The sequence below is a fragment of the Phaseolus vulgaris genome, chromosome 7 (assembly GCF_000499845.2).
Source record: "Phaseolus vulgaris cultivar G19833 chromosome 7, P. vulgaris v2.0, whole genome shotgun sequence".
Classification (NCBI taxonomy): domain Eukaryota; kingdom Viridiplantae; phylum Streptophyta; class Magnoliopsida; order Fabales; family Fabaceae; genus Phaseolus; species Phaseolus vulgaris.
Genome location: NC_023753.2, coordinates 14,475,869 through 14,620,047, shown reverse-complemented (window position 1 = coordinate 14,620,047; position 144,179 = coordinate 14,475,869). Strand labels below are relative to the sequence as shown.

General features: G+C 38.7%; 3 protein-coding genes and 2 long non-coding RNA genes across 6 annotated transcripts; 4 read left to right on the top strand and 1 right to left on the bottom strand.

Annotated features, from left to right (window-relative positions):
* Positions 1-20,176: 20,176 nt before the first annotated feature.
* Positions 20,177-20,830, bottom strand: LOC137829105 (uncharacterized). Its single transcript, XM_068635899.1, has one exon. It carries the CDS (start codon positions 20,828-20,830, stop codon positions 20,177-20,179), a length of 654 nt encoding a protein of 217 aa, XP_068492000.1.
* Positions 20,831-39,016: 18,186 nt separating this feature from the next.
* LOC137829825 (uncharacterized) lies at positions 39,017-42,033 on the top strand. Its single transcript, XR_011084090.1, has 2 exons — positions 39,017-39,258; positions 40,257-42,033. It is a non-coding gene; the product is annotated as an uncharacterized lncRNA (long non-coding RNA).
* A 20,885-nt stretch (positions 42,034-62,918) lies between these two features.
* On the top strand, positions 62,919-133,436 carry LOC137829104 (C2 and GRAM domain-containing protein At1g03370-like). The gene is made up of 3 exons (XM_068635898.1): positions 62,919-63,030; positions 133,016-133,198; positions 133,324-133,436. The coding sequence occupies exons 1-3, from the start codon at positions 62,985-62,987 to the stop codon at positions 133,434-133,436; spliced, it is 342 nt and encodes a 113-aa protein (XP_068491999.1). The 5' UTR covers positions 62,919-62,984.
* Positions 85,569-92,201, top strand: LOC137828239 (uncharacterized). 2 transcript variants are annotated; one of them, XM_068634720.1, is made up of 2 exons: positions 85,569-85,745; positions 90,706-92,201. In XM_068634720.1, exon 2 carries the CDS (start codon positions 90,711-90,713, stop codon positions 92,103-92,105), a length of 1,395 nt encoding a protein of 464 aa, XP_068490821.1. In that variant the 5' UTR covers positions 85,569-85,745; positions 90,706-90,710; the 3' UTR covers positions 92,106-92,201. The 2 variants fall into 2 exon arrangements, with proteins under 2 accessions (XP_068490821.1, XP_068490822.1); XM_068634721.1 differs by having other exon boundaries at positions 85,575-85,724; positions 90,706-92,195.
* On the top strand, positions 126,984-129,150 carry LOC137828220 (uncharacterized). The gene is made up of 3 exons (XR_011083839.1): positions 126,984-127,303; positions 128,675-128,795; positions 128,928-129,150. It is a non-coding gene; the product is annotated as an uncharacterized lncRNA (long non-coding RNA).
* Positions 133,437-144,179: the final 10,743 nt, after the last annotated feature.

Sequence of the window (144,179 nt, the reverse complement as noted above, 5' to 3'; positions counted from 1 at the left end):
GTCAACCGGCCGGAACAACGAACATCAATGTTCTTCGTCCGTGCATGAAAGACTTGATTCTTTGCTAAATGAATAACACTCTGACTGTCAGAATATAACTCAAGTTGTTTCTGACCAACTCCCAAGTCTTTAAGCAACCCATGAAGCCAAATTGCTTCCTTCACAGCCTCTGTAATCACCATATACTCTGCCTCTGTTGTAGACAAAGCCACCGTAGACTGCAAGGTAGACTTCCAACTAACTGGCGCTTTTGCTAAAGTGAACAAATAGCCAGTAGTAGACCGTCGCTTATCCAAATCACCTGCATAATCAGAAACACAATATCCAACTATGAATAGAGCAAGTGATTCATCTTGCTCAAATGCCAATTCAACATCTAAGGTATTTTGGAGGTACCGTAGAATCCATCTCACAGCTTGCCAATGACCCTTGCCCGGATTATGCATGTACCTGCTAACAACACTCACAGCCTGTGAAATATCTGATCTTGTACACACCATTGCATACATCAAGCTTCCAACTGCATTTGCATATGGGACTTTCGCCATGTATTCTTGTTCTTCATCAGTCGTCGGAGATAAACGGCTACTCAACTTCAAATGAGGAGCAAGTGGGGTACTTACAGGTTTTGTATCTTCGTGTATACCAAAACTTTGTAGTACCTTATGCAAATACTGCTTTTGTGACAACCAAAGTTTTCCCCTCTCTCTGTCCCTGTTTATCTCCATGCCGAGAATCTTCTTGGCTTCCCCCAAATCCTTCATCTCGAACTCTTTACTCAACTAAGTCTTTAACCTGTCAATCTCAACTTGGCTCTTTGCTACAATCAGCATATCATCAACATATAAGAGTAAGTAAATGTAGGAACCATCTTCAAGTCTGCGCAAATACACACAGTGATCATATTTGCTTCTCTTGTACCTCTGATCCTTCATGAACTTATCAAATCGTTTGTACCACTGTCTCGGAGATTATTTCAGTCCGTACAACGATTTGCTAAGTTTACAAACCCAATCTTCTTGACCAGCAACCTTGTATCCTTCTGGTTGAGTAATATAGATTTCCTCCTTCAAATCACCGTGTAGGAACGCGGTCTTTACATCAAGTTGAGCTAGCTCCAAATTCAACTGTGCTACTAAGGGAAACAAAATTTGAATGGAGGAATGTTTAACAATTGGAGAAAATACCTCATTATAATCAATTCCCTCCCTCTGAGCAAAGCCTTTAGCAACTAACCTTGCCTTATAGCGAACATCTTCTTTATTAGGAAATCCTTCTTTCTTTGCAAATACCCATTTGCACCCAATTGCCTGCTTACCTTTTGGTAATTGTGCCAGCTTCCATGTCTTGTTCTTCTTCAAAGACTGCATCTCCTCTTCCATCGCACCTGCCCAATTACCACTCTCTGAACTCAGAATGGCTTCTGGGTAAGTGGATGGAATGTCATCAACAACTGGAAGTGCATAGGCAACCATATCCATGAAACGAGCAGGCTTCTGAATATCTCGTCTTTGTCTTCTAACTGCAATTGGTGCTGATTGCTGTTGAGATTCTTGGTAGGAACCTCTTACTCATCTAACTCTTCTTCTGCCATAGGAGAGTCACTTGTGGTATTTCGTGTTGGGATCACCACTGTCGGCTCAAACTCCATCTGCTTCCGGGCACACTCCACCTGTTGTGGAGTACTATCAGCTCCTTCTGGATTTACCTTCTTTAACATGGAAGATTCATCAAAGGTAACATCCCTGTTGATAATCGTCTTCTTTGCCTCTAGACACCACAAACAGTATCCCTTCACTCCAGGACTAAAGCCCATGAAAAGAGCCTTCTTTGCCCGTGGATCCAACTTTGATTCAATCACATGATAATATGCAATAGAACCAAAAACATGCAAAGAATCATAATCAGTTGCAGGTTTTCCAGACCATCTATAGCAGATGATGGCAAACGATTGACGAGATGTTGAGCGTATGTCACAACCTTAGCCCAAAACTATTTGCCTAACTCAGCATTAGACAACATACAACGAACTTTCTCCACAAGTGTCTTGTTCATACGCTCCGACACCCCATTCTGTTGTGGTGTTTTTCTAATAGTGAAGTGTCGAACTATGCCACAATCTTGGCATACCTTCAGGAACGGATCACTCTTGTATTCTCCTCCATTGTCTGTTCGGAGAACCTTAATCTTCCTTCCTGTCTGGTTTTCAACTTGAGCATTCCACTTAAGGAAAATTTCAAGCACATCATTTTTGTTCTTCATAGTAAACACCCAAACTCTCCTGGAAAAATCATCCACAAAAGTGACAAAATAATGTCTACCTCTGATTGACGGAGTCTTGGCAGGTCCCCACACATCTGAATGCACATAATCCAGAATACCCTTGGTATTGTGAATTGCAGTGCCAAACTTCACTCTTCGTTGTTTTCCCAGAACACAATGCTCACAAAATTCAAGTTTGCAAGCCTTCGTACCTTTCAACAGTCCCTGCTTGGTAAGAATTTGCAAGGATTTCTCTCCAGCATGTCCCAACCTCATATGCCACAACTTTGTTGCCTCGACATCCTTCTTAGTGCTAGAAGTTGTTGCCGCTACTATCCCCACCACTGTACTACCTTGATAGTAATATAGATTATTCTTCCTCACGCCTTTCAACATCACCAGTGCTCCTGAAGTTGCTTTAAGAATTCCATCTCGCATCGTCACAACTAGGCCTTTAGATTCTAAAGCCCCCAATGAGATGAGATTCTTCTTCAACTTTGGCACGTACCGTACATCCCGCAAAATTCTGGTGGATCCATCATGATTCCGCAACTTGATTGAACCTATCCCAACTGTCTTACATGGATTATCATTACCCATGTAAACAACCCCGCCATCAAGTTCTTGAAATTCAAAGAACCAATCCCGAATGGGACACATATGATAGGTACAACCTGAATCCAATATCCATTCATCTAGATACGATGATGCTGAAAGCGAGACAATTAAAGAGATATTTGATTCCACATCACTTTTGCATTCTGCAACATTTGCATCTTGTGGAGCCTTCCCTTTCTTTTGCAGTTTTGGACAGTCTTTCTTCCAGTGTCATTTCTCATGACAGAAAGCACACTCATCTTTGGCAACGGCTCGACCTTTAGACTTAGACCTCCATCTTCTCCCCTTTGTCTGGCTTTGCTGACGATCTCTTGCCACCAATGCTTCTTCTGATGTCGTTGATTTGGTTTTCATCTTATCTTGCTTTCTCAATTCATGACTATATAAAGCAGAACAAACAGCATTTAACGACACATTCTCCTTCCCGTGAAGGAGCGTAGTCTCCAAATGTTCAAATTCATCAGAGATGATAACAACATCAAAGCCAAATCCTCATCCTCAAACTTCACATCTAAATTCAACAGGTCTGCTACTAATTGATTAAACATAGTGATGTGTGCATTCATAGTAGTACCTTGTTGGTAGTCAAATCGAAACAACCTTTTCTTCATCAGGAGCTTGTTCTGACCACTCTTCTTCAGAAACTTGTCCTCCAATGCCTTCCACAGTTTGTGTGCAGAAGTCTCATTTTTTACAGCATACTTCTGCTCTCTGGACAGGCAAGATCGAATAGTTCTGCATGCCAACCGGTTGATGATGCTCCAGTCTTTCTCCTCTACCTCTTCTGGTTTCTCTCCTTCAATAGCAATATCAAGACCCTGATGAAAAAGAGAGTCCAAGACCTCTCCTTGCCACATGCCAAAATGTCCAGTGCCATCAAATATTTCCACCGCCAATTTCAAAAGTGGACACCAGGAACCTCGACCATGATGACGAGGAGCCCGACACTCTGGATACATCCTTCGCTTCTTCTTCTTGATTTGCCATTACAAACTCAAAATATAATATTCAATATTACAAATAATTTCAAACAACCCAAGAGCGAACCTTCGGCTCTTGATACCACTTGTTGGGAAAAAGGGTAATTTCCCCACTAAAACAGAACCCTAAATAAACAGAGCGGAATAATAAAAGAGATAAAGAAGAAAAAACACACTAGAAAATTGTTAACGGAGTTCGGCCAATTTAGCCTAATCTCCGAGCATAGCAAAAACAGCTCACTTTTATTATTATGGGAGAAGATATTACAAATTGGGATATTTAACAGTGAAGGAGGAGAGTTTAATTTATAACCCTCAAACCTCCTTCCCAAACAATGAACCCACCGATGTGGGACTTGGGATTAAGCCAAAATCAACAATATTACTACGTCAATTTTGTCCTCTTGTTCTTGGACTTCTTGCTTTTGGGTTGCAAAGAATACCAAGCAGTACAAAGGGACCTGATCTCCTCCCACAAAGTCATCATTGAAGAACTTATCTTCTTCCATAACCGATAAAACCAACTCCTCATTAAGGTCATGCACCCTAAAACTAAACTCCTCATTCCACTTTGGATTCAAATTCTTCTTGATCACTTTGGTCCAGAACCTCTGCTTTCCCAGCTGCAGCCTCACGTACAGATCACTCAGCCCATTAGGATCCGTCGGTGGCAAGTTCTTTGCTTTGATCACACGAACCACAAGCTTCATTACCACGTTCAAGAACTCAAAAGGGAACCAGAATCAAGAATCTTAGGTAACAAAAGTCAACTTTTTAAACCACCTCGAAAACTTCGGAGCACCCTAGAAAGATCTTCCAAAAGAGTAATGCAGTTTATGAAAAAGTTGTAGAAAGAATAAAATGAAAGTGGAAAATTATGAATCAAACTGTTTCACACAACTATGCACATCAGTTGCGTATTTCCTTTACCTTTGTTGGTTATGAAATGGTTGATGCAAAAAAAGCTTTGCAACAAAGTGATTCTTTGGGTATTTTGATTTCTTCATGAAATGCGTTGGAATTTCATGAGAGGGTCCCGTCGATGATGATTGAAAACGAGTGAAAATTGTAAATGTCCTTCACACTTTTTTCATTCAATTATTCATTTCTTCCTCCAGGGGTTCTGATGCCAATCTCTAAAGTTTCAATTATTGTTTTACATAATACAAAATTAAATTCATTATGTATTTTTTAATATAGAATCATTAATAATATCATCAACATTAGTACATCCTCACTCATCCTTTTCACAAGAATAATGCATGCATGGAGTCAAATGGTAGTAGTGACTATCTATTATCACATACTAAAACAAAAGAATCACCTTCAACATCTTCCCTATATCATTTAAATTACATTTGCTAAGATGGAAAATTTGGTAAAAATAAAAACAATTAATAGTTAGAATTGTTCAAATTTTTACTAAGAACTCTGAAATGTATTCAACCACATAATCATCTACTTGAACCAATTTGAAATTTTGAAGTTAGTAAGATGAAGAATGATGAAGATCAGTCTCTAATGTGAAATTTGAAGAAACTATGAAAAAAGTACAACATCTAAAGATCAAGGCAAGCAATGAAATTCTCTAATGTTATTGTACCAGAAGACTTAAATCTTGAAAGTTTGAAACACACATATGAAAGCTAGAACTTTGATGTTCTAGACAGTGTCAGCACTCCCGATGCTATGTACGGGAGGTACAAATAATAATGACACCGGACCAAAGTTGAGTACAGGTGAGAACAATGTTATTGTATATCATGGCCAATGATTTTTTTACAGAACACCATGATGAAAATGAATGATAGAAACTGGGGTCGACAAGGTGTTATCACATGTCGCAAAACCTGAATCTGATTGGAAGCTTGCAATGTAGTATTTTGCTAATTTCACAGTTTCACCACAATTTTCATGGGGTTATATGTTCTTGTTCAGATTGGTTGGCTGCACCCAACACCATTCAAGGACTTGAGTTTGGTGGGTTGAACTTGCTAGATTCAATTGGTGAATTTGTTTTCTCGCTGTCTTTGTTCTTCAAGGTAAACACATGTTGGGTAAGATACTGATCAAAAAGAAAGAAAAAAAAAATTGTTGGTTAAGATACTCCACATTACATCAATTTGGTTTTCTTTTTTTCACTGACTTATTGTGGTTCTTTAATCAAGTGACCATGAGTTTGTCACTCATGTCTTTTAACTATTTATTGCCTATTTGTTTCATTTAATGCCCATGTGTGTGTGGTTTGACTTTTCTTGATACTCCAATATTAGGTAGTGACCATGGAATAAAAGCACAAGGAGATGGGTGATTGCTAATTGTTGCCTTGATTGAAGGATGTAATTTAGCTTCTATTCATTCTAGTGGGTTGTCTGGTCCATATGTAGTGTTTACTTGCAATGGAAAAATAAGAACTAGTTCAATCAAGTTCCAGAAATCTAATCCTATATGGAATGGTGAGTAATTACCTAATCAGATATCTAAATCCAGTGATCTAGTAGTGTAATACGTAACTCTAGTTTTCACATGAGATATGTTATATATGATTTTTTTTTTTGTTAAGAACATTGTTTATCTTTGCAGAAATATTTGAGTTTGATGTGATGGATGATCCTCCTTCTGTGATGGATGTTGTTGTTTGTGAATTTGATGGACCTTTTAATGACTCTGAATCCATGAACTCCAATGAAAAAGTAGATGAAATAAAAGTGAAGTTAGATTTTGATTTAATTTATTCACAATAAAAAATTTAATACACAATAGCATATGAGTATGAATATGAAATGAAACGTTGAACTTCAAAAAAAAAAAGTGGATGGCACAAAAGCGATGGTACATTTTGATTAATCCATTCACAAATTTTTCTTGTAAGTTTTTTTCAATTGCAACATTTTTTTAGTTCCACACTTTTATTTTTTTTGTATTTATACTTTATTGTAAATATAATTTTTTAAATATTTTTTTTCATAATTCATATATTAAACTTAAAACCATGATCATGACTATGCATTGATTATATTCTTATAAAATGTTTAAAATTAGCATCTCCAATCTTAAATTATTTAAATATTTTTTTATAATTTTGAAATTTAGTGAATTTACCTTAATAATCTATTAAAGTTGGATTATAAAAATTCAAAATGAGTTAAATAGAATTGAATTAATTTATTTTCTAAGTTAATTTTTAGTGGTCAATTCGAGTTGATTCATACCAACATAGCTGAACATTTTAATCCTTGTTTTGTAAAATAAAGATGTAGAAAAAAAATATTACATATTTCATGAGAAAAATTAAAAAAAAAACAATTAATCTCATTTATTTGTATTCATTTCTCTCTCCTCTTATTTTATATCAAATAAATTACATTATAACCTTCAAAATATTTTATGTCTATTTCTCATCCATTTTTACTCTAACAAATAATTTAATATTTAATTTATTTCTTATTTATTTTTCAACATAGTTGATTTAAATGTCTCTCATTCGTAACCAAACATGACCAACGAGAACTAAATGAATTTTTGAAAACTTTAAAACTAAATTTAAATTAACATTAAATAGTTTTAAATTTTAAATTATCTAGAATAGAAAAATAATCACAGTGCAAATAATGTTCCAACAAATATTTAATATATACTATATATGATAAAATTGTTGATTATTATCTATCATATAAACCTCTTATATTTATATTGAAATTACAATCTTCAAATATATGTCCTCCGTAACCATGTATATTAAATAAATGCAATGTAAATGAAAATATTAAGAATGAATAAAAAATATATTTGTATGGTATAGAAATAAAAACATAACAATTATACTAATATTTATATTATCAGAAATATAACATTCTTATAATAATAATACAATACAAACTTAAAATGCTAAAATAAAAATATAAAAGATAAACATAAAAAGTATTAGGAGTAAATTTCTAAAATAAATATATTTTTATAAATATTGAAAAAACAAAAATATTTATACACTGCCCGTCACAAAACAAGTACAAATATTGGTCATTGTTATTCATTTTGTTACAAAAGGGAACATGACAATCGCAGTCATTTTGCCACAAAATGCGATAGGTTACATACACATAAGGGTTCATCCCATGGTTGAAGGAAGCTTTAGTGATGTGATACAAGAGCCTATAGCCCACCTGGACTAAGACCATGAGCAGGTGTGGCTTGAAGTATCTACATATAGTCACAAAAAAACATCTTTCCTGTTCCATAAGTTTAACCCTTTGCTTTTTTCCTGCACTTATTCACAACCACCTTAGATACTCAACATAAATAAACACAACATACAATTTATGGGAAATTCCCACAAGATATACAAGAATGTATATGAATTATCATCTTGCTGGCTAAAGATTACTTAACCGAAACAATAATTAAATGTTATTTACTAATGTATTTACTATTGCATATATGGATGAAAACTACAACTGACCCTTGAAAATCTTTTGTTCCCATGTTCTTCATTCTTCTACAATGTTTATGTTTTATGTTTTTTCTTTTTAAAAGGGGGAAAATTAAGGGGATTAATGTCTAATATATAGTCAAAAAAACATCTTTCCTGTTCCATATCTTAATAAATTATTTAGTAAGATAAATTTTTGTTTGTTCAGTTGATATATTTTTTATTCGATCCGTAAAGTATCTATTTGTTTTGGATCATGATTTGACAAAGATATATATATATTCATATTGCCTCAATATAAAAAAAAATGAAAAAAAAAAGTTTCATAAACAAAAATAATTGCACAATAAAAAATAATAATACACAAAAAAAAAGAAAAAACTTGAATTAGAATCATTCAACACTTTTATCTTTATATTGAACCGTTGTGCTATCAATTTCACTCTCAAAATTAATAACTTAATCTTAAAAAATATCATTTAAAAATATTTAAACTTTTATTTTTTGAAGTAGTTGAGAGCATTGGAAAGTACCAAATGTTTAGTTAAGAGTTGGTTTTGAACAAAAATGTTTCGGCAGAGCATGATGAGAAGTCTGCATTTGAGTTACGTTGCGTAGTCGTTCGATTATTGTTAATAATTGTAAAGTAACTACCTTAGTCAATATTCGTTTCGAGGGAAAAAAAATTTAAGTATATTTTATGCTTTTACGCATGTAATCGTTAAGGCCACTAATTGTTAAGCAGTTTGTCTTAGTCTATAGCCATTTTCAAGGAAAGGTCTTTCGACATGGCGGTCAACAATGGCTGCTAATTGTTAAACGAACTGTCTTATACTAGTAGTTGTGCGATTGGTAAGGGTTGTTAATTGTTAAGTTAACGGCCTTATCCGAGTAGTCGTGCAATCTGTAATGGCTGCTAATTATTAAGCTAACTCCCTTAACCGATTGAGTCTTCGAGTTTGGCAACTGAATTAATGTGGTGTGTGTTTAACTGAAATAATAACAAATGTGAAATTTAAAGTGCCTCATTAAAACTTTCTCAGTTGAAAACTCTCTTTAGTGATAAAATGAACGAGCAAAGAAAGAGTACACTATTTATTGTAATTTAACTGTAATAAAAATTCCGATGTGTAGCATTCCAAGTTCTCGGCAAAAATTTGCTTGATAGAAACTTTAAACAGTAAGCCCCGCCGGCCGCTGTGTCTTTAATGCAGAAAGGTCCTTCCCAATTACTTGAGAATTTGTCTTCATTCTTCCTAGCATCACTCTGAATTCTTCAATCCAAGTCCCTTTTTTGAAAGTTATGAGGTGTCACCTTTGAATTATACCTTCTTGCCTCTCAAATCTTGCAAACTTTCTCCCTTATTTTGCTATTGTTTCTGAATTCGTTGAGGAGGTCGAGTCCAATTGATAGGTTCTCCTTATTGATGTTTATATCAAATAATTGATGTTGTAGAGAGGGTTCTTTGATTTCAACTGGGATCGTGGCCTCTGTACCATAGGTTAAGTTGTGTGGAGTTTCTTGAGTGGTGATTTGTGGTGTACATTTGTATGCCCATAAGACTTCAAAAAGATCATCAGTCTACTTGCCTTTAGCTGGGTCAAGTCTCTTTTTTAATTCATTAAGAATTATTTTGTTGGTAGGTAATATAGACACTTATGAGGATTTATTGCTAATTTACATATAAAATTATCCATAATTTATGAATTTATACTTTTTTACACTTTTTATGAGCTTTATTTGAATAAGAGCAGTTTATTCCCATTTTTGGTGTTGATTGCAGATTTTTAGGGAGGATTGAAGATTTGGAGTAAAGGAGAATAATTAGAGCTAAAAGGATAAAGCTGGAAGGTCCCAGAATGGAAAAAGATGCAGAGAAAAGATTGGGCCTTTTTTATGTTTTATCACTTAGCCCATTAGCGCGACACAGAAAGCGACCTAACCCTGAAAAACTAGGATAAATAGGGGACTAGAGGCTCAACCCTAGTGTGTCAAATTGAGAGTAAAACATCATTGAGTGAATTGTAACCCAATTGGGAGAATGAAAGGTGCTAGAAGTATGTGTGGCTAATTCTACCCTTTTGGGATTGGGAGTAATTTGCTCAAACTCTTATGTATTGAGGTGATATCTTGTATATTAATATTCAGTTCTTGATTGATTATTGTTATTTTTGTTTTACTTTTAACTTTCCGTGACAAATTGAGAATCTTAAATATGACCGGGAGATATTTTCAGGGTTCGGACCTAAACAACAATACTTAACATATTTGAGTGCTAGGGATAGACTTGAAATGTTAATTGCCATTAACGTCTGAGTATGATTCTAAGTTATTTTTATAAATATGCGAGGATCGGTATTTAAGAAACATTCTTAAGGATTTTATATGCGAGGGATCGATATAAATGAATTTTCTACGAACATCAATTTCATTCAAAGAACATAATATTGACATGCTAATCAAAATACATAGGAGTGAGAGAGATGAAACCTAATCTCTATTTTTCCAATTGAAGAAACTAATTCTTTGTTTGTTTTCTTATTGATCAGTGTCAACATCACCAATTCAAAACTCTTTTTCTGGTTCTGTTGTTATAGTTAGCGATTATTGTACTCGATAATTCATTGTTCCTTGTGGGATCGATATTCATCCTTAGGGACAATTATTACTTCTGACAAAGCGGTGCACTTGCCGTAAAAAGTCATCAGGATGTTCCACTGAACTGGCGATGTGTTTGATGTTAAGTTTTTCGTAAAACTTAGCGAGTCTCTGGTTGATGAATTGCCGAATATGATATTCCTCCATACAAAATTTTGAACATTTTGCGTTGTAATGGCTGCTAATGGCTCGACCTCTATCCACTTAGTGAAATAATCAATTCCAACTAAGAGAAACTTACATTGTCCTTTGCCTGGACTAAAGAGCCCAATGATGTCCATTCCCACTTTGTAAATGGCCATGGAGAGAGAATATAACGCAAATTCTCGAGTTTCTGGTGAGATAAAGTGTCATATTCTTGACACTTTAGGCATTTTCAAACAAAGTTTTTGCAGTCGCCTTGCACGATCAGCTAGTAGTACCCGCTTTTAATACTTTGCAGCCATTTTTCTTGCTTTTAAAGGATTTCCACATACGCCTTCATGTATTTCACACATGGCATAGTCGGCTTGATTTTGTTATATACATTTCAACAATAGTCGAGTGTATCCTCGATGTTAGAGATCAGAGCCAATGAGGATAAATCGAGTGATTTTTTGCCTCTTTTTCCTTTCCTCTTGTACATCGCCTTTCATCAATTGCCATGCATTCGTCTGTGCTGACACTGGAATTCCTGATATTTATGTAGATGACCGATCGGTGGAGCCCTTTCTTTTTAACTGTAGCCAATCGCGAAAGCATGTCGAATTTAACATTATGTTCTTGTTGAATGTGTTCAATTTGAACATTTTTTAATTTAGACATCAAATTCCGTACGAGGTGGTAATATTTTTGTAATAGAGATTCTTTCACTTGAAACTCCCCTTTAAGTTAGCCGACCAAAAGTTGAAAGTCGCTTCTACAAATATGCTATTGAGCTTCCATGTCATATGGTAAATTGAGGTCGGCTATAATGGCCTCACATTCAACTTAATTTTTTGATGTTTTAAAATCAAACTTCAATGCTTGCTTGAGGAGAATATCGTCCGAGCCCTCGAGAATTATTCCTGCCCTGCATGACTGGTTATTGAATGAGCCATCAACATGCAAAGTCCATTGGAGATCATCAGCTTCGGTCGGTGACGAGGGCTGAGTTCAACGGTAAAATCAACTTAGGCTTAAGATTTAATTGCCCCCCTTGGTTGATATTGAATTTGAAACTCAGATAACTCGACTACCTATCCAATCGTTCATCCGGGCAAAACAGGCTTAGCTAGAATCTTCATAATTGGGTAGTCGGTCTTGACTATGAGATGATTTTGAAAGTACATCTGCATTCTTCGTGCGGTGACTACTAGTGCTAGAGCTACCTTTGTATCATTTGATAGCAAACCTTTGCATCGTGTAGTACTCAGCTAATAAAATAAACTGATCGTTCCTCTTTTTCAATCACTTGTACTAGAGTTGCATTGACCGTCTCCTCCGATACTGCAAGGTATATTATAATTGGCCTCTAAGATTCCGATTTTTGGATGACCAGGGGAGCTACAAAGAAGGCTTTTAAGTGAAGAAATAACTCGTCCGTCCATTTGAATTTAGATTCCTTTTGTAGAAGTTGGACGAAGGGTTTGGTTTTTTCTGCTAACTTCAAAACAAATATGGAGAGAGTTGCAAGTCGACTGATCATCTTCTGAATTTCTTTTATATTTTCAAGACTTCAGATTTCAGTGATGGTCCTGCATTTTTCTGGATTTGCTTCAATGCCACAATAGGTGAGCATGAAACCCAAAAAATTTCCTCCTTCTACCCCGAACACACACTTGGGGGTTAAGTCGCATACCATGGTCTCAAAGAGCTTTAAGGACTTCTTTGATATCTTGGATATGTTGTAAGCATGAGTCATATTTGACCATGATTTCGTCTACATAAACTTCAACACCGGTCAAGCATCCCTCTGAAAATGTAATCCATCAATCATTGATAAGTTGGACCAGTGTTTTTGATGCCGAACGACATGACTTCATAATAGAAGTTGTTGCCATCGATCATGAATGTTGGTTTTTCTTTATCTCTTGGGTGCATTTGGATTTATTATATCTAGAGTATGCATCCAGAAAACTTAAAATGTGATGATCGACCGCTCCGTCAACTAGACGATCGATGCTTGATAAAGGATGAGAATCCTTCAGACAAGCTTTGTTGAGATTGATGTAATCAGTACACGATGTGTAATGACGTCCGGACTCACTCCGAGCATGTCTGAGACTGTCCAAGCAAATAAATCAACATTGTCAATTAATGTTTGACTTACCAATTTGTCGTCGGTTGACTTTAAATAAGTCCCTATATGTGATGCATGTTCTTCATCACGTAGGGGTAACGAGCGAAGATCTTCGCCCGGTTCAATGCGAGCCTCATTCAACCAAGGCTCAAGGTTGACCAATACAACCATATGCTCTTTTCTAGGAGATTTAATTTCATGAGACCGATCTCTAAACAACCCTTTGGACCTTGGTGAATGCCCTTTGTTGTGTTCTTTTGACTGAACACGTGGTGATTCTCTGTAACATAGTTGATTGGTAGGCTCGACTTTCAAACTTGCTACATAGAACTCTCGAGCTACCTTTTGATCAACATATACGATGACTATGTCACCTAAAGCTAAGAGGAACTTCATAGCAAGGTGTGGAGTAGACACTATTTCCCTAAGGCAGTTGATGGACGACTGCCCAAGTAAGACATTATACGAAGTATTTGCATTAACCAAAAGATACCTGATTTTGATTATTTTACAATAGTATCTGCCTTCGCCGAACGTAGTATACAAATCAATGTAACCTCTAGTGTCAACTCATTCTCCTGAAATCCTACTATTCTATCATCATAGGTGCTTCTTGCGGACTGAACTAAAACATCCTTCGCATGCAAATCCTCCCACAATTGTATTTCTTTCTCCACTAACACGTTCCGAACGACATCTGAGACTTTTGCTTCTTGGTGAAGGACATCTAGCACAGTGGAGTGATCGCACTTCCTTTCAGCAATGACCACCAAGTGCAAATCTTCTAGCAATCGTGTTTATGACCTCGCGAACACCGTGTCTTGAACAATCGTCATGCCGAGGACTCTCACTTCTTCTTAAACGATCACCCCATATGGCGCTCTAACTCCTTCTTTGTTGTTTCATAGGGCTTTGGTCGTCCTTAGGACGTCGTGATCTTTCTCGACTATGCCGAGGGTATGGTTCTCTTCGTTCTTCTCTGGAAGGGTACCTTTCTCTTTATGGAGATATGTACGAGCTTCTATTCGTTGTTTTAAAAAACTTGCGTAAATGACCAACTTGGACGAGTTCTTCTATTTTATCCTTCAAAACTTGACATTCTTCGGTCATCTGTTTGAAGTTGCGATGATACTAACATTGTTTTGACATATCTGCATCTCTCGAATTTTGCATTTTTTTCACTGTCGGGATTAGGTCGACATGTAAAGCTTCATCCATTAATTTACCCCTATCAACATTTAATGGGGTATAAGTATGGAATCGAGGACCTCGACTATCTTTAAATTTGTCGTCCCGACCGAGTATATGTCGGATACCTCAGTTTTTCTCCTTTCCCTTATCTCCTCCATTGTCAGCTCAAGCGTTTTTGCGAAAGTCACATAGATCCTCAATTTGCATGAATTTGGTTCCCGATTTCTCAATTCATCTAGATTCTTTGTTGGCTTCTTTATCAGACTATCAGTGAATTTTTTGGGTCTAGGGGCCGAAATCAAATGATGCATGGCTATTTCTGGCATGAGATTTCTTATGCTCAGAGATAGCTTGTTAAATCTTTCCATGAACGCCCGCAAAGGTTCCCCTTCTTTTGTCTGAAATTAAGAAGAGCTAAAGATGACATGTGGTGTGGTCGGCTAGTAGCGTATTGAGTAATAAATTTTTCCATTAAAGCCTTGAAGTTATCCACCAAGTTGGGTGGAAGTTGAGTAAACCAGCTGAGCGCCCCTTCTCTAAGAGAGGTGCGGTAAACTTTTCACCATATTACCTTATTTGTAGTGTAAAGATTCAATTACGTCTTGTAGACATTCATATTCTCGTCTGGATCTGTGGAACCATCATAAAGCTTGATGTTAAGCCTCTTCTATTTGGGGGGGAGTTGAGCCTCCATGATTTCATCAATAAAAGGATGTCATTTTGGGTCATCATCCTTCTCAATAATTTGTGCTAGTACGATATGTTGTCTGGATGCTTGATGGCTATGAGTCTGAACGATTGTTGTTTTTTGTTAACTTTGGGTAGGCTCATTTGAATGATATTGCTCTCTACGCTCACATTCGACAACTTGTCATTTTAATTCCTCATTTTTCTCCTTGAGGAGACGCGCCTCTTCTTCGTTCTTCTGTCGATCTTCAATTCCTTTCTGACGCATCTCTTCCATTTGCTTTTGAAGTATTTGGAGCATAATTATCTAGTCTTCAAGCATTCGAGCATTGTTCACTAGATGTTGCCTTGTTGAAACCATTGTTTTTTGTTGTATTGTATCTCGACCCCACGGTGGGCGCCAATTGTACTTATATAAACAAAGTGGACCTAGATAGTACCTGGAACTGGTTGTACTATTGCTCACGTGTTGGTCGTTCGTCTCTCTCTTGGTCCTCACTTCAAGTCTGATTCTTTAATTGTTGGTGCTTGGGATGTTACCCTGATTTCTCGTATTTTTAAGGAGTTCTTGCAACTTCCTTAAGTGTTATTTATTGTAATGACTTTAAATATGTCTTAGATCGATCGGTCAGTCACCAAAATCAAATAACATGACTTGTCTGATGCTGATTGATAAATTAATTATTTTTATAAACGATATGATTAATTATGAGTCATGGATAATGAATGTAGATTATAGTTTACAATAAGTATAATCAATTATCCATTAATCATAATAAACTTAAATTATTAGTTATTGAGGAATTAAATAGATTTTGTAAGATGTCATTTAAATAGCATCAAAACTCGTTTTTATATTTTATATACAATAAAAACTGAATTATCTTTCTCGACTATAAGTTGTGAATTTTATTTTATTGTTGAATTTATGAAAAATTAATTGTTTATGCAATTTAACATTTTTTAAATACACATATTTATTTATTTTTGTAGAGTATTTATTTATTGCTAGAAAAAGTTATTGAGAGCCTTTTATCATTTAAATGTCTTTTATTACTCTTCTTTTAGAGGTTGATTTTTTTTTCAAATATTGACTAGAACAATGAGTGTGAGGTTATGCGGTCTATTTGTTCTAAATTATGTGTTAAACTTTGTTATTAGTGTATAGCGCAGGTTATATGAATCAGGTTAAAGTTGTTCTGCGAATATAGAGAACAATTGGCAGAAGATGATGTCCTCGGTGGTGTAGAGATTGACCTATGTAACACATACATCTACATGCTCATTTGAGTCGTTGTTCTATCATATTATTGGTCGATTGAAAGATTCTACCAAGTAGGGACAACACGACCTCCATGATTTTGTTTACAAAAGAGTGGCAACGAGTTTCGCTAATTGTTAATGAGGTATGACCCAATGTGTTATATTGAGATCCCATTCTAGAATAATTCTATACTTCTAATGCCATCATGCGTGAGTTATCATTGTGTCTGACCGTGAGTTTTTTTTCTCAATTATCTTTTGTTTGACGTTGTTTTTTCTTTGTTAATTCATTTTCTTACTATAAGGCTGGGATCTCCTCGACATTTTGTTTCTTCAAGTCGGTTAATTCCATTTGTAGTTCAGCTAGTAAGGTTGCATGTTTCCATGAGGCTTTCATTGTCATCTTTTGTTTTGTCATCACTAGTGGAAAAAGAAGAAACAATGATGACTTCTTATGATGTGTGTAATGTACCCGTCATAAAAAGTAGTACGGTGACATATTTGTAATAATTGTGAAGTTTATTATGACGGTTAAAATTAAGTAAGTATTTACTATGTCTATTCAGGATAGAACCATCATAATAAATTTTTACTATGTCATTTTTCTATTTCAACTGACATAATAAGTGTTTTCACCTATTTCACTTTCTCTTTCCAAACAATATTTGTTTTTAATCCTTCGATAACCTTGTACCATCTTCACCTTTTACTCTCAAATGAAGAAAATTTAGAACCCTTCTGCGCCCAAGCTTTTCCAACCACCGTCGAAGATAAACATAAAAAGTATTAAGAGTTTTCATCTCAACATATGTAATTTCTTCACTACTGGAATGAGAATACGAGTTTAAATGGTCTGGGGATGATCTTGAAGGTGATTCTTTTGTTCTTGAAGGTGACGATCTATTATCACATTCTAAAACAAAAGAATCACCTTCAACATCATCCCCATGTCATTCAAATTCGTCTTCTCATTCTAGCAGTGAAGAAATTACATTTGCTAAGATGAAAAATCTGGTAAAAATAAAAACAATTAATAGTTATAATTGCTCAAATTTTTATTCAAAACCCTGATATGTATTCAACCACAGAATCATCTACTTGGTCAAATTTGAAATTTTGAAGTTAGTGAGATGATGAATGATTAAGATCAGTCTCTAATGTTAAATTTGAAGAAACTATGAAAAAGGTACAACATCTAAAGATCAAGGTAGGCAATGAAATTCTCTAATGTTATTGCACCAGAAGACTTAAATCTTGAAAGTTTGAAACACACATGATATGAATCCAAATAGAAATGACAATAAAATTTGGAATTTAGGGTTACGGAACGGAATAAATTCAAAATAGTAACAATAGAAAGTTGGATAAAGGAAGGCGCCACAAACGAAGTTTGATAAGCCTAAGGATGATCGCCACAAGAATTGGTGGATTCTTGATAAGATCGCAAGATGCAGGGAAAAACCCTAGCAGAGAAACACTCTCTAAAATTGTCAAAATATTCGTTTTTCTGAGTTCCAACCTTGTATAAATTGCAAATGTCTTTTCTTGTTTGTAAGAAAATAAGAAAATACTACAATCCTTATATTACAAGAATGATCATTTGTCCCAGTGGTTAGGTTGATACTTTGTACTTGGTCCTGAGTTCAAATCCTAACTCCAAATAAAATAATTCCAATCTTGTTGTGCGTGTAATCAACTTTAGTTTTTTTTAAACCGTGGGCCTCCAAAAGATTAGCCGCCCTTATCCAAAGCTTCATGACCTGCAGTAAAAGGAGACAAATCAGACACATTAAAAGTGCTACTCATATTGTACTTACTTGGAAGATCAATCTTATAGGCATTGTCATTAATCATTTCTAACACTTGAAAAGGTCCATCCCGTCTAGGTTGGAGCTTGGATTTCCTTTGTCTAGTTAACATTTCTTTCCTCATGTGTACCCATACCCCATCTCCAGGATCAAAGATGACTTTCTTTCTTCCTTTGTTAGCTTGTTTAGAAGAACCTTCACCTTTTTCTTCAACTTGTCTTCAACCTTTTTATGTTGCTTTCTCACATAGTCAACCTTAGGTTGTGTATCTTTATGCTTTAAAACAGAAATGTTAGGCATAGTTAACAAATCTATTGGAGTTAAAGGATTTAATCCATACAAAATTTTAAATGGATCACAATTTGATGTGTTGTCAACAACCATATTGCAAGCAAACTCAACATGATGTAAACATAATTCTTGGATAGCCGTCACCTTTTCTTAATCTACATGAACTCCTTTGGCACTTACCACAAAACACAAAAATGCAATTTGTTCAGTACAAAATGTGCATTTCTCAAGATTAACATACAACTTTTTTGTTCTAAGAACATTTAAAACAACACACAAATGTTCCTCATGTAATTCCAAACTAGTGCTATAGATCAAGATGTCATCAAAATATACCACAACAAATTTGCCCAAAAATTCTCTCAAAACATAGTTCATTAATCTCATAAAAGTGCTTGAGGCATTTGTTAGCCCAAATAGCAACACACGCTAGTCATACAATCCATATTTTGTTGTAAAGACAGTTTTCCATTCATTCTCATTCCTAATCCTGATTTGATGGTAACGACTTCTTAAGTCAATTTTTGAAAATATACAACTACCATGCAATTCATCCATTAAATCATCTAACCTGGGAATATGGTGTTTATACTTAATGGTAATGTTATTGAGTGCTCTGCAATCTGTGCACATCCTCCAATAACCATCATTTTTAGGCACCAAAAATACTAGAACAACACATAGGCTCATGGTCTCTTGTACCCATCATTTGTTCATCAATTCTTCAACTTGAGTTTGGATTTCCTGCAAAACAGAATCAACACCAGGAAGCAAATTAATTTGGTTAGAATGGTCAGCAACCAAAGTGTTGTTTTTGCAATAAGGTAAATAAAGAGGTTTGCTAGAAAGTAGCAACTTCTTCACTTCATTCACTTTCAGTAATCCACTCATTTTTCTCTCTAGTGTTTCTCTCTTTTTAAGTGTTTCACTCTTGCTCTATTTAGGTGTTTCACTCATCTCTCTTTTCTCTTGGACTCTCTTTTCTCTCAATTTGATTTGATCCTCACACACCTCTCTAGGAGATAAGGGTTTGAGAATGATCTTTTTATTATTCTGCATGAAAGAGATTTTATTGGTGAAACCATCATGAATAGCCTTGGTGTCAAAATGCCACGGCCTCCCCCTAACAAAATTTGAGTTGCCTCCATTGGAACCACATCACACAAGACATTTTCATTATATTGTCCTATGGATAGGTTCACCTCTACTTGCTTACTCACTGTCATCTCTCCATCTTCACTAAGCCATTGAAGCTTGTATGGCCTTGGGTGCGGTTTTGTCTCCAAATTCAATTTGGTAACTAGTCTTGAGCTAGCTACATTGGTGCAACTTCCTCCATCAACTATGAGTGAACATATTTTCCCTTGAATGGAACATCAAGTATGGAAAATATTTTCCCTTTGGGTTTGGTCCAAAGCTTGCATTTTGCTTCCTAAAAGCCTTCGAATCATCAACAAATCACCCTTCAATGCATCCAACTCCACCTCTACATCCTCATTCTCTTCTTCACTTGAAGGTTCACTGTCTATTTGTCCATTTGATAACATGTACATAGTTTTTTTTTGTTGGACATTCCAGAGCATAGTGTTCCCTTCCTAAGCATTTGAAACATTTTACATCACTTGTCTTCCTTTTAGGTGGTGAATTATTATATCTATTAGATGACTTCCCACTTGAAGACATGGATGAACTTGAGGGAACTCCTTTATCCTTCATCACCTTATCCTTTTAGTTGGAATTATTATTATTGTTAGAACTCCTCCTCATGATTCCTTTCCTCTTGAGTTGTTGTTCTACTTGGTTAGCATTGTGCAACAAGTCCTCAATGTCAACATACTCTTGCAGCAACACAACATCCCTAATATCGTAGTTCAGTCCATTCAAAAACCTAGCCATTATTGCTTCGTTTTCTTCATTCATTCTAGCTTTAATCATGGTTACCTCCATCTCTTTAAAATACTCTTCCACACTTTTATTTCCTTGAGTCATTCTTTGGAGCTTGAGTTGCAAATCCCTATTGTAGCTTGTTGGAATATATCTCTTCCTCATAATCCTTTTCATTTTTGTCCAAGATTCTACCATGGGTTCTTCATATCTAGTTCTGTCCCTTTGGTATTTATTCCACCAAGTTAAAGCATAAGTTGAAAATTCAGTTGTTTCCAACTTCATCTTCTGTTCCTCATTATACTCATTGCAAGCAAACACATGCTCTACTTTAATTTCCCACTCCAAGTAAGCATTAGCATCACTTTTCCCATTGAATGTGGGAATATTTAATTTTATTCCATCAATTCTCAAAGTTTTTTGTTCTCCATCATTTTCTCTTCTCCTCCTCCTATCTCCCCCTCTATTTTCTGGATTTACTTGTTGTGCTTGCTCCATTTAATCAAACCTCTCATGGAGTCCATCACTTTGTTGTTTCATTATCCTTTCCAAGTGTTGTGTTAAGGCTTGCATCTGTAGTTGAGACAATCCACTATCTGACGGTTCCCCTGCCATGCTCAAGTAAACAAATTACAAATAACAATAAGTTTGGGCCTCACACCACTTTCTCATGTGTTTACACTCAACACTCGTGTTTCACACAATAAGGCTTTTTTTTTCTAATGATCACACTGTCTTTTACCACTCTTTCTCTACTTAAGGTTCTTACAAGAATCAAGCAATCAATAATCCATAATCACTTTCAAAAGTAGCAATCAGAATCAATTAAAAATAATAGTAAAGAACAAAATAGTGAAGAACAATTTCACTATCAACAAACAAGGAAGACAATTAAAAAGCAGCAAGCAAAACAATATATAGAGAAAATAAAATATGTAGACAGGACACTTTTAGAACTTTTAACAAACACCAAGTATGCATTGAATAAGAGCTATTTTTTTCTGTTTTCCTCTTGTTCTTTTTTTTTTCTATTTCTATTTTCCTCTTGTTCTTTTTTTTTCTATTTCTGTTTTTCTTTTTTTTTTCTTTTCCCTCCCTCTTGAGAAAGACCTTGGAGGATGTCCGCATCAACACATATGAAAGAAAGAACTTTGATGTTCTAGACAGTGTCAGCACTCCTAATGTTATGTACGGGAGGTACAAATAATAATCACACCGGATGAGAGGTACAAATAATAATGTACGAGAGAACAATATGTTATTGTATCATGACCAATGACTTTTTTTACAGAACACCATGATGAAAAGGAATGATAGAAACTGGGGTCGGCAAAAGGTGTTATTACATGCCGGCAAACCTGAATCTGATTGGAAGCTTGCACTGCAGTATTTTGCTAATTTCACAGTATTCACCACAATTTTCATGGGGTTATATGTTCTTGTTCACATTTGGTTACACCCAGCACCATTCAACGGCTTGAGTTTGGTGGGCTGGACTTGCCAGATTAAATTGGTTAATTTGTTTTCTATGCTGTCTTCGTTCTTCAAGGTGAATGCACGTTGGGTATAATCTCACGCTTCATATAGGCCAGAGCTCAAAAGGGTAATCTCAGTGTTAAGATACTCCACATTTCATCAATTTGGTTTTCTTCTTTTTCACTTAGTTAGTGTGGCTCTTTAATCAAGTGACCATGAGTTTGTCATTCATGTCTTTTAACTGTTTATTGCCTATTTTCTTCATTTAATGCCCATGTGTGTGTGGTTATATTGAATTTTCTTGAAATAGTAGGTACTGACCATGGAATAAAAACACAAGGAGATGGGTGGTTCCTAACTGTTGCCTTAATTGAAGGAAGCAATTTAGCTTCTGTTGATTCTAGTGGGTTGTCTGATCCATATGTAGTGTTTACTTGCAATGGGAAAACAATAACTAGTTCAATCAAGTTCCAGAAATCTAATCCTATATGGAATGGTGAGTAGTTACCTCATCAAATATTTGAATCCATTGATGTAGTAGTGTAATATGTAACTCTAGTTTTCACATGGATATGTTATATATGTTTTCTTTTTCATTAAGAACATTGACTATCTTTGCAGGATGCGATGGATGATCCTCCTTTTGTGATGGATGTCGTTGTTTATGACTTTGATGGACCTTTTGATGACACCGAATCCATGAACTCCAATATAAAAGTGGAATGAAATAAAACTGATGTTATATTTTGATACATCTATTCATAATAAAATTTTTAATACACAATAAATAGCTGATGAGCAACGAATATGAAATGAAACGATGAACTCCTATAAAAAAATTTGGATGATTTTGATTATTCAATTCACAATTTTTTCTTGTATGTTTTTTTCAATTACAACATTTTTGTAGTTCCATACTTTTTTTTAATACTTGTAAATATAACTTTTGTAATATTTTTTTTTCATAATTCATATATTAAACTTAAAACCATGATCATGACTAGACTATGCATTGAATATATTCTTATAAACTGTTTAAAACTAGCATCTCCAATCTTAAATTATTTAAATATTTTTTATAATTTTAAAATTTAGTGAATTTAGATTAATAATCTATTAAAGTTGGATTATAAAAAATTAAAATGAGTTAAATAGAATTGATTTATTTTCTAAGTTAATTTTTAGTGTGTTAAGAAGTGGACTTTAAGCCGAACTCAACCCCATAAAACCAGCTCATAGGATGAGGTTTGCACCCACTTATATACAATGAAATGTCTTAATCTCTAGTCAATGTGGGATCTCCAACACACCCCCTCACGCCGAGGCTACCAACTCGTGCGTGGAGATATATGTTATGGGTGGTCCGATAACAGCCCGATAGCGAAAGGTCTGATAAGCCCAACAAACACTCGCTAGGATAAACTCGAAATGGCTCTGATACCATGTTAAGAAGTGGGCTTTAAGCCTAACTCAACCCCATAAAACCGGCTCATAGGATGAGGTTTGCATCCACTTATATACAATGAAATGTCTTAATCTCTAGTCAATGTGGGATCTCCAACACACCCCTCACGCCGAGGCTACCAATTCGTGCGTGTATTAAGGAAATAATAATGATTAAATTATATGCAATTATTGTATGCAATATTGTACGATATTGTACCCAATTATATGCAATTAATTTAATAATTATAGAATCTCATGATTAGTATCCCTACCTAATTAGATTGTAATTTGGAGAGAGAAACTCCCTATATATTTCCTATACATGAAGTGAAGTGATGTAACAATACACATAAGAGAATAAGAAACATTTCTTCTTCTTACATTTTTTATCATTTTCTTATATGGTATCAAAGCACCAATCTTGGTGCCCTGACAGCCTCTCCATTTTTTATCCCCTAAATAAAAAATCATGTCTGGCAAAAAAGGCATCAGTAACGAGTCCGATAGAAACCTCGTACAAGGCTTCAGTGCCGAGCAAATTCAGCAACTGGCAAAGGCTATTTTCTCGCTCAACAATAACGGTAAAAGTGACACGTTTGTTAGCTCTGCAGGTCTGCTTTCCCATAACTCCTCTTCTAATTCTGCTTTTACGAAACCATGGATTTTGGATAGCGGAGCAACCGATCACATTGCATCTGATTTACAATTTTTCACACACACTTCATCATCATTTATTTCAAATGTTAATCTGCACACAGGCTCAACTGCGCCCATCTCATCTACAAACACAATTAAATTCAATGACAAAATCACTCTCAAAGATGTTCTTTGTGTTCCTTCTTTTAATTTAAATCTCATGTCCATTAGTAAGATAACCAATTCACTAAATTGTTGTGTCGTTTTTACTCCACATGGTTGCGTTTTACAGGACTTGGCTACGGGGAGGATGATTGGCTCGGGTAAACAACACGCAGGCTTATACTACATGTCCCCTCTGTTGAAGATGGTTGCTGCCCCTTTAAGATTGTGTTTGATGAAGACTTCTATGTACATTTCATTTGTATTTTGCTTTGCTTTAAGTATGTCTTAGGTAGTGCTTAGAGGTTGTCTAAGAGTGGGCTTTTTGCTGAGTATCTCACCTCATAACCACTGGCCATGTGATAAGAACAAGCATAAGTTTTCTTAAACTGTTTTTCACATGTTTTACAAAAAACACGTTTACTGCATAAAAATAAATTTGTTCTTTTCTAAATAAACAGATTCATTTTTACACTGATGCCTTGGCTAAGTCTTGTAAAAATTAGATTTTGTGCATCATGTATTTTGACTAAGTCTTCTATCTTTCAAAACGACTGAGTTTTAAATAGTTAAACTTTCTTTGTTTTCGTTTTGAAAAATAAATCTGTTCATCTGTAAATGAATAGATTCTTTTTGTCTCTGGTGCCATGTCAAGCTTAAACGATTTTCAGTTTTATCTCAGCACCAGAATGGTTGACTAAGTCTCCTCACTTAACAAATTCTCTAACTGCTTTTTGAAAATAAATCTGTTCATTTTATTTTCAATCTGTTCATTTTATAACAGCTTTAACTGTTTTTCAAAATTCTGTTATAAGTTGGTTTTCTATAAAATGAAAACTTGTTTTCTGAGTTTAAACAATCGTTCATACATTTGCAAAAACAAGTTTTGACAGCAGAGAATTAAGTGTTTACAAAGGATTAGCATTTGTTCTTCAAAGATTTCAAAAATCACAAAGTGCTTGTTCTTGGTTTGGTTCCAAAAGCTTGGTGTGAGGTGCTGCTACTGTTCTAGCAATCTTGCCTACTGGTTTAAGGCAGATCTTTGTATCCTCAATCAGGTGTAGTCGTTTCACTTCTCATTTCTTGTAATAGTTTGGTTGAACACTCTTCTTGATAGGTTTTCTTGGAGAGTGTGTGTGTGTGAGCTGAAATAGGTTTTTTCAGCAAGAGTACCTAAGTTCTTGTAGGTTTCAAGAACAGTGGGAATTGTACTTGGTTGTACTGTGTTTTAGTGATTTCCACCTGGTTTTGGTGAAGACTGGATGTATCTCAGTTGAGTGAACCAGTATAACTGCTTGTGTTCATTCTCTCTCACTCTCTGCAATTTCGTTTCTGCATAATTGATAAAACAGCAAAGAAATAAATCTGTTCAATTGAAAATAAATCTGTTCTTTCTGGGCACTGTGCATACTGTTCTTAATTTCTGAAAAAGGTGTTTGAATCTGATAAGAACATATAAAATCTGCTAAAAGCCACTGGAACAGATTGGCTGTGATAGGTTGCTCAAGAAATTGTTAAAGCTATTAATTGGACCTTAAACAATTGCTTAAAGTTGAAGCTTGTTGTTCTGTGATTCATTGTTCTTAATTTCTGGAAAACTGTCTGGTTTCAATAAGAACACTGATAATCTGTTAAAGGCTAATAAAACAGGTTGTGTGTAATAGATTGTCTCACTAATTGTCAAGCCCTTAACTGAACCTAAAACACACGAATTGGAATTAAGGTTTGCTGGTTTTTGTGTTACACTGTTTTTCAATCTGATATCTGTGTGTGTGCATCTGGAAATTCTATCTGCATAATCTTGTGATTAACCTTGCTGAATTAAAAGCTTTTCAAACAAAAACAGTGCTGAAATAAATCTGTTCATTTTCACATAAATCGATTTATTTTCTGTAAAACTGTGTTAAACACTGTTTCTGCGAGAAAGTTTTAAAAGGTCAATTCACCCCCCCTCTTGAACTTTGGCACTATTAAACCCAACAATTGGTATTAGAGCTAGGACTTGTATTTTAATCAAGTTTGTTTGTAATAATGTCTGAGTTTAATGTGCTTTTTGCTGAGGGTTCTGCTGTTAATAGACCACCTATGTTCAATGGAATGAATTATGCATTTTGGAAAGTTAGAATGAGAATTTTCATGGAATCCATTGATGCATTAATTTGGGAAGCTGTGGTCAATGGACCTTATGTGCCAATGCAGGTTGTCAAGGATGAAGAAGTGGTAAAGCCAAGATCAGAATGGAATGAGACCAAAAGGAGGAAGGCTCAACATGATCTTGTGGCCAAGAACATCATAACCTCTGCATTGACAATGAATGAGTTCTTCAAGATATCCCAATGTAAGTCAGCTAAGGAGATGTGGGAAGTCTTAGAAGTGACTCATGAGGGTACTGAAGATGTGAAGAGGTCAAGGAAACATGCTCTCATCCAAGAATATGAACTGTTCAGAATGCAACCCAAGGAGAGCATTGCTGATGTGCAGAAAAGATTCACCCATATTGTGAATCACCTCACTGGTTTGGGAAAAGAATTTGACAGAGAGGAACTCAACATAAAGATATTGAAGTGCCTCAACAGAAGCTGGCAACCAAAGGTGACTGCCATATCTGAAAGCCGTGATCTGTCAAAGTTGGGAACAACTGCACTGTTTGGAAAGTTGATGGAGCATGAGCTAGAGCTCAAAAGACTCAAAGAGCAGGAAACAACAGAGAGAAAACCCAAAGGTGTTGCACTGAAAGCTACTACACTGGATGAGATCAAGGAAGAAAAAGAAGATGCTGAAGATGATGATACAATCAGCCTTCTTACAAAAAGATTCAGCAAATTCCTGAGGAAGAAAAGCAAAAATAGGAACCAGCAGAAAAGAAGGTATCCTAAACCCAATGATTCAAATTCCTCTAAATATACTTGCTTTGGCTGTGGCAAAACAGGGCATATCAAAACAGATTGTCCAGACAATCAAACAAAGGACAAATCTGCCAGCAATAAATTTGAAAGGAACAAGGGAAGAAGAGCTTACATCTCATGGGAGGAAAATGAAGTGTCTTCAACCAGCAGCTCTTCAACTGAGAATGAGGAAAGCAATTTGTGCTTCATGATGAAAGATGAGGAGTCAAGCTCTGATTCAGTAAGTAACTTTTCTGCTGATTCTGATAACTATGATGATTTGCTTGCTACCTTCAAGGAAACACATGATGAAGCCAATAGGCTAGCTGTAATATGTAATAAGCTGCAAAAGGTAAATAATGTGCTTGCACCTAAAGTAAAAACACTTGAGGAAGAATTGCATAAAGCCAAAACAGATTTGGTAAGTCTTGAACTAACTTGCTTGCATGCCTCTATTAAATCCTGTGAAAACTGCAAAAAAATTGGAAAAACAAGTGGAGTATTTGCTGAAAACCCTTTCCAATTTCACCAAGGGAAGAGAAAACCTTGAGTCTCTCCTTGGATCACAGAATGTTGTTTTCAATAAGAATGGACTTGGTTATACCCCTGGAAATGTAACCAATGTCAAAAAGCTTTCAAGTTTTTTTGTTCCAGCAAAATCAGTTTTTTCAGCTTTTAACAGTGGCAAAAAGGCATCTCATGTAACCTGTTTTTACTGCATGAAATTTGGTCATACATCTAGGTCTTGCATTGCTAGAAAAGCATCTTGTTCCTAAGAACTTAGCAAAATGGCTACCAAAGAGAAGGTTTTAATCTGTGCTGGACCCTATACTGTAAAGGGTACCATTTGTATCATCTTTGTTCTGTTTTGCAGATAGGAAGCAAGAAAAATCAATGGTACTTGGACAATGGTTGTTCCAAACATATGATTGAAGATCTTACAAAAATTCACTAGCTTGGCTGGAAATTTGTATGTTTTTAGTTGTTATGGATGATTACTCTAGATTTACATGGACTCTATTTCTTGCACATAAACATGATGCTTACACTGCCTTTAAGAGATTAGCAAAAATTCTGCAAAATGAAAATGGTTGCTGCATAAAATCAATTCTTAAGAAAACCCCATATGAATTGTATAAGGGCAGAAAACCTAGTGTGAGCCACCTTAGAGTATTTGGGTGTAAATGCTTTGTATTGAATAATGGCAAAGAAAATCTTGGTAAGTTTGATGCTAAATCTGATGAAGGTGTGCACATTGGTTATGCTTTGAATGGTCATGCATATAGAGTCTTCAATAAAAGGTTGCTTATAGTAGAAGAATCAATGCATGTTGTTTTTTATGAAACTGATCATAGCATATCTAAAACTGCTGCTGATGACCCTGACAGTAATGAATTTAAATCTGTTTTAAATCAAAATGAATCGATTCATTTTGATACTGCTGGTACACATGCTATACAAGAATCTACTGCAGCTGCAGGTTTGCCAAAAGAGTGGAAAACCCCAAGAGATTTAACTCTTGATAATGTCATTGGGAACATTGAGAAAGGAGTGTCAACTAGAAAATCCTTGAACAATTTCTGTGAAGCAATGGCCTTTGTGTCTCAAGTTGAACCCAAGAATTTGAATGAAGCTCTCAAGGACAGCAACTGGATTTTAGCTATGCAAGAGGAACTGAATCAATTTGCTCTTAATGAGGTCTGGACTCTTGTTCCTAGAATACCTGAGATGAATGTAAGTGGAACAAAATGGGTATTTAGAAACAAGATGGATGAGCATGGAGTGATCACCAGAAACAAGGCTAGGCTTGTAGCTAAAGGGTACAATCAAGAAGAAGGAATAGACTATGATGAGACATATGCACCAGTGGCTCGGTTAGAAGCTGTTAGACTGCTGCTTGCCTTCTCCTGCATCAAAGGGTTCAAGCTATTTCAAATGGATGTGAAAAGTGCCTTTCTAAATGGCTATACAAATGAAGAGGTATTTGTCTCACAACCACCAGGTTTTGAAGACCATCAACATCCAGAATATGTGTTCAAACTCCAAAAGGCTCTCTATGGACTCAAGCAAGCTCCTAGGCAATGGTATGAGAGGCTAAGTGATTTTCTCACCTCACAAGGCTATGACAGAGGCACATCAGATAAGACCTTGTTCATTAAGAAGAAAGGAGATGACTCAATTATAGTCCAAGTATATGTGGATGACATCATTTTTGGATCAAACAATGGAGAATTGTGTGAAGCTTTCGTGAAAGTCATGAAGAGTGAGTTTGAAATGTCAATGATGGGTGAGTTGAACTATTTTCTAGGCTTGCAGGTCAAACAACTCAAGGATGGCATTTTCTTAAGTCAAGCTAAGTATTGCAAGGATTTGCTGAAGAAATTTGAAATGGACAAGTGTAAACCAATCAGCACACCCTTCTCAACAAGCTGTCATTTGGATCATGATGAAGCTGGAATTTCTGTTGATGAAACCAAATACAGAGGACTCATAGGATCACTACTGTATCTCACTGCCAGCAGGCCAGATATAATGTTTGCAGTGTGCATGTGTGCAAGATTTCAATCTGCTCCTAAAGAATCACACTACAATGCTGTCAAAAGGATTGTGAAGTATTTACAAGGAACTAAAGAAGTTGGCTTGTGGTATCCATGTAATATTTCATTAAGCTTAACTGGATATTCTGATTCAGATTTTGCAGGTTGCAAAATTGATAGGAAGAGCATAAGTGGAACCTGTCATTTGCTTGGATCAAGCTTGATCTCATGGCAATGCAAAAAGCAGGCTTGTGTAGCTCTTTCCACTGCTGAAGCATAATACATTGCAGCAGGGAGTTGCTGTGCTCAAACTATATGGCTAAGACAACAATTGAATGATTTTGGTATCTTACTTAACCATATACCTCTGCTGTGTGATAATACAAGTGCAATCAACTTAACCAAAAATCCTGTCATGCATTCAAGAACCAAACACATTGAAATTAGGCATCATTTTCTAAGGGAACACATATCTAATGGAACATGTGATATTAAGTTCATTGGTACTGATTTACAACTTGCTGATTTGTTCACAAAACCATTAGCCAAAGATAGGTTTAATTTTCTGCTTAATGAATTGGGTATTATAAATGTCAATTGTGCCTAGCAGTAAAAAATTAAATCTGTTTATTCGTAATTGAATGTGTTTATTTTCTGCACTGATATGCATTGATGACTAGGAAAGAGAATTTCTGATCTTTGACTGCTTGACTGACTTAGTGGGCATTAACCTCTGTACCTTTGACGGTTTTGGTCATGGTTATGTAACCGATTTGATGGTTTGGGTGCTCAATAAGAGTTTGAGTGTATGCATCGTGACCCTAAATATTTGGTGCATATTTTCAAAGATTCTCTGCACAAATTCAGAGCATAAAATCTTCATGCATATCCACTCATAACTGCCATATCAATCCATTTATTCTGCTATAAATCTGTGTGAATACTTGCTACCCACATTGGCCATTCTCTTTCTGTTCTCACCATTTGAAACCAAGAAAAGAATTCAGGTTCAACCATGGCTTCTTCTTCCAAGAAACAGAAAAATAAGGGGAAGCAAACCACCTTTCAAGGTGTGTTAGAAGGATGGTTCGCTGGAAATGAAGAAGGCATCAATGCCTACATTCATGAGACAAGCAGGAAGCAGATCAACATACCCAAAGTGCTGGATTTCAACTGGCTGAAATCTGAAAAATTGGTAGAAACAAGGGTTGTGTTAAAGCACCAGAAACTGAAAAAGATATTGGAATTAACGGGTAATGTTTATCCTGACTTGGTTAAGGTGTTTTACACTAACCTCACATTGGATGGAAAGAATGTTGTCTCTTATGTGAAAGGGACCAAGATGAAGATCACAAGTGAGGTGTGGAATTCTGTGGCTGGAATAAAATATGCTGGATTGAAAGTAGGAATGGGAAACACCAGTGGAATCCAAGAATTCAACAAGCTGCAATATTATAAGAGTTGCATGAGGAATCCTACAGAGAGTATAAACAGGTTCCATGCAGGGCATTTGAACCTCACTCCACGTCTAGTTGCATACATCATAGCATGGCAACTGATTCCAAGAGGGACAAACCATGCTGTCTTACATGAAGAGGATCCCATTCTCCTATATTGCATCATGAACCAGATCAAGGTAAACTGGGTGTTCATTGTCAATGAACACATGCTCAAGTCAAAGAGGTTGGCCGATTACCGTTTTCCCTATGCTATTCTTGTTTCCAAATTAATTGATTACTTTGGTGTTGATGTTACAAATGAGAGAAATGACCCTATCAAAGCTGTAAGTGAGATTGATACTTCAACTCTCACCAAAATGGGTTTTCACAAAATTGAAGACAAGTGGGTGGTTCTCAAGGAGAAGGACCCTCAAGCAGAACATGAGGATGAGGATGAAGCTGTTCCTATGGATGATGACTCACCTGCTACCCAATCTGAACATGAGGAAGTTGCTGCAAATGCCATAGTTGCCTATCAAGGTCCAGAATACCGAGGAGAACCAATGTCTATGTTTGAAAGGCAAGTGCTGTATCGTCTTGATGTCATGTCTGCAGAACAAAGGGCATACTTTGAGACTACTCATGCAAGGTTTCAACACCTTGATGATCAGATTGAAGGGATTCAGGCACAACTTGCAGAGCTTTACTACAAGGATCAGTAGTCTTCTGTTTTTAATGTTGTTTTTATCATCTTTCAAATGTCTGTAATGCTGAAGAATATGGATTATTTTCTGAACTATTATGGTTATGGTTTCTGTTTCATATTTGTTTTTTTTTCCTATGCTTATATGCTGTTTGATGAATCCAAAGGGGGAGAAAAATAGCTGAAAAATAGCTCACCATGTTAGGTGAAGCTAGCTGAAACAGGGAGTTAATTCTACACCTTAAAACCATGTCTTATGCTATGTTCTGCACCTTAAAACCATGTCTTATGCTATGCAAATACTGCTGTTTTTTTCTGGTTTAAAATCTGGTGCAATGCAGGTGCTTAAAGCAACAAAGCTATGAGGTTAGCTATGGGGATTTGTCTCCATCAAACAGGGGGAGATTGTTGAAGATGGTTGCTGCCCCTTTAAGATTGTGTTTGATGAAGACTTCTATGTACATTTCATTTGTATTTTGCTTTGCTTTAAGTATGTCTTAGGTAGTGCTTAGAGGTTGTCTAAGAGTGGGCTTTTTGCTGAGTATCTCACCTCATAACCACTGGCCATGTGATAAGAACAAGCATAAGTTTTCTTAAACTGTTTTTCACATGTTTTACAAAAAACACGTTTACTGCATAAAAATAAATTTGTTCTTTTCTAAATAAACAGATTCATTTTTACACTGATGCCTTGGCTAAGTCTTGTAAAAATTAGATTTTGTGCATCATGTATTTTGACTAAGTCTTCTATCTTTCAAAACGACTGAGTTTTAAATAGTTAAACTTTCTTTGTTTTCGTTTTGAAAAATAAATCTGTTCATCTGTAAATGAATAGATTCTTTTTGTCTCTGGTGCCATGTCAAGCTTAAACGATTTTCAGTTTTATCTCAGCACCAGAATGGTTGACTAAGTCTCCTCACTTAACAAATTCTCTAACTGCTTTTTGAAAATAAATCTGTTCATTTTATTTTCAATCTGTTCATTTTATAACAGCTTTAACTGTTTTTCAAAATTCTGTTATAAGTTGGTTTTCTATAAAATGAAAACTTGTTTTCTGAGTTTAAACAATCGTTCATACATTTGCAAAAACAAGTTTTGACAGCAGAGAATTAAGTGTTTACAAAGGATTAGCATTTGTTCTTCAAAGATTTCAAAAATCACAAAGTGCTTGTTCTTGGTTTGGTTCCAAAAGCTTGGTGTGAGGTGCTGCTACTGTTCTAGCAATCTTGCCTACTGGTTTAAGGCAGATCTTTGTATCCTCAATCAGGTGTAGTCGTTTCACTTCTCATTTCTTGTAATAGTTTGGTTGAACACTCTTCTTGATAGGTTTTCTTGGAGAGTGTGTGTGTGTGAGCTGAAATAGGTTTTTTCAGCAAGAGTACCTAAGTTCTTGTAGGTTTCAAGAACAGTGGGAATTGTACTTGGTTGTACTGTGTTTTAGTGATTTCCACCTGGTTTTGGTGAAGACTGGATGTAGCTCAGTTGATTGAACCAGTATAACTGCTTGTGTTCATTCTCTCTCACTCTCTGCAATTTCGTTTCTGCATAATTGATAAAACAACAAAGAAATAAATCTGTTCAATTGAAAATAAATCTGTTCTTTCTGGGCACTGTGCATACTGTTCTTAATTTCTGAAAAAGGTGTTTGAATCTGATAAGAACATATAAAATCTGCTAAAAGCCACTGGAACAGATTGGCTGTGATAGGTTGCTCAAGAAATTGTTAAAGCTATTAATTGGACCTTAAACAATTGCTTAAAGTTGAAGCTTGCTGTTCTGTGATTCATTGTTCTTAATTTCTGGAAAACTGTCTGGTTTCAATAAGAACACTGATAATCTGTTAAAGGCTAATAAAACAGGTTGTGTGTAATAGATTGTCTCACTAATTGTCAAGCCCTTAACTGAACCTAAAACACACGAATTGGAATTAAGGTTTGCTGGTTTTTGTGTTACACTGTTTTTCAATATGATATCTGTGTGTGTGCATCTGGAAATTCTATCTGCATAATCTTGTGATTAACCTTGCTGAATTAAAAGCTTTTCAAACAAAAACAGTGCTGAAATAAATCTGTTCATTTTCACATAAATCGATTTATTTTCTGTAAAACTGTGTTAAACACTGTTTCTGCGAGAAAGTTTTAAAAGGTCAATTCACCCCCCTTCTTGAACTTTGGCACTATTAAACCCAACACCCTTTTCCAAACCAAGCCCACGCATCTCAAATATCGACCGATTCTGATTTATGGCACAAACGCCTCAGACATCCTTCTCGGGCGTGTCTACAACTTGTATCTTCCTTGCTACCTATCCCTATCAGTAAAAATCTCATTCTCATTCATAATAATTGTAGTATTTGTCCCAAATCTAAACAGACAAGGCTACCCTTTCCTTTAAGCACAATAAAATCTCATTCTCCATTTAATCTATTGCATTGTGACATTTGGGGTCCTCATAAAACCCCAACTCATTCTGGAAAACGTTTTTTTCTCACTATAGTCGATGACTATACTAGATGTATTTGGTTATTTCTTATGAATCACAAATCTGAAACCCAACATCTCTTAGAGTCATTCATTACATTTGCACAAAATCAATTTCAGGCATCTATTAAAACCATCCGCGTTGACAACGGACTGGAATTTATTTCAATGTATGATTTTTTTTCTCAAAAAAGGTATTGAATGTCAACGCACTTGCGTCTACACTCCTCAACAAAATGGAGTAGTAGAACGCAAACATAGACATGTTTTAAACACAACACGAGCCCTCCTATTTCAGTCCAATTTACCATTAGAATTTTGGGGAGAATGTGTTTTAACCACCACATATATCATTAATCGTTTGTCATCACCTTTACTAAAAAATAAATCACCTTTTGAGCTACTATATAATCAACCACCTTCACTTTCTCACCTAAAAACTTTTGGTTGCCTCTGTTACGCAACTGTTGTTTCACCTAAGCAAAAATTTGATCCGCGTGCCCGACAATGCATCTTCGTTGGTTATCCTCACAGTATACAAATTATTTGATATAGATGCAAACACTTTTTTTACAAGTCGAGATGTCATCTTCCATGAAAGTGTTTTCCCATTTTACCAACAGTCACAGATACAATCCTCACCTCCATTACAAGGTATTTTGCCTACTATTGACATTGACTTACCCACTCCTGTCCAACATTCACTCCATCAAGCTTCTTCTCTTACTCATCACAATGCACCTGAACCTCCATCAAACCAACCTTCTTCTCCTACTCGTCACAATACACCTGAACCTCCATCAAACCAACCTTCTTCTCCCATGCCAAGAAGTCTAGCACCCATTACCAAACCTTCTCCAACCGACCTTCCTGTTTGACGATCCAGTCGCACATCAACCCCACCTTCCTGGCTTCAAGACTACGTAACGGGATCCCAAGCCAATCATTCGACCACTGCCCAAGACCGGCCGAATGGAACCAGGTATCATATGCATCATTTTCTTTCTAATTCATGATTTTCTTCTACACATAGTGCATATCTTGCTAACATCACAACCACCAGAGAACCTCACATTTATGCTCAAGTTATCCTTGATCCAAATTGGCTAAAAGCAATGGACGAAGAGCTTTCCGCCTTGCAGCTAAATCAAACGTGGACCTTGACACCGTTACCCGCTGGGCAGAAACCCATCAGATGCAAATGGGTCTATAAAATAAAGTACAACTCAGATGGTAGCGTCAAAAGATATAAGGCGCGCCTTGTCGCAAAGGGGTACACTCAGATTGAAGGTGTCGACTATTCTGAAACTTTTTCACCAACAACAAAATTAACAACTTTGAGGTGTCTCCTCACCATTGCAGCAGCCAGAAATTGGTTTACTCACCAGCTAGATGTGCAAAATGCCTTCTTACATGGCACATTGCATGAAATTATTTACATGGACTTGCCACCCGGGCATCATCGACAGGGGAGAACATTGTATGTCGACTCAACAAATCCCTTTATGGTCTCAAACAAGCATCTCGAACATGGTTTTCAACATTTTCTCATGTGATTAAATTTGTAGGATTTCAACAGTCCAAGATAGATTACTCTCTATTCACAAGACAGAATAACTAATCATTTACTACCCTTCTGATTTATGTGGATGATATTCTTTTGACAGGAAATGATTTGACAGAAATTCAGCGTGTTAAAGATTGTCTATTACAACAATTTCGCATTAAAGATCTTGGAGACCTAAAATATTTTCTAGGGATTGAATTTTCCCGTTCCAAAAATGGTATTTACATGTCCCAAAGAAAATATGCGCTTGATATTTTGCAGGATACAGGACTCACAGGTGCTCGTCCAGACAAATTTCCAATGGAACAATACCTAAAACTCACACCAGATGATGGAGAGTTATTAAAGGATCCAGACAAATACAGGCGACTCGTGGGACGACTAATATACCTCACGGTTACTCGGCCTGACATAGCATTTTCGGTTCGGACCCTAAGTCAATATATACAGGATCCACGGAAACCTCATTGGGATGCCGCAATTCGAGTCCTAAAGTACATCAAAGGGTCACCAGGACAAGGATTACTATTGCCATCCGAAAATAATCTGACATTGACAGCTTATTGCGACTCAGACTGAGGAGGTTGTCAGACAACTCGGAGATCAGTATCTGGGTATTGCATTTTTCTTGGTTCTTCTATTATCTCATGGAAGTCAAAAAAACAGACAAACGTATCAAGATCATCAGCAGAAGCAGAATACCGCGCGATGGCCAATACTTGTTGGGAGATAGTTTGGTTGCGATATCTGTTGCAGGATTTAAAGGTGCCATGTAACTTGTCAGCTCAACTTTTCTGTGACAATCAAGCGACATTACATATAGCAGCAAACCTAGTATTTCATGAACGCACAAAACACATTGAGATACACTGTCACATTGTGCGAGAAAAATTACAAGCTGGGATAATCAGTCCTTCATATGTACCGACACAGTATCAACTCGCAGATATTTTTACAAAGGCATTGGGCAAGAAACGGTTTTTGACGCTACGACACAAGTTGGGGGTTCATGATCTTCACCTACCAACTTGAGGGGGAGTATTAAGGAAATAATAATTATCAAATTATATGCAATTATTGTATGCAGTATTGTACGATATTGTACCCAATTATATGCAATTAATTTAATAATTATAGAATCTCATTATTAGTATCCCTACCTAATTAGATTGTAATTTGGAGAGAGAAACTCCCTATATATTTCCTATATATGAGTAATAACAATACACATAAGAGAATAAGAAATATTTATTCTTCTTACCATTTTTTATCATTTTCTTATATAGTGTTCAATTCAAGTTGATTCACACTAACATATAGCTGAACATTTTGATCCTTATTTTATAAAGTAAAGGTGTAGAAAAAAAAATATTACAAATTTCATGAAAAAAGAAAATAAAAATATAATTCTAAAAAACAATTAATCTCATTTATTTATATTCATTTCTCTCTTTTCTTATTTTATATTAAATAAATTAAAATACATAACCTTCAAAACATTTTATCTCTATTTTATCTCTATAAATAATAATTTAATATTTAATTTATTTCTTATTTATTTTTCAACATATTTGTTCTGAATTTCTCTCATTCGTAACCAAACATGACCCACGACCTATGTGGCTCAGACACCCGTCTTAAATGTTGTGTCCGTGTTGGACACACGTATCTGACACCGACCCTCGTATGATACTCGTAGGACTTGTATCGGTGAATGGTCCAATTAAAAAAATATTTGTTGGATTTATGACAATTCTAACACAATTCTAATACAATTTTAAAAAGAAGAAATACATTAATTTTCTAAAAACCCAAATCTATTATATAAATTTTTATTATGATTATAAAAATAAGAACAAAGCCTTTTGAATTAGCAATGAAAAATATATTTTTCTTAAAAAAAATTTTGAAACATACTTGTACGCATAAATCTTTATTGTCAATTTATATAATTCATAATTATATAATATTTGTGTCTCTGTGTCCTAATTTTAAAAATTATTCATATTTTCATGTCCGTTTCAATACCTTATCAGTGTCCACAACAAGTAAATGAATTCTTGAAAACTTTAAAACTAAGTTTAAAATAACATTAAATAATTTTGAATTTTAAATTATCTAAAATAGGAAAATAATTACGGTGCAAATAATGTTCCAACAAATATTTAATATATGCTATATATGATAAAAATGATGATTAATATCTATCATATAAACCTTTTATTTATATTAAGATTAAAATCTTCAAATATTTGTCCTCCGTAACTATGTTATATTAAATAAATGTAATGAAAATGAAAATATTAATAATGAATAAAAAATATATTGTATGGCATAGAAATCAAAACATAACAATTATACTAATATTTATATTATCAGAAATATAACATTCTTATAATAATAATAAAAATATAATCTAAATTTAAAATGCTAAAATAAAAATATAAAAGATAAACATAATTATTATTACGAGTAAATTTCTAAAATAAATATTTTTGTTTTTTCAATATAAAAAAAATATTTATACAGTGCTGTCACACCAGAAGTACAAATATAGTACAAAAGTTACGGTGGGTATCATATTTCATACCTTTTAAAATTTAAATTTAATTACACAAAATTCAATTTCAAATCAACATATAATAAAAAAATTCATAAACATATATTGTGTTACAGTTTTAGGTTCAATGTGATATTATAATTTTGTATATGATTCACTACATTAATATTAAATACGTTTTATTTATTCTTAATATTATAAACTATGTTTACAAATTTTATTATTATTTTTTACAGGTGAAATGAACATGTATTTATTTTAATTTAGCCATTCATATGAAAAAAATTCTTCCTTTAACCTATTTTCTATCACACTTTTAGTCTATTAACTTGAGACATATCCACAAGAAATAGAAATGAAACAAATGCAAGAAAAAGAAAATCGTAAACTGTGAGAATACAAAATATTTCAAATTAATACTCAACTAATGTTTCAAAATTAATTTGAACATTAAAGTAGTTTTTGTTTTACTAATTAGTGATAAAATATTAATAATTTGGCAGATAAAGGTAACCTCCTACTATAAATTTAAATATGTACCAAAAAAATAACTAACTTAGTTTTTATATATTTTTTTCTCATATCACATAATGTTCTCATATTAAATAATTTTTGAAATCTGATGATGTATAAATAGTAGTGAGTTTAGTGATTTTGTAAATAGAGTTTTGGATTTTTGTTTTCTATCAAAATCACAGTTCGGTATGGAATGGTAGTTGGAAGGAGCATAAATTATTTCACTTTCATCTCTACGCTCTAAACTTGGAATTTAAAATTTGAAATGAAAATTTGTTGAAATTTTAAAATTTGAAAATTCGAATAATTTTTTTAAACTATATTTAACTATTTATATTATATGTGAGGAAACCGCTCTATACGTCATTGACGACGAGATTGAGTAAAGCAAGGAGAGCAGTTCCTGTGATTCGGGACCATGGAAACGATCGGAGCGACAGCCTGACACAGTTGACGACAACAACGCTTGAACGTCTTGTTGAGTCGGAGCCGGTAGAGGTGGGGTTCGTCAGAGTTGAGGTGGATGATTTACTTTCTTTCTGCTGTTTTCTTTTTAAATTCAGGACAAAGAAAGAAGAGAGACTGAACAGAGAATAAGAGAGATTTTCATGCAAGTTGTGGATATAGAGGAGATAAGTTATTTGTGAGATGTTATATGATTCTGCTTTTCTACCTGTGCAACTTCGAAAGACACAAATCTGAAAAAGGAATTAAAGTTTGCCATGTTCATCTTGTATTTTGGCACCATGCCTTGCATCCACACCTTTACCCTTCCCAAGAGATTTGCCAATAATTCTTGTTGAAAGAAACATAAACCACGAATTTCAACATCACATAACACTGCACGGGTATTTTTTTTGCATCGTGATATATTAACAATCAAATATTAGGTTGCGTCACTTTACAAATTAAAGTGGATGAAAAAAAAAAGTATTCAATTAGAATGTGTGTTTTTGGAAAAAATTTATCGATTTTTGTTAATATTTTTTATATTGGATATTGTGTGTTGTTTCAAATTATTTATCTAAATTTGTAATTTGAAAAAATCTCAAAATCTTTAAACTCTGGTGCTACAACTTAAAGCAGAATCTGACATTCAAATTGTAAAATGTTGTGATATATTAACATTTTATCGTTAGTTTTAATATATCTTGATATTTTACGATTTGGATTTTGGTTTACATTTTAGTCTTTTTGGTTATTAGACACTTTACAACATTGACGTGATAAAAAAAATATTTAATTTGAATGTGGGATTTTGTTGTGGAAAAATTTCATCGATTTTTCTAATATTTTTGACATGGGTATTTAGATTTTCCCACCATTTGGGATGTTTGGATTTTAGCATTTACGATTTGGATGATGAATTTCATTTTTGGTTGTGGCATTTGAATTTGTCGTGTATCTATTTTTTCAATTCACTGTGAGTATGAGGATTTCTATGGTTGTGGTATAGTGACACATTTTTTTTCTTTGGTTGTTAAGGAAATATATTTGTTTTTCTTTTCAAATGACAGGTGAAATTGTTGATGAGAATTTTCTCAGCCAAAGAGTTTCTGAAATGCTGAATTTGTTTTAGGAGACGGCAAATACATCAAAGACAAAGTGTTTGACATATTCCTTTCCACTTCTTTCTCCATTTTACTTAAATATTCCTTTGCAACATTGCCACCTTTAATGTGACAAAGCAAGAGGATCATCCTTAGAATCAAACTCAAATATTTCTGCAAAGATAGACAATGTTATTAATGAAAAAGAAATCATATAAAACATGTCTAAGGTAAACTAGACCTACATACATCTCCTTGTGCTTTTATACCATGGTTAGTACTTAATATCGGAGAATCAAGAAAAGTCAATATAATTAGACACATCGGCACTAATACTTGAAAACTATGTGAATACAATGAAATTAGCAAAATATTGCACTGTAAGCTTCCAATTAGATTAAGGTTCTGTTGCATGTAATAACACCTTGTCGACCCCAATTTCTATCATTCCTTTCATCATGGTGTTCTGTAAAAAAATCATTGGCCATGATACAATAACATTGTTCTCTCCTGTACGCAACTCTAGTCCAATGTGATTACTATTTGTACCTCCCATACATAACAATAGTAGTGCTGACACAGTCTAGAATATCAAAGTTCTGGCCATCAAATGTGTGTTTCAAACTTCTAAGATTTAAGTCTTCTGGTGCATTAGCATTAGATAATTTCATTGCGTGCCTTGATCTTAACATACTGTATTATTTTCGTAGTTTATTTAAATGTCACATTAAAGACTCATCATCTTCATCATTCTTCATGTCACTAACTTTAAAATTTCAGGTTGGTCCAAGTAGATGCTTCTGTGGGTTGAATACAAATCAGAAGTCTTATTAAAAATTTGAGCAATTATAACTGTTAATTGTTTTTATTTTTACTAGAGTTTTCATCTTAACGTATATAATTTCTTCACTGCTAGAACGAGAATACGAGTTTGAATGGCCTGGGGATGATCTTGAAGGTGATTTTTTTGTTGTTGGATGTGATAATAGATCATCACTACTACCATTTGACTCCATGGATGCATTATTTTGTGAAAAATATATGCTGAAACGTATCTCACTTGTCAAAAAAAGGTAAAAAGAAGCCGAAATTTAAGTTCAAGGTAAACAACAATGTTTCATATATTCATGTTCGGAGTTAGTGAGCAGAGTATTTTCCAGATGGTCTTTAGGTGGATAATCTTTCAAGAAGTATGATCCATATTCCATAGTCTCAAAATAGACATAATGCAATTTACACCATTTTATCAGTCTAACTTTACCCACAAAACCAATACAACAATTGGTGAATTTTTTTTATGTGTTGTCTTCGTTCTTCAAGGTGAACACATGTTGGGTAAGATACTGATAAAAAAGAAAGAATTTTTTTTTTCGGTAAGATACTCCACATTTCATCAATTTTGTTTTTCACTGACTTAGTGTGGCTCTTTACTCAAGTGACGATGAGTTTGTCACTCATGTCTTTTAACTGTTTACTGCCTATTTGCTTCACTTAATGCCTATGTGTGTGTGGTTATATTGACTTTTCTTGATACTGCAATATTAGGCGGTGACCATGGAATAAAAGCACAAGGAGATGGGTGGTTGCTAACTGTTGCCTTAATTGAAGGAAGCAATTTACAACAATGAGTGTAAAGTATCTTAATAAATTATATAGTAAGATAAAATTTTGTTTGTTCATTTGATATATTTTTTATTCGATCTGTAAAGTATCTATTTGTTTTGGATCATGATTCGACAAAGATAAATATTCATATTGCCTCAATATAAAAAAAATGAGAGAAAAAAGTTTCATAAACAAAAATAATTGCACAATAAAAAATAATAATACAAAAAAAAGAAAAACTTGAATTAGAACCATTCAACACTTTTAGCTTTATATTGAACCGTTGTGCTATCAATTTCACTATCAAAATTAATAACTTAATCTTAAAAAAACATCTTTTAAAAATATTTAAACTAAAAATTATTTTTGAAGTAGTTGAGAGCATTGGAAAGTAACAAATGTTTAGTTAAGAGTTGGTTTTGAACAAAAATGTTTCGGCAGAGCATGATGAGAAGTCTGCATTTGAGTTATGTTGCGTAGTCGTTCGGCTATTGTTAATAATTGTTAAGTAACTACCTTAGTCAATATTCATTTCGGGGGCAAATTTTTTAGTATATTTTATGCTTTTACGCATGTAATCGTTAAGGGCCACTAATTGTTAAGCAGTTTCCCTTAGTCTATAGCCATTTTCAAGGAAAGGTCTCTCGACATGGCGGTCGACAATGGTTTCTAATTGTTAAACGAACTGCCTTATACTAGTAGTCGTGCGATTAGTAAGGGTTGTTTAGTTGTTAAGTTAACTGCCTTATCCGAGTAGTCGTGCGATCGGTAATGGCTGCTAATTGTTAAGCTAACTCCCTTAACCGACCGAGTCTTCGTGTTTGGCAACTGAATTAATATGGTGTGTGTTTAACTGAAATAATAGCTGTACCGCCCAGGTGATCGGAAGTGATGACGTGGCAGCAAGCTATTATATAGGCGTGTTGAACGGGACACCTGGCTGGCAGAAGGGAAGGAGGTCGGGGGGCTCGTGTAGTCGCCAGTTATTAAGTTGGCGTGCTCCGATCTTTAGCATACCTAAACCGACGGTCACCGGGTTTGAGATGAAGTCGCCGGATGCGAACCTAGGCGACCAGGTGATTAGAGATCGCCGAAAGAAGGACATCGCCGAAGGATCAGGGAAGCTTGTTCCAGGCTTTAGAAGCAGAGGATGAAGTCGTCAGATAGTCATTCCCTAGCTAGCCAGAGGTTGAGGTCGAGGAACAGCTTACCCGAGCATGCACGATGAGGCAAGTAAAGTAGATCATGATGGTGGCCGGCGAGACCACAGGGAAGGTGTGTATGAAGACACCCGTACTCGCCACGCAGAAGAGATCGCGCTCCAAGGCAACTATACACCGAGTTACCCCTTGCATGGATAACTTAGTCGAATAAGCCTGAAGAGTAAGAAGTGACGCCCAAGTCAAGGATGCTCCAGATGGTGACACGTGTACAGCTGGATGCGAGCCACGTTTCCAGATGTGTAACTGTCAGGAGAGAGGAAGTGCGCAGGTATATAAGAGATTCTAACGAACTTCTGAGGTACGCGCGTTTTAGAATACTTCTTTTACGCTTGTGAGAACTTGAGTACGCTGAGAGAGAATTTTGCACGGTTCCAGAGAGTTCTTAAGTTTTCTCTTAGTATTTGGTGGTTCAGTCGCTGACTTGGGCGTCGGAGCGTGATCGGCCGCAGCGGCGCCGTTCTGTCTTTTTGCAGGTTCTTGAGGTGAATCAAAGCGAAGGACGGAAGCTAACACGGCGCAAAGTCGATCCAGATCTGACGAGGCAAGGCTCTTACGTCTTGGTCAGCAGGCAGGATCATCAGGCGCCCACCGTGGGGCCGTGTAAAACTTGTTCCCATCCGCAGCGTGAGTTCTTGGAGTTTCTGCAGTTTCTGTGTGGTTGTGTGCTAGTGCAACCATTTTCCGCTGTTCGTTGAAGTTTTGTTCGGTAGATTCGCGTTTCCACCGTTCGTTTGAAGTTTCTTTCGTTCTTATTCGGTGAGGTGAAGTTTTTCGCCGTTCACGCGAGTTTCAATCGGTGAGATCGAAGCTTCACCGTTCGTTTGGATTTTCGACCGGTGAATCAGAGGTTTTGGTGGAGGAGTGGTAGGTTCGTGTCGAGATTACAAGTTTCTGCGAAGGTCTTTGCTGTGGAGATTGTGTTCTTGAAGTTCTTTGGAGTTCACGAAGTTCTGACCGGTTGATTGCTGGATCGATCGTTGCTGAAGGAGGTTTTGTTCGTCGCTCGTTGTGGTCTATTAAGTTTTCATGAGAAAGATGAGAAGCAACCGTTCAAGTCCAGTTGCGCCAGTTGCTGCTGAAGGCGCCATGACTATGGCACAGATGGTGGAGATCATGCGTGCACTGCAGGCGAATGTGGAGGCCTCGCGCATAGAGCAGGCAAAGATGCATGAGGACCTAGTCGCCTCTCAGGCCAGGAATGAAGAGCTCAGCAGAGTGACTGAGGAGTTGCGCCAAGCTCTTCAGGAGCAGAGAGGGCGCCCAGTCGCTGAAGAAGTCGTATCATCGTCGCCACCTCGCGTTTTCCCCATGCCATTCGCTCAGGCGATCACGGACACGCCTATCCCTGCGAGTGTGGTACCCGTGAAGGCTACTTTTACCGGCGTGGAGGATCCTGAGGCACATCTCACCATGTTCCACACGCAGATGATGCTGTCAGGAGGCTTGGATGTTGTGTATTGCAAGATGTTTGTGAGCACGCTCCAGGGAACAGCGCTGGAATGGTTTGTGAGCCTGCCTACAGGTCACATAACCAATTTCCAGCAGTTTTCGAAGCTTTTCGTTGAGCAGTACATAGTGAACAAGGCGCCGCCTAGGGTGTCTTATGATCTGTTCGACATAAGGTAGTACCAGGGAGAGTCCCTCAGGGACTACTTGAATCGTTTTGGGGCGCAGATGGTCCGCTCGCCGGCCAAGCACGAAGAGATGTTGGTCTACGCCTTCAAGAAAGGCGTGCTGCCAGGACCTTTCTGCGAGGCGTTGATCAGGGCTCACCCCGCCACGTTTGCTGAGGTTAGGAGACTTGCGGTGGCCCACATCGCCGATGAGAGTGAGGTCGCCGAGAAGAGGGGGAGCGTGGCCCCCGCTAGGCCACGTGCCCAGACCCGGATCCAGCCGCAGAGGGTGCTGGAGACAGCGGCGGCTAAGAGGGATCAAAGGACCCGCCATCCTTATGACCCAAGGAAAAATAAGGGCAGGGGCCCAGGGCGTCCCAGGGAGTACAATCGCCCGCCAAAGCATAAGTTTGTCATGGGGTTGGCAGACCTGATCGCCATTCCCAATATAGCAGCCAGGCTCAAGGCGCCTGAGAAAGTGGGCGACAAGGTGTTAGGACCAAAGCCCGACGCCTGGTGCGAATTCCACAAGGGTTTTGGTCACACTGTGGATTCATGTTTGGCATGGGGATACCAGCTCGACGACCTGGTCAAGAGCGGGTTCCTAAATGATTACTTGCTGGACAGGAGGGCGGGGGGAGCGTCGAGCTCCCAGCCGGCAGGTGGTGAGGCCCAACAGCACGAGATGCCCACTCATGGAGAGATCCACACCATCGCAGGAGGTTTCTCGGGTGGTGGGTGCACTGCGTCATAGAGGAAGAAGTATGCGAGGTCTGTGATGACGGTGGACATGTTCGAGGACCACTCGCTAGACGTGGGCATCACGTTCACAAGGGAAGATCTCAGGGACGTTGGGCCTCATGACAACGATCCAATAGTCATCTCGCTTGTTACGGCGGGAAGGAAGGTCCACAGGGTTCTGGTGGACCAAGGAAGCTCGGCAGATGTGATGTTCTGGCCGACTTTCACACAGCTGCAGTTGCCCCTTGACCAGCTGAGGCCCTATGGAGGGTGCTTGTATGGCTTTGCTGGCGATCAGGTGGACGTCAGGGGGTACATAGAGTTAAGAACTACATTCACGGATGAGGTGGGCTCAAGGACGGAGAAAATCAAGTACCTCGTCGTGAATGCTCCCTCAGCTTATAACATTCTGTTGGGAAGACCAACACTCAACAGAATAGGAGCTGTGCCTTCCACCAGGCACATGAAGGTGAAGTTGCCATCGATGGAAGGGGTGGTGATCACCATCAAATCTGACCAGAAGGAGGCGAAGAAATGCTATGAGAATAGCCTGAAAAACAAGAGGTCAGTAAGTTACATCACAACGACGCCGCCTCCCGGTGTGAAGCCCAAGCCAGCAGAATGGCGAGTTGTTGATGCGGCGATGGAGGTGGCCGCCGGAGGTGACGTCACCATGCTGGATGCTGAGGTTGAGGGAGAGAACGCCGATCGGGAAGAAGAGGCGAGGAACCACCCAGAGGAAGCGAGGGAACTGGGAATCACCAGGGCGGTAATCGCCAGGGAAGCTAGACCCAAACCCGTCGAGGAGTGGCTCGAAAGGGAGATCGGGGGAAAGGTCTTCAAGCTGGGAAGATCCTTGGAGGCTGAGCTCCAAGACCAGATCGCCAAGGTGATAGAGCGGCATCTGGATGCTTTTGCATGGTCTGCTTCAGACATGCCGGGAATCAACCCCGATTTCTTGTGCCACCATCTAGCAATGGACAACTAGGTCAGGCCGGTGCGACAAAGAAGAAGGAAGTTCAACGAGGAGAGAAGACAGGCGATCAGGGATGAAACACAGAAACTCCTCGTCGCAGGCCACATCAGGGAAGTCCAGTACCCTGAGTGGTTGGCCAATGTCGTACTGGTGAAGAAAAGCAATGGGAAGTGGCGCATGTGCGTCGATTTCACTGACCTGAACAAGGCCTGCCCAAAGGATTCGTATCCTTTGCCAAGCATAGACACCCTGGTCGACAGTGCTGCAGGGTGCAAGTTGCTGAGCTTCCTGGACGCCTTCTCGGGGTACAACCAGATAAAGATGCATCCCATGGATGAAGAGAAGACCGCCTTCATGACCGAGAGATCGTGCTACTGCTACAAGGTGATGCCCTTTGGGCTGAAGAACGCAGGGGCCACGTACCAAAGGTTGATGGATAGGGTACTTGCACCAATGCTGGGGAGGAATGTGCAAGCGTACGTGGATGATATGGTCGTGACCTCGCCAGAGAAGAGCAAGCACGTTGCGGACTTGGAGGAGTTGTTCACCAGAATCGCCAAGTTCAGGTTAAAGCTGAACCCCGAGAAGTGCATTTTTGGCGTGGAGGCGGGAAAGTTCTTGGGATTCCTCTTAACTGAAAGAGGAATAGAAGCCAATCCTGATAAGTGTGCTGCCATCTTGGCGATGAGGAGCCCGGCTACCGTGAAGGAGGTGCAGCAACTTACAGGTCGGATGGCCGCCCTGTCTCGTTTCGTATCAGTTAGCGGAGAGAAGGGTCATCCGTACTTTCAGTGTTTAAGGCGGAACAACAAGTTTGCTTGGACGAAGGAGTGTGAAGAGGCCTTCGTCAAGCTTAAAGAGTACCTGGCGAGCCCGCCGGTTTTGTGCAAACCGTTGGTGGGAACCCCTCTCAGGTTGTACTTTGCTGTGACTGAGAGGGCGGTGAGTGCGGTGCTCGCCCAAGACCAAGATCAGGCTCAGAAGCCTATTTACTTCGTCAGCAAGGTGCTGCAGGGCCCGGAGGTGAGATATCAGGCCTTGGAGAAAGCTGCACTGGCTGTTGTATTTTCGGCGAGGAGGTTGCACCATTATTTTCACAGTTTTACCATACTGGTGATGACCGACTTGCCCATCCAGAAAGTCTTGAAGAAGCCTGATGTAGCTGGTAGGATGGTGAAGTGGGCGGTGGAGCTGTCGGAGTTCGATATCAAGTACGAGCCCCGAGGACCGATCAAGGAGCAGATTTTCGCTGATTTTGTGGTCGGGCTCTCGTCAGAAGCAGCGCGGGTTGAGGGGGATGATTTCCGTTGGGTGCTCTCGGTGGACGGATCGTCGAACCAGCAGGGTAGCGGTGCTGGAGTCATCCTGGAAGGGCCCAACGGTGTGCTGATTGAGCAGTCCCTAGGGTTTGCTTTCAAAGCCAGCAACAATCAAGCAGAATATGAGGCGCTGATCGCTGGAATCTTGCTGGCCAAGGAGATGGGAGCTAGGGTGCTGATGGCTAAGAGTGACTCGTTGTTGGTCACGGGACAAGTAACAGGCGAGTTCCAGGCCAAGGATCCACAAATGGCGGCTTACCTGGAGTATGTGCGGGAGTTGAAGAGTTCCTTTGTTTCCTTTGAAGTGGTGCATGTGCCCAGAGAGCAGAATGCCCGAGCTGACTTGCTAGCTAAGCTTGCCAGTTCGGGCAAGGGGGGTAGACAGAGGACGGTGATCCAAGAAACTCTGAAGACGCCTAGAGCATTTGTGGCAGACCACCTGGTTCTTCAAATAAGCAAGTCGACGGAGAACACGGCGAGGAGTCACAGGTCTTTAACTCAGGAGACCTTCAGATCGCCGAGAATAAGAGCATGTCGGGGGGAGAAGGTGAACGTGGCGCAAGTCTGCTCTACCCATGAGCCAGACACCTGGATAACACAGTACAAGCGATGCCTGGCAGATGGCCTTCTCCCATTGGATCCGACGGAGGCCAGGAAGATAAAGAAGAACTCCAGCAAGTTCACGATGATTGATGGCGAGTTGTATAGGTTTGGGTTCACACACCCACTCCTGGAATGTGTGCACGGAGAGAAATGTGCAAGAATTATGGCCGAGCTCCATGAAGGGATATGCGGAAGTCACGTCGGGGGTCGAGCTCTGGCCGCGAGAACCCTCCGTGCAGGTTACTACTGGCCAACAATGAGGGAGGATTGCAAGAAGTATGCACAGTGCTGCAAGCAATGTCAACAGCACGCCGATTGGCACAAAGCGCCTCCCGAAGAGTTGAAGTCGATTTACAGCCCTTGGTCGTTTCATACGTGGGGGGTCGACATTATGGGACCTTTCCCATTGGCGATCAGGCAGATGAAGTACTTGGTGGTGGCGATTGAATATTTCACCAAGTGGATCGAAGCAGAACCAGTGGCCCAGATCACCGTGCACAAGATCGAGAGCTTTGTGTGGAAGAACATCGTGTGCCGGTTTGGTGTGCCTAAGCGCCTGGTGTCGGACAACGGGACTCAATTTGCAAGTCACCTGTTGAAGAAGCTGTGCGAAGAGGTGGGAATTCAACAAGTGTTTGCATCCGTCGAGCATCCCCAGAAAAATGGCCAAGTAGAGTCCGCCAATCGGGTATTGCTAAGAGGCTTGAAGAGAAGGCTAGAGAAGGCCAAGGGATCGTGGGCTGAGGAGGTACCCCGCATAGTTTGGGCGTACCACACCATCGAGCAGTCAGGAACCCATGAGACCCCGTTTAGCTTGGTCTATGGGTGCGACGCAATGATTCCAGTAGAGATCCAGGAGAGCTCGCCGAGATTCCAGAACTTTGTATCGGAAGGCTCGAATGAGGAAAGAAGGTTGAATCTGGATTTGCTGGATAAAGTCAGGGAGGAGGCGAGAGTAAAAGCCGAGACAGTAAAAAGAAGGATTGAACGAAGGTATAACTCGAAGGTGATGCCAAGGCAGTTTAAAGAAGGCGACCTGGTGATGAGGAAGGCCCACCAGTACGAGATGGAGAACAAGTTGTCGCCTAAGTGGACGGGACCGTTCAGAATAATCGAGGCGCTCGGGAACCGCGCTTACCGCTTAGAAACATTGGAAGGAGGGGCGATTCCTCGCACTTGGAACGCCACGCACCTCAAGTTATATTACAGTTGAAGCTTTGTAAGTAAAAACAAACACGAAGAGTTTTGCAAGCTTTCTGTTAAAACAAGTTTGAAGGGGGCACTCTTTTTTCCCTAAGGAGGGTTTTTAATGAGGCCACCCAATAAAGAAGAGTTTTCGAAGTTTAAAGTGTTTTAGATTGCACGCTTATTGTTACGAAAGTTTTAGAAAAAAGACCTTGTCACTCGTATGTGATTTAAGGCAAGTTTGAAGTTATGCTGCATGCTTTCTAAAAAGTTTTTAAGTCCCCATCGCTTTTCGGCGATCGGCGGCATCAGTTAAAGTTAAAAGTCCCCATCGCTTTTCGGCGATTGGCGACATCAGTTAAAGTTAAAAGTCCTCATCGTCTTTCGGCGATCGGAGGCACCAGCAACGTTTAAAAGACCTCAACGCCCTCGCGCGTCCTGAGGCGAGAAAGAGATTAAAAGACCTCCTCGCCGTCGAGCGAGTGCAGGCGAAAAGTGAAAAGTCCCCAGTGCCTCCGGGGGAGAGAAGATGTAGCCCCTGGGGCAATGTAGAGGCACCAGTAAAAAAAGTCCTCAGTGCCTCCGGGGGAGAGAAGATGTAGCCCCTAGGGCAATGTAGAGGCACCAGTAAAAAGTCCTCAGTGCCTCCAGGGGAGAGAAGATGTAGCCCCTGGGGCAATGTAGAGGCACCAGTAAAAAGTCCTCAGTGCCTCCAGGGGAGAGAAGATGTAGCCCCTGGGGCAATGTAGAGGCACGAGGTAAAGACCTTCTCGCCGTCGAGCGAGTTCAGGCAAGATAAAATCCTTCTCGTCTCGAACGAGTTCAGGTACGGTGTATAGGGTGGAAGAAGTTTGCAGGATGGCTAAGGTAGGTTCGAAGAAAACGCCTAGCTGTCCGACTTATTGTTCTGGAACTCAGGAAGGTAGAGAAGGATCCGAAAGGCGCCTCTACCCCCCAGATGAGGGAACAATAGCCAAGTTCAGAAGGCAAAAGGGGGCTTACATCACCGGGATCCTCTGGCGATCAGAAGAAATTCAGGCGATGGCAAGAGTAAGGGCCCATTTTGATGGAGCAGATCAGGTGAACTACATCTTAAACTATCAGTTGGATTGAAACTTGCTGTTTAGTAAGTAGTTTCGCGCTGAAGTTCGTTGTCTTAAAGTTCACAAGTTATTAAAATGCCATCGTTCGAAAGGTGATAGTTTGATCGAGTTTGAAGCAGTAAGTAAACGGTAGAATCGCTAAGTTACTTTGTTTAAGCGGTTTTTACAAGGAGAAGCAGAGCAGGCAGAGAGACCATATGTAGAAGCAGAAAAATTTATAATAAAGGTTCAAGTACATAAGAAGAGAGGAAAAATATTACAAGCAAGGCCTAAAGATTGTGCAAAAAGATATCAGGGAATAAGCGGTGGACGGAGATGACTAATCTTCAGAAGGCACGATCTTCCCATCCACCACTTCATTATATAGTGATACCATGGAGAGGTCGAGCTCGGGGTACTGGCAGGCAACTTGCTTCAGGGCGGTGTCGAACCCAGCGGCGAGGACTTGGGCGGAGCTCAGTTCGAGCTCTTCGTTTTGCTTTTTGAGCCCCTCGGTTTGCTGTTCTAGCTCGTCAGCTCGTTTCTTCAGTTCTCTCACGAGCTTGAACGAGGTCTTCAGCAACCTTTTTGCTTTCCTCCCGCACTTGGGCCAGCTCTGCAACAGTTCTTGGACCCTCTCCAGCAGATACGAATGGTGTGGAGGCGCTCGGAGGGTTCTCCATGAAGTTAGGCTCATTGCCTTCAACCGCAGGAAGTGCAGCTGCCAAGGGTACCGCTTGGACTGGCGGTGTTGGAGCTGGGGGAGAAGGCGGTGTTGGTGTTGGTAGGGCAGGTGGTGAAGAAGGTGCCGCCCTTCTCCTTTTGGTTATGAGGCCGTCCTCAGTTGCCTCATCATCTTCATCTTCGTCTTCTTGAACCACTTGAGGAGTTTTCCTCTTTGGTTTCTTTAAGACGAGCTTCTTTCGTTGAGGGGCGGGCAGTGCCTCTGGAGGAGCTGGGCCTTGAGGGGGCGATCTGCCCTGGGCAGCGGCGATCTCCACCACCGAGTTTGGCACGGTTTGAGAGCCCGACGCCAATCTGTGGGTTCGGGCGAGCGCCCTCAGTTCAGCCAATTTGCCTTTGCCCAACATGAGATCTGCACAGTGCAAGAATATACAAGTAAGCGCGAAGGCAAAAGTAAAATATACAAGTACGGGTGCAAATGATGCAAACGAATGGTGCAGGAAATAAAAACCAAGTCTAATGCGCCACAAGCAGGACGCCCAATAATAGATAACAGAGATGAAGCACAAGACGAAAACCTAAAAGTCGAGGTAAGCGCTAACCTATGTGAGCTTCGAGTTGGCCCTCGAGGAACTCGAAGGTGATTATTGCGGAGGTGGGGAAGGTGATGTTAGCGGCTGCTACGCCTTTCCAGAAGAGGCATAGATCCTTGTCCAACTCGCCCATGTTGTCAGGACTTCTTGGCCTTCTGAAGCTTTCCTTGGAGTCCTTACTTCCCTTGTTTACCCAGTACAAGGGAAAGCCATCGAGCAACGAAGGGTCTTGATCATTTTGGCGCACTTGGACGAACTTTCCCTTCCAATCTTTGTAAGATTGCTGGAAGATAGAGAGGATTGATCTCCCAGCAATTCCGTTTAAGCTCACCCAGAGGCGGTCTCCAGGATTCTTGGCCTCGAACAGGAAAAGGAAGACGTCTACCGAGGCCGGTAGTCCCAAGTGCGCGCACATAATTTGAAATGCCCGCACGAATGCCCAGCTGTTGGGATGGAGCTGGGCAGCGGCGATGTTGAGCTCGGTCAATAGTTCCCGTTCAAAACGGGTGAAGGGAAGCCTGAGTTTCACCTTCTTGAAGAGAGTGGTATAAATGAAGCAGAACAACTCGCCGTTGTTCCCCTTGTCATCCACGCAGATTGGCACGTCAGGAGGGCAAGGCAGCACCATCAGTTTGTCGTCGTGCTCCTTGTGGAACGAGAGGTTGGGTTCGTCCCCTTTCTTCAACCGTAGCACCGCCAAAGCAGAGTTTACTGAAGAAGTCTCCTTCAGCAAATTTGGGGTGGCCCATGGGTAAAGTTTTTTATAGTCTGGAGTGGGAATGAAGGCTCCTCCGGCGACTGGTGGGGTTGCCTGAGCAAGGTTGGGACGAGAGGTTGCAGGCCTCTCAGCCTGGGAAGAGGGAGCACCAGATGCTCGCGGTAGGTTATGCGCTTGGGATGGAGGGTTTCGTGATGAAGGAGGAGGATTCGCGGTGGTCTTTGTACGAGCCATCGCAGGAACTGCAAAGGAAAAAGAAAAAAAGAAAGATGAACGAAGGTTGTAGAGATAGACTCGATTGTGGACGAAGGATGAAAAACGAACGAACGAGAGTTCATTGTGATGAAAGTAATGGAAGACGGAGCCCTAAGTTGCGAGAAGGAAGAAGAAAAGGAAAAAACAACCCACAGCGTATGCACCAGACAGATAATGGATGATGCGAATCGGTTAAAATGCAGCAGGTATCAACAGAATGAGTAAAGGAGGTACCTTTCGATGATCAGATGAAAGTTGAAGGGAGTTAGGGATTGAGAGAGTTGAAGAGCGTCGTGGGTTTGCAGAGGAAACTCAGAGCGTTTTTGAGAAGGCAAAGAGATGATGAAACAGTAAAAATGAAAGGGTTTAAGGGTTTTTCAAACGCTTTTGGAAGCGCAAACGACAACTATAGATGACCGTTGATAAAGCCACGTGTCGAGCGATTGGAAAAAGGTGTTTGGTGGCGCGTCAGAAAAGCAGAGGGTACGAGCGTTTGGAATTCTGTGTCAGCGCCACGCAGATCGGCAGTGACGTGACCTCTTAGTCTTTTCGCTGGACAAGTCTTCGCTTAAGACTGGGGGGCTTGTGTACCGCCCAAGTGATCGGAAGTGATGACGTGGCAGCAAGCTATTATATAGGCGTGTTGAACGGGACACCTGGCTGGCAGAAGGGAAGGAGGTCGGGGGGCTCGTGTAGTCGCCAGTTATTAAGTTGGCGTGCTCCGATCTTTAGCATACCTAAACCGGCGGTCACCGGGTTTGAGATGAAGTCGCCGGATGCGAACCTAGGCGACCAGGTGATTAGAGATCGCCGAAAGAAGGACATCGCCGAAGGATCAAGGAAGCTTGTTCCAGGCTTTAGAAGCAGAGGAGTTACCCCTTGCATGGATAACTTAGTCGAATAAGCCTGAAGAGTAAGAAGTGACGCCCAAGTCAAGGATGCTCCAGATGGTGACACGTGTACAGCTGGATGCGAGCCACGTGTCCAGATGTGTAACTGTCAGGAGAGAGGAAGTGCGCAGGTATATAAGAGATTCTAACGAACTTCTGAGGTACGCGCGTTTTAGAATACTTCTTTTACGCTTGTGAGAACTTGAGTACGCTGAGAGAGAATTTTGCACGGTTCCAGAGAGTTCTTAAGTTTTCTCTTAGTATTTGGTGGTTCAGTCGCTGACTTGGGCGTCGGAGCGTGATCGGCCGCAGCGGCGCCATTCTGTCTTTTTGCAGGTTCTTGAGGTGAATCAAAGCGAAGGACGGAAGCTAACACGACGCAAAGTCGATCCAGATCTGACGAGGCAAGGCTCTTACGTCTTGGTCAGCAGGCAGGATCAATAGCAAATGTGAAATTTAAAGTGCCTCATTAAAACATTCTTGGATTGAAAACCCTCCTTAGGGATAAAATGAACGAGCAAAGAAAAAGTACACTATTTATTGTAATTTAACTATAATAAAAATTCAGATGTGTAGCATTCCAGGTTCTCGACACAAATTTGCTTGATAGAAACTCTAAACACTTAGCCCCGCCGGCCACTGTGTCTTTAATGCAGAAAGGTCCTTCCCAATTACTTGAGAATTTGCCTTCATTCTTCCTAGCATCACTCTAAATTCTTCAATCCAAGTCCCTTTTTTAAAGTTATGAGGTGTCACCTTTGAATTATACCTTCTTGCCTCCCAAACTTTGCAAACTTTCTCCCTTATTCTGCTCTTGTCAAAGAATTCGTTGATGAGGTCGAGTCTAATTGATAGGTTATCCTTATTGATGTTTGTATCAAATAATGGATGTCGTAGAGAGGGTTCTCTGATTTCAACTGGGATCGTGGCCTCTGTACCATAGGTTAAGTTGTGTGGAGTTTCTTGAGTGGTGATTTGTGGTGTACATTTGTATGCCCATAAGACTTCAAAAAGCTCTTCGGTCTACTTGCCATTAGCTGGGCCGAGTCTCTTTTTTAATTCGTTAAGAATTATTTTGTTGGTAGTAATATAGGCACTTATGCACTTTTGAGGATTTATTGCTAATTTACATATAAAATAATCCATAATTTATGAATTTATACCTTTTTACATTTTTTATGAGCTTTATTTGAATAAGAGCAGTTTATTCCCATATTTGGTGTTAATTGCAGATTTTTAGGGAGGATTGAAGATTTGGAGTAAAGGAGAATAATTAGAGCTAAAAAGATAAAACTGGAAGGTCCCAAAATGGAAAAAGATGCAGAGAAAGGATTTGGCCTTTTTTATGTTTTATCACTTAGCCTATTAGCGCGACACAGGAAGCGACCTAACCGTAGAAAACTAGGATAAATAGGGCACTAGAGGCTCAACCCTAGTGTGTCAGATTGAGAGGAAAACATCATTGAGTGAATTGTAACCCAATTGGGAGAATGGAAGGTGCTAGAAGTATGTGTGGCTAATTCTACCTTTTTGGGATTGGGAGTAATTTGCTCAAACTCTTATGTATTGAGGTGATATCTTGTATATTAATATTCAATTCTTGATTGATTATTGGTATTTTTGTTTTACTTTTAACTTTCTGTGACAAATTGAGAATCTTAAATCTGACCGACAGGTATTTTTAGTGTTTGGACCTAAACAACAATAAATAACATATTTGAGTGTTAGGGATGGACTTGAAATGTTCATTGCCATTAACTTCTTAGTATGATTCTAAGTTGTTTTTATAAATATGCGAGAGATCAGTATTTAGGAAACATTCTTAAGAATTTTATATGCGAGGGATCGATATAACTGAATTTTCTACGGGCATCAATTTCAATCAAAGAACTTAATATTGACATGCTAATCAAAATACATGAGAGGGATGAAACCTAATCCCTATTTTTCCAATTGAAGAAACTAATTCTTTGTTTGTTTTCTTATTGATCAGTGCCAACATCACCAATTCAAAACTCTTTTTATTGTTCTGTTGTTATAGTTAGCGATTATTGTACTCGATAATTCATTGTTCCTTGTGGGATCGATATTCGTCCTTAGGGACAATTATTACTTCTGACAACGCGGTGCACTTGCCGTAAAAAGTCATCAGGATGTTCCACTGAACTAGCGATGTGTTTGATTTTAAGTTTTTCGTAAAACTTATTGAGTCTCTGGTTGATGAATTGCCGAATATGATATTCTTCCATACAAAATTTTGAACATTTTGCGTTGTAATGGTTGTTAATGGCTCGACCTCTATTCCCTTAGTGAAATAATCAATTCCAACTAAGAGAAACTTACATTGTCCTTTGCCTGGACTAAAGAGCCCAATGATGTCCATTCCCACTTTGTAAATGGGCATGGAGAGATAATATAATGCAGATTCTCGAGTTTCTGGTGAGATAAAGTGTCATATTCTTGACACTTTAGGCATTTTCAAACAAATTTTTTGCAGTCGCCCTGCACGATCAGCTAGTAGTACCCGCCTCTAATACTTTAGCAACCATTTTTCTTGCTTCTAAAGGATTTCCACATACGCCTTCATGTATTACACACATGACATAGTTAGCTTGATCTTGTGATATACATTTCAACAATAGTCGAGTGTATCCTCGATGTTAGAGATTAGAGCCAATGAGGATAAATTGAGTGATCTGTTGCCTCTTTGTCCTTTCCTCTTGTACACCGCATTCGCCATTTTTTATAAATTGTTTGATAGGTGTCATCCAGTTTGCTTTTTCATCAATTGCCATGCATTCGTCTGTGCTGACACTGGGATTCCTGATATTTATGTAGAGGACCGATCGGTGGAGCCCTTTCTTTTTAACTGTAGCCAATCGCGAAAGCATGTCGGCTTTAATATTCGGAATGAGGTGGTAATATTTAGACATCAAATTCTGAATGAGGTTGTAATATTTTCGCAATAGAGATTCTTTCACTTGAAACTCCCCTTTAAGTTAGCCGACAACAAGTTGAAAGTCGCTTCTACAAATACGCTATTGAGCTTCCATGTCATATGGTAAATTGAGGTCGGCTAGAATGGCCTCATATTCAACTTCATTTGTTGATGTTTTAAAATCAAACTTCAATGCTTGCTTGAGGAGAATATCGTCCGAGCCATCGAGAATTATTCCTGCCTGCATGACTAGTTATTGAATGAACCATCAACATGCAAAGTCCATTGGAGATCATCAACTTCGGTCGGTGACGAGGGCTGAGTTCAACGGTAAAATCAACTTAGGCTTAAGATTTAATTGCCCCCTTGGTTGATATTGAATCTGAAACTCAGATAACTCGACTACCCATCCAATCATTCATCCGGCCAAATCAGGCTTAGCTAGAATCTTCATAATTGGGTAGTCGGTCTTGACTATGCGATGATTTTGAAAATACATCTGCATTGTTCGTACGGTGACTAATAGTTCTAGAGCTACCTTTTCTATCATTTGATAGTGAACCTCTGCATCGTGTAGTACTCAGCTAATAAAATAAACCGATCGTTTCTCTTTTTCAATCTCTTGTACTAGAGTTGCATTGACTGTCTCATCCGAACTGCAAGGTATATTATAATTGGCCTCTGAGTGTCCGATTTTTGGATGACCAGGGGAGCTACCAAGAAGGCTTTTAAATGAAGAAATAACTCGTCCGTCCAGTTGAATTTAAATGCCTTTTGCAGAAGTTGGACATGGGTTTGGTTTTTTCTGCTAACTTCAGAACAAATCTGGAGAGAGTTGCAAGTCGACTGATCATCTTCTGGATTTCTTTTATATTTTCAAGACTTCAAATTTTAGTGATGGTCCTGCATTTTTCTAGATTTGCTTCAATGCCACGATAGGTGAGCATGAAACCCAAAATTTTCCTCCTTCTACCCCGAACACACACTTCGGGGTTAAGTCGCATACCATGGTCTCGAAGAGCTTTAAGGATCTTGGATATGTTGCAAGCATGAGTCATATTTGACCATGATTTCGTCTACATAAACTTCAACACCGGTCAAGCATCCCTCTGAAAATGTAATCCATCAATCGTTGATAAGTTGGACCAATGTTTTTTATGCCAAACGACATGACTTCATAATAGAAGTTGTTGCCATCGGTCATGAATGTTGTTTTTTATTTATCTCTTGGGTACATTTGGATTTGATTATATCTAGAGTATGCATCCAGAAAACTTAAAATGTGATGATCGACCACTTTGTCAACTAGATGATTGATGCTTAATAAAGGATGAGATTCCTTCGGACAAGCTTTGTTGAGATCGATGTAATCAGTACACAATGTGTAATGATGTTCGGACTCACTCCGGGCATGTCTGAGGCTGTCCAAGGAAATAAATCAGCATTGTCAATTAATGTTTGACTTACCAATTTATCGTCGGTTGACTTTAAATAAGTCCTTATATGTGATGCATGTTCTTCATCTCGTAGGGGTAACGAACGAAGATCTTCGCCCGGTTCAATGCGAGCCTCATTCAAGCAAGGCTCAAGGTTGACCAATACAACCATATGCTCTTTTCTAGGAGATTTAATTTCATGAGACCGATCTTTAAACAACCCTTTGGACCTTGGTAACGCCTTTTGTTGTGTTCTTTTGATTGACCACGTGGTGATTCTTTGTAACGTAGTCGATTGGTAGGCTCGACTTTCAAACTTGCTACATAGTACTCTCGGGCTACCTTTTGATCAACATATACGATGACTATGTCACCTAAAGCTGAGGGGAACTTCATAGCATAGTGTGGAGTAGACACTATTTCCCTAAGGCGGTTGATGGACGACTGCCCAAGTAAGACATTATACGAAGTATTTGCATTAACCAAAAGATACCTGATTTTGATTATTTTACAAAGGTATCTGCCTTCGCCGAACGTGGTATACAAATCAATGTAACCTCTAGTGTCAACTCATTCTCCTGAAATCCTACTATTTTATCATCATAGGTGCTTCTTGCGGACTGAACTAGAACTTCCTTCGCATGCAAATCCTCCCACAATTGTATTTATTTCTCCACCAACACGTTCCGAACGACATCTGAGACTTTTGCTTCTTGGTGAAGGACATCTACCACAGTGGAGTGATCGCACTTCCTTTCAGATACGACCACCAAGTGCAAATCCTCTAGCGATCGTGTTTATGACCTCGCAAACACCGTGTCTTGAACGATTGTCATGCCGATGACTCTCACTTCTTCTTAAACGATCACCTCGTCTGGGGCTCTCGCTCCTTCTTTGTTGTTTCACAGGGCTTCGGTCGTCCTTAGGACGTCGTGATCTTTCTCGACTATGCCGAGGGTATGGTTCTCTTCGTTCTTCTCTGGAATGGTACCTTACTCTTTGTGGAGATCTGTACAAGCTTTTATTCATTGTTTGAAAAAACTTGCGTAAGTGACCAACTTGGACGTTCTTCTATTTTATCCTTCAAAACTTGACATTCTTCGGTCATGTGTTTGAAGTTGCGATGATACTAACATTGTTTTGACATATCTGCATCTCTCGAACTTTGCAGTTTTTTCACTGTCGGGATCAGGTCGACATGTAAAGTTTCATCCATTAGTTTACCCCTATCAACATTTAATGGGGTATAAGTATGGAACCGAGGACGTCGACTATCATTGAATTTGTCGGACCGACCGAGTATATGTCGGATACCTCAGTTTTTCTCCTTTCCCTTATCTCCTCCATTGTCAGCTCAAGCATTTTTGTGAAAGTCACACAGATCCTCAATTTGCATCAATTTGGCTCTCGATTTCTTAATTCATCTAGATTCTTTGTTGGCTTCTTTATCAGATTATCAGTGAATTTTTTGGGTCTAGGGGCCGAAATCAAATGATGCATGGCTATTTCTGGCATGAGATTTCTTATGCTTAGAGATAGCTTGTTAAATCTTTCCATGAACGCCCGCAAAGGTTCCCCTTCCCTTGTCTAAAATTAAGAAGAGCTAAAGATGACATGTGGTGTGGTCGGCTAGTAGCGCATTGAGTAATGAATTTTACTGCTAAAGCCTTGAAGTTATCCACCGAGTTGGGTGGAAGTTGAGTAAACCAGTTGAGCGCCCCTTCTCTGAGAGAGGTGGGAAATTTTTTCACCATATTGCCTTATTTGTAGTGTAAAGATTCAATTATGTCTTGTAGACATTCATATGCTCGTCTGGATTTGTGGAACCATCATAGAGCTTGATGTGAAGCCACTTCTATTTGGGGGGGGGGAGGGGGGGAGTTTATCCTCCATGATTTCATCAGTAAAAGGATGTCATTTTGGGTCAACATCCTTCTCAATAATTTGTGCCAGTTCGGTATGTTGTCTGGATGCTTGATAGCTATGAGTCTGAACGATTGTGGTTTTTTGTTAACTTTGGGTAGGCTCTTTTGAACGAGATTGCTCTCTATGCTCATATTCGACAACTTGTCATTTTAATTCCTCATTTTGCTCCTTGAGGAGACGCGCCTCTTCCTCGTTCTTTTGTCGATCTTCAATTCCTTTCTGACGCATCTCTTCCATTTGCTTTTGAAGTATTTGGAGCATAATGATCTAGTCTTCATGCATTCGAGCATTGTTCACTAGATGTTGCCTTGTTGAAACCATTGTTTTTTGTTGTATTTTATCTCGACTCCACGGTGGGCGCCAATTGTATTTGTATAAACAAGGTGGACCTAGATAGTACCTGGAACTAGTTGTAAAATTGCTCACGTGTTGGTCGTTCGTCACTCTCTTGGTCCTCACTTCAAGTTTGATTCTTTAATTGTTGGTGCTCGGGATGTTAGCCTGATTTCTCGTTTTTTAAAGAGTTCTTGCTGCCTTAAGTGCTCTTTATTGTAATGACTTTAAATATGTCTTAGATCTATCGGTCGGTCACCAAAATCAAATAACATGACTTGTCTCATGCTGACTGATACATTAATTATTTTTATGAACGGTATGATTAATTATGAGTCATGGATAATGAATAATGTAGATTATAGTTTACAATAAGTATAATCAATTATCCATTAATCATAATAAACTTAAATTATTAGTTTTTGATTTTGTAAGATGTCATTTAATTAATATCAAAACTCGTAATTATATTTTATATAGAATAAAAGCTTAATTATCTTTCTCGACTATAACTCTTTTTTTTAATATCTTTTAAAAGAAAAGAAGTTGTGAATTTTATTTTACTGTTGAATTTATGGTTAATATACTGAAAATTAATTGTTTATGTAATTTAACATTTTTTAAATACACACATTTATTTTATTTTTTATAGAGTATTTATATTGCCAGAAAAAGTTATTGAGAGCCTTTTATCATTTAAATGTCTTTTATTACTCTTCTTTCAGAGGTTGAGTATTTTTCTTTCAAATACTGACTAGAACAATGAGTGTGAGGTTATGCAGTATATTTGTTCTAAATTATGTGTTAAACTTTGTTATTAGTGTATGACGCAGGTTGTATAAATCATGTTAAAGTTGTTCTATGAATATAGAGAACAATTGGCAAAAGACGATGTCCTCGGTGGTGTAGAGATTGACCTATGTAACACATACATCTACATGCTCATTTGAGTCGTTGTTCTATCATATTATTGGTCGATTGAAAGACTCTACCAAGTAGGGACAACACGACCTCCATGATTTCGTTTACAAAGGAGTGGCAACGAGTTTCGCTAATTGTTAATGAGTTATGACTCAATGTGTTATATTGAGATCCCATTCTAGAATAATTCTATACTTCTAATGCCATCATGCATGAGTTATCGTTATGTCTGACCGTGAGTTTTTTTCTTACTATAAGGCTTGGATCTCCTCGACATTTTGTTTTTTCAAGTCGGTTAATACCATTTGTAGTTCAACTAGTAAGGTTGCATGTTTCCATGAGGCTTTCGTTGTCATCTTCTGTTTTGCCATCACTAGTGGAAAAAGAAGAAACAATGATGACTTATTACGATGTGTGTAATGTACCCCTCATAAAAAGTAGTACGATGACATATTTGTAATAATTGTGAAGTTTATTATGACGGTTAAAATTAAAACTAACATAGTAAATATTTACTATGTTTATTCAGGACAGAACCATTATAATAAATTTTTACTATGCCATTTTTTATTTCTACTCACATAATAAGTGTTTTAACCTATTTCACTTTCTCTTTTCAAACAATATTGTTTTTAATCCTTCGATAACCTAGTACTATATTCACCTTTTACTCTCAAACGAATAAAATTTAAAACCCTTTCGTGCCAAAGCTTATCCATCCACCGTTGAAGATAAACATAAAAAGTATTAGGAGTTTTCATCTTAACATATGTAAATTCTTCACTGCTGGAACGAGAATACGAGTTTAAATGGTCTGGGGATGATCTTGAAGGTGATTCTTTTATTCTTGAATGTGACGATCTATTATCACATTCTAAAACAAAAGAATCACCTTCAACATCATCCCCATATCATTCAAATTCGTCTTCTCGTTCTAGTAGTGAAGAAATTACATTTGCTAAGATGAAAAATATGATAAAAATAAAAACAATTAATACTTAGAATTGCTCAAATTTTTATTCAGAACCCTGATATGTATTCAACCACATAATCATCTACTTGGTCAAATCTGAAATTTTGAAATTAATGAGATGAAGAATGATGAAGATCAGTCTCTAATGTCACATTTGAAGAAACTATGAAAAAAGTACAACATCTAAAAATCAAGGCAGGCAATGAAATTCTTTAATGTTATTGCACCAGAAGACTTAAATCTTGAAAGATTGAAACACACATATGAAAGCAAGAACTTTGATGTTCTAGACAGTGTCAGCACTCCTAATGTTATGTACGGGAGGTACAAATAATAATCACACCGGACGAGAGGTACAAATAATAATGTACGAGAGAACAATGTTATTGTATCATGACCAATGACTTTTTTACCGAACACCATGATGAAAAGGAATGATAGAAACTGGGGTCGGTAATAGGTGTTATTACATGCCGCAAAACTTGAATCTGATTGGAAGCTTGCAGTGCAGTATTTTGCTAATTTCACAATATTCACCACAATTTTCATGGGGTTCTATGTTCTTGTTCACATTTGGCTACACCCAACACCATTCAAGGGCTAGAGTTTAGTGGGCTAGACTTGCCAGATTAAATTGGTTAATTTGTTTTCTATGTTGTCTTCGTTCTTCAAGGTGAACGCATGTTGGGTACAATCTCACGCTTCATAAAGGCCAGAGCTCAAAAGGGTAATCTCAGTGTTAAGATACTCCACATTTCATCAATTTGGTTTTCTTCTTTTTCACTTAGTTAGTGTGGCTCTTTAATTAAGTGACCATGAGTTTTTCACTCATGTCTTTTAACTGTTTATTGCCTATTTGCTTCATTTAATGCCCATGTGTGTGTGGTTATATTGACTTTTCTTGAAATATTAGGTACTGACCATGGAATAAAAACACAAGGAGATGGGTGGTTCCTAACTGTTTCCTTAATTGAAGGAAGCAATTTAGCTTTTGTTGATTCTAGTGGGTTGTCTGATCCATATGTAGTGTTTACTTGCAATGGGAAAACAAGAACTAGTTCAATCAAGTTCCAAAAATCTAATCCTATATGGAGTGGTGAGTAATTACCTTATCAAATATTTGAATCCATTGATGTAGTAGTGTAATATGTAACTCTAGTTTTCACACGGATACGTTATATATGTTTTCTTTTTCATTAAGAAAATTGACTATCTTTGCAGGATGTGATGGATGATCATCCTTTTGTGATGGATGTTGTTGTTTATGACTTTGATGGACCTTTTGATGACACTGAATCCATGAACTCCAATATAAAAGTGGAATGAAATAAAACTGATGTTATATTTTGATAAATTATTCACAATAAAAATTTTAATACACAATAAATAGCTGATGAGAATGAATATGAAATGAAACGATGAACTTCAATTAAAAAAAAAAATGGATGATTTTGATTATTCCATTCACAATTTTTTCTTGTAAGTTTTTTTCGATTACAACATTTTTGTAGTTCCATACTTTTTTTTTTTGTACTTGTAAATATAACTTTTGTAATATTTTTTTTCATAATTCATATATTAAACTTGAAATCATGATCATGACTTACCATTGAATATATTCTTATAAACGGTTTAAAATTAGCATCTCCAATCTTAAATTATTTAAATATTTTTATAATTTTAAAATTTAGTGAATTTAGATTAATAATCTATTAAAGTTGGATTATAAAAAATTAAAATGAGTTAAATAGAATTGATTTATTTTCTAAGTTAATTTTTAGTGTTCAATTCAAGTTGATTCATACTATCATATAACTGAACATTTTGATCATTATTTTATAAAGTAAAGATGTAGAAATAAAATATTACATATTTCATGAAAAAAGAAAATAAAAATATAATTCTAAAAAACAATTATCTCATTTATTTATATTCATTTCTCTCTCTTCTTATTTTATATTAAATAAACTAAATTACATAACCTTCAAAGTATTTTATCTCTATTTTGTGACATCCCTATATTTTCCCATATCAAATAACCATAATTTGTATGAAATTTTTTAAAAAAATATATAAACATAATACAAATATATCTACAATATCATTATTATAATATTTCAAATTATCTCTCTCTTCAGAAGACTTGAAATACTTACAGAAAATAAAAAACAAAATTTCAAAAGAAAAAAAAACATTTTTCCATCATCCATCTTCTCACCAAGAAACTTTATCACCTATAACATCATCTGCTTCCGTGTAAAATACACGATCATCACAGATCAAAGAAAAACAACCACAAAACAAAGCAAATGGTAAGCTAGGTATTTTTAAAATTTATAACATAAATATAACTTTAAACATCCACATAAATCCATCATTTCTCATGCATTTCACATAACCATCATGTGTCTATCAACAATTTCAATCATGTCAGACTTCTACTGACTCATAACACATAAACACTTGACTCTACTTCCGGAAGACTCGTGCGTTGACTTAGACTCAGAGATCTGCACTTGTCATACTACATCACTGTGAAATCCACACAATTATGCACATGAATAATCTCAATATCATCTCTCTCCTAGTATGACAGGGTTAATTCATATAATAGGTCAAGTTAATTATCTTTCAAACAACTTACCCATTCATATGAACCTCCTTTGACTCTCTCCACCTGAATAACTTGATCTATATGATTCCATTATCTCAGGAGAGTCAGGATATCTCCTTCTAGATGAATCCCTAGTCAATGCACATTCTAAACAATTTTAACACAATATTTTCTTTCCTGAAAATACTATGTCTTGATTAGAATTCATATTTTGAACCTCATAATATCGAAAATCAAACAATCAAATCATACCAATGTTTAAATTTCCAAAATACACAACAATTCATTGACTAATCATACAAATGTCTAATAAAAGAGATTTTCAATTAACTATACATGAAATAAAAGTTTACATACTTTATAAGAAAAACTATATGGAAATAAATAAATCAATCTTTTAAAAGAAAATAAAAATTAGTTTAATACTTTTATTTTTATTTATTTATTATTATTTATTTGTTTTTAGTCTCTAGCTTGAGCTAGAAATTCGCCAGAGAGCAACCAGAAATTTAGCTTGAGCTAGAATTCGCTAGCTTGAGCTAAAATTCACTAGAGAGCACCCAAAATTTTAGTTTGAGCTAAAATTCGCTAGCTTGGGCTAAAATCCTCTAGAGAGCACCCAAAATTTTAGCTTGAGCTAGAATTCGCTAGCTTGAGCTAAAATCCTCCAGATAGAACCCAAAGTTTTAGCTTGAGCTAGAATTCACTAGCTTGAGCTAAAATCCTCCAAAGAGCACCCCAAATTTTAGCTTGAGCTAGAATTCGCTAGTTTGAGCTAAAATCCTCTAGAGAGCACCCATAATTTTTAGCTTAAGCTAGAACTTGCTAGCTTGAGCGAAATATGCAGAAAAATTCTGCATAACTTAATATAACTATTAGATTATAAATCAATATCTCATTCAATTCATAAATTATAAATCTACACATTAAGTTTTTGTTCAGCATGATACAATCACTCTCATTGAATCATTGAGCTATTATGTCCATATATATATATATATATATATATATATGATTTCTAATTCCAAAACCATTTAAATCAAACAACCAATTTTCAATCACAACACTTTCAATTTCAATCAAACTATAATCTACTCAAAACAAGAAATCTTGCAACAAAATTTGGAATTGGTGACCACATCACACTCACATTTAAATCTTCTAACCTAGGGTTCTATTGAAAATTTTAAACTAGCTTCCCTTACCTGGACTTTAGCAGATGCTGACTAAGAGCTCCAAACCCACCAAAAGCTTAAGGATACCCTAACCTGGATCACAGAGTCCTGATCACAAATCTAACTATATCACTAGAACCCTGAGCTAACAGAGACTAATTCTAAAGATAAAAACCTCACATGCAAACATAAACTAAAAGGCAACCTAACCAGATCAAAACTAACTCAAAGAAAAAGGAGCCAAGAAAGAACTTACTCTATCTAAGATTTTGACCAGTCAATCTTGTAGAGTTCACTGTCAGGAGTCCAATGGAGGACTTCGATCGTTGATCTGATGAGCGAGAAGGTCGAAACTTTAGAGAGAAGGCAGATGAAAGGAAAAAGAGTTTTTAGAGAGATGATGGTGTTGAATCAAGTGTATTCAAGCTTTGAAGAATCCAAATCCTTTGAGTTTGATGGAAGGCTGAATGTGCTTGTTGTTGTTGAGGTGCTTTAGAATAGGATCTAGGGTAGTTTATGTTGTGTAAATTCACTCTTGATTGAATCTTAAAGCTAAAGTATTTTCAAACCTTTTGAATTCAAAGTGTTTTTCATACTAAGTGAAAAACAACCTGTTGTTTTGTCGAAACAACCGATTGTTTTAATCTTAGGTGTTTTAAAAAAGGTTGAAAACTGTTTTTGGTGGTTGACTTGCTGTCAAACCAAAACAACCGATTGATTCGCACATTCAACCGGTTGTTTGTTTTCAAATCATAACAGAAAACTGTTTTGTGTGTTTGACTGAGCTTTAAATGATTTTGTAACTGAATGTGCTCCTGTTTTAAATGCTTTGACCATTCTCTGAAAGCAATAAAAAGTTTGTTTATCTTTTGTAACAAACAACAACTGAGATTTAATCAGAGAAAAACATATTTGAGTTTTTCACTGATTTTGCTTTTCAAGAGTTAAAGATTGCTTTGAGCTTGCTTTGATCAAGAGAGAGTGGAATAGGATTTCATTTGTATTGATTTCAGTTCGTTCTGTAACAAGTGTAATCCTTCTGTACTTTGTGAAAACTCTGGTGTGGTAGGCCAAGAAGTGTTGTGTGCTCTTGAGGTTGTCAAGATCAACATTCTTGGTGGTGTATGTGCTGAGCCAAAGGAAGTGTGTGTCTTGAGGGGATCAAGGCCACTTCTTTGGTGGTGTGTGTAAGTAATCTAGGTTTGGTTACTTAGTGGATTCCCCAGTGGTTTTTGGGAAACTGGATGTAGCTCTTGGTTTACGAGTGAACCAGTATAAACTGTTTGTTCAATTTCTCTCTCCCTTAAACTCTTTAATTTCAGTTTGTATATTTTTCAACCGGTATAAACAACCGATTGTTTTTTTGGTGCTGTATTAAATTGCTTTGTGTTTTTGGCTAGCTGGATTCTGAATCAAGTTTTCTCAAAGGAATTTCATTCTAGACTAAAAAGTTTGCAAAAACCCTTTTAAACAATTCACCCCCTATCATTTAAAGCCATACATTCTAACAATTGGCATCAAGAGCTTGGTCCTTGAAAATTATTCAAGTGTGATCCTAAAATTGTTTTTTCTACGAAAAATACCTTTTGAGGAGGGTGCTTCAATAAATAGACCACCTCTGTTTTGTGGTTTGAATTACAAATACTGGGAAGCTAGAATGAAAATCTTTATTGAATCCATTGATCAAGGAATTTGGGATACAATTGAGAATGGCCCTTACATTCCTAAAACTGAAAATAGCGAAACCGCTATTGCAAGGCCTTGGTCTCAATGGACCAATGAAGAATGTAAGATGGCTAAGCTTGACTGTGTTGCCCAAAACATAATAGCTTCTGCATTAGACTCTAATGAATTTTTGAGGATATCTGATTGCAAATCTGCTAAAGAAATGTGGGACACACTAAAAGCAAATCATGGAAACATCACTAAGCCAAAGGAAGCAAAGACAAGAAGTCAAGCAAGAAGAAAAAAGAGGTAGAATCGAAAAGGCCTCAACCTCTGCTTCATGACTAAACAGGAAGATGATGCAAGTAGTGTAAGTTCCTCTATCTCTTCAAATTCTGAAAATTACAGTCAATTGCTTCAAGCTTTTCAAGAAACACATGAAGAAGCTAACCGATTGGCCCTCTTGAACAACCGGTTAAAGGGAATGAATAGTTGGCTTGAAATCATTTACAAAAACAGATTTTGAAAACCTTGAAATCATTTACAAAAACTCTTCTTGCAAGTGTGATACTCTTATTTGTGAAAATTGTGAAAATCTTGAAAAAAAAGTTCATTATCTTGTTAAAACTGTGGATAAGCTTTCAAAAGGAAAATCCAACTTTGAGAATGTCTTGGCATCTCAAAATTGTCTTTTTGGAAAAGCAGGATTAGGTTTTAATCCACAGAACAAGCAAGATAAATTTTCAAAGTCAGTTTCGAAACTGCCAGAAAAACAACCGATTGATCTATCGAAACAACCAGTTGTTACATGCTTTTATTGCATGAAAATAGGCCATTCTGCCAGATTCTGTAAAATCATAAAATATGCAGTTCCTAGAGGTTTTATGAAGTGGATTCTTAAATGTTGTAAACCCAATGGACCCACATTCATAAGGGGACCAAATCTTTGTACTTGAAAATCTACTTTGTAGGAAACCTTGAAGGAAAGCATGCAGCAATGGTATCTGGACAGTGGGTGCTCAAAGCACATGACTGGGGATAAATCAAAGTTTCTAAGCATCTCCTTTAAGCAAGAAGGGCACGTAACCAATGTTGACAACAACAAGGGAAGGATTCTTGGAAGATAATCCTGCCTGTTGACCAGAACGTTGGAACTTGCCTCGTCAATGGATCGACATGTGCACCGCTTCTACCTCCGTCCTTCGTCACGATCCACTTCAAGAACCTGCAAAAGAACAGAGCGGCGCCGCTGCGGCCGATCGCACTCCAACGCCCAAGTCAGTGACTGAACCACCAAATACTTCAAGAGCAAACACTCAAGAACTCTCAAGGAACCGTGCAATGTTCTCTCTCACAGTATGCTCAAGAACTCGCAAGCGTAAAGAATACAATCTGAACGTGCGTACCTCGAAAGTTCGTTGGGAAACCCTTAAATACCTGGTCACTTTCTCTCTCCTGGCAGTTACGCAGCTGGACACGTGGCACGCATCCAGTCGTACACGTGCCATCATCTGGAGCCTCCTTAACTTGGGCACTGCTTCTGACTCTCCTTTGGCTAAGTTACTTATGCATGGTGCTGCCCAGTGCATAGCAATCTTGGGAGCGCGATCTCTACCAGAACTGGCGAGTTAGGGTGCCCTCGTACACCTTCCCTGTGGTCTCGCCGGCCGCCTTCATAATCTGCACCACCCTCATCTTTGGCGATGTGCTTGCTCCGGCGATCTCCAATCACTTGGTCGCCTGAGTTTACATCTGGCGACTTCATCTTTAACCCGGTGATCACCGGTTCTGGTATGCTGGAGATCGGAGCACGCCAACTTAATAACTGGCGACTACACGAGTCCCCCGACTTCCTTCCCTTCTGCCAACCTGGCGTCTTGTCAACACGCCTATACTGTAGCTGGATGCCACGTCATCACTTCCGACTACCAGGGCGGTACACAAGCCCCCCAGTCTTAAGCGAAGACTTGTCCAGCGAAAAGACTAAAGGAGTCACGTCATCTACGTGGCACTGGCGCAGAATTCCAAGCGGTTGTACTTTCTGCTCCTCTGACGCTCCACCAAACATTTCCCCATCGTTCGACACGTGTCTTCATCAACGGTTACCTTCAGTTAACGTTTGCTCTCCTCGAACCCATTTCGAAAAACCCTTAAACCCATTTCGCTCCACTGTTCCATCACTTTCTTCGTATTCTCAGACGCTCCAACTCTCTTCTGCAAAAAAGCTCTCAACGTTCTTCAACTTCCCGAATCACCAACTTACTTCATCACTCTTCCGATCATAAAAAGGTACTTCCTTTCCTTCTTCTGCTGGTTTTTCCTGCATTTTGACCGATTCGCATCATCCTTTAACTGTCTGGTGCATACGTTGTGGGTTGTTTTCTCCATTTCTCCTTTCTCGTAACTTAGGGCTCCGTCAGCGTCACAACGAACCTACGTTCGTTCGTTTTTCAGCCTTTTCTCATGATCGAGTCAGCCTCTACGAACCCTGATCGTTTTTCCTTTTCTTTTTCCTCTGCAGCTTACGCAATGACTCGCTCAAAGATCACCCCAAATCCTCCTCCTTCATCACGAAACCCCTCTTCACAAGCACACGACCCACCGCGAGTACGTGGCGCTTCGTCTTCTCAGGCTGAGAGGCCTGCACCCTCTCGCCCCAACTTGGCTCAGGCCACTCCACCTGTTGCCGGAGGAGCCTCTGTTCCCTCCCCAGACTTCAAAAAACTGTACCCCTGGGCCACCTCGACTTTGTTGAGGGAAACGTCTTCTGTAAATTCTGCGGGGGCAGTTCTGCGACTAAAGAAAGGGGATGAGCCTCACCAATCATTCCATAAGCAGCACGACGAAAAGATGACAGTGCTGCCTTGCCCCCCGACCTGCCCGTTTGCGCCGACGACAAGGGGAACAACGGTGGACCCTTCTGCTTCGTTTACACAACCCTGTTCAAGAAGGTGAAACTTAGGTTTCCCTTCACTCGCTTTGAGAGGGAGCTTCTTACCGAGCTCAACATTGCCGCCGCCCAGCTCCATCCCAACAGCTGGGCGTTCGTGCGGGCGTTCCAGGTCATGTGCGACCATCTGGGTTGCCAGCATCAGTAGATGTTTTCTTATTTCTCTTCGAAGCCAAGCACCCAGGAGATCGCCTGTGGGTAAGCTTGAACGGGATTGCTGGGAGGTCGATCCTCTCTATCTTCCAGCAATCCTACAAAGACTGGAAAGGTAAATTCGTCCAGGTGCGCCCCAACGAGAAGGACGCCTCTCTGCTCGATGGTTTCCCCTTGTATTGGGTAAACAAGAGTAGCTTCAGGAGGCCAAGAAGTCCTGATAGCATGGGTGCCTTGGACAGAGACCTCTGCTTTTTCTGGAAGAGCGTGGCAGATGCCAACATCACCTTCCTCACCACCACGCTCATCTGCTTCGAATTCTTCGAGGACCAACTCGAAATTCGCATAGGTCAGAACGTCTAAGTTATTCCCTTGACATTATCTCTGTTAACTATTTCTGGGCGTCTTGTGCGCTGTGCGCAAGACTTTGGTTTTATTTTTCTGTACCATTTATCTGCTTTGCTGCATACTGCCTTATGTATTTATTTTCCCTCTGAGCTAAACCATGCATTTTTGCTCTATGCAGATAATATGTTGGGCCAGGGCAAGCTCACTGAACTGAGGAAGCTCGCTCGAACCCACGGGTTGGCATCGGGTTCCCAAACCATGCCAAATTCTGTGGTGGAGATCACCGCTGCTCAGGGCAGATCGCCACCCAAAGGCCCAACTCCTCCCGATGTCCAACCCGCCAACCAACGCCCAAAGCTTGTCCTTAGGAAACCCAAGAGGAAAGCCCCCCAAGTAGTCCACGAGGAGGAAGAGGAAGACGACGAGGCTACTGAAGATGGTCTTGTCACGAAGAGGAAGAGGGTGGCACCTTCCTCACCACCTGCTCCACCCCCTCTTCCAACATCAACACCGCCATCTACACCTGCTCCGCCTCCAACATTGCCACCCCCACCAGCTCCTGCCTCACCAGTCCAAGCAATTCCATTGGCGTTTGCGCCACCTGCGGTTGAGGCCCCCGAGCCAGACTTCATGGAGGACCCCCCGAGCGCCTCCACGCCTTATGCAACAGCTGGAGGGGGTCCTCCTTCAAATGCCTCAGCCGCAGACGTTGCTCCAATCGGGGAGGAGGTTGCCCGTAACTTTCCAATTCTGATTACTAAATCCCCGACGTCGCCACCACGCCAAGAAGCACCTGCTGAGCAACCAACTAAAGAAGGTGGCGGCGAGAGCCAACAACAAACCCACCCGGTGCCTCCACCAGCAAGCCTCTCTCTCGAGGTCACAAGGATGTGGGAGCCTTTCTCGGCCAAACTGAAGATGATGGCAGAGGAGTTCCCCACCATTATCTCTAGAGCTGTGGAGAGCTCCACCAGGAAGCTCCAGGATGACCTCTTCACCACTCGAACTGAAAATAGCACTATGAGGGTTGAGGTGGAGAAGTTATCCTTCAATCTGACGCTCGCGGAGATTGAACACTCCCGAGTAGAAGATGCAATGAGCACCGAGCTCAGGGTGGCGCGCAAGGAGGCCACCGATCTCCGCCATAAGGTACAGCTCTTGGCTCAAGAGAAAATCGAGCTAGAGAGCAAGCTGGTGCCTTATCGCGTGAAAGTAGCTGACCTGGAGGCCTTGATAAAAACTGACGCCGCCAAGGTGAAGAAACTAGAGCAAAGGTCAGCCGATCGGGAGGTTTTCCTGGGGACGGTGGAGAAAGAAAGGGACGACACCATGGCGAAGCTTGCCGAAGCCAACACAGAGAAGGGGAAAATCGCTGCTGAATTGGGCCAGGTGCAGGCAGAATCCAAGAAGGTTGCTGAAGACCTTCTTCAAGCTCAAGAAACCATTGAAAAACTCAAGAAGCAAGCTGAAGAGCTGGAGCAACAGAACAAGGGGCTGAAGGAACAAACTGAAGAACTCAAGAAGCAGATTGAAGAACTTAATCTAAGTTCTGCCCAAATTCTGGCTGCAGGATTCGAGGCTGCACGGGAACAGTTCGCCTGCTTGTTCCCCGATCTGGATCTTAGCATGGTGTCCCTGAACAACGAGGTGGTGGATGGGAAGGTGGTTCCCGCTGAAGACTGATCAATTTCCTCCATCCACTACCTTTATGCTTTCTCTTTGTATTTTGTAATGAACTTTTTCCTTTTTCTGTTTATGTGCCCGAACTGATATTTACTTAATGTCAAGACCTTTGCATTTCTTCTTGTGACTTCTTTAGCTGCTTTAACTTTCCTTGCGCAGTTTGCTTCAAGAAATTAACTTAGCGATTTCGTAGGCACGATCTTATACTTAACTGCTTCGAACCACTTCGATTTCGAATAACAATCACTCCAACAACTTGTAATCTTAAGATATCGAACCTTAGCGTAAAATCATTTTTCAAACAACGAACTTTAAATCAACTAATGGTTTAATACATTGCTTTACCCGATCTGCTTTATCAAGACGGGTCTTTAACTTTCTCGCCGCTGTTTGAACTTTTCTTGGTCGCCAAAGACTCTTGGCGATATCAGCTTCTTTCTGGCTTCACAACTTGGCCATTGATCCTTCATCTGGGGGTAGAGGCGCCTTTCGGATCCTTCTCTACCTCCTTGAGCTTCAGAACAAGAGACCGGGTGGCTAGGCGTTCTCTTCGAACCTACCTTAGCCACCTTCCAAACTTCTTCCGCCCTCTACACCATACCTGAACTCGTTCGAGACGAGAAGGATTATATCTTGCCTGAACTCGCTCATAGGCGAGAAGGTCTTTAACTCGCCTGAACTCGCTCATAGGTGAGAAGGTCTTTAACTCGCCTGAACTCGCTCATAGGCGAGAAGGTCTTTAACTTGCCTCTACATTGCCCCGGGGGTTACATCTTCTCGCCCCCAGAAACACTGAGGACTTTTCACTGGTGCCTCTACATTGCCCCAGGGGTTACATCTTCTCGCCCCCAGAAACACTGAGGACTTTTCGCTCTTCCTCGCCTGCACTCGCTCAACGGCGAGGAGGTCTTTATCTCGCCTCAGAACGCGCGTGGGCGTTGAGGTCTTTTAACTGGTGCCTCCGATCGCCGAAAGACGATGAGGACTTTAACTTTTAACTGGTGCCTCCGATCGCCGAAAGACGATGAAGACTTAAACTTCAACTGGTGCCTCCGATCGCCGAAAGACGATGAGGACTTAAAAACTTTTTAGAAAGCATGCGATATATCTTTACTTGCCTTAAATCACATATAAGTGACAAGGTCTTTCTTCAAAACTTTCTGAAAACAACAATCATGCAATCTAAAACAACTTTGAGCTTCGAAAACTCTTCTTTATTGGGTGGCCTCGTTAAAAACCCTCCTTAGGGAAAAAAGAGCGCCCCCTTCAAACTGTTTTAACAGAGACATTGCAATATAATTTCGTGTTTGTCTTTACTTACAAAGCTTCTTAACTGTAATACAACTTGAGGTGCATGGCGTTCCAAGTACGAGGAATCGCCCCTCCTTCCAATGTCTCTAAGCGGTAGGCGCCGTTCCCGAGCGCCTCGGTTATTCTGAACGGTCCCGTCCACTTGGGTGACAGCTTATTCTCCATCTCGTACTGGTGGGCTTTCCTCATCACCAGGTCGCCTTCTCTGAACTGTCTCGGCATCACCTTCGAGTTATATCTTCGTTCAACCCTTCTCTTCACCGTTTCAGCCTTCAACCTCGCCTCTTCCCTGACTTCATCCAGCAGATCCAGGTTCAGCATTCTCTCCTCATTCGAGTCTTCCTCTACGAAGTTCTGGAATCTCGGCGAGCTCTCTTGGATCTCCACTGGAATCATTGCGTCGCATCCATAGACCAAGCTGAACGGGGTCTCATGGGTTCCTGACTGCTCAGTGGTGTGGTACGCCCAGACAATGCGGGGTACCACCTCAACCCAGCTTCCTCTGGCTTTCTCTAGCCTTCTCTTCAACCCTCTCAGCAACACCCGATTAGCTGACTCTACTTGGCCATTTGTCTGAGGGTGCTCGACGGATGCAAACACTTGTTGAATTCCCACCCCTTCGCACAGCTTCTTCAACAGGTGGCTTGCAAACTGAGTCCCATTGTCCGACACCAGGTGCTTGGGCACACCAAACCGGCACACAATGTTCTTCCACACGAAACCTTCGATCTTGTGTGCGGTGATCTGGGCCACTGGTTCTGCTTCGATCCACTTGGTGAAATACTCAATCGCCACCACCAAGTACTTCATCTGCCTGATCGCCAGCGGGAATGGTCCCAGAATGTCGATTCCCCAAGTATGAAACGGCCAAGGGCTGTAAATCGATTTCAACTCCTCGGGAGGCGCCTTGTGCCAATCGGCGTGCTGTTGGCATTGCTTGCAACACTGTGCATACCTCTTGCAGTCTTCTCTCATCGTTGGCCAGTAGTAACCTGCACGGAGAGTCCTTGCGGCCAGAGCTCGACCCCCGACGTGGCTTCCGCATATTCCTTCGTGGAGCTCTGCCATGATTCTTGTGCACTTCTCGCCATGTACGCATTCCAGGAGTGGGTGAGTGAACCCAAACCTGTACAAATCGCCATCAATCAATGTGTACTTGCTAGAATTTTTCTTTACCTTCCTAGCCTCTGTCGGATCCAGCGGGAGAAGGCCATCTGCCAGGCACCGCTTGTACTGTGTTATCCAGGTGTCTGGCTCATGGGTAGCGCAGACCTGCGTCATGTTCACCCTCTCTCCCCGACACGCTCTAATTCTCGGCGATCTCAACGTTTCTTGCGTCAAAGACCTATGACTTCTTGCCGCTTTTTCCGTCGACCTGCTTATCTGAAGAACCAGGTGATCTGCTACAAATGCCCTCGGCGTCTTCAGAGTTTCTTGAATCACCGTCCTCTGCCTACCCCCCTTGCTTGAACTGGCGAGCTTGGCTAGCAAGTCAGCTCGGGCATTCTGCTCTCTGGGCACATGCACCACTTCAAAGGAGGCAAAGGAACTCTTCAATTCCGCACATACTCCAAGTAAGCCGCCACTTGTGGATCTTTAGCCTGGAACTCGCTTGTTACTTGCCCTGTGACTAGCAGCGAGTCACTCTTAGCCATCAACACCCTAGCTCCCATCTCTTTGGCCAGCAAAATCCCGGCGATCAGCGCCTCGTATTCTGCTTGGTTGTTGCTGGCCTTGAAGGCAAACCTCAAAGATTGTTCGATCAGCACGCCGTTGGGTCCTTCCAAAATGACTCCAGCACCGCTGCCCTGCTGGTTCGATGATCCGTCCACCGAGAGCACCCAGCGGAAATCATCCCCTTCAACTCGTGTCGCCTCAGATGAGAGCTCGACCACGAAATCTGCAAAGATTTGCCCCTTCATCGGGCCTCGGGGCTCATACTTAATATCAAACTCTGATAGCTCTACTGCCCACTTCACCATCCTTCCCGCAACGTCGGGCTTCTTCAAGACCTTCTGGATGGGCAAGTCGGTCATCACCAAAATTGTGAAGCTATGGAAATAGTGGCGCAACCTCCTTGCCGAAAACACCACAGCCAGCGCAGCCTTCTCCAGGGCCTGATATCTCGTTTCTGGGCCCTGCAACACCTTACTAACAAAATAAATAGGCTTTTAAGCCTGATCTTGATCCTGGACGAGCACCGCACTCACCGCCCTCTCAGTTACAGCAAAATACAACCTGAGAGGGGTTCCCACCAGTGGTTTGCACAAAACCGGTGGGCTCGCCAGATATTCCTTCAGCTTGACGAAGGCTTCCTCGCACTCCTTCGTCCAAGCAAACTTGTTATTGCGCCTTAAGCACTGGAAGTAGGGATGTCCCTTTTCTCCGCTAGCTGACACGAAGCGAGACAGAGCTGCCATCCGACCTATTAACTGTTGCACTTCCTTCACAGTGGCCGGGCTTCTCATCGCCAAGATGGCGGCACACTTGTCCGGGTTGGCCTCTATTCCTCTTTCAGTCAAGAGGAATCCCAGGAATTTTTCAGCCTCCGCGCCAAAGATACATTTCTCTGGATTCAGCTTCAGCCTGAACTTGGCGATCGTCGTGAACAATTCCTCCAAGTCTGCAACGTGCTTGCTTTTCTCTGGCGAGGTCACGACCATGTCATCGACGTACGCTTGCACGTTCCTTCCCAGCATCGGTGCAAGTACTCAATCCATCAACCTCTGGTACGTGGCCCCCGCGTTCTTCAGCCCAAACGGCATCACCTTGTAGCAATAGCACGATCTCTCAGTCATGAATGCAGTCTTCTCTTCATCCATGGGATGCATCTTGATCTGATTATACCCCGAGAAGGCATCCAGGAAGCTCAACAACTTACACCCTGCAGCACTATCCACCAGGGCGTTTATGCTTGGTAAAGGATATGAATCCTTTGGGCAAGCCTTGTTCAGATCAGTGAAATCGACGCACATGCGCCATTTCCCATTACTCTTCTTCACCTGTACGACATTGGCCAGCCATTCAGGGTACTGAACTTCCCTGATGTGGCCTGCAGCGAGGAGTTTCTGTGTTTCGTCCCTAATCGTCTGCCTCCTCTCTTCGTTGAATTTTCTTCTTCTTTGTCGTACTGGTCTCACCAAGTTGTCCATCGCCAGATGATGGCACAAGAAGTCGGGGTCGATCCCGGGCATGTCCGAAGCGGACCATTCAAAAGCATCCAGATGCCGTTCTATCACCTTGGCAATCTGGTCCTGGAGTTCGACCTCCAGAGATCTTCCCAGCTTGAAGATCTTTCCCCTGATCTCTCTTTCGAGCCACTGCTCGACGGGTTTTGGTCTGGTTTCTCTGGCGATCACCGCCCTGGCGATTCCCAGCTCTCTCGCTTCCTCAGGGCGATTCCTTGCCTCTTCTTCCTCCAGACTAGCGTTCCCCTCCCCCAGATCAGCATCCACCATCTCCACATCTCTTCCGGCGATCTCTTCTACTACCGTCGATCTGGGCTTCACACCAGGAGGCGGGGTGGTTGTAACATAACTCACCGATCTTTTGTTTTTCAGGCTATTCTCATAACACTTCTTCGCTTCTTTCTGATCGGATTTGATGGTGATCACCACCCCCTCCATAGACGGTAGCTTCACCTTCATGTGCCGAGTTGACGGTATAGCGCCTATCCTGTTGAGCGTGGGTCTTCCCAGCAGGATGTTGTATGCTGAAGGAGCGTTCACAACAAGGTATTTGATTTTCTCCGTTCTCGAGCCCGCCTCATCTGTAAACGTAGTCCTTAACTCTATGTACCCCCTGACCTCCACTTGGTCACCAACGAAACCATACAAACACCCTCCATAGGGCCTCAGCTGGTCAAGGGGCAGCTCCAGCTGCGTGAAAGTCGGCTAGAACATTACGTCTGCCGAGCTTCCTTGGTCCACCAGCACCCTGTGGACCTTTCTTCCTGCTGTGATCAACGAGATTACTATGGGATCGTTGTCATGAGCCACAACGTCTCGAAGATCCTGCTTGGTGAAGGTAATGTCCACTTCCGGCGAGTGGTCTTCAAACATATCCACCATCATCACAGACCTCGCGTACCTCTTCCTCTGTGATGCGGTGCATCCACCACCTGAGAAACCTCCCGCAATGGTGTGGATTTCCCTGTGCGTAGGCATCTCGTGCTGCTGGGCTTCTCCACCGGCTGGTTGGGAGCTCGACGCGCCCCCCGTCCTTCTGTCCAGCAAATAATCATTTAGGAACCCGCTCTTAACCAGATCGTCGAGCTGGTATCCTAAAGCCAAACACGAATCCACGGTGTGGCCAAAACCTTGGTGAAACTCACACCAGGCATCTGGCTTTGGTCCCAGCACCTTGTCGCCCACCTTCTCTGGCGCTTTCAACCTAGCGGATATGTTGGGAATGGCGATCAGGTCCGCCAATCCCATGACAAACTTGTGCTTAGGCGGGCGATTGTATTCCTGGCGTGCTGGTTGCTGGCGACCTTGGATCTTCCTTGGATCGTAAGGATGGCGAGTCCTCTGATCCCTTCTGGCCGCCGCTGTCTCCAGCACCCTCTGTGGCTGGATTCTGGTCTGGGCGCGTGGCCTGGCGGGAGCCACGCTTCCTCTCTTCTCGGCGAATTCGCTCTCATCGGCGATGTGGGCCACCGCAAGTCGCCTAACCTCAGCAAACGTGGCGGGGTGAGCCCTGATCAGTGCCTCGCAGAATGGTCCTGGCAGCACACCCTTCTTAAATGCATATACCAGCATTTCCTCATCTTTGGCCGGCGATCTGACCATCTGCGCCCCAAAGCGATTCAGGTAGTCCCTGAGGGACTCTCCCTGATACTGCCTTATATCAAACAAATCATAAGACACCCTGGGCGGTGCCTTATTCACGATGTACTGCTCGACGAAAATCTTCGAGAACTGTTGGAAATTGGTTATGTGACCGTTAGGCAGGCTCACAAACCACTCCAACGCCGTTCCCTGGAGTGTGCTCACGAACATCTTGCAGTATACGGCATCTGACCCTCCTGACAGCATCATCTGCGTATGAAACGTGGTGAGATGAGCCTCAGGATCCTCCACGCCGGTAAAAACAGCCTTGACAGGAACCACACTCGTAGGAATAGGCGTGTCAGTAATCGCCTGAGCGAAAGGCATAGGAAAAACACGAGGTGGCGATGACGGCGCGACCTCCTCAGCAATAGGACGCCCCTGCTGCTCCTGAAGAGCTTGACGCAATTCTTCAGTCACCTTGCTAAGCTCATCATTCCTGGCCCGAGAGGCGGCCAGGTCCTCATGCATTCTCGCCTGTTCTATGCGCGTGGCCTGCAACGAGCGCATAATCTCTACCATCTGCGCCATGGTCATGGCGGCGGCGCCTTCAGCAGCAACGGGCGCAACTGGACTTGAACGGTTGCTTCTCATTTTTCTCATGAAAACTTAGCAAATTACAGAGAGTAATGAATAACACCTCCTTCAGCGACGAACGATTCAGCGATCAATCGGTCAAACTGCGCGAAACTCCGCAAGAAAACTCAAGAACACCGCGAACCTCCAAAGAAACCTGCAACTCCACCAGAAACCACCACTTCTCCCACGAAAAACCAAACGAACCAAAGAACTCAAATCTCACCGAACGAATCTCGCGTAAACAGCAGAAAACTTCACTTCACCGAACAAAAACCCAAACGATAGGTGGAAAACGCGAAATCACCGAACAAATCTTAAACGAACAGCGAACAATGGTTGCTCCAGCACACAACCACGCGGAAAACTACGAAAACCTCCAAGAACTCACGCTGCAGATGGGAACAGGTTTTTACACGGCCCCACGGTGGGCGCCTGATGATCCTGCCTGTTGACCAGAACGTTGGAACTTGCCTCGTCAATGGATCGACGTGTGCACCGCTTCTACCTCCGTCCTTCGTCACGATCCACTTCAAGAACCTGCAAAAGAACAGAGCGGCGCCGCTGCGGCCGATCGCACTCCAACGCCCAAGTCAGTGACTGAACCACCAAATACTTCAAGAGCAAACACTCAAGAACTCTCAAGGAACCGTGCAATGTTCTCTCTCACAGTATGCTCAAGAACTCGCAAGCGTAAAGAATACAATCTGAACGTGCGTACCTCGAAAGTTCGTTGGGAAACCCTTAAATACCTGGTCACTTTCTCTCTCCTGGCAGTTACGCAGCTGGACACGTGGCACGCATCCAGTCGTACACGTGCCATCATCTGGAGCCTCCTTAACTTGGGCGCTGCTTCTGACTCTCCTTTGGCTAAGTTACTTATGCATGGTGCTGCCCAGTGCATAGCAATCTTGGGAGCGCGATCTCTACTAGAACTGGCGAGTTAGGGTGCCCTCGTACACCTTCCCTGTGGTCTCGCCGGCCGCCTTCATAATCTGCACCACCCTCATCTTTGGCGATGTGCTTGCTCCGGCGATCTCCAATCACTTGGTCGCCTGAGTTTACATCTGGCGACTTCATCTTTAACCCGGTGATCACCGGTTCTGGTATGCTGGAGATTTGAGCACGCCAACTTAATAACCGGCGACTACACGAGTCCCCCGACTTCCTTCCCTTCTGCCAACCTGGCGTCTTGTCAACACGCCTATACTGTAGCTGGATGCCACGTCATCACTTCCGACTACCAGGGCGGTACAGAAGATGTTCCATAGGAGACAAAGATATCTTGATCATCCATGATGTTCTTTATGTAGAAGGTTTAAAGCACAATCTGCTAAGCATTAATCAATTATGTGACAAAGGATATCAAGTTATCTTCAAAACAAACTCCTGTGAAATCTATCTTCCCAACACAAAATAGGTAATGTTGATGGGTAATAGAATCAATAATGTTTATCTCTTGGATATCTCTTCTCCTTGTTCAATTGGTTGCCTTCTTTCTAAGCATGATGAGTCTTGACTATGGCATAGAAGAATTGCTCACATTCACATGAATCACTTAAACAAATTAATATCTAAAGATCTTGTGATTGGGCTGCCCAAGCTCAAGTTTGAGAAGGACCATATTTGTGAAGCTTGCTAAAAGGGGAAACAAGTGAAAAACTCTTTTAAAAAAAATGTTGTTTCTTCTTTAAAACCTTTTGAGCTACTTCACATGGATCTTTTTGGACCTTCAAGAACCATGAGCCTCGGTGGCAACTATTATGCTCTTGTTATTGTGGATGATTTTTCTAGGTTCACTTGGACTCTCTTCTTGGAATCAAAAAGTGATGCCTTTTCTACATTCAAGAAGCTTGCTAGAAGATTGCAAAACACAAAGAACAACAACATAGGCTCAATAAGAAGTGATCATGGAGGGAAATTCCAAAATGAAAAGTTCATCAAATTCTGTGAAAAGATGGGAATTCTGCACAATTTCTCAACTCCAAGAACTCCACAACAAAATGGTGTAGTGGAAAGGAAGAACAGATCCCTTGAAGAATTAGCTAGAAAAATGCTAAGTGAATCTTCTCTTCCCAAGTACCTCTTGTTATGTGATGAATAGAGTGCTAATAAGGTCAATCTTGAAGAAGACTCCCTATGAACTCTTCAATGGAAGGAAACCAAACATCAATCACCTCAGAGTTTTCGGTTGCAGTTGCTTTGTTCTAAACAATGAAAATGAAAACCTAGGGAAATTTGATGAAAAAGATGATCATGGTATCTTCATTGGCTATTCCCTAAATAGTCATGCATATAGGATCTACAACAAGAGGCTAATGACTGTAAAAGAGTCTGTTCACGTGGTCTTTTATGAAGTGGATCGCAAGAGCATTCAAATCTTAAAGAACAGTACTGAAGAGGATGAGCAGAACATCAGTTTGGAAAAGGTGGACATTTGTGCAGAAAAACAACCGGTTGATTGCTCGAAACAACCGATTGAAATTCAGCAGCAAAGTGAGTTGCCTAAAGAATGGAGGATTCCTAAAGATCTGTCAGTGGAGAACATCATTGGGTAGATAAAGGAGGGTGTTTCTACACGTAGCTCTATCTCAAACTTCTGCAGGCACACTACTTTTGTTTCTCAAATTGAACCAAAGTCAATTGAGGAAGCTCTCAAGGATGAAAAGTGGATTGAAGCTATGCATGAAGAGCTGAATCAGTTTGCAAGGAATGAGGTATGGTTTCTTGTCCCTAACACAGCTGAGATGAACATCATTGGTTCGAAGTGGTTCTTCATAAACAAATTGGATGAGGATGGTATGATCACAAGGAAAAAAGCAAGGCTTGTTGCCAAAGGCTACAATCAAGAGGAGGGCATTGACTATGGGGAAACCTTTGCTCCTGTTGCAAGATTGGAAGCTGTGAGGTTGTTGCTAGCTTTTTCATGTATGAGTGGATTTAAACTCTTTCAAATGGATGTCAAGAGTGCTTTTCTCAATGGCTACATCAATGAGGAAGTGTATGTGGATCAACCACCGGGCTTTGAAGATCATCAACACCCTAATCATGTCTTCAAGCTGAAAAAGGCTTTGTATGGGTTGAAGCAAGCTCCAATGTAGTGGTGTGAAAGGCTTAGCAACTTCCTTTTGTCACATGGCTATGAAAGAGGGATGATTGACAAGACACTCTTCATCAAAAGGTCAAATTCTGAAATTATCCTTGCGCAAATCTATGTTGATGACATCATCTTTGGTGCTACACAAGATAGTTTGTGTGAAGATTTTGTGGCTGCTATGAAAGGTGAGTTTGAAATGTCTATGATAGGAGAACTTTCTTTCTTTCTTGGATTGCAGGTCAAACAAACAAAGGATGGAATTTTTCTATGTCAATCAAAGTATTGTAAATAAATTCTCAAGAAATTTGAAATGGAGAGTTGCAAGGAAGCAAGCACACCTATGCCCTCAAGCTGCTATATGGATGCAAATGTGGTTGGAAAAGGGGTAAATCAAACAAAATATAGAGGTTTGATTGGCTCTTTGCTCTATCTCACAACAAGTAGACCGGACAACAAAGGAATCCCACTTCAAAGCTGCAAAGAGAATTCTGAAATATCTCAAAGGAACAACAAATGTTGGGTTATGGTATCCTTCTAACTCTCCCATACATTTAATTGGCTATTCAGATTCAGATTTTACAGGATGCAAGCTGGACAGGAAAAGCACAAGTGGCACTTGCCATCTTCTTGGCTCAAGTCTCATCTCATGGCATAGTAAGAAGCAAGCTTGTGTGGCTCTCTCTACAGTAGAGGCTGAGTACATTGCTGCTGGAAGCTGTTGTGCACAAATCCTCTAGCTTAAACAACAACTTGCAGATTTTGGATTGAAGATGAGCAAAGTTCCCTTGATGTGTGCAGACACAAGTGCCAGCAATCATACCAAAAATCAGATTCCGCACTCAAGAACTAAACACATTGAGATTCGCCATCATTTCATAAGGGATCATGTGAGCAATGGTGACTGTGAAGTGAAGTTCATTTAGACAAAACTGCAACTGGTAGACATATTCACAAAACCTTTACCAAAAGAAAGGTTTTTCTTCTTGAGAAATGAGTTAGGCATCCTTGACTCTCAAAATCTTTCCTAAATTGTTTACTAACTGTTTCAGACTATTTGTGAAGATAAATAGGGGGAGAATTGATTGGTTCTTGTGTGTCTTTTTCTGGAAATTCTGGAAATCAGTTTAAACTGCTGAAACTCTGTGTTTTTGCTGACAGAAACAACCGATTGATTCGTGAAAACAATCGATTGTTTATCTGATACTTGTATATACTGTTTTGGTTGTTTTTATGCTTTAGTGCTTATGCAGAAAAATTCAAATTACACTAACCTGCTGCTGTAAGATACAGTACATTGTTTATGTTTTGTATGCAAGTTCTGCTTCAGATTCAAACAAGTCCAACACAAGCAACCAAAGATTTGTCTTCATCAAATAGGGGGAGATTGTTGAATCAAGTGTATTCAAGCTTTGAAGAATCCAAATCCTTTGAGTTTGATGGAAGGCTGAATGTGCTTGTTGTTGCTGAGGTGCTTTAGAATAGGATCTAGGTAGATTATATTGTGTAAATCCACTATTGATTGAATCTTAAAGCTAAAGTATTTTCAAACCTTTTGGATTGAAAGTGTTTTTCAAACTAAGTGAAAAACAACCTGTTGTTTTCTCGAAACAACCGATTGTTTTACTCTTAGGTGTTTTGAAAAAAGGTTGAAAATTGTTTTTGGTGGTTGACTTGCTGTCAAACCAAAACAACCGATTGATTCGCACATTCAACCGGTTGTTTGTTCTCAAATCATAACAGAAAATTGTTTTATGTGTTTGACTGAGCTTTAAATGATTTTGTAACTGAATGCGCTCCTATTTTAAATGCTTTGACCATTCTTTGAAAGCAATAAAAATTTTGTTTATCTTTTGTAACAAACAACAACTGAGATTTAATCATAGAAAAACAGATTTGATTTTTTCACTGATTTTGCTTTTCAAGAGTTAAAGATTGCTTTGAGCTTGCTTTGATCAAGAGAGAGTGGAATATGATTTCATTTGTATTGATTTCAGTTCATAAGGTAACAAGTGTAATCCTTCTGTACTTTGTGTAAACTTTGGTGTGGTAGGCCAAGAAGTGTTGTGTACTCTTGAGGTTGTCAAGATCAACATTCTTCGTGGTGTATGTGCTGAGCCAAAGGAAGTGTGTGTCTTAAGGGGATCAAGGTCACTTCTTTGGTGGTGTGTGTAAGTAATCTAGGTTTGGTTACTTAGTGGATTCCCCAGTGTATTTTGGGAAACTGGATGTAGCTCTTGGTTTAAGAGTGAACCAGTATAAACTGTTTGTTCAATCTCTCTCTCCCTTAAACTCTTTAATTTCAGTTTGTATATTTTTCAACTAGTATAAACAACCGATTGTTTCTGTGAAACAACCGATTGTTTCTGTGAAACAACCGATTGTTTCTGTGAAACAACCGATTGTTTGAACATTAAAGTAGTTTTTGTTTTACTAATTAATGATAAAATATTAATAAGTTGGCAGATAAGATAAAGGTAACCTCTTATTATAAATTTAAATATGTACAAAAAAATAACTAACTTAGTTTTTATATATTTATTTTCTCATATTACATAATGTTCTCATATTAAATAATTTTTAAAATCTAATGATGTATAAATAGTAGAGAGTTTAGTGATTTTGTAAATAGAGTTTTGGATTTTTGTTTTCTGTCAAAATCACAGTGAGGTATGGAATGGTAGTTGGAAGGAGCATAAATTATTTCACTTTCATCGCTACCGCTAAACTTGAAATTAAAATTTGAAATGAAAATTTGGAATTTAAAATTTGAAATGAAAATTTGCTGAAATTTTAAAATTTGAACCAATTTTTTTTAAACCATATAAAATTATTTATATTATATGTGAGGAAACCGCTCTATACAAAGATTAGCGCGGACCTTTCGTCATTTACGACGAGATTGAGCAAGGTGAGGAGAGCAGGTTCCTGTGACTCGGGACCATGGAAAAGACCGGAGCGATAGCCTGAGACAGTTGACGACAACAACGCTTGAACGTCTTGCTGTGTTGGAGTCGGCAGAGGTGGGGCTCGTTAGAGTTGAGGTGGATGATTTACTTTCTTTCTACTGTTTTCTTTTTAAACTCAAGACAAAGAAAGAAGAGAGATTGAACAGAGAATAAGAGAGATTTTTATGCAAGTTGCGGATATAGAGGAGATAAGCTATTTGTGAGATGTTATATGATTTTGCTTTTCTACTTGTGTGCAACTTCGAAAGACACAAATCTGAAAAAGGAATTAAAGTTTGTCATGTTCATCTTGTGTTTTTGCACCATTCTTGCATCCACACCTTTACCTTTCCCAAGAGATCTGCCAATAATTCTTGCTGAAAGAAAAATAGACCACGAATTTCAACATCACATAACACTACACGGGTACTTTTCTTTGGATAGTGATATATTAACAATCAAATATTAGGTTGCGCCACTTTACAAATTAAAGTGGATGAAAAAAAAAAGTATTCAATTAGAATGTGGTTTTTTGGAATAAATTTATCGATTTTTGTTAATATTTTTTATATTGGATATTGTGTGTTGTTTCAAATTATTTATCTAAATTTGTGATTTGAAAAAATCTCAAAATCTTTAGACTCTGGTGCTACAACTTAAAGTGGAATCTGACATTCAAATTGCAAAATGTTGTGATATATTAAAATTTAATCGTTAGTCTTAATATATCTTGATATTTTACGATTTGGATTTTGGTTTCACCTTTTATTGTGGCATCGGACTTTGTAAAGATTTGATTTCGTTTATGTTTCTATTTTTTTTCTCATTGAACTCTGAGTATGCAATTTTTTAACATTCTATAATGATACATATTAGTCTATTTTGGTTATTAGACACTTTACAACTTTTGTTAGAATGGATGACTTTAAACTACAGGGGAGGTGAATTGTTTAAAGAGGGTTTTCGCAAACTTTTAAACCAATAATGAAATTATCTCAAGAAACAATTGATAAGGAATCCAGTTTGCCAAAACAGCAAGCAAAAACAGCAGTACCAGAAAAACAATCGGTTGTTTCGCAGAAACAATCGGTTGTTTATACCAGCAAACAAATATCAAAACTGAATTTAAAGAGATTAAGGATAGAGAGATTACACACAGATGTTTATACTGGTTCACTCTAAACCCAGAGCTGCATCCAGTCTTCTCAGAAACCACTGAAGAAATCCACTAAGCAATCACACCTTGATCACTTACACCACAACCAAGAAAGTGACCTTAATCCCCTCAAGACACACACTTCTCTTGGCCAACACACCAACACTAAGATTGTTGATCTTGATCCCCTCAAGAACACACAGCAAATCTCAGCAAACACATAAACAAAACTTGTTCAACAGAGTACAAGGATTACACTTGTTACAGAAGATAATCTGAAATCAATACAAGCATAATCCTATTCCACACACTTTGATCAATCACAAACTCTAAGCAATCTCAACTCTTTAAAAAACTCAAAATCTGTATTCAAAAACTTGTTACTCAAATATGTTTTTCGGAATTTATTCAAAGATGTTGTTTGTTATCAAATCTTAACAAACTCTTTAATTGCATTTAAAGATTGGTTAAAACATTTAAAGACTGGAGCGTAAGCAGTTAAAAACATTTAATGGTCAGTCAAAGATAAAACAGTTTTTCTGTTATGGTACCAAAACAAACAATCGGTTGTTTCCTCGAATCAATCGGTTGTTTTGGTTTTAACAGCTCAACCATTTGAAAAACAGTTTTCAATCTTTTCTAAAAACATCTAAGTATAAACAATCGGGTGTTTCGACAAAACAATCGGTTGTTTTTAACTTAGTTTGAAAAACATTTTTCTTTCAAAAAGATTGAGAATGCCTATGCTTTGGATTCAATCAAGGAGTGGATTACATACACAATATACCCCAGATCCTAACTAAAACAGCACAGCAACAACAAGCATAGCCAGGGCTTCAACATCCTTCAAAGGGTTTGGATTCTTCAAAGTTTGAACACCACTTGGTTCAACAATCTCCCCCTATTTGATGAAGACAAATCCCTAATGCTTGTGTTGTACCTGATTGAATCTGAAGCAGTTCCTGCAAGATATAGTTTTAAGAAAAGCATAAAACTTCTGATATTTGGTTAGAACATAAACAAATACAGAAATTCAGAGCATAATATCAAGATAAACAACATTCAACATATAGCAAACTGTTTTGCAGAAAAACATAAAAACTGAAATCAAACACAGCATATAAAAGCTTTCTTGAATTTTTTTTTTAAAACTTATCTTGTTGGTTCTGTGGATTGAAACCTAAACCAGCCTTTCCAAAAACACAGCTGATCCTGCCGGTTGACCTGAGTGCAAGAGTCTTGCCACGTCAAAGGTTTCTCCTTCTGGATCGGCTTCGCACCACGTTAGCCTCTGTCCTTCACGCCTCAATTCCTCGCAAGAACCTGAAGAAAATAGAGTGGCGCCGCTGCGGCCGATCGCGCTCCGACGCTCAAGTTAGTGACGGAATCACCAAAAACTCAGAGAGAAAATCTAAACTCAAGGAACCGTGCGCAGTGAATCTAAGTGTCCTAGAGAGTATTCTCAAAGCGTACTGAAGTGTTCTGAAAAGCGTACCTCAAAGTCTGTTAAGAGTTCCTTATATACCTGAGCACTTTCTCTCTCCTGACGGTTATACCTCTGGACACGTGGCTCGCATCCAGCTGTACACGTGTCGCCATCTGGAGCTCCCTCCACTTGAGCGTCACTTCTACTCTTCAAGCTATTCGACTAAGTTACCCATAAAAGGAGTAACTTGGTCCACAGCTTTCCATGGAGCGCGATCCTTTAAGTGACGAGTACGGGGTGTCACCATGCACACCTTCTCTGTGGTCTCGCCTGCCGCTATCACGATCTGCTTCACTTGCACATCATGCATGTTCGGGGAAACTGTTCCCTTGCTCCGACCTCTGGCTAGAGAATGATCATCTGATAACCTCGTCCTCCGTACTTCTACCTCTTGAAAGCTTTAAGCAAGCCTTCCTGATCTTTCGGCGATGTGCCCCTTTCGGCGGTCTCTAACCACCTGATCTCCTAGTACTCATGTATGGCAACTATGGCGCAACTCTAGTGACCGCCGGTTTACACACACTAGAGATCGGAGAACGCCAACTCAATCGATTGGCGACTACACGGAATTCCCGATGCACTTCCCTTCTGCCAGCCAGGTGTCCCGTTCGACACGCCTATATTATCGCTTGCTGCCACATCATCACTTCCGATTACCTGATCGGTACACAAGCCCTCCAGTCTTAAGCTGAGACTTGACCAGCGAAAAGACTAAGAAGTCAAATCATCGTCGATCTACGTGGCGCTTGTACGGATCTTCGTACGTTCGTACCCTTTGCCTTTCTGGCGCTCCACCAACCCCCTCTTTAATCAAACGACACGTGGCTTCATCAACGGTCGTTTTCAATTGCCGTTTGCGCTTCCTACAACGTTCGAAATCCTTAAACCCTTCGCGCTATTCACTGTTCCATCATCTTTCTTCATTCTCAAGCATTCCAAACGCTTTCTCTGCGAACCTCGAAACTCCTCGTCTCTCTCAATCTTCAACTTTCTTCAGCGCTCATCCGATCATAGAAAGGTAACCCTTTTACTCCTCCTATTGATATTTACTGCATTTTAATCGATTTGCATCATCCATTAACTGTCTGAAGCATACGTTGTGGGCTGTATCTCTTTTTTCTCGTAACCTAAGGTTTCGTCCCTGATAACGTCCATCCCAGCGAACCCTCAGTCGTTCGTTCTATCTTCTTCGTCCCCAATCGAGTCATTCTCTGCTAGCTTCATTTCATCCTTTTCTCTTTCCTTTGCAGTTCCTGCGATGGCTCACACGAAGTCCACCGCTAACCCTTCTTCTTCATCGCGAAACCCTCCACCCAAAACTCGTAGGGTTGCCCCTAGGGCAAATCCTCCATCGACACGCAACCCATCACAAGCCTCTGGTGCTCCCTCTACTCAGGCTGAGAGGCCTACCTCTTTTCACGCCAACCCTACCCAGGCAACTCCACCACTCGCCGGAGGAGCCTCCCTTCCTCTGTAAGACTATAAGGAGCTCTATCCTTGGGCCACCCCAACTCTGCTAAAAGAGACCTCCTCGATAAACACTGAGTTGGGCGTGCACCGATTGAGGAAAGGAGATCAACCCGACCTTTCCTTCCACAAGGAGCATGATAGCAAAGTGGCCGTGCTGCCCTGCCTCCCGGGTGAACCGATCTATGCAGACGATAAGGGGAACAACGACGAGTTGTTCTGCTTCATCTACACTACCTTGTTCAAGAAAGTGAAGCTTAGGCTTCCTTTTACTCGTTTTGAGAGAGAGTTGCTGACCGAGCTCAACATCGCCCCTGCCCAGCTTCATCCCAACAGCTGGGCGTTTGTAAGGGCGTTCCAAATTCTTTGTGTGCACTTGTTGCTGCCGGCCTCAGTCGACGTCTTCCTCTTCCTGTTTGAGGCAAAGAATCTCGGAGATCGCCTCTGGGTCAGCTTGAACGGGATTGCTTGGAGATCAATCTTCTCAATCTTCCAGCAATCTTATAAAGACTGGAAAGGGAAGTTCGTGAAGGTGTGCCAGAATGAGCAAGACCCCTCACTGCTTGACGGCTTCCCCTTGTATTGGGTAAACAAGGGGACCAAGGACTCCAAGGACAACTTCAGGAGACCAAGAAGTCCTGACAACATGGGGGAGTTAGACAAAGATCTTTGTCTCTTCTGGAAGAGCGTGGCTGCCGTCAACATCACCTTCCCCACTGCCTCAATTATTCCCTATGAGTTCTTCGAGAGCAAACTCGAAATACACATAGGTTAGTCCCTACTCCAGTACCAAGATTCTTGCTTCGTGTTAAAACTGACTTAGCATCTTTATCCTTCTGTATAGGCCTTGATCACTACTCCACGTGCTGCTTGTGTTATCCCTGCATAAATATACTTGTATTTTCTGCTTATGTTTTGGTTGCTCACCTATCCTTTACCTTGTGCAGATAACATGTGGGGACAAGGGAAACTGGCAGAATTGAGGGCGATCGCCCGATCCCACAAGCTCGCGGCGGGCTCCCAAGCTGCGCCCAACCCGGTGGTGGAGATCGCCGCTGCCCAAGGCAAGACCCCTCCCCGAGGTCCGACTTCTTCTGGGGTACTGCCCGCCCCAGAAAGGAAGAAGCTAGTTTTGAGGAAACCTAAGAGGAAGGCTCCTCAAGTGGTGCAAGAGGAAAAAGAGGATGATGAAGAGACTGAGGATGGCCTCATCACCAAGAGGACAAGGGTGGCCACCTCTACACCACCTACACTCCCAACACCAACACCGCCCTCACCTCCAGCTCCACTACAACCAGTCCAAGCAACGCCCCTGGCCGCCGCACCCCCAGTGGTTGAAAGCAGCGGCCCTAACTATGCAGAGGACCCTCCAAGCGCCTCAACACCGTTCGTATCTGTTGGAGAGGGTCCTCCTTCCACCACATCCATTGCTGGGGCCGCGTTAGGAGACGATGAGGGCGCTCAAGTCTCGCCAATATTGATAACAGAATCCCCGACCTCACCACCACGCCTAGAAGCCCCCCTCGCCCTACAAACTCAAGATGGTGGTGGTGAAAGTCAGCACCAAACTCCTCCACCACCTCCCGCAGCAAACTCAAGCCTCCCAACTTCCTTCGAAGAGACCTTGGGACCCTTCACAGCCCAACTAAAGACTATGGCGGAAGATCTCCCTTTGCTCGTATCAAGAGCTGTGAAGGGCTCACTCAAGAAGCTTCAAGAGGAAAACTCCGCGCTCAAGGAGTCAAACCTGATGATAAGGGCTGAGGCTGAAAAGCTCACGTACAACTTGCTGATGACTGAGCTGGAACACTCAAGGCTTGAGGATGCAATGGACGCGGAGCTAAGAAGCACGCGCAAGGAAGCCTCCGATCTGTGCCAGAAACTGCACCTCCAACTCCAAGAGAAGATTGACTTGGAGAGCAAGCTGGTCCCATATAGGCTCAAGGTGGCAGATCTGGCAAAAAAGGCGGAAGCGTCCAGAGTGGAGAACCTCGAGAAGAGATCGGCAGATCGGGAGATTCTCCTTGGGAAGGTCGAGAAGGAAAGGGACAATGCTCTCGCTGAGCTCGTCGAAGCTCGCGAGGAGGCCAAAAAGATTGCTGCAGAGCTGGCCCATGCTCGGGACGAAGGCAAAAAAGCTGCTGAAGAACTCGCTCGAGCTCGTGAGGAAACGGAAGAGGTGAAGAAGCAAACACACGAGCTCGAGCAGAGCGCTGCCCAAGTCCTCACCGCCGGGTTTGACGCCGCTCTGGAGCAAGTAGCATGTCAATACCCTGAGCTCGACCTTTCCATGGTGTCGATCAGCAACGAGGTGGTGGATGGGAAGATTGTACCCTCTGAAGACTAGCTGCCTTCCTGCATCACCTTTTCTTTGTAAAAACTTTATCTGTAATCTTACTGCTTATGTAACTGTATACATCTGTATGCAAACTCGAACAGTCGCTACTTATATGATTTTCATTTCCCTATATCGTCTTTCTATTTACTTTGCACGCTTTTACCTTTATTTGTTGTGTGGTTTACCAACATAACTGGTGAAACTTACTCAAACGAATTAACTCAGCAATATTCGAGCCTCACCTTTCACACACTGCTTCGATCTTGAATAAACTGTTAATCTTATAACAACTTATCAAACTGTTAACTCAAAGTAAACTTGAGCAACTATTAACTCTTTAGCGATGACATTTAATACAACTTGTGAACTCAAGGCAACAAACCTTAACATAAGTTACTTATTAGGCAGCAGGTTTTAACTCAAACTAGTATCAAAATACAGTTTACCCGATCTGCCCAGCAAAGTGAGCCCTTATTCCTGTCATCACCTGGAACTCTTCTGATTGCCGTAGGGTTCTGGCGATGTGACCTTTCTTACCTTCATAACTTGACCATTGTTCCCTCATCTGGGGGTAGAGGCGCCTTTTGGATCCTTCTCTACCTCCCTGAGTTTCAGAACAATGAGCTGGATAGTGAGGTGTTCTCTTTGAACCTACTTTAGTTATCTTTTTAACTTCTTTCACCCTTCACGCCATACCTGAACTCATTCAAGACGAGAAGGATTTTATCTATCTTCACACCGCCTGCAAGAGTGGAAGTTTTATCTGGTCTTACTGGGTCAATATTGATGTTTCACTTAAAGGGGGAAAGGCGTTTTCCTTCCCTTCCCACCGTTTAAGGTCACGAACACCCCTGACCTTTCAATTCATCTTGCCTGAACTCACTCTGAGGTGAGAAGGACTTTTTCTGGTGCCTCTGCTTGCCCAGGGTGTACATCTCCTCCCCCCTGGACGCGCTGAGGACTTTCAATCTTGCCTCTATCTGCTTGTGCAGAGAGGTCTTTCGATCTTCTCTTGCCTGCACTCGCTCAAAGGCGAGGAGGACTTCTTCTGTTCTCGCCTGCACTCGCTCAAAGGCGAGGAGGATTTTTCTCTTCTTGCCTGCACTCGCTCAAAGGCGAGGAGGACTTCTTCTGTTCTCGCCTGCACTCGCTCAAAGGCAAGGAGGACTTTTTCTCTTTTTGCCTGCACTCGCTCAAAGGCGAGGAGGACTTTTCTCTTTCTCGCCTGCACTCGCTTAAAGGCGAGGAGGACTTTTTCTCTTCTTGCCTCAAGACGCACGAGAGCGTTGAGGTCTTTAGTCATCACCGGTGCCTCCGATCGCCGAAAGACGATGAGGACTTTAAAACCTTAACTACTGCCGCCAATCGCCGAAAAGCGATGGGGACTTTAAAACTTTCAACTGATGCCGCCAATCGCCGAAAAACGATGGGGACTTTTAAAACTTTTAACTGAAAGCATGCAATGTAATTTTGTCGTTGCCTTAGATCACGTACGAGTGATAAGGTCTTTTTTCTAAAAACTTTCAAAACAACAAGCATGCAATCTCATAAACTTAAGCTTGAAAACTCTTCTTTATTGGGTGACCTCATTAAAAACCCTCCTCAAGGAAAAAAGAGTGCCCCTTGAAACTGTTTTAACAGAAAGCATGTAAATTTCTTCATGTTCGTTTTTACTTACAAAGCTTTAACTGTAATATAATTTGAGATGTGTGGCGTTCCAGGTGCGAGGAATCGCCCCTCCTTCTAACGTCTTTAAGCAGTAGGCGACGTTCCCGAGCACCTTGGTTATTCTGAACGGTTCTGTCCACTTAGGCGATAACTTGTTCTCCATCTCGTACTGATGGGCCTTCCTCATCACCAGGTCGCCCCCTCTAAACTGCCTTGGCATTACCTTAGAGTTATACCTTCGCTCAATCCTCCTTTTTACTGCCTCGGCCTTTACTCTTGCCTCCTCCCTGACCTCATCCAGTAAATCCAGATTCAATCTTCTTTCTTTGTTCGAGTCTTCCGCCACAAAGTTCTGGAATCTCGGCGAGCTTTCCTGGATTTCAACTGGAATCATCGCATCACATCCATAAACCAAGCTAAATGGGGTCTCGTGGGTTCCTGAATGTTCAGTGGTATGGTACGCCCAAACTATGCAGGGTACCTCTTCAGCCCACGATCCCTTAGCTTTCTCGAGCCTTCTCTTTAAACCTCTCAGCAATACTCGATTGGCAGACTCTACTTGGCCATTTGTCTGTGGGTGCTCGATGGATGCAAACACCTGTTGTATTCCCACCTCTTCGCACAGCTTCTTCAACAGGTGACTTGCAAACTGAGTCCCATTGTCCGACACCAGGCGTTTAGGCACACCAAACCGGCACACGAGATTCTTCCATACAAAGCCTTCGATCTTATTTGCGGTGATCTGGGCTACTGGCTCCGCTTCGATCCACTTGGTGAAATATTCAATCGCCACCACCAAGTACTTCATCTGCCTGACCGCCAATGGGAAGGGTCCCAGAATGTCAATTCCCCAAGTGTGAAACGGCCAAGGGCTGTAAATTGACTTCAGCTCTTCTGGGGGTGCCTTGTGCCAATCGGCGTGCTGCTGACATTGCTTGCAACATTGAGCATACTTCTTGCAGTCCTCCCTCATCGTTGGCCAGTAATAACCTGCACGGAGAGCTCTTGCAGCCAGAGCTCGACCCCCGATGTGACTCCCACATATACCTTCATGGAGCTCGGCCGTAATTCTTGTACATTTTTCTCCGTGCACACATTCTAGGAGTGGGTGTGTAAACCCAAACCTGTACAGCTCGCCGTCGATCAAGGTGAACTTGCTAGAGTTCTTCTTTATCTTCCTAGCCTTCGTCGGATCCAGCGGGAGAACGCCATCTGCCAGGCAGCGCTGGTATTGCGTTATCCATGTGTCTGGCTTATATGTAGCGCAGACCTGCGCCATGTTCACCCTCTCCCCTCGGCATGCTCTTATTCTCGGCGATCTCAAGGTCTCCTGGGTCAAGGACTTGTGACTCCTCGCCGCCTTCTCCGTCGACTTACTTATCTGAAGAACCTGGTGGTCTGCCACAAACGCCCTGGGCGTCTTCAGAGTTTCTTGAATAACTGTCCTCTGCCTACCCCCCTTGCTTGAACTGGCGAGCTTGGCTAGCAAGTCAGCTCGGGCATTTTGCTCTCTGGGTACATGCACCACCTCAAACGAGGCAAAGGTTTGCACAAAACTGAGAGGGGTTCCTACCAAAGGTTTGCACAAAACCGGCGGGCTCGCCATGTACTCTTTAAGCTTCACGAAAGCTTCTTCGCATTCCTTCGACCAGACAAACTTATTGGCTACCCCCCTTGCTTGAACTGGCGAGCTTGGCTAGCAAGTCAGCTCGGGCATTTTGCTCTCTGGGTACATGCACCACCTCAAACGAGGCAAAGGTTTGCACAAAACTGAGAGGGGTTCCTACCAAAGGTTTGCACAAAACCGGCGGGCTCGCCATGTACTCTTTAAGCTTCACGAAAGCTTCTTCGCATTCCTTCGACCAGACAAACTTATTGTTTCGCCTTAAGCATTGGAAATACGGATGACCTTTCTCTCCACTAGCTGACACGAAACGAGATAGGGCGGCCATCCGACCTGTAAGCTGCTGCACTTCCTTCACGGTAGCCGGGCTCCTCATCGCTAAGATGGCAGCACACTTATCAGGATTTGCTTCAATTCTCCTTTCAGTCAAGAGGAAACCCAAGAACTTCCCGGCCTCTACGCCAAAAATGCACTTCTCGGGGTTTAGCTTTAATTTGAACTTGGCGATCGTGGTAAACAGCTCCTCCAGATCTGAGATGTGCTTGCTTTTTTCTAATGAAGTCACGACCATATCATCTACGTACGCTTGCACATTCCTTCCCAGCATCGGTGCAAGTACCTTATCCATCAACCTTTGGTACGTGGCCCCCGCATTCTTCAGCCCGAAGGGCATCACCTTGTAGCAGTAGCACGATCTCTCAGTCATGAAGGCGGTCTTCTCTTCATCCATGGGATGCATCTTTATCTGATTGTACCCTGAGAAGGCGTCCAGAAAGCTCAGCAACTTGCACCCTGCTGCACTGTCGACCAGGGCATCTATACTTGGCAAAGGGTATGAATCCTTTGGACAAGCCTTGTTTAGGTCCGTGAAGTCGACGCACATGCGCCACTTCCCGTTGCTCTTCTTTACCAGCACGACATTAGCTAACCACTCAGGGTACTGGACCTCCCTGATATGGCCTGCGGCGAGGAGCTTTTACGTTTCATCCCTAATTGTCTGTCTCCTCTCCTCATTGAACTTTCTTCTCCTCTGTCGCACTGGTCTGACCTGTGTGTCAATTGTCAGGTGGTGACACAAGAAATCGGAGTCGATTCCCGGCATGTCTGACGCAGACCATGCAAAAGCATCCAGATGCCTTTCTATCACCTTGGCGATCTGGTCTTGTAGCTGACCTTTCAAAGATCTTCCCAACTTGAAGACCTTGCCCCCGATCTCCCTTTCAAGCCACTCCTCGACGGGTTTGGGCCTTGTTTCACTGGCGATCACCGCCCTGGCGATTCCCGACTCCCTACCCTCTTCTGGGCGGTTTCTTGCTTCTTCCTCCCGACCGGCATTTTCTCCCCTTGCTTCGGCGTCCACCATGACGACATCGCCTCCGGCGGTCACCTCCATCGCCGCATCAACAACTCGCCCTTCTGTTGGCCTGGGCTCCACACCGGGAGGCGGCGTCGTGGTGATGTAGCTCACCGACCTCTTATTCTTGAGGCTATTTTCGTAGCACTTCTTTGTCTCCTTTTGGTCAGATCTTATGGTGATCACCACCCCCTCCATTGATGGCAACTTAACCTTCGTGTGCCTAGTTGAGGGCACAGCTCCTATTCTGTTGAGGGTCGGCCTTCCCAACAGAATGTTATACGCCGAGGGGGAATTAACGACGAGGTACCTGATCTTCTCTGTCCTCGAGGCCGCCTCGTCTATGAACGTAGTTCTCAACTCAATGTACCCCCTGACCTCCACCTGGTCGCCAGCGAACCCATACAAGCATCCTCCGTAGGGCCTTAACTGGTCAAGGGGTAATTGCAGCTTGGTGAAAGTCGGCCAGAACATGACATCTGTCGAGCTTCCTTGATCCACCAGTACTCGGTGGACCTTCCTTCCCGCCGTGACTAGCGAGACAACTATGGGATCGTTGTCATGAGGTACATCGTCCTTGACATCCTCCTTTGTGAACGTAATGTCCACATCTGGCGAGTGATCTTCGAACACATCTACTGCCATCACGGACCTTGCATATTTCTTCCTCTGTGATGCAGTACATCCACCACCTGAGAAACCTCGAACGATGGTGTGGATCTCGCCGTGAGTGGGCATCTCGTGCTGCTGGTCTTCACTGCTCGTCGGCTGAGAGCTCGACGCTTGCCCCGTCCTCTTGTCCAGCAGGTAGTCATTCAAGAAGCCGCTCTTGACCAAATCGTCGAGCTGGTAACCCAGGGCCAAACACGAATCAAGGGAGTGACCAAAACTTTGGTGGAATTCACACCATGCATTCGGTTTTGGTCCTAACACCTTGTCTGAGACCTTCTCAGGCGCCTTAAGCCTGACAGCTATGTTGGGAATGGCGATCAGGTCCGCCAACCCCATGACGAACTTGTACCTGGGTGGGCGATTGAACTCCCTAGGGCGCCCTAGGCCCCTTCCCTTGTTTTTCTTTGGGTCGTAAGGATGGCGAGTCCTTTGATCCTTCTTAGCCGCCGCCGTCTCCAACACCCTCTGCGGCTGAATTCTAGTTTGGGCCCGTGGCTTAGCAGGAGCCACGCTCCCTCTCTTTTCTGCGACCTCACTCTCGTCGGCGATGTGGGCCACAGCAAGTCGCCGAACTTCAGCAAACGTGGCCGGGTGGTCCCTAATTAGCGCCTCGCAGAAAGGTCCAGGCAGTACACCCTTTTTGAAGGCGTATACCAACATCTCCTCGCCTTTGGCAGGCGAGCGGACCATCTGTGCTCCAAAACGATTCAGATAGTCCTTGAGGGACTCTCCCTGATACTGCCTCACGTCGAACAAGTCGTAAGACACCCTAGGTGGCGCCTTGTTCACAATGTACTGGTCGACGAAAAGCTTTGAGAACTGCTGGAAATTGGTTATGTGACCTGTAGGCAGGCTAACAAACCATTCCAGCGCCGTCCCCTGGAGCGTGCTCATAAACATCTTGCAATAACCTGCATCCGAGCCTCCTAACAGCATCATCTGCGTGTGGAACGCAGTGAGATGTGCTTCAGGATCCTCCACGCCGGTGAAAGAAGCTTTTACGACCACTACGCTCGCAGGGATCGCCTGTCCGTGATCGCCTGAGCAAACGGCATCCGAAAGACGCGTGGTGGCGACGACGGTGCAACTTCCTCAACAGCTGCGCATCCTCTCTGCTCGTGAAGAGTTGACGCAATTCCTCAGTGACCTTGCTGAGCTCCTCATTTCTGGCCTGAGAGGCGACTAGGTCTTCGTGCATCTTCGCTTGCTCTACGCGCGATGCCTCCACATTTGCTTGCAACGCACGCATGATCTCCATCATTTGCGCCATGGTCATGGCGCCTTCTCCAGCAGTTGGCACAACGGGACTTGAACGCGTACTTCTCATCTTTCTCATGAAATATCAACACATCAAGCTTCAGCGACCAAAACCTTCACCAGTGGAACGATCGATCCAGCAATCCATCGGTCAAAACCTCTTAAACTCCAAAGAACTTCCAAGAACGCAACCACAACAGCACGGGATTCACCGATCTCAACACGAACCTACCGCTTCTCCACCAAAACTCCCGATTCACCGATCGAAAACTCGAACGAATGATAAAAACTTCGATTTACCGATTGAAACTCGCACAAACGGTAAGAAACTTCAATTCACCAATCGAAAACTCAAACAAACGGTGAAAAACGCCGAAAATGGTTGCACCAGCACACAACCACACAAGAACCGCAGAAACTTCAAGAAACTCACGCTGTGGATGGGAAACACATTTTACACGGCCCCACGGTGGACGCCTGATGATTCTGCCGGTTGACCTGAGTGCAAGAGTCTTGCCACGTCAAAGGTTTCTCCTTCTGGATTGGCTTCGCACCACGTTAGCCTCTGTCCTTCACGCCTCAATTCCTCGCAAGAACCTGAAGAAAATAGAGTGGCGCCGCTGCGGCCGATCGCGCTCCGACGCTCAAGTCAGTGACAGAATCACCAAAAACTCAGAGAGAATATCTAAACTCAAGGAACCGTGCGCAGTGAATCTCAGTGTCCTAGAGAGTATTCTCAAAGCGTACTGAAGTGTTCTGAAAAGCGTACCTCAAAGTCTGTTAAGAGTTCCTTATATACCTGAGCACTTTCTCTCTCCTGACGGTTATACCTCTGGACACGTGGCTCGCATCCAACTGTACACGTGTCGCCATCTGGAGCTCCCTCCACTTGAGCGTCACTTCTACTCTTCAAGCTATTCGACTAAGTTACCCATAAAAGGAGTAACTTGGTGCACAGCTTTCCATGGAGCGCGATCCTTTATGTGACGAGTACGGGGTGTCACCATGCACACCTTCTCTGTGGTCTCGCCTGCGGCTATCACGATCTGCTTCACTTGCACATCATGCATGTTCGGGGAAACTGTTCCCTTGCTCCGACCTCTGGCTAGAGAATGATCATCTGATAACCTCGTCCTTCGTACTTCTACCTCTTGAAAGCTTTAAGCAAGCCTTCCTGATCTTTCGGCGATGGGCCCCTTTCGGCGGTCTCTAACCACCTGATCTCCTAGTACTCATGTATGGCAACTATGGCGCAACTCTAGTGACCGCCGGTTTACACACACTAGAGATCGGAGAACGCCAACTCAATCGATTGGCGACTACACGGAATTCCCGATGCACTTCCCTTCTGCCAGCCAGGTGTCCCGTTCGACACGCCTATATTATCGCTTGCTGCCACATCATCACTTCCGATTACCTGATCGGTACAACAGCTTTGAGATGCCATGACATTCTCAAAGTTAGATTTCCCCTTTGAAAGCTTGTCCACAGTTTCAACAAGATAATGAACCTTTTTCTCAAGATTTTCGCATATTTCGCAAATGAGAGTGTCACACTTGCAAGAAGAATTTTTGAAATGATTTTCCAGATTTTTGAAATCATTTTTAGATTTTTCAATCTCATCTTCAAGTGATTTCACTCTCTTTTCCAGCCAGCTGTTAAGTTCTTTCAATCGGTTGTTTGAAAGAACCAATCGATTAGCTTCATCATGAGTTTCTTGAAAAGCTTCAAGCAATTCACTATAATTTTTTTCATTTAGAGAAGCACATGAATTTACCTCACTTAAGCTACAGGATTCATCATCATTTTCAGCAACCAAACAGATGTTTGCTTTCTCATCTTCACTTGATGAAGAACTTGATGATGATACCTCATTTTCATCCCAAGCTATGTAGGCTCTCTTTGTCTTGCCTTTCTTTTCTTTGTAGCTAGGCTTTTTCTCCTTGCTCTTGTTTGGAAAATCTGCCTTTATATGACCTTGCTCACCACAACCAAAACAAGTATAGTTATTGGAATTAAAATCATTGGATTTCTTGTTTCCATACTTATCTTTGTTGTTGTCCTTGTTGCGGTTTCTCTTCAAGAATTTGCTGAACTTTCTTGACAGCAAGCTAAGGTTTTCCTCATCACTATCATCACTGGATTCTTGTTTTCCTTTGTGCTTGGAAGCTTTTAAGGCTATGCTCCTTGTGTGCTTGTCTTCGCTTTCTTGAACATTGAGTCTATTCATCTCTAACTCATGTTCCCTAAGCTTACCAAACAAAGAAGCCATACTTAATGATGTTAGATCTTTAGATTCGGAAATAGTAGTTACCTTTGGTTGCCATGCTCTATCAAGACATTTCAAGATCTTTATGTTCAACTCTTCCTTTTCAATGGTCTTGTCAAGGCTCATGAGATGATTGATGATGTGAGTGAATCTTTGTTGCACCTCAGCAATTGTTTCACCTTTAAGCATTCTGAACATCTCATACTCTTGGATTAGAGTATGCTTCCTAACTCTCTTTACCTTATTTGTACCTTCATGAGTGACTTCCACATTTCTTTTGATGATTTGCATTGAGAGACCCTGAAAAACTCATCAGAATTTAAAGCAGAGGTTATTATATTTTTGGCAATGCAATCGAATTTGGCCTTCTTGCTTTCTGAATTAGTCCATTGAGACCAAGGCTTTTCAATGACAGATCCATGTTTTTCAAATTTGGGACAAAAGGACCATTTTCAATTGCATCCCAAATTCCTTTGTCAAGAGATTCCATAAATATTTTCATTCTTACATTCCAAAACTGGTAGTTCAAACCACAAAACAGAGGTGGTCTGTTGATTGAAGCACCTTCCCCAAAAGGTAGTCTATCAGCCATTTTAAAAACAGTTTTAGGATCAACTTGAATAACTTTCAAGAACCAAGTTCTTGATGTCAATTGTTAGAATGGATGGCTTTAAACTAGAGGGAGGTGAATTGTTTAAAGAGGGTTTTCGCAAACTTTTAAACCAAGAATGAAATTATCTCAAGAAACAATTGATAAGGAATCCAGTTTGCCAAAACAGCAAGCAAAAACAGCAGTACCAGAAAAACAATCGGTTGTTTCGCAGAAACAATCGGTTGTTTATACCAGCAAACAAATATCAAAACTGAATTTAAAGAGATTAAGGATAGAGAGATTACACACAGATGTTTATACTGGTTCACTCTAAACCCAGAGCTACATCCAGTCTTCTCAGAAACCACTGCGGAAATCCACTAAGCAATCACACCTTCATCACTTACACCACAACCAAGAAAGTGACCTTGATCCCCTTAATGATGTGATTCTAATAGCATAGAAGAGAAAGATTCTTGATCTTCTTAGGAATCAACTTGAGTTGGACAATAGTTAGGCACTTTTCTTAAAATTGGATCAATGTTCTAAGTCAAGAACTCACCAAAACTAGCACCAAATCCAAAACTCATATGGAAGTTCCAATTTGATCAAATTGAATTGAAAAGAATGGAACAAAAGATAAGCAAACTGAATTAGAAGTGCTGGAAATGAAACACACCGAACCAAATCAAACAAAGGAAGAATAACTTGCTGGAAAATGGAAATAGCCGAACCAAAAAAGGCAAGAACAATTACGCTAGACATGAAAATGAAGAAGAAACAAAGCTAGACAATAGAACACTTATGGAGATGGAAGAGTAGGTGATTGATCACGCCACTTGGAGGATGGATGCTCCAAGATTAGTGTGTTGTCGCCACTTGAGGACACCATGGATCCATCAAGATAAGACTAGAGAAGAAGGCTCAAAAGCTCTCCAATGCTCACTCAAAATTTGAGTATAGTTTCTTTACTCTCAATTCCAATCTGAAAAATACAAAGAGAGCACCTCTATTTATAGCCTAAGGTGCTGAAATACAAGCTACACAAATTCACAAACTCCCTCCTAGAAAGCTTCTAGAATCGGCGCCAAAAACAATGCATGAGGAAGGTGTGACCTCTTCCTTCACTTTGTGATGTGATTCCACTAGCCATATAGAGAAAGGTTCTTGACCTTCTTAGGAATCACCTTGAGTTGGACATTATAGAGGCACTTTTCTTAGAGTTGGATCATTGTTCTAAGACAAGAACTCACCAAAAACTAGTACCAAATCCCAAACTCATTTGGATGAACCAATTATAGTCAAATTGAACCAAACAAAAGAGGTAGAATTAAGAAGTACCGAACAGAATTGCATAAGAACACATTTCAACCGAACAAAATGAATTTAGAAGGCAAAGAACAAAACATAGGTGCTGGAAAATTAAGAACAGCCGAACCAAAAACAAGACAACAAGCTTAGAACAAAGAATTAACAAAGAAGAAAGGAAGGAGAGAAGAAATGCTCATGAAGATGGAAGGAGGATGGATGATCTCGCCACTAGAAGTGTGGAATGCTCCTAGATGAGAGTGATGCCGCCACTTGAGGACTCCATTGATCCATCAAGATAAGACTAGAGAAGAAGGCTCAAAGCTCTCCAAAGTTCACTCAAAATTTGAGTAGAGTTTTCTTAGATTAATTCCAATCTCCAATTTACAAAGAGAGCACCTCTATTTATAGCCTAAGGTGCTGAAATGTAAGCTACACAAATTCAAAAAAACTCCCTCCCAAAAAGCTTCTAGAATTTGCGCCTAAAACAAAGCATGAGGAAGGTGTGATCCTTTCTCTCACTTTGGCACCTCCTTATTTACTCCTACACCTATCTACTAACACACCCCCCCTAAGACTCTTAACTAAAGACTAAAAGATGCTTTAACAATAGAGGTTTCTAATGTTTCCCTCCAAGCACCTTTCTAAACAATATTTATTTAAAACTTGGCCTTGTCCTTCATGGGATGGTCTTTGGGCTTTTGTGGGCTTTGGCCTTCTTGGGCTTGGGCTTGGGCTTGGGCTTTATCTTTTGCAAAGATTAACAAGAAAAACTTTAAATGTGAAGGCGAATGATCTTGTTCTTCATTATAAAAGGCCACCTTTAGTTGATTCTCATCACTTTGGCACCTCCTATTCTACTCCTACACCTATCTACTAACGCACCCCGCTCCTAAAGCTCCTAACTAAAGCCTAAAAGATGCTATAACAATAGAGGTTTCTAATGTTTCCCTCTAAGCACCTTCAACCAAAGAAATTACAAAAAGAGAAAATAATTATCCCCTAGCTCCTAAAGCTTTGAACATGCTTCTTGTAAGCCTTTGAGGTGGGCTTTGACCTCCATGGGCGTCCTCTACTTGCGCCTCCACCTCCTCTTGAACTTGTTGATTGGCCTCCATGTCCACTTGAGCTTGATCTCCATCATACTCCCCGAGTTGGAGAGAATTCGACCACGAATTCCGGAGACCTACAGAAAAAGGAGTTAGATTGCTGACATTAAAAGTATGACTACCTAAGAATGTATCAGGCATATCTAACTCATAAGCATTGTCATTAATCCGCTTGAGGATTTGGAAAGGTCCATCCCCTCGAGGCATTAGTTTGGACTTCCTTTGAGTAGGAAAACGATCCTTTCTCAAGTGAAGCCAAACCCAATCACCCTTATCAAACAACAATGCTTTTCTCCTTTTATTGGCAAGTTCAGCATACTTGCCAACCTTCTTCTCAATTCTCTTCTTGATGTCTTTATGCAAAGTTTTCACAAAAGAAGCCTTTTCATCCCCATCTTTGCACAAGACATCTCCAAGAAGGGGAATAGGAAGAAGATCAAAAGGTGTTAGGGGATTAAACCCATAGACAACCTCAAAAGGAGAATGTGAGGTGGTAGAATTTACTACACGATTATAAGCAAACTCAACATGGGGTAGTAAATTCTCCCACACTCTAGGATTCCCTGAAATAAAACATCGCAATAGTTGTCCCAAAGTTCGATTCACCACTTCGGTTTGACCATCATTTTGTGGGTGGCAAGTGGTAGAAAATAAAAGCTTAGTCCCAAGCTTGCCCCACAAGGTCTTCCAAAAGTGACTCAAGAACTTGAGATCTCTATCGGACACTATAGATCTAGGGATCCCATGCAAGCGAACCACTTCTTGGAAGAAGAGGTTTGCAATGTGGCATGCATCATCCACTTTGTGGCAAGGAATAAAGTGAGCCATCTTTGAAAAACGATCCACTACCACAAAAATGGAGTCCTTTCCCTTTGATTTCTTGGGTAAGCCTAATATGAAATCCATAGATATATCTACCCAAGGCATTGAAGGGATAGGAAGAGGAGTATATAGACCATGGGGATGCATCTTAGACTTAGCTTTGCGGCAAGCTATGCACTTATCACACAAACTATGAACATGTTTATGCATATGAGGCCAAAAGAAATGTTCATGCAACACATCCAAAGTTTTAGCAACCCCAAAATGTCCCATTAAACCCCCCTCATGAGCTTCTCTAACAAGAGATAATCTAATAGAGGATTGAGGAACACAAAGACGTTTTCCTTTACAAAGAAAGCCATCTTGTATAAAAAAAGTCTTTGTGTCCTCCCTTGAGACACTCTTGAAAGATGAGAGAAAAATCAAGGTCATCATGATAAAGTTCCTTAATGTGATCAAAACCAAGATATTGAGAGCTTAAAAGATTTAGCAAAGTGTATTTTCTAGAAAGAGCATCCGCCACAATATTTACTTTGCCTTGCTTGTGTTTGATCACATAAGGAAATTGCTCAATGAATTCCACCCACTTAGCATGCCTCTTGTTAAGTTTGTTTTGGCTTTTCAAATATTTAAGAGATTCATGATCACTATGTATCACAAACTCTTTGGGAAAAAGATAGTGTTGCCAAGTAAACAAAGCCCTAACAAGTGCATATAATTCCTTATCATAGGTGGAATAATTGAGATGACTTCCCTTCAATTTCTCACTAAAATAGGCTATGGGGTGGCCCTCTTGAAGGAGAACAGCCCCAATACCTATGCTTGAAGCATCACACTCAATCTCAAATTTCTTAGTGAAATTAGGAAGGGCCAAGATGGGAGCATTAGTCAATTTTTCTTTCAAAGTGTCAAAAGCATTTTGTTGTGCTTCTCCCCATTGAAAGACCACATCCTTTTTCACTATGTCATTGAGTGGTGCGGCAATGGTACCAAAGTTTGGGACAAATCTTCTATAGAAAGAAGCAAGTCCATGAAAACTTCGGACCTCATTCAAAGATTTCGGTGTAGGCCAATTTTGAATGGCCATCACCTTTGTTTTGTCCACATGGACCCCTTTGCAACTCACAACAAACCCTAGGAATTCTATATGATCAAGAGCAAACATACATTTAGCAAGATTAGCATACAAATGTTCCTTCCTAAGGGTTTCTAAAACTTGCCTACCATGCAACCTATGGTCATTCAAAGATAAGCTATAAATGAGAATGTCATCAAAGTAAACAACAACAAACTTACCAATGAATGGTCTAAGAACATGATGCATGAGGCGCATGAAGGTACTTGGTGCATTAGTTAGACCAAAAGGCATAACTAACCACTCATATAAACCAAAGTTGGTTTTAAAAGCCGTCTTCCATTCATCACCCGGTTTGATCCGGATTTGATTGTAGCCGCTTTTAAGATCAATCTTTGAAAAGATTTTTGAACCATGTAATTCATCCAACAAATCATCTAGTCTAGGTATGAGATGCCTATACTTAATTGTTATGTTATTGATAGCCCTACAATCCGAACACATTCGCCATGTGCCATCCTTTTTTGGCATTAAGATGATAGGCATAGCACAAGGACTCATGCTATCTTGCACCCACCCTTTCTCAATCAAAGCCTCAACTTGTTGGCGAATTTCCTTGGTTTCACTTGGATTGGTCCTATATGCCGGACGGTTTGGTAAAAAAGAGCCCGGTATCAAATCAATTTGGTGCTCAATCCCTCTCAAAGGTGGAAGTCCATTTGGAGGATCTTGAAACACATCTTGGAACTCTTCTACCAAATTTTCCAAGCAATGAGGACTATCAACAAGTGATTCTACTCTAAGAGTTCTAGGGATGGCTAAGAAAAGAGGATGATGAGCCACTATTTCCCTTTCAATGTCACGCCTAGACACAAGGAGTGTAGGCTTAGAACTCTTATCTTTTTTTATCTTTTTTATCTTTTTCACTCTCCCTCTTTTTCTTCATGATAACTTGGTCCTCATGGACTTCTCTTGGAGAGAGAGATTTTAAAGTAACCTTGTGACCATGGAATTCAAAAGATAGTTTGTTGGTAAAGCCATCATGTAAAACTTTTCTATCAAATTGCCAAGGCCTTCCCAAAAGAACATGAGTGGCTTCCATGGGCACAACATCACATAATACCTCATCTTTGTATTTTCCAATGGAGAAATGGATGAGGACTTGTTTATTAACAATTATTTCTCCTACCTCACTAAGCCATTGTAATTTGTAGGGCTTTGTATGAGAGATAGTAGGCAATCCAAGCTTGTCTACCACTCTTGTACTAGCCACATTTGCACAACTACCCCCATCCACTATCAAGGAACAAATGTTGTTTTGAATAAGACATCTTGTATGAAAAATATTTTCCCTTTGACTTTCATCAAAAGGTTGTGAAACTTGTCCAAGAAGTCTTCTCACAACTAACAAATCCCCTTCAAGTGGACATTCGCTCTCTTCCTCACTAGATGCATGAGAATGCAATGAATGCTTAGGAGAATCCGAATCATGCTCACTAACTACAATGCCCTCATGCATGTACATACTTCGTTTAGAAGGACAATTTGCAGCTATATGACCATAACCCATACATTTAAAGCATTTAGTATTAGACGTTCTAGTGGGAGATTTAGGCCTAGAAGTAGATGGCTTAGTTTCCTTGGGTTTGAAAGAAGAATCTTTGGAAGGATGTTTAGAAAAAGAATTTTTGTTTCTCCAAGACTTGGAGTAGTATCCATCATTGGAAGCATTTTTGAAAGAGTTTTTCTTAGCAAGTTGGGCTTCCACCTTCATTGCAAGATGAACTAAAGAGCCCAATGATGAATACTCTTGTAACTCAACAATGTCTTGAATATCCTTCCTAAGACCACTCACAAACCTAGCAATCATAGCTTCCTCACTTTCTTCTAATTCAATTTTAAGCACAAGCGTCTCTAGCTCCTTATAATATTCATCCACATTTAGCGTGCCTTGTTGAAACCGTTGGAGTCTCAACATGAGGTCTTTCCTAAAATGTGGGGGCACAAACCTAGCACGCATATGATCCTTTAAAGAGTTCCAAGAGTCCACGGGAGGACCCTTGTGATAGATAATGTCCTTTACAATTCCATGCCACCATTTCATGGCATAATCACTAAACTCTAGGGTGGCTAGCTTAAGCTTATGCTCATCTTGGATCTCATGGATCTCAAATATTTGTTCACTCTTAGCCTCCCAATCTAAATATACATTAGGATCACTAGAGCCATTAAAACAAGGAAGCTTGACCGAAGGAAGCCTAGACTTTGCATCATGATAGAAGCCATTGTCGTAGTGATGTCTTTCCCCTTGATGATGATGTCTTTGTCCATGGAATTGGGGTGGAGTTCTCCTTCTCCTATGCTCATCTTCACGGCCAAAATCATTTGAAGAGGCTCTTGTTGAAGGTCTATGATGCTCATCATGGATAGAAGGAGATGGTCTAGCTTGTTGCACCTCCATCTTTTGCAATTTCTCTTCCAAGCGTCTAATGGTTCTTTGTGCTTCATGTAATTCACCAAGGATTGAAGCTTTGGAAGGAGAATTCTGCTTGTAGGATGCATCACTTGAAAATCCAGCCATTTGGAATTAAAAACAGCAAACACACAAAAATAACAAACAAGTTAAGAAACAAAATGAGCAATAATAGTGAGTGTTTCAATCAAAATGCCGAAGTGAATTGAGGCAGAAAAAGAGGTCACTCTCAAAGAAATAATGTCCTTGCACCAATCTGATCTTGAGGTCTTGGAATCCTCAAATGAAAGATGTCAAAGCAAGCACACCAATCTCAAAGGCAACCACCACAAAACCAATGAAACAATAAAGACAAACAAGAAAAGGTATAAGCAAAGAAAGGTAATTGCAAAAGGAGAACTATATGCAAGACAAACTCAAAGAGTAAAGAATGAAAGACAATCAAGAAAATAAAGAACTCAATGAGAAAGTAGGCACACAAAAGAATACTTAAGGAAAAGCACTAGAGTAGATGAAGAAAACAAAAATTTAGCTACTGGAAATTTTTTTTTTAAAAAAGCAAACTGTGCTTGATATTCACTGATTTAACTGGAATGATTTAGAGCGAACTGGATTATGAAATTTAAACCACAGAAACTTCAAGATGTTAACTCAATAATGGCACTGGAATCAATTAAAAACAGTAAGCCAATTAATTGAGATAATTTTTTTAAAATCTCTGCCAGATTACCGTATTCTTTTCGGCAGAATTGTACACTTTTTTTATTTTATTTATCATCTTTTGTGTACTTTGAATTTTTTGAGTAATTATTTTTTCTACTTTTTTATAACACTTTGAATATCACAAATCCAGAATTTCAGAATTTTCCAGTGAGTAAATCAATTGAAATAAGGAAAAACAGTAAGCACTTTTTTTCAGAAACAGATGAATCCTAATAGGAATAAAAAAACAGAATTATGAACTAGCAAAGACATAATGGAAAATGATGTATTGGAACTTGTATAGGTCTAGAATACAAGTATGAACTCAATTCTAAAAAGAAAATGCACAAAGGATCAATATCAATTCAGAAAATTATATGACACTAAAGCAAGAAACAATCAAAAACAATAAAAGTACTACTAGAAGTAATGACAATTATGGAATAACATGACTAAGACAAAACTTGACATGATTCAAAAAGGAAAATACTCAAACATATGATAGGCAAAAGAATTAAAACAGCAAGTAAACTCAAAATAAGCCTAAAACAGAAACTTAAATTGCAAGAAATTAAAAGAGCTCTTGAAACAAAGTGCTACACAACTCAACAATTAAACAAGAACACACCTAAACTCATGATACCACATGATGTGATTCCACTAGCACAATTAGAATGATTCTTGACATTCTTAGGAATCATCTTGAGTTGGTTAAGAGCTAGGCACTTTATCATAGAAATGGATCAAGGTTCTATGAACAAGAACTCACCAAAACTAGTGCCAAAACACAAACTCATATAGAAGATCCAATTATTGTCAAATTGAACCGAACAAAAACTGGAAAATGAAGAAGTAGGATGAAGAATAGCAAGACAAACAAAAGAACCGAAGCAACACACATGATTTCTGAAAATGCCGAACCAAAAAACTCAAGAACACCAACTCAAAACATGAACAACAAAAGAGAAGAAAGGAAGGATAAGAGAATTGCTCATGAAGATGGATGTATGATGAATGATCACGCCACTAGAAGTGTGGTTGCTCCTAGATGAGTGTGCTGCCGCCACTTGAGGACACCATGGATCCTTCAAGATAAGACTAGAGAAGAAGGCTCAAAAGCTCTCCAATGCTCACTCCAAATTTGAGTATAATTTCTTTAGATAAATTCCAATCTGAATTTTACAAAGGGAGCACCTCTATTTATAGCCTAAGGTGCTGAAAAACAAAGCTAAGAGAATTCAAAATTCCCTCCTAAACCTATTTAGAACCGGTGCCTAAAACCATGCATGAGGAAGGTGTGACCTCTTCCTTCACTTTGGCACCTCCTTTTCTACTTCTACACCTATCTACTAACACACACCCCCCTCCTAAAGCTCCTAACTAAAACCTAAAAGATGCTATAACAAAAGAGGTTTCTAATGTTTCCCTCTAAGCACCTTCAACTAAAGAAATTACAAAAAGAGAAAATAAATGTCCCCTAGCTCCTAAAGCTTTGAACATGCTTCTTGTAAGCCTTTGAGGTGGGCTTTGACCTCCATGGGCGTCCTCCATTTGTGTCTCTACCTCTTCTTGATCTTGTTGATTGGCCTCCATGTCCTTTTGAGCTTGATCTCCATCAATCGGGGTTAGCTAAATTGAAGAAACAACTATAAGACTTACTAGAGAAACAATTCATTCAACCTAGTGTTTCTCCATGGGGAGCTCCTGTGTTATTAGTGAAGAAGAAGGATGGTTCATCTCGTTTATGCATAGATTATAAACAATTGAACAAGTTAACAATCAAGAATAAATATCCTCTTCCTAGAATTCATGATTTGATGGACCAGTTGCATGGGACAATTGTCTTTTCTAAGATAGATTTGCGCTAAGGTTATCACCAAATTTTAGTGAAAGCGAAAGATGTTCAGAAAACTGCTTTTAGATCAATGTATGGTCACTATGAATTTCTGGTTATGTCATTTAGTGTGACCAATTGATACAACCCAACTAGACAATGAGATAACCAAGGACACAACAACCACTTCACAACTAAGTCCGTCATCTCAGCAGAAGAAGAACTGAACATAGACCAGAGTATCAAATGTTCTTTCTTCTGGTTTTTTAAAACACAAGTTTATGTAAATAAATTGGGCTCACTTTGGAGGTCCAAATAGAAGAATAAGCTAGAGTATGGTTGACTTAGCATAAACTAGGTTGTACTTAGCATAATTTGGGCTTATACCAAGCCCACCTTTCATGACAAGTGCACCTAGGTTTAGGATTTTTTGACCTACCTTCTAGAAGGTTTCTCATAAATGACACCCCTACCGCTTTCACTCTTGCTTCCCAAGTCACTCTCTCTTATATAAAGGGAACCTTGCCTCATGTAATTGAGACATTTAATTTTGAATAGAAAAGAAACTCTACATGAGTGTTTAGTGTGCTTTGTCTCCTAGGAATTGAGTCTTATCTTGGGTGTTTGTGCATTTCAAGTGGCGGCTCTTCACCACTCATCTTGGAGTCCCCTCCCCCTTTAAATGACGTGATTCCTTATTCCATAAGCATATCTTAATATCTTTACCCTTTTGTTTTTCTTTCCTTTTCCTTAAGCAAAGAAAGGTAATTGCAAAAGGAAAACAATATGTAAGACAAACTCAAAGAGTAAGGAATGAAAGACAATCAAGAAAGTAAAGAACTCAATGAGAAAGTAGGCACACAAAAGAATACTTAAGGAAAAGCATTAGAGTAGATGAAGAAAACAAAAATTTAGCTACTGGAAATTTTTTTTTTTATGCAAACTGTGCTTGATATTCACTGATTTAACTGGAATGATATAGAGCGAACTGGATTATGAAATTTAAACCACAGAAACTTCAAGGTGTTAACTCAATAATGGAACTGGAATCACATAAAAACAGTAAGCCAATTAATTGAGATAAATTTTTCAAAATCGCTGCCGGATTACCGTAATTTTTTGGCAGTAATGTACACTTTTTGTATTTTATTTATCATTTTTTGTGTACTTTGAATTTTTGAATAATTCTTTTTTATACTCTTTTCTAACACTTTGAATATCACAAATCCAGAATTTGAGAATTTTCCAGTGAGTAAATCAATTGCAATAAGGAAAAACAGTAAGCACTTTTTTCAGAAACAGAGGAATCCTAATAGGAATGAAAAACAGAATGATGAACTAGCAAAGACATAATGGAAAATGATGTATAGGAACTTGTATAGGTCTAGAATACAAGCATGAACTCAAACTAAAACATAAAATGCACAAAGGATCAATATCAAACTCAGAAAATTATATGACACTAAAGCAAGAAACAATCAAAAGCAATAAAAGTACTACTAGAAGTAATGACAATTATGGAATAACATGACTAAGACAAAACTTGACATGATTACAAAATTAAAAGACATATCACAAGAAATAACAAGAAGTGAAAGGAAGCTTAAGGTCAGCTTATGGAAGGAGAATGCCGTTCCAAAAAGCAGCCAAACTCATATGAAGAATGAGTGCCATAAACCTTTTCACAAACACTTGGTGTAACAAAGAAAAACAGCAAGGAAACTCAAAATAAAGCCTAAAATAGAACCTTAAATTGCAAGAAATTAAAGAGCTCTTGAAATAAAGTGCTACACAACTCAACAATTACACAAGAACACACCTAAACTCTTGATACCACATGATGTGATTCCAATAGCATAGAAGAGAAAGATTCTTGATCTTCTTAGGAATCAACTTGAGTTGGACAATAGTTAGGCACTTTTCTTAGAATTGGATCAATGTTCTAAGTCAAGAACTCACCAAAACTAGCACCAAATCCAAAACTCATATGGAAGTTCCAATTTGATCAAATTGAATCGAAAAGAATGGAACAAAAGATAAGCAAACTGAATTAGAAGTGCTGGAAATTAAACACACCGAACCAAATCAAACAAAGGAAGAATAACTTGCTGGAAAATGGAAATAGCCGAACCAAAAAACGCAAGAACAATTACGCTAGACATGAAAATGAAGAAGAAACAAAGCTAGAGAATAGAACACTTATGGAGATGGAAGAGTAGGTGATTGATCACGCCACTTGGAGGATGGCTGCTCCAAGATTAGTGTGCTGCCGCCACTTGAGGACACCATGGATCCATCAAGATAAGACTAGAGAAGAAGGCTCAAAAGCTCTCCAATGCTCCATCAAAATTTGAGTATAGTTTCTTTACTCTCAATTCCAATCTGAAAAATACAAAGAGAGCACCTCTATTTATAGCCTAAGGTGCTGAAATGCAAACTACACAAATTCAAAAACTCCCTCCTAGAAAGCTTCTAGAATCGACGCCAAAAACAATGCATGAGGAAGGTGTGACCTCTTCCTTCACTTTGGCACCTCCTATTCTACTCCTACACCTATCTACTAACGCACCCCCCTCCTAAAGCTCCTAACTAAAGCCTAAAAGATGCTATAACAATAGAGGTTTCTAATGTTTCCCTCTAAGCACCTTCAACCAAAGAAATTACAAAAAGAGAAAATAATTGTCCCCTAGCTCCTAAAGCTTTGAACATGCTTCTTGTAAGCCTTTGAGGTGGGCTTTGACCTCCATGGGCGTCCTCTACTTGCGCCTCCACCTCCTCTTGAACTTGTTGATTGGCCTCCATGTCCACTTGAGCTTGATCTCCATCACTTAAGACACACACTTCTCTTGGCCAACACACCAACACTAAGATTGTTGATCTTGATCCCCTCAAGAACACACAACAAATCTTAGCAAACACACAAACAAAACTTGTTTAACAGAGTACAAGGATTACACTTGTTACAGAAGATAATCTGAAATCAATACAAGCAGAATCCTATTCCACACACTTTGATCAATCACAAACTCTAAGCAATCTCAACTCTTTGAAAAACTCAAAATCTGTATTCAAAAACTTGTTACTCAAATATGTTTTTCTGAATTTATTCAAAGATGTTGTTTGTTATCAAATCTTAACAAACTCTTTAATTTCATTTAAAGATTGGTCAAAACATTTAAAGACTGGAGCGTAAGCAGTTAAAAACATTTAAGGCTCAGTCAAAGATAAAACAGTTTTTCTGTTATGGTACCAAAACAAACAATCGGTTGTTTCCTCGAATCAATCGGTTGTTTTGGTTTTAACAGCTCAACCATTTGAAAAACAGTTTTCAATCTTTTCTAAAATCATCAAAGTATAAACAATCGGTTGTTTCGAAAAAACAATCGGTTGTTTCGAAAAAACAATCGGTTGTTTCGAAAAAACAATCGGTTGTTTTTAACTTAGTTTGAAAAACATTTTTCTTTAAAAAAGATTGAGAATGCCTATGCTTTGGATTCAATCAAGGAGTGGATTACATACACAATCTACCCCAGATCCTAACTAAAACAACACAACAACAATAAGCACACCCAAGGCTTCAACATCCTTCAAAGGGTTTGGATTCTTCAAAGCTTGAACACCACTTGGTTCAACAACATTGACGTGATAAAGAAAATATTTAATTTGAATGTGGGATTTTGTTGTGGAAAAATTTCATCGATTTTTTCTAATATTTTTGACATGGGTATTTAGATTTTCCCACCATTTGGGATGTTTGGATTTTAGCATTTACGATTTGGATGATGAATTTCATTTTTGGTTGTGGCATTTGAATTTGTCATGTATCTGTTTTCTTAATTCACTATAAGTATGAGGATTTCTATGGTTGTTGTATAGTGACACATTTTTTTTCTTTGGTTATTAAGGAAATACTTTTGTTTTTCTTTTCAAATGACAGGTGAAATTGTTGATGAGAATTTTCTCATCCAAAGAGTTTCTGAAATGCTGAATTTGTTTTAGGAGACGAAAAATACATCAAACACAAAGTGTTTGACATATTCTTTCCCACTTCTTTCTTCATTTTACTTAAATATTCCTTTGCAAAATTGCCACCTTTAATGTGGCAAAGCAAGAGGATCATCCTTAGAATCAAACTCAAATATTTCTGCAAAGATAGACAATGTTATTAATGAAAAAGAAATCATATAAAACATGTCTAACGTAAACTAGAGTTACGTACATCTCCTTGTGCTTTTATTCCATGGTTAGTACATCTCAATATAATCAGACATATGGGCATTAATACTTGAAAAATATGCTGAATACAATAAAAATTAGCAAAATAATGCATTGTAAGCTTCCAATTAGATTAAGGTTTTGTTGCATGTAATAACACCTTGCCGACCCCAATTTCTATCATTCCTTTCATCATGGTGTTCTGTAAAAAAATCATTGGCCATGATACAATAACATTGTTCTCTCCTGTACTCAACTCTGGTCCGATGTGATTATTATTTGTACCTCCCGTACATAATATTAGTAGTGTTGACACAGTCTTAAATATCAAAGTTCTTGCCAACATATGTGTGTTTCAAATTTTAAGATTTAAGTCTTCTGGTGCATTAGCATTAGAGAATTTCATTGTGTGTCTTGATCTTGACATATTGTATTTTTTCTTGAACCAAGTGGTGTTCAAGCTTTGAAGAATTCAAAACCCTTTGAAGGTTGTTAAAGGCTAGGCTGTGCTTGCTGCTGCTGAGTTTCTTAGATAGGACCTGGGGTAGATTGAGTTTTGTAATCCACTCTTGATTGAATCCAAAGCATAGGCATTCTCAATATTTTTAAAAAGAAAAGTGTTTTTCAAACTAAGTGAAAAACAACCAATTGTTTTGTCGAAACAACTGATTGTTTTATACTTAGGTGTTTTTAAAAAAGATTGAAAACTGTTTTTCAAATGGTTGAGTTGTTAAAACTAAAACAACAGATTGTTTTGTCAAAACAACCGATTGTTTGTTTTGGTACCATAACAGAAAAATGGTTTTTGTTTTGACTGAGCTTTAAAAGTTTTCTAACTGTTTACGCTCCAGTTTTTAATGCTTTGACCAATCTTTAAATGCAATTAATAGTTTGTTAAGATTTGATAACAAACAACAACTTTGATATACACAGAAAAACAGATTTGAGTTTTTAACTAATTTTGATTTTTTGAAAAGTTCAGATTGCTTAGAGATTGAGATTGATCAAAGAGTGTGAGATAGGATTTCTGCTTGTATTGATTTCAGATTTGCTTCTGTAAGAAGTGTAATCATTATATCTGTTGAAAAAGAATCTTTGTGTGTGTGCTGAGAAGTGTTGTCTGTTCTTGAGGGGATCAAGATCAGCATTCTTAGTGTTGGTGTGTTGGCCAAGAGAAGTGCGTGTCTTTAGGGGATCAAGGTCACTTTCTTGGTTGTGATTGTAAGTGATCTAGGTTTGATTGCTTAGTGGTGTTCCTCAGTGGTTTCTGAGAAGACTGGATGTAGCTCTGGGTTTATGGTGAACCAGTATAAATCTCTATGTGCATTTTCTCTATCCCTTAACTCTTTAAATTCAGTTTTGATATTTGTAAACTGGTATAAACAACCTATTGTTTCTGCGAAACAACCGATTGTTTTCCTGTGTTGTGCTTTTAGCTTTGTGTTTTTGAAAAACTAATTTCTTAATCAAGATATTCTCGAAGTAATTTCATTCAAGGCTTAAAAGTTTTCGAAATCCCTCTTTAAACCATTCACCCCCCTCTAGTTTAAAGCCATATATTCTAACAATTGGCATCAAGAGCTTGGTTCTTGAAAGTTATTCAAGTTGATCCAAAAAAAAATTTCTATGGTTGGAAAACAATATTTTGAGGAAGGTGCTTCAATCTACAAACCACCTTTATTCTGTGGATTGAATGACAAGTATTGGGAAGCCATAATGAAAATCTTTGTGGAATCTATTGATCAAGGAATTTAGGATTTAATTAAGAATGGTCCTTACATTCCAAAATTTAAAAAGAATGGTTCTTTCATTGCAAAACCTTTGTCTCAATGGACCAATGATGAATGTAAAATGGCCAAGCTTGATTGTACTGCTCAAAACATAATAGCTTCTGCACTAGATACTAATGAGTTTTTCATAATATCAAAATGCAAAACTGCTAAAGAGATGTGGGACACACTCAAGGCTACTCATGGAAAAAATGAACTTAAGGAGGCAAGGTCAAAGAGTCAAGCAAGAAGGAAAAGAAGGCAAAACAAGAAAAGCCTTAACCTCTGCTTCATGGCCAGAAAGGAGGATGACTCAAGTAGTGTAAGTTCATCTAACTCCTCAAACTTTGAAAATTATGGTCAATTACTTCAAGCTTTTCGAGAACGCATGAAGAAGCCAACCGATTGACCCTCTTGAACAATCGGTTAAAAGAAAAGAATAGTTGGAAACAGAGTAAAATCACTGGAAGAGGAATTAGAAAATTCAAAAACAGATTTTGAAAACCTTGAAATCATTTATAGAAACTCCTCTTGCAAGTGTAATACTCTTGTTTGTGAAAATTGCGAAAATCTTGAAAATAAGGTTCACTATCTTTTTAAAACTGTGGATAAGCTTTCTAAAGGTCAATCCAACTTTGAGAGTGTCTTGGCATCTCAAAACTGTGTTTTTGGAAAAGCTGGATTGGGTTTTAACCCGCAAAACAAACAAGATAGATTTTCAAAATCATTTTCGAAAATGCCAGAAAAACAACCGATTGGACCATCGAAACTACCGAATGTTACATGATTCTATTGCATGAAAAGAGGCAATTCTGTGAGGTTCTGTAAAATCAGAAAATTTGTTGTCCCTAGAGGCGTTATGAAGTGGATTCTTAAGTGCAATAAAGATTCAATTGATGAATATAAACAAAATGGACCCACATTCATAAGGGGACCAAATCTTTGTACTTGAAAATCTTCTTTGTAGGAAATCTTGGAGGAGAGCAAGCAACAATGGTACTTGGACAGTGGATGCTCCAAGCACATGACAGGGGACAAATCAAGGTTCCTGAGCATCTCCTTTAAGCAAGAAGGGCATGTCACCTATGGGGACAACAATAAAGGAAGGATTCTTGTGAGATGATCCATAGGAGACAAAGACATCTTGGTCATCCATGATGTGCTCTATGTAGAAGGTCTAAAGCACAATCTGCTGAGCATTAGCCAACTATGTGATAAGGGATATCAAGTGATGTTCAAGTCAAACACATGTGAAATATGTCTACCCAACATAAAAGAGGTAATGTTGGTAGGTAAGAGAGTAATAATGTGTATCTTCTAGATATCTCTTCACCATGTTCAATTGGATGTCTTCTATCCAAGCAAGATGAATCTTGGCTTTGGCATAGAAGAATTGCTCATATTCACATGAATCACTTGAACAAGCTCATTTCAAGGGATCTTGTGATTGGGCTGCCAAAGCTCAAGTTTGAGAGGGATCACATTTGTGAAGTGTGCCAAAAAGGGAAACAAGTGAAAAGTTATTTTAAAATAAAAAATGTTGTTTCTTCTTTAAAACCCCTTGAACTTCTTCACATGGATCTCTTTGGACCCTCAAGAACTATGAGTCTTGGTGGAAATTATTATGCTTTTGTTATTGTTGATGACTTCTCTAGGTTCACTTGTACTCTTTTCTTGGAATCAAAGAGTGATGCCTTTTCTGCATTCAAGAAGCTAGCAAGAAGGTTACAAAATACAAAGAATTGCAACATAGGCTCTATTAGAAGTGATCATGGAGGAGAATTCCAAAATGAGAAGTTCAGCAATTTCTGTGAGAAGATGGGGATTCTGCACAACTTCTCTGCTCCAAGAACTCCACAGCAGAATCGTGTGGTAGACAGGAAGAACAGGTCTCTTGAAGAGCTAGCAAGGACAATGCTTAGTGAATCATCTCTTCCTAAGTACTTTTGGGCGGATGTAGTGAGCACCTCGTGTTATGTGATGAATAGAGTGCTTATTAGGCCCATTTTGAAGAAAACTTCATATGAACTCTTCAATGGGAGGAAGCCTAACATCAATCATCTTAGAGTTTTTGGCTGCAGTTGTTTCGTTCTCAACAATGGAAAGGAAAACATGGGGAAGTTTGATGAGAAAGCGGATCTTGGCATCTTCATAGGGTATTCTCTCACAAGTCATGCATATAGAATCTACAATAAGAGGTTGATGACTGTAGAAGAATCAGTTCATGTTGTCTTTGATGAGGTAGATCACAGAAACATCCAAATCCCGAAGACCAGAGCTAAAGAGGATGAACAAAGCATCAGTTTGGAGAAGCCGAAAATCTGTGTAGAAAAACAACCGGTTGATTCGTAGAAACAACCGATTGAAATTCTGCAACAGAGTGAGTTGCCCAAAGAGTGGAGGATTCCTAGAGATCTATTAGTGGAAAACATCATAGGGCAGATAAAGGAAGGTGTCTCCACACGAAGCTTCATCTCAAACTTTTGCAGGCACACAACTTTCGTATCTCAAATTGAACCAAAGTCAATTGATGAAGCTCTCAAGGATGAGAAGTGGGTTGAAGCTATGCATGAAGAGTTGAATCAGTTTGTAAGGAATGAGGTATGGTTTCTTGTCCCTAGAACAGATGAAATGAACATTATAGGTTCGAAGTGGGTTTTCAGGAACAAGTTAGATGAAGATGGTGTGATCACAAGGAACAAAGCAAGGCTAGTTGCTAAAGGCTAAAATTAAGAGGAGGGCATAGATTATGGTGAAACCTTTGCCCCTGTTGCTAGGTTGGAGGCTGTGAGGCTGCTGCTGGCTTTTTCTTGTATGAGTGGTTTCAAACTCTTCCAAATGGATGTCAAGAGTGCCTTCTTGAATGGCTACATCAATGAGAAAGTGTATGTAGATCAACCACCGGGTTTTGAAGATCATAAGCATCCCAACCATGTCTTCAAGTTGAAGAAAGTTTTGTATGGACTGAAGCAAGCTCCAAGGTAGTGGTATGAGAGGCTTAGCAACTTTCTGCTATCACATGGTTATGAAAGGGGAATGGTAGACAAGACTCTCTTCATCAAAAAGTCAAATTCAGAAATAATTCTTGTACAAATCTATGTTGATGACATCATCTTTGGTGCTACACAAGATAGGTTGTGTGAAGAATTTGTGGCAGAAATGAAAGGTGAGTTTGAAATGTCTATGATGGGAGAATTGTCTTTCTTTCTTGGATTGCAGGTTAAGCAAACAAAGGAAGGGATCTTTCTATGTGAATCAAAGTATTGCAAGGAAATTCTCAAGAAATTTGAAATGGAAAGCTGCAAAGAAGCAAGCACTCCAATGACATCAAGCTGCTATATGGATGTTGATTCTGCTGGAAAGAGTGTAGATCAAACCAAATACAGAGGATTGATTGGCTCTTTGCTATATCTAACAGCAAGTAGGTTGGACATCATGTTCGCGGTGTCTCTTTGTGCAAGATATCAAGCAAATCCTAAAGAATCACACTTCAAAGTTGCAAAAAGAATTCTGAAATATCTAAAGGGAACATCAACTGTTGGGTTATGGTATCCTTCTCACTCTCCAATTCACTTAATTGGTTATTCAGATTCTGACTTTGCAGGTTGCAAGCTAGATAGGAAGAGCACAAGTGACACTTGCCACCTTCTTGGCTCAAGCCTAATCTCATGGCATAGCAAAAAGCAAGCATGTGTTGCTCTCTCTACTGCTGAGGCTGAGTATATAGCTGCTGGAAGCTGCTATGCATAGATTCTATGGCTCAAACAACAACTTGCAGACTTTGGATTAAAGATCAGCAAAGTCCCTTTGATGTGTGATAACACAAGTGCCATCAATCTTACCAAAAATCATATTCAACACTCAAGGACCAAACATATTAAGATAAGACATCATTTCATCAGGGATCATGTAAACAATGGGAACTGTGAAGTGAAGTTTGTGGAGACCAAACTGCAACTAGCTGACATCTTCACGAAACCACTACCAAAAGAGAGGTTTTTCTTCCTAAGAAATGAATTAGGTATCTTGATCTTAATAATCTCTCCTAAATCTGTTTTGTTACTGTTAAAGTCTATTTGTGAAGACAAATAGGGGGAGAATTAATTGGTCTTGTGTATCCTTATCTGAAACTGTTTAATTCTGTTAAAATCTCTGATATAAAACTTTTTTCTGTTGCTGCTGATAAATACAACCGATTGTTTCGAGTAAACAACTGATTGTTTATCAGGTTTTATGTTTTAAATGTGTGAAAAACTAACCTGCTGTTGTAAGAAGCATTGGATGGTAGATATGTTATTTTTGCAGGTACTGCTTCAGATTCAATCAGGTACAACACAAGCACCAGGGATTTGTCTTCGTCAAATAAGGGGATATTGTTGAACCAAGTGGTGTTCAAGCTTTGAAGAATCCAAAACCCTTTGAAGGTTGTTGAAGGTTAGGCTGTGCTTGCTGTTGCTGAGTTTTTTAGATAGGATCTGGGGTAGATTGAGTTTTGTAATCCACTCTTGATTGAATCCAAAGAATAGGCATTCTCAATCTTTTTAAAAAGAAAAGTTTTTTTCAAACTAAGTGAAAAACAACCGATTGTTTTGTCGAAACAACCGATTGTTTTATACTTAGGTGTTTTTAGAAAAGATTGAAAATTGTTTTTCAAATGGTTGAGCTGTTAAAACTAAAACAACCGATTGTTTTGTCGAAACAATCGATTGTTTGTTTTGGTACCATAACAGAAAAATGGTTTTTTGTTTTGATTGAGCTTTAAATGTTTTCTAACTGTTTACGCTTCAATTTTTCATGCTTTGACCAATCTTTAAATGCAATTAATAGTTTGTTAAGATTTGATAACAAACAACAATTTTGATATACACAGAAAAACAGATTTGAGTTTTTAACTAATTTTGAGTTTTTGAAAAGTTGAGATTGCTTAGAGATTGAGATTGATCAAAGAGTGTGAGATAGGATTTCTGCTTGTATTGATTTCAGATTTGCTTCTGTAACAAGTGTAATCCTTGTATCTGTTTAACAAGAATCTTTGTGTGTGTGCTGAGAAGTGTTGTGTGTTCTTGAAGGGATCAAGATCAGCATTCTTAGTGTTGGTTTGTTGGCCAAGAGAAGTGTGTGTCTTGTGGGGATCAAGGTCACTTTCTTGGTTGTGATTGTAAGTGATCTAGGTTTGATTGCTTAGTGGTGTTCCTCAGTGGTTTCTGAGAAGATTGGATGTAGCTCTGGGTTTAGAGTGAACCAGTATAAATCTCTATGTTCATTTTCTCTATCCCTTAACTCTTTAAATTCAGTTTTGATATTTGTAAACTGGTATAAACAACCGATTGTTTTCCTGTGCTGTGCTTTTAGCTTTGTGTTTTTGAAAAACTGATTTCTTAATCAAGATATTCTCGAAGTAATTTCATTCAAGGCTTAAAAGTTTTCGAAATCCCTCTTTAAACCATTCACCCCCCTCTAGTTTAAAGCCATATATTCTAATACTTTTTTCATAGTTTCTTTAAATGTCACATTAGAGACTCATCATCTTCATCATTCTTCATGTCACTAACTTTAAAATTTCAGGTTGGTCCAAGTAGATGCTTCTGTGGGTTGAATACACATCAGAACTCTTATTAAAAATTTGAGCAATTATAACCGTTAATTGTTTTTATTTTTACTAGAGTTTTCATCTTAACATATATAATTTCTTCACTGCCGCAACAAGAATATGAGTTTAAATGGCCTTGGGATGATCTTGAAGGTGATTCTTTTATTGTTGGATATGATAATAGATCATTACTACAACCATTTGACTCAATGGATGCATTCTTTTGTGAAAAATATATGCTCAAACGTATCTCACCTGTCGGAAAAAGGTAAAAAGAAGCCGAAATTTAAGTTTAAGGTAAACAACAATGTTTCATATATTCATATTTGGAGTTAGTTTGCAGATCATTGTCCATATTCCATAGTCTCAAAATAGACATAATGCAACTTACACCATTTTATCAGTCCAACTTTACCCACAAAACCAATACAACAATAGTATAAGTAGTTTCTGTGAAATTATTAAAGCCATCTCATTTCATCTTAGGAAGAGTTTGAAACATCTTAGGTTCTTGAAATATCACTACGTCAATTTTGTCCTCCTTGTTCTTGGACTTCTTGTTTTTGGGTTGCAAAGAATACCAAGCAGTACAAAGGGACTTGATCTCGTCCCACAAAGTCATCATTGAAGAACTTATCTTCTTCCATAACCGATAAAACCAACTCCTCATTAAGGTCATGCACCCTAAAACTAAACTCCTCATTCCACTTTGGATTCAAATTCTTCTTGATCACTTTGGTCCGGAACCTCTGCTTTCCCAATTGCAGCCTCACGTACGGATTACTCAACCCATTAGGATCCGTCGGTGGCAAGTTCTTTGATTCGATCACACGAACCACAAGCTTCATTACCACGTTCAAGAACTCAAAAGGGAACCAGAATCAAGAATCATTACGTAAAAAAAGTCAACTTTTTTAACCACTCTGAAAACTTCGGAGCACCCTATAAAGATCTTCCAAAAGGGTAATGCAGTTTATGACAAAGTTGTAGAAAGAATAAACTGAAAGTGGAAAATTATGAATTAAACTGTTCCACACAACTATGTACATCAGTTGCGTATTTCCTTTACCTTTGTTGGCTATGATATGGTTGAAGCAAAAACAGCCTTGCAACAAAGTGATTCTTTGGGTATTCTGATTTCTTCATGAAATGCGTTGGAATTTCATTAGAGGGGTCCCGTCGATGATGATTGAAAACGAGTGAAAATTGTAAATGTCCTTCACACTTTTTTCATTTAACTATTCACTTCTTCCTCCAGGGGTTATTATGCCAATATCTAAAGTTTCAATTTTTATTTTACATACTACAAATTTAAATTCATTCTGTATTTTTTAATATAGAATCATTAATAATATCATCAACATTAGTACATCCTCACTCTTCCTTTTCACAAGAATAATGCATGCATGGAGTCAAATGGTAGTAGTGATTATCTATTATCACATTCTAAAACAAAAGAATCACCTTCAACATCTTCTCCAGGTCATTTAAATTCGTCTTCTCGTTCTAGCAGTAAAGAAATTACATTTGCTAAGATGAAAAATTAGCAGTGAAGATCAGTCTCTAATGTGACATTTGAAGAAACTATGAAAAAAGTACAACATCTAAAGATCAAGGCAGACAATGAAATTCTCTAATGTTATTGTACCAGAAGACTTAAATCTTGAAAGTTTGAAACACACATATGAAAGCAAGAACTTTGATGTTCTAGACAGTGTCAGCACTCCCGATGCTATGTACGGGAGGTACAAATAATAATCACACCGGACCAAAGTTAAGTACAGGTGAGAACAATGTTATTGTATCATGGCCAATGATTTTTTTACAGAACACCATGATGAAAAGGAATGATAGAAACCGGGATCGACAAGGTGTTATCACATGTCGCAAAACCTGAATCTGATTGGAAGCTTGCAATGTAGTATTTTGCTAATTTCACAGTTTCACCACAATTTTCATGGGGTTGTATGTTGTTGTTCACATTTGGCTGGCTGCACCCAACACCATTAAAGGGCTTGAGTTTGGTGGGTTGGACTTTCCAGATTCAATTGGTGAATTTCTTTTATGTGTTATCTTCGTTCTTCAAGGAGAACACATGTTCGGTAAGATACTGGTAAAAAAGAAATAATTTTTTTTTTTATAAGATACTTCCCATTTCATCAATTTTGTTTTTTTTTTCACTAACTTAGTGTGGCTCTTTATTACTCAAGTGACGATGAGTTTGTCACTCATGTCTTTTAACTGTTTACTGCCTATTTGTTTCATTTAATAACTATGTGCGTGTGGTTATATTGACTTTTCTTGATACTGTAATATTAGGTAGTGAGCATGGAATAAAAGCACGGAGATGTGTAGTTGCTAACTGTTGCCTTAATTGAAGGAAGTAATTTAGCTCTTCTTCTTGCACCCCTATTTTTCCTATGCACTCCCATATTTTCCTCATGCACACCATATTTTTTAAAATGTCAAAATTATTCTTTTTGGTTTTTTAATTCCAAAATATGAAATCTAGATACTTCATAGTTTATAAAACTTGAAAGTTAATATTTTTTATTTTTTGAATTTTATAATTCGGAATATAAATTTTGCATCTGAAATTTAAATTTTATATTCTAAATTTACTACAGAAACATTAAAAAAAGTCTAAAGAAATTTAACACCTTTTGCTTCTTATATTTTGACTTGTAATATTGTTATATATATATATATATATATATAATTTAATAATAAACAATAACATGATTTAAAGTTATATAGTTCGATTTATCTAATGAAATATAACATTTTTAATACAACTATATAACTATTCATTTATATAATATATATTTTATAGTTTAAGTTGAGCATTAATACCTATGTGTCTGTGACACAGTCATATGATAAATATAATTATATATTTATTATACTTACAATTTAAATGTAAATATATGGTTAGACTTTTTATAATTAATTTAGAGATCATATTTTGATAATACTCAACTAATATTTCAAAATTAATTTGAAGATTAAAGTAGTTTTTGATTTACTAATTAGTGATAAAATATTAATAAGTTGAAATATGTACCAAAAAAATATTATAAACTATGTTTACAAATTTTATTATTATTTTTTACAGGTGAAATGAATATGTATTTATTTTACTTTAGCCATCCATATGAAAAAAAATCTTTCTTTAACCCTTTTTCTATCATACTTTTAGTCCATTAACTTGAGACATATCCACAAAAAATGAAACAAATGCAAGAAAAAGAAAATCGTAAACTGTGAGAATACAAAAATATTATCATTTATTTATGCACAAATTTACAAATAAAGGAAAAATAAGTATATTAAAAGAAACATTGAGCTAAGGCCTAATAAAGCAGTAAATTCATCCAATTAGATTGTATATTATAACTTAAAAAGCAGAGCTTTTCTTCTTGTACCCCTATTTTTCCCATGCACTCCCATATTTTCCTCATGCACACCATATTTTAGAAAATGTCAAAATTATCTTTCTTAGTTTTTTAATTCCAAAATATGAAATCTAGATACTTCATAGTTTATAAAACTTGAAAGTTAATATTTTTAATTTTTTGAATTTTAAATTTTATAATTCGAAATATAAATTTTGCAAATCTGAAATTTAAATTTTATATTCTAAATTGTCTAACAGAAACATTAAAAATGTCTGAAGAAATTTAAGACACCTTTTGCTTCTTATATTTTGACTTGTAATATTGTTTTATATATAATTGAATAATAAACAATAAGATGAAAAAATAATCGAATAACGTTTTAATATGCTCTTTTAAAGTTGTATAGTTCACATGTTTAATACAATTATATAACTATTCATTTATATAATACATATTTTATAGTTGAGACTATAAGAAAATGATTAATGGTAACTAATATAGAAAAAAAAATTAGTTTCTATAATAATTAATTTAGATACCATTTTATAAACTAAAAATTATTGGTTACTAAAATGGTATCTATTATTAATAAAAATTATAAAATAATTAGATACTATATTTTTTATAACTAATAATAAAAATAAAAATAAAGTTTTTTTTATAGAAACCATTTTTTTAAGTCTCTTGTTAAAATGTAATTGGAAATCATATTTTTAGTCACTTTTAATCTATTTTAGAAACTATTTTTTTTTCTCTAAAAATAATAGAATTAGAAACTAATTTTGTAGTTTCTAATCACCATATAATTAGATACTTACATTTTTAGTCACTATTATTTGAATTTAGATACTAATTTTGGGATAATTAAATTTTATAAAATTAATTATTAATTATTAATTTATAAAATATTTTAAATTAATATGAATAAATTTCCTAATTTATTAGTTTTAGTATAATATTTAAATAATTGATATCAATTTAAAAATTACATTTAAAATAATATTTTAACCTTTTAATATTATTTAGATATAGAATTAAATTAATACCAAATTCAAAATATTGTTTAAATTAAAAAATTTATGAATTAATTTAAAATAGATATGTATACTTTTTTTTTTTAAAACTAAATAGTGCAGTTTTCAATTTCTAACTTTAACTCTCTTTAATCTTTTATCTTTTGTACTTATCTCTCTCACTCAGCACACACGCACCTGCACTCTGCAACACTCTGTAACGGCGACGGACACGACAACTCACCCTCCAGCAACTACGACGGAAACGACAACTCACCTGCAGCAACGACGACAACGACAACGCACCTGCAGAAACGACGACGGCAACGCAACGCACCCTGCAGCGACAGCGACGGCAACACACTCTACAACGACAACGTCCTCTGCAATGGCGATGACAACGCATTCTACAACAATGTGTTTCTTTGCTCTGAAGGAGGCCAACCTCTTCAAGATTATCATCGTAAGTTTCGATTCGTGATCCAGTCTCGCCTTTGATCAGTGTCTCTTTCTCCATCTTAAAACCCTAAATTATGTTATTTGTATTCCCTCATTTAATTGCTAGTTAAGTGTTGTTTGGCTTCTCTTTTAATCCATCTGATATATTGAAATTTAATTAAAGAGCATCACACAAAGTATAATCCTCATATGTCTTTATTCTTCTACCACTGGTCGTCACTTCAAAGTGAGTTCAAACAAACTGTGTTAAAATATGAGTTTCGGTGCTATAGTTGGTACTTAGAATTATGATAATATAGTCCAGATTATTGTAGATGATAGACACACATGCAGACAGGGACAGTCACAGAGTCTATTGTTCAACACTTTGCATTTGCTTAGGCATAGATATTAGGCAGAGAAAGAAAAGAGAAAGGAAGAGGAAAACACATACACAGTGGAAAGATAAACTCACACTATGGATTTCTTTTTAGTCTACATACTAATATTTTTTACTTAATTAAATCTTTTTTAAAGAACATGTTGGTCATTTTTAATGATTGTTTCATATGTAAAAAAGTTTGATTCCAAAAGTGTCTTCAAGGAACTTGTGTTCAAATTCAACTTAGTCACTATCATAGTAAACTTTGTTTTAGCAATCAAAGAAATGTTTGAAATTATTGTAGTCAAGAAATATTTTCTAATATGAAATGTTTGTATGATTATGAAAATATATTTTGTTTCAAATAGAAAAGTGGTAAGAAAGAGTATCAAGTTGGTTTTTATTTTTGTTTGAGGGGTCAGTGATACTTAGCACTGCTATGTGTTGCTGTTTTTTGGGTTTCACCCAAAGGGCTGCCTTTTGCCTTTTGAGACCACCTACAAACAGATACTACCTAAAAAGGTGAGCATCAACTTCTTTAGAGTGAAGCCAGATTCCAGTTGAATCACACTTGGGATAGTCTACCTCTAAACCCAGTATAGCTGTTGAAGGGTAGGTATGAGTTGAGTCTTGAAGCTGCCTTTGGGTTTAAAGAGATGTGAATGGATTCCGTGCCTCAATTATTTAATCTGAACTGTGGAGTATTAATTTTGTTGTACAAACAAGCCCAGGGGTGCTAGAAGAGTTTGTTTAATTCATTTTTTTACTCACATTTTCCCTTTTACTTGCTTTTCTAGATAGATAACTTAGAATCTAGTACTCACAATAGTTTATCGTGGGTTACAATCAGCTTAAGGGATTTGGACAAGTATAACTTCCAAATTCGAAGAACGTGATTTATACTACCGTACTGATAGAATTTTATAAGAATGGTCACTTATATTTTCATTTTAAAGGTTTAATTTGAGTCTGACTGTCTACTGGCTGCTTCAAGACATGTAATTATTTTTTCAGCTGTTAAGGCATCTCATGAAGACGGTTTCTCAGCTGGGCATTGGAAATAAGCCTGTTGGTACTACAACTTATATGGCTCAAATGGAAGAACTGATGTAATACCACTTTGATGTTAAAAAGGGTATAGTGAAATTGGAGATTATGCCTAGTCTAACCAGATCAGTTTCATGATATCCAAATCAAATATGGCTTTATTTAATATTTCTAGTACTAACTATGAGTTGTAATATTATGCTTGTTTTATTCCCTGTAGCTGAGGATTGGTTGAAGCCTAATGTTGTGTTGGAAGCATTTGAAGCCAGGGCTGCTAGGATATGTGTTGCTTGTGCTCAAAATCTTAGCAAGTTCTCTAATCCTGAAGAGAGTAAATGATTCAATTATCTTTTAAGTCAGAAGCCTAATGTTTGTATTATTATATTCTTAATATTATTTAAAAACTATTTTATTTGATATATAAGAAATCATTTTTTGAGTAACAATGCATCCTTTGTATATGTTTCAAGGTATCATATATATTTGTTTATCATAGCTTAATTTATTTCTAATGATTTATCTATAAAAGAGGAGCTAAAACATATTGGAATCTGAATTCATCTTCTTGAACGAGAGTAAATAAAGTGCTTGATTTACTTTTAAGTAAAATCATCACATTTGTTGTGACAGAGAGCTCCGAAAACTTTTACTGCCTAATTTTTATAGTTTTTAATTTTTTCTTAAATCTAATAAGCAGTTCCAAAGTTAGTTGTCTGTTTATAAAATTTGCATGAGAAACATAAAATTAATATTTATATTTACTAAAATAGAAAGATAAAGTACAAATATAGAACAGTGAAAATTCCTTTTGAAATAAAATGCATCTAACAAATGACAAAAAGAATGTAATGTTATTTATGATTACTAAGGTATATATTTCTTTACTTTATAATGTTAAAAAAAACTATGAAAATAAAATAATTTCAATTTGGGTTTATTTGATTATCTTTTGTTTCTATCATAATCTTAATTCACATTGACAATTTATAAAAAGAAATTGTAAAATTTTAAAAAAATTACTCAGTTCTAACCATATATCAATTATGAACATAATTGTTTTGAGTTGACAAACTCTATAAATTTATTTTAAAATTAATAAACTTAAATCTAGAAAATAATATAAAATAGGAAAAAGTAAGTAGGCAAATAAAATAATATTTTATAATAAATTATATTATTTAGAAACCAATATAGTGACATTTTTTGGTATTTATATATTTGGTCACTAAATGAGTTTCTATATATTTTGGTCACTAAATTGGTTTCAATGAAATTAATTGTTAATTTGGTTTCTTTATAATTGGTCACTAAATTAGTTTCTATATATTTGGTCATTAAATTAGTTTCTATATATTTGGTCACTAAATTTGTTTTTATTTAATGATAACTAAATTGGTTTTTAAATTAGAATCTAAATTGGTATTTAAAATTAGCGACCATGATTTTAGCCACTTAAGACTATTAGTTTCTAAATTAGTCTCTAATGAAGTTAGTGACTAATTTTATCAATTTAGAAACCAAAAAATTAGTTTCTAAAAACACTTTTTCTTATAGCAAGTTGAGCATTGTTCGTGACACAGTCATATTATAAATATAATTATATATTATACATACAATTTAAATGTGAAATATAGTTGATTTTTTTTATAATTAATTTAGAGATCACATTTTAATAATACTCAACTAATGTTTCAAAATTAATTTGAACATTAAAGTAGTTTTTGTTTTACTAATTAGTGATAAAATATTAATAAGTTGGCAGATAAACGTAACCTGATAATGTTTTCATATTAAATAAATTTTCAAATCTAATGATGTATAAATAGTAGTGAGTTTAGTGATTTTGTAAATAGAGTTTTAGATTTTTGTTTTCTGTCAAAATCACAGTTAGGTATGGAATGGTAGTTGGAAGGAGCATAAATTATTTCACTTTCATCTCTATCGCTCTAAACTTGGAATTAAAATTTGAAATTTAAAATTTGGAATTTAAATTTTGAAATGAAAATTTGCTCAAATTTTAAAATTTGAAAATTTGAAAATTCGAACCAATTTTCTTTAAACCATATTTAACTATTTATATTATATGTGAGGAAACCCCTCTATACAAAGATTAGCATGGACCTTTCGTCATTGACGACGAGATTGAGCAAGGCGAGGAGAGCAGGTTTCTGTGACTCGACGAGTTGACTCGGGACCACAGCCTGAGACACTTGCCGGCATCAACGCTTGGACGTCTTGCTGAGTCGGAGTTGGCAGAGGTGGGGCTCGTCGGAGTTGAGGTGGATGATTTACTTTCTTTCTGTTGTTTTCTTTTAAACTCAGGACAAAGAAAGAAGAGAGACTGAATAGAGAATAAGACAGATTTTCATGCAAGTTGTGGAAGTTGTGGATATAGAGGAGAGAAGTTATTTGTGAGATGTTATATGATTCTACTTTTCTACCTGTGTGCAACTTCGAAAGACACAAATATGAAAAAGGAATTAAAGTCTGCCATGTTCATCTTGTGTGTTTTTAACCATGCAAGGAAACATGTGTAAGGAAAACTAGAGTTACGTCATCTCCTTGTGCTTTTATTCAAGAAAAATCAATATAATTAGACACATGGGCATTAATACTTGAAAGTTATGGTGAATACTATGAAATTAGAAAAATACTGCATTGGAAGCTTCCAATCAGATTCAGGTTTTGTTGCATGTAATAACATTTTGTTGTCTCTAGTTTCTATCATTCCTTTCATCATGGTGTTCTATAAAAAAATGATTGGCCATGATACAGTATCATTTTTCTCTCCTTTACGCAACTCTGGACCGGTGTTATAATTATTTGTACCTCCTGTACATAACATGAGGAGTGATGACACTCTCTGGAACATCAAAGTTCTTGCCATCATATGTGTGTTTCAAACTCTCAATAACATTAGAGAATTTCATTGTCTACCTTGATCTTCAAATACTGTATTTTTTTCATAGTTTCTTTAACTGTCACATTAGACACTGATATTCATCATTCTTCATGTCACTAACTTCAAAATTTTAGGTTAGTCCAAGAAGATGATTATGTGGTTGAATATACATCAGAGTTCCTATTAAAAATTTAAGCAATTATAACGGTTAATTGTTTTTATTTTTACTAGAGTTTTCATCTTAACATATGTAATTTCTTTTTTCTGGAACGAGAATACGAGTTTGAATGACTTGGGGATGATCTTGGAGGTGATTCTTTTGTTCTTGGGTGTGATAATAAATCATCACTACTACCATTTGACTCCATGGTAAAAAGAATCTATTATCAAGTGACGATCTATTATCACATTCTAAAACAAAAGAATCACCTTCAACATCATCCCTAGGTCATTCAAATTCGTCTTTTCGTTTTAGCAGTGAAGAAATTACATTTGCTAAGATGAAAAATTTGGTAAAAATAAAAACAATCAATAGTTAGAATTCCTCAAATTTTTATTAAGAACTCTAATATGTATTCAACCACATTATCATCTACTTAGACCAAATTGAAATTTTGAAGTTAGTGAGATGAAGAATGATGAAGATCAGTCTCTGATGTGACATTTGAAGAAACTATGAAAAAAGTACAGCATCTAAAGATCAAGAAAGACAATGAAATTTTCTAATGTTATTGCACCAAAAGACTTAAATCTTGAAAGTTTGAAACACACATATGAAAGCAAGAACTTTGATGTTCTAGAGAGTGTCAACACTCCTGATGTTATGTACGGGAGGTACAAATAATAATCACACCAGACCAAAGTTGCGTACAGGTGAGAACAATGTTATTGTATCATGGCCAATGACTTTTTTACAAAACCCCATGATGAAAAGGAATGATAGAAACTGGGTCGGCAAGGTGTTATCACATGCAGCAGAACCTAAATCTGATTGGAAGCTTGCAGAACAAATTTTGCTAATTTCACAATATTCACCACAGTTTTCATGGGGTTATATGTTCTTGTTCAGATTTGGCTGGTTGCACCTAGCACCATTCAAGGGCTTGAGTTTGGTGGGTTGAACTTGCCAAATTCAATTGGTGAATTTGTTTTCTTCGTTGTCTTTGTTCTTCAAGGTAAGCGCATGTTGGGTAAGATACTGATCAAAAAGAAAGAAAAAAAATTGTTGGGTAAGATACTCCAGATTACATCAATTTGGTTTTCTTTTTTTTTCATTGACTTATTGTGGTTCTTTAATCAAGTGACCATGAGTTTGTCACTCATGTCTTTTAACTGTTTATTTCCTATTTGCTTCATTTAATGCCCATGTGTGTGTGGTTTGACTTTTCTTGATACTACAATATTAGGTAGTGACCATGGAATAAAAGCACAAGGAGATGGGTGGTTGCTAACTGTTGCGTTGATTGAAGGACGCAATTTAGCTTATGTTCATTCTAGTGGGTTGTCTGATCCATATGTAGTGTTTACTTGCAATGGAAAAACAAGAACTAGTTCAATCAAGTTCCAGAAATCTAATCCTATATGGAATGGTGAGTAATTACCTGATCAGATATCTAAATCCAGTGATCTAGTAGTGTAATACGTAACTCTAGTTTTCACATGGGATATGTTATATATGATTTTTTTTTGTTAAGAACATTGTTTATCTTTGCAGAAATATTTGAGTTTGATGCGATGGATGATCCTCCTTCTGTGATGGATGTCGTTGTTTGTAAATTTGATGGACCTTTTATTGACTTCAAATCCATGAACTCCATTGAAAAGTAGATGAAATAAAACCGAAGTTAGATTTTGATTTAATTTATTCACAATAAAAAAATTTAATGCACAATAAATATATAGCAGATGAGTACGAATATGAAATGAAACGATGAACTTCAATAATAAAAAAAAAAAGTGGATGACACAAAAGCGATGGTACATTTTGATTAATCCATTCAAAAAAAATTCTTGTAAGTTTTTTTCAATTGCAACATTTTTTTAGGTCCACACTTTTATTTTTTTTTATTTATACTTTATTGTAAATATAATTTTTTAACTAAAGAAGGAAATAATCAATAATTAAATACTAGAATCATAACACACAAGGATAAAATAAAGGTTATTCCCCTCTATAAAGAGAAATAACGGATAATTAGAAAAGACACCCAATTATTCTCTTCTATAAAGAGAAACAACTGATAATTAGAAAAGACTCCCAATTAATATTAGGATCCTTCTGTAACTCTGGTATCCGTATCCTTTAATATCTCGCCACAAGTTGGAGAGCAAATATTGATGAGACCCAGCTTGGAACAAATATTCTTAAAAGATTGAGGACTTAAAGCTTTGGTATAAATATCAGGAAGTTGCTCTGTGGTGGAAATGGGAAGCAAATGGATGAGACCCTTCTTTAATTTTTCCCTGACCACGTGACAGTCTATTTCTATATGTTTTGTACGTTCGTGAAATACTGGATTTGCTACAATGTATCTTGCTGAGTCATTGTCACGGTATAAAAGAGATGGTTGCTCAAAAGGAACTTTCAAATCTTGAAGAAGATAAGTTAGCCATTGAATTTCACATGTAACAGTGGCCATTGCCATGTATTTAGCTTCACAAGAACTCTTTGATATTGTTCCTTGCTTCTTTGATTTCCAAGATATGAAAGAATTCCCTGGATACACACTAAAACCAGTCACTGATTGTCTTGAATCACTACAGGTGCCCCAATCACTATCACAAAAGGCTGTTTTAAGGCCATATAAAGCCTTTTTTAGTTTACAAACTTTTCTTGGTGGAATAGAAGTCAATCTAGGAGGAGCAACCATGTGTACATTTTCTTTCAAATCTCCATGTAAAAAGGCATTGTTTATGTCTAATTGTTTCAATTCCCAATTATAAATAGAAGCTAAAGAAAGAAGCAACCTTATGGTGGTCATCTTTGCTACTGGAGAGAAAGTATCGAGGTAGTCAATGCCTTCTGTTTGTGTATATCCCTTTGCCACTAACCTTGCTTTATACCTTTCAATTGTTCCATCAACCTTATATTTTATTTTGAATACCCATTTGAAACCTATGACAGCTTTGTTCTGAGGCCGAAGAGCAGTCTCCCAAGTTTGATTTGACTCTAAAGCAGATATCTCACATTGTATAGCTTTTCTCCAACAGTCATGTTTCACAGCTTCATAATATGTGTTTGGCTCAACAGGTGAAGAAAGAGACATAACAATAGATTTGTAAGAAGGTGATAAATTGCTATAAGACAAAACAGAATTCAAAGGATATTTAACGCTTGAAGATGTATTGGAAACATTAAGATTACAATGATAATCCTTTAAATATTCAGGCGATTTTTTTTTTATTGTTGTGCTCATTTGGACAGATGGATCTGATTCAGAACTTTGTTCTATATCATGATTTTCATTGAGGTTTTGGTCTATATGGGAACAATCTTCTTCTGAAACCTCAATTTGTGACTCACAATTATTATCACTGCTATTTTCAACTTTATCATAAGGTGCAAGAATGGCTTCTGATGGCTGACTTAAGACAAATTGATCTTCAGCAAACAAAATTTGATCATTAATGTCGGGACTGTTAGTTTCATTACTAGTATCTTGAACCCTTTGGTATGGAAAAACATGTTCATAAAAGACAACATCCCTGGACACAAAAATTTCTCTTGATTGAATATTCAACAAAATATATCCTTTTGTCCCCCGTTGAAAACCAATAAAAACACATTTTGATGCTCTTGGATCAAATTTTCTTCTATTTGTTGACAAGGTGCTAGCATAACATAAAGAACCAAACACCTTTAATCCATTAAAATTTGCATCAGCTTTGAAAAGCATTTCATGAGGAGAAGAATAGTTTAAAACAGGTGTGGGAAGCATGTTTATAATATGCGTAGCATGTATCACAGAATATGACCAATAAATTTTGGGTAAATGAGACTGTATCATAAGAGCTCTTGCTACATCTATAAATGACCACGTTTCCTTTCAACTATACTATTTTGTTGTGGAGTATTGACACATGATGTTTGATGTATTATTCCTTTACTGACAAAAAAAATTAGTCATGAAAAATTCAGTTCCATTATCACTTCTTATTATTTTTATTGTTGTCTCAAACTGTTTTTGAACAAAAATAACAAAATTTTCCAAAACCTTAACAACTTCAGATTTTTGTTTCAAAAGAAAAATCTATGTGTACCTCGAATAGTCATCAACTATGGTCAAGAAACATTTATGACCATGAATTGATGGTATTGAGTATGGTCCCCAAACATCTACATGAATCAAATCAAAACATTTTTTTTGATTTAGATGTACTAATAGGAAAAGAAAGTTTTTTTTTGCTTTGCAAAATGACAAACATCACAAACAAAAAATTTGTTATATTTAACAAAAGAAAATTTATTCTTGATAACATCAATACATTTATTTGAAATATGACCTAATCGAAAATGCCAAAGGGTTTCTAGATCACTAGCACTGACATTAATAGTATTGATGGTGTGTGTACATTCAAGGGGTTTAATTTGAAATTTCTGGTAAGATGGGATCCTGAGTATATAAAGTCTATCTTGCGTCTTAGCGATTCCAATCATTTTCATAGTTATTTTGTCCTGAATGTGACAACCATTAGAGTCAAAGGTAAGAACACAAGATAGTTTATCAATCAATTTTGCTACGGAAAGAAGATTAAAATTGAAGCAAGGAATGTACAAAACATTGTCTATGACATGATTTTGATTGAGAAAAACACTTCCAGAATAATTGGCAATGACTTGATTTCCATTTGGTAATTTGACATAAATAGGATCAATTTGATGATCTGAAGTGAAATAAGTTAAGGATGAACAAATGTGATCAGTAGCACCACTATCAATAATCCAAGAACTAAAAGAAGAAATAAAATTATTACCTGTTTGATTGGAGGGATTGGAGGGAATAATAGAGACTTGATTAGAAGCATTGCCACTGGATTTGGTCTGTTGTAAAAGAGCTAACAATGTTTGATACTGCTCAGGAGTAAAACCAATTTGTTGAGACTCCACTTCTGACTTTGAACCTTCATGATTCTGCTCATTATTATTGAAATTTGTATTCTGAAAAACTGCATTAGTATGACTCTGATCATGATTCTGATTTTTTAACTTGAAATGAGGTGGAAAGCCATGCCTTTTATAGCATGTATCAATGGTATGTCCTGTTCTTCCACAATGACTACAAATTTTGGAAGTATATCCTCTTCCATTGCTTCCTCTTCCGTATCCAACACCTCTGCCATAGGTTGTAGCATTGTTTTTATAACCTCCTTTGCGAGTAGCAATCATTGCCTTGGATTGATCACCAAATATTTGCCTCTCTTGTTGTGTAACAAGAGAGCAAAGTTTATTCAAGGATGGCAAAGGGTCCATCAAAAGAATTTGAGTTCTCACAGTCGAATAATTATCATTTAGCCCCCTTAGAAATTTGATAATCTGGTCTTGTGTTTTATATTTAGAAACATTTACAAGAGTATTGCATTTAGAGGCACATGAAGAAGCGAATAGCGGGCGGAAAAGATCAAGTTCATCCTAAAGAATTTTTAACTGAGTGAAATAGTTTGTAACAGTCAACTCACCTTGTTTAAAAGAAGAAATCATCTCCTGGATATCAGAAATACGAATCATGTGTCCTTGTGAGAACCTTTCCTTTAAATCATTCCATATGTCAAAGGCATTGTCCATACAGATGATGCTCTGCGCGATGGATTGAGAAACAACCTTGAGAATCCATGAAACAACCAACATATTGGCTCTCTACCATGTTGGAAACAATGATTTGGTATGATTGGGAGCTTCTATAGTTCCATCAATGAAACCTATTTTGTTCTTTGAAATTAGGCTTATTTGAAATGAACGAGACCAATGATGATAATTTGGTCCCTCAAGAATAATAGGGACAATAAGAAAGGAATGATTATCTGATGAACTAACATGGTAAGGTGAACTAAGATCTTGTGAGGGATCATCAACTTCACCCATGAATAAATGTAGCAAGCAGAGCTCTGATGATCAGAGCTCTGATACCATATTACAAAATAGAACAGAGATGAACAAAAGGGAATAGAGATGAACAAAAGAGTAAACTGAAGACAAAGGGTATGAGAATGAATATCTCTTCTTTCTTATTATTCAAATCAAAACAAATGGTCTGAATATATACAAGTAGTACACTCATTCTAGGGTTTAACTAAAGAAGGAAATAATCAATAAACACACAAAGATAAAATAAAGGTTATTCCCCTCTATAAAGAGAAATAACTTATAATTAGAAAAGACACCCAATTATTCTCTTCTATAGAGAGAAGCAACTGATAATTAGAAAAGACTCCTAATTAATATTAGGATCCTTTTGTAATTCTGGTATCCGTATCCTTTAATACCAATCTTAAATTATTTAAATATTTTTTTATAATTTTGAAATTTAGTGAATTTACCTTAATAATCTATTAAAGTTGGATTATAAAAATTCAAAATGAGTTAAATAGAATTGAATTAATTTATTTTCTAAGTTAATTTTTAGTGGTAAATTCAAATTGATTCATACCAACATAGCTGAACATTTTAATCTTTGTTTTGTAAAGTAAAGATGTAGAAAAAAAATATTACATATTTCATGACAAAAATTAGAAAAAACAATTAATCTCATTTATTTGTATTCATTTCTCTCTCTTCTTATTTTATATCAAATAAATTACAGATAAAATTGTTGATTATTATCTATCATATAAACCTTATATTTATATTGAAATTACAATCTTCAAATATATGTCCTCCGTAACCATGTATATTAAATAAATGCAATGTAAATGAAATGAAAATATTAAGAATGAATAAAAAATATATTTGTATGGTATAGAAATAAAAACATAACAATTATACTAATATTTATATTATCAAAAATATAACTGATCCTGCCGACAACTCGAACGTGGAGGAATCGCTTTGTAGCACTCTCTGTCCCGTCTACGCGACTGCGTTCTCTGCAGAATCACCCTCAGAACCTTCCCTTGGATCTCCAAACGTGACCTGCAAAACACGCAGACGGCGCCTCTAGCGGCCGTTTGCACTCCGACGATCAAGTTAGTCCACAAAACCACCAAAGATGAGAAAAACTAGTAGTGTGTGAAAAACTCTTGTTCTCTTTTTTCTCGTGTCCCTCAATCTCTCCCTGATTCTCTTTTTATGTCTCTCTCTCTGCTTCTGGGCATAACAGAATTCTGTTATGCTTTTCTGGCATGTGTCAGAACCCTGTTATGCCTTTCTGAGACAACGTACCTCTAGAATCAGTAGTGAGAGTGTGAGAGTCTGTGCATGTCTGCGCATCTCTGCGCTTGGCTGCGCCTGTCTGTACCTTTAGTGGTACGGAGTGCACTTTTATCTGGACCGCACCCCTCTCAGATAATGACACGTGGAGGCCTGCAACTCACATCTAACCACACACGTGTCACTTACTGGAAGGGCTCTGGCGCTTCTCTTTGTGTGCCTAAGTTACGCCCTTGCGGAGTAACTTAGGATATTTTTCCCATCTGGGTAAACCGCATACTCTCATGAGAACGCCAGGTGTGGCTGGTCTAGGCACACTCACCAAACGTTGCTCTCTGCGTATACAGCTTACCCTTCACGGTGTCACGCACGTAATGGGTTGAGGGAATCACCAATCACTGACTGGTTTACTAGTTCCCTCAGGCCACTCTCGTGCATGATTCCCCGAGATGTGCTCATGCGAGGTCCGTGCGTAACGCTCTCGCTGGGAACCTCAGTCCCAGTTTAACTACGTGTAACACGAGACCCCGATGACTGATCAGTGCTCTATTGCTTCTCGCGTTCTGCCCCCAGGCGCTCGCATGGGAACTGTTCTGTTGGTGGCCACTTGGTTACTGACCACCGATCACCGTTCTAGGTGATCTGTCCCCTGACTTCTCTGCCGCCTGATCTGTCGGTGGTCACTTGGTTACGGACCCCCCCCATCACCGCTCTTGGCGGTCGTCTCCCTGATCTCTCTGCCACCTGGTCCACGTGTCGCCCTGCGAGTGGTCCACGTGGTCCTCTACTGCTGACGTCATCGACGTCCGATGACCGATCGGATCAATAACATTCTTATAATAATAATACAATACAAATTTAAAATGCTAAAATAAAAATATAAAAGATAAACATAACAAGTATTAGGAGTAAATTTCTAAAATAAATATATTTTTATAAATATTGAAAAAACAAAAATATTTATACACTGCCCGTCACAAAACAAGTACAAATATTGGTCATTGTTATTCATTTTGTGTCAAACTGTTTTGTAACAAAAATTATCGATCAAGTTACTTAGGCACTGCTTTCAGAAAAAGTCTCTCTTTACACTTTGTTTTGTTGGAAGGATACCCGGTCATCTGCTTGGTTTGAATAATGAGCAATGAATTGAAGTCGAAGTGCACAATAATATAATTCATTTTGTGCCTTAACTAATTTATTTTAGCAACTTACTAACTTACTGTATATGCATTACTATAATACAATAGAAACGCTGGCACTAATGTCTCATTTGAGATTCAAATGCTAGTTTTGTGGAGAAATCTGGTGAGGATGATTCTTTTTTGTTAAAACTATGCTTTGGAACTTGTGTGATCATAAAAAGTAACAATGTTACCCATATACTTCAGTCAAAGTGATTCAAATGAGCAGTGACATAAGAACCCATATGCATTTACAAATATGGGTTATATATTACCTTAGATGATATTGTTTCATAAATACTTGGGTCATTTGATGTAAATCTTGATAATCTAGTTGCTCTGACGTTTGGATGACTTGGTCACTTTTGTTCTTGCAGCACTGATCTGAGACTGAATCAACCAAGGTATGCTACTCTTCCCAACATAATGAAAGCAAAGTCGAAACCCATACAAAAATTCACACCGGAGGAGTTGAATGTGGAAATCATATCTGATTTGGAGATAGTTGAAGTCACAGAACCTCCCAAGAGAAAAGCAGGGGTTATTGTTTCATCTGTGGATGAGCTGATTCACAAACTCAAAAATGAGGCTAATGTCATTTGATTATTTTCTGCTTTCCGGACTTACTTCTCAAGACTTATTGTTTCATCTTTAATGAATCAGCAAAATCAAGGTTCATCTTGATAAATTATTTAGTAAGATAAATTTTTGCCAACATTCACCATGTATATTATTCTTTTCTTAGGCGACACCGCACCGCACCGCTGAAACTCTGTGATAACATCTTTGCCAACATTCACCATGTATATCAGATCACAATATGGTATTAGAGCGGGTTAATCCCGCTCTACTTCCGTTGTTCTCTTCTTTTCATCTTGCATTCTTGGTAGTTCTTCTTTATGTCTTTTCTTTTTCTTTTTGGTCTATCATGGCTGCAGAAACCAGTACCAAATCAGATAGCATAACCAGTTCAGATGATTCCCAAAACCTATCCAGTCCCTACTATTTGCATCCTGGAGAAAACTCAGGAATGGTGCTAATCAATGTTCAACTTGATGGTGGAAATTACCACGCTTGGAGCAGGGGAATGAAAAGAGCGCTTCTTTCGGAGAATAAGCACAAGTTTGTTGACTGAAGCATTCCCGTACCTCAATCTGGTTCATCTTTACATGAAGTCTAGGAGAGATGCAATATGATGGTGATATCTTGGATAACGAAGACGGTGAATACTCAAATAGCCCAGAGTATTGTCTACATTGAAAACGCAAGGGAATTGTGGGAAGATCTACGGGAAAGGTTCTCAAAAGGTGACCATTTTCGAATTTAAGATCTTTTACAGGAGATCCACTCCATAAGGCAAGGAGAACGCAGTGTTACTGAATTCTTTACAAAATTAAAAACCTTATGGGAGGAGCTAGAATCCTTAAGACCAACCTCGGATAGCGTCTGCAAGATTAAATGCAGTTGTGTGTTGATAAAAAATGTTCTGAAGCATAGAGAATCAAAATACGTCTTGTGTTTTGTTGAAGGGTTTGAATGATAGCTATGCTACTGTTAAGACACATATCTACTCAAGGAGCCACTACCAAGTGTCAACAGCGTTTTTTCCCTCGTTATTCACCAGGAAAGTCGAGTGACTGCGAATGCAATAGTAAATAACAAAATTTTATTAAATACTTCAGGTAGTGAAGGAAACTGGAAAACACAACATAATGGAGGATGGAAATCGCAAGGTAGAGGAAGAAATTGATACCAAAATAATGGTAAGCAATGTATTTTCTGTCATAAATTGTATCATACAGTTGATGAGTGTTACTCCAAACATGGATTCCCTCCATGGTACAAAAGGAAAGATGAAAGAATAGAGAAGGTTGTTAACAACAGTGTCATGGAGCGAAGTGGTAAAATTGAAGAAGTTGATCAACCAATCCCTGTCAATGAAGGAAGCCATTTTACTCAAGAACAGGTACATCAGATTATGAAAATCATTCAAGAACCAAAAGTGACTCTGCACAACATAAGGTGAACAATTTTGTTGGTGAATCTACTGATGATGATGCTACAAAAGCTAAAAAGAATGAACATTCTTGGATTTTAGATACAAGAGCAATAGATCATGTAACTTTTTCAAAAAATAATTTCATTAGTTTTCGAAAGATAAATCCTATACGCATTAAACTACCAAATGGATAATTTGTTATAGCTTATCATGATGGACCTGTGAAATTATCTGAAAATCTTCTTATATACAATGTTTTATATATACCTGATTTTCAGTTTAATTTGGTCTCGGCACAAAAGATTGTTAAATCCTACAATTGTAAATTGACTTTTTCTTTTGAGTTTTGTGAAATCCAGGATGTGGATTCATTGAAGATGATTGGATATATTAGACTAAGCGCAGGGTTGTATCTGATGGAAATTCCAAAACAAGAAGTGAAGTTGAAAATGACGGGAACATCAATTGATGAAAGAAAATCGAAAAATGTTTGGCATCTCAGACTCGAGCATCCATCCAATAAAGTTCTGCAGCATAGTAGTAATAATTTTCCTTACATTCAATTCAATGACCATAAACCTTGTGATGCTTGTCATTATGCTAAGCAGCATAAACTGTCTTTTTCCCATAGTAATACTCGTGCAAAGAATATTTTTGACTTGATTCATGTGGATATTTGGGGACCTTTCCATATTGCTTCTGTGAATGGACATAGATTTTCCTTAACAATTGTTGATGATCACAGTAGGTTTACATGGGTTTTTTTGATGAAAATTAAATCTGAAACAAGAGAAGCTTTATATAGATTCATTACCTTGATTCATAATCAATTTAATGTTACTATTAAAACCACACGGAATGATAATGGAAGTGAATTCTTATACACTAATCTCTACAATAGTCTAGGCATCATACATCAAACAAGTTGTAATAAAAATTCGGATGTGTAGCATTCCAGGTTCTCGACACAAATTTGCTTGATAGAAACTCTAAACAGTAAGCCCCGTCGGTCGCTGTGTCTTTAATGCAGAAAGGTCCTTCCCAATTACTTGGGAATTTTCCTTCATTCTTACTAGCATCACTCTGAATTCTTCAATCCAAGTCCTTTTTTTGAAAGTTATGAGGTTCACCTTTGAATTATACCTTCTTGCCGCCCAAATCTTGCAAACTTTCTCCCTTATTCTGCTCTTGTCTCTGAATTCGTTGATGAGGTCGAGTTCAATTGATAGGTTCTCCTTATTGATGTTTATACCAAATAATTGATGTCGTAAAGAGGGTTCTCTGATTTCAACTAGGATCGTGACCTTTGTACCATAGGTTAAGTTGTGTGGAGTTTCTTGAGTGGTGATTTGTGGTGTACATTTGTATGCCCATAAGACTTCAAAAAGCTCCTCGGTCTACTTGCCTTTAGCTGAGCCGAGTCTGTTTTTTAATTCGTTAAGAATTATTTTGTTGGTAGTAATATAGGCACTTATGAGGATTTATTGTTAGATTACATATAAAATAATCCATCATTTATGAATTTATACCTTTTTACATTTTTTATGAGCTTTATTTGAATAAGAGCATTTTATTCCCAAATTTGGTGTTAATTGCATATTTTTAGGGAGGATTGAAGATTTGGAGTAAAGGAGAATAATTTGAGCTAAAAAGAGAAAACTAGAAGGTCCCAGAATGGAAAAATATGCAGAGAAAGGATTTGACATTTTTTATGTTTTATCACTTAGCCCATTAGCGCAAAACAGGAAGCAACCTAACCCTAGAAAACTAGGATAAATAGGGGACTAGTGTGTCAGATTGAGAGGAAAATATTATGGAGTGAATTGTAACCCAATTGGGAGAATGAAAGGTGCTAGAAGTATGTGTGGCTAATTCTACCCTTTTAGGATTGGGAGTAATTTGCTCAAACTCTCATGTATTGATGTGATATATATCTTATATATTAATATTCAATTCTTGATTGATTATTGGTATTGTTGTTTTATTTTTAACTTTCTGTGACAAATTGAAAATCTTAAATCTAA

Excerpts from the sequence above, each read along its gene's own strand:
- LOC137829104 (XM_068635898.1), top strand. The coding sequence starts at position 62,985 with ATGTTGGGTACAATCTCACGCTTCATAAAGGCCAGAGCTCAAAAGG. Across the intron at positions 63,031-133,015 it reads AAAGGCCAGAGCTCAAAAGG|GTAGTGACCATGGAATAAAA; the intron begins GTAATCTCAGTG and ends CTACAATATTAG. Across the intron at positions 133,199-133,323 it reads ATCTAATCCTATATGGAATG|AAATATTTGAGTTTGATGCG; the intron begins GTGAGTAATTAC and ends TTATCTTTGCAG.
- LOC137828239 (XM_068634720.1), top strand. The coding sequence starts at position 90,711 with ATGTGGGGACAAGGGAAACTGGCAGAATTGAGGGCGATCGCCCGATCC.
- LOC137829105 (XM_068635899.1), bottom strand. The coding sequence starts at position 20,830 with ATGGAGCAAGCACAACAAGTAAATCCAGAAAATAGAGGGGGAGATAGG.